Source organism: Cyprinus carpio, chromosome B3 (genome assembly GCF_018340385.1).
Source record: "Cyprinus carpio isolate SPL01 chromosome B3, ASM1834038v1, whole genome shotgun sequence".
Taxonomy (NCBI): Eukaryota; Metazoa; Chordata; class Actinopteri; order Cypriniformes; family Cyprinidae; genus Cyprinus; species Cyprinus carpio.
In genome coordinates this window covers 17,295,715-17,402,895 of record NC_056599.1, presented here as the reverse complement: position 1 = coordinate 17,402,895, position 107,181 = coordinate 17,295,715, and the positions used below count along the sequence as shown (strand labels likewise).

At 38.5% G+C, this 107,181-nt stretch overlaps 3 protein-coding genes across 12 annotated transcripts; 2 read left to right on the top strand and 1 right to left on the bottom strand.

The window, feature by feature from the left end:
• The first annotated feature begins 6,908 nt into the window (after positions 1-6,908).
• On the top strand, positions 6,909-66,127 carry LOC109110287 (cAMP-specific 3',5'-cyclic phosphodiesterase 4C-like). 2 transcript variants are annotated; one of them, XM_042720017.1, is made up of 15 exons: positions 6,909-8,090; positions 44,800-44,985; positions 45,780-45,816; positions 45,992-46,062; positions 46,519-46,568; positions 51,162-51,274; positions 56,769-56,862; positions 57,050-57,213; positions 57,350-57,448; positions 58,430-58,594; positions 58,726-58,825; positions 61,563-61,717; positions 61,813-61,935; positions 62,054-62,236; positions 62,333-66,127. In XM_042720017.1, exons 1-15 carry the CDS (start codon positions 7,795-7,797, stop codon positions 62,825-62,827), a joined length of 2,331 nt encoding a protein of 776 aa, XP_042575951.1. In that variant the 5' UTR covers positions 6,909-7,794; the 3' UTR covers positions 62,828-66,127. The 2 variants fall into 2 exon arrangements, with proteins under 2 accessions (XP_042575951.1, XP_018978885.2); XM_019123340.2 differs by lacking the exons at positions 6,909-8,090; positions 44,800-44,985; positions 45,780-45,816; ... (1 more) ...; positions 46,519-46,568; positions 51,162-51,274 and adding an exon at positions 52,038-53,770.
• Positions 66,128-67,997: 1,870 nt separating this feature from the next.
• Positions 67,998-76,298, top strand: LOC109110670 (glucosidase 2 subunit beta-like). Of its 3 annotated transcripts, XM_042720021.1 has the most exons (18): positions 67,998-68,183; positions 68,432-68,579; positions 68,687-68,803; positions 69,924-70,019; positions 70,107-70,164; positions 70,601-70,718; positions 71,026-71,155; positions 71,291-71,375; positions 71,474-71,552; positions 71,648-71,731; positions 72,580-72,738; positions 72,985-73,075; positions 73,171-73,240; positions 73,474-73,563; positions 73,642-73,716; positions 74,971-75,070; positions 75,151-75,324; positions 75,949-76,298. In XM_042720021.1, the coding sequence occupies exons 2-17, from the start codon at positions 68,486-68,488 to the stop codon at positions 75,295-75,297; spliced, it is 1,593 nt and encodes a 530-aa protein (XP_042575955.1). In that variant the 5' UTR covers positions 67,998-68,183; positions 68,432-68,485; the 3' UTR covers positions 75,298-75,324; positions 75,949-76,298. The 3 variants fall into 3 exon arrangements, with proteins under 3 accessions (XP_042575955.1, XP_042575953.1, XP_042575954.1); XM_042720019.1 differs by having other exon boundaries at positions 75,151-76,298; XM_042720020.1 differs by having other exon boundaries at positions 67,998-68,315; positions 75,151-76,298.
• A 2,205-nt stretch (positions 76,299-78,503) lies between these two features.
• On the bottom strand, positions 78,504-96,490 carry LOC109110288 (ELAV-like protein 3). 7 transcript variants are annotated; one of them, XM_019123341.2, is made up of 7 exons: positions 96,089-96,490; positions 88,994-89,210; positions 88,811-88,914; positions 85,836-85,989; positions 84,598-84,826; positions 84,133-84,171; positions 78,504-83,507 (listed from the first exon to the last, which is right to left on the bottom strand). In XM_019123341.2, the coding sequence occupies exons 1-7, from the start codon at positions 96,095-96,097 to the stop codon at positions 83,159-83,161; spliced, it is 1,101 nt and encodes a 366-aa protein (XP_018978886.1). In that variant the 5' UTR covers positions 96,098-96,490; the 3' UTR covers positions 78,504-83,158. The 7 variants fall into 7 exon arrangements, with proteins under 7 accessions (XP_018978886.1, XP_018978888.1, XP_018978887.1 ...); XM_019123343.2 differs by having other exon boundaries at positions 78,504-83,486; XM_019123342.2 differs by having other exon boundaries at positions 84,598-84,823.
• Positions 96,491-107,181: the final 10,691 nt, after the last annotated feature.

Sequence of the window (107,181 nt, the reverse complement as noted above, 5' to 3'; positions counted from 1 at the left end):
GATGGAAATTCCCAAATTTCCTATCCTGATCTTACTATTCAGTATTTTTCACATTGAAAAACTACATCTGATTTTATCTCACAATCATTTTGGGCAAACATTCAGGATGCTCTTCAGCTTGATGATTTCAGTGTAAAGTCAACCTGACCTGGAACTTTTAGAAAGTAGAAACTCAATCTTGTCTCCAAGAAACTGAAATAAACCAAAACGTGCCCCACTTCCAAATATCTAGCCATTTATCTTATCCCCATTTTCATTCCTCCTAGCCACCATCTCCTACACGGACTCAACTTCTGAATCCAGCATGTGCAGTTTTCTGGGCAAGTGTCATCATCTTGGTTAATTAGATTTATTAAGTCAGTAGAAGGAGTGGCTCTAGGAGCTTCACCACTGGGCTCCTCGGAGATGAGTACTTGGAGTTCTTCTCTTCACCATCTAGTAGGGTCTTCCAATCACATCTACTCTTTTGTCACATCTCTCATTCATTCGGATGTCGCACTTCATTTTTTCACTGCATATTCCTCTGACATTTCAAACTAGATGTTTACTGTATCCTCAAGCTTAATGTTGATTGGACTGAACTCCCTTTTCTCCCGGCCAAGACCTCTCTCACCAGATCTTCGAGTTGAAGGTCAAAGCACTGTGGCCTCCAGCTTTGTTAAAGCTTTTGGTGTCAAGTAGTCTCAACTAGTAGACATAGTTTACAGAGTTTGTTGAGTGCAAGCTTTTGATACTTTTTCAGTGTGCATTTTCAATCATTTATTTAGTGTTGTCTTTACGACTGTGTGGAGAATTGAAAGATCTAACACACTGAAGAAAGTTGTTTCTAATATAAAATTTAAGCATAATTTACATTCACAGGTTGTCAAAGACAAAAAAAGTGCCATTTTCATTTAAATATCAAAGGGAGGCTATTATCACAAGACTTTTATCAATATAATTTGTTTTAAAACACATTTTAGACTTTTATCTTTCTTTTTCTTATTGATAATGTATAGGGTAAGATACACACACTTTTAATTTCCCTCTTAACACATGGTTATGCTCTTAATAATCTTGAGTTATTATTTAATAATTCTGTGAAACACATGTACATTGCAGAAACTTCAGCTTTCATTATAACTTATAGGACTGTTGAGTAAAATCAGTCTGAATCCGTCATAATCTATTACTATTATGGCATCGCTTCAAATTAAAAATGTAAGACTATATTCAGATGTGTGTCTTTGACCTGGATTCTGTTATTGGATTTGTCTCTCATTATTTAATTATTCAGCCAAATTGTCAAAATGCATAAATTTACATAGAATATTTGATTTAGTATTTTACATTAACGGCACCTCTTTTAAAAAAGAAATTTGTATTTCGCATATCCTCCAAAAATCTTATAGTTGGGATTTATTAACACCAGCTTTGGAAAAATCCACCATTCATTGTAAGTCACAAACAATGTGGCTAGTCTTTGTTAATTTCTGTCAGATGGCCTTTTTCTGTCTAAATTCTTGGTCGGAATAAACAATATGCACCAGATTTTTTGATGGCATGCAAGGTTAGGTGTCATCCTTGATACCTTAATATGACAATAAGGCAGTCCTGTTGCTTTACAACCCACAACATAATGAAAATAAAGACTTTTGCCAACCAATAGCCCTCATCATTTGCCCTTGAGCGCAACTTTGCTGCATCACAACTTCTCTTGTTACACCTCTGCTCAGATCTCCACACTGTCACCTTAATATCTGCTTAAATTCAATTCAAGTCACGCCAGTGAAGGGCTTGTGACTGTGAGCATTCTAGTGGCGCCGTCAGCCAATCGAGTGTCCCTGATAGACAACTGACAAAAAGCAGAACCTACTGGATTACAGAAAGGGGTTTTCTCTCCTAATTTACCATGTCTAAGCATTCTGAAGTGAAAATGAAATACATTCCTGAACAGTTCTTGCCCTAAAATATTTCTGTCCCCAAAAAACACATCTAGAAAGAAAACGGAAATGTATCTTTGATTATAAGTCATATTTATTGCACACACAGGGCAAGTGTAGTGTTGTTTTTTACTAATGCATGAGAGGAACTCATGTATAGTGAATAATTTAATGATATGCATGCTGATATGGCGTTATATTGTGTACTTTGGAGAGCAGAGAATTCCTCTTCTGACGTGAGTGAAAGCCCCATGGAGTTAGATTTGGCTGCTGAAAAAGGCCGTCCCTGCTGGACCTGGCCGCCTGAAAAAGTCACTCTGCACCCACTCTGTCAGCGCCAAAGGTTAAGATTTGAAGATTAGGATTACTCATCAATAAACACAAACAATCTGCGATAAATATCCTTGTAGAGTAGAGAAATGTCAATACAGGCCTCACACTGCTGTAACAAGAGACTTTAAATTGACTTTTCAGAGAAGGAGATACTCATAGGGTGGCTTGACATTATCATTTAGAAATAGGAAAATGTCAACATTTTCCACTCCCTTTTATCGGGGAGTAATGTCAAGGTTCCCCTCTCGAATTCTGTTTTGGTGTGGAATGTTTTCCACAAAGAATTAGCGCTGGAGGTAATGGGAAGATATTTCCCACTCGCCCTCTTTTCAAAAAAACTATGTCCGGCGTCCTTTGTTTCCATGCCCTTCAACCCCAAGCTAAGCCTAGGTGCCCCTTCCCTCTTGGCACTGAGCTGCTAAACAAGAGGAATAAACACTCAAGAAGCCAAAGGGCATCTAAAAAGGCAATGGTGGATTTAATGCAAATGGAAGCATGCTGTTACGGAGCATAGGCAGATCAATAAGACAAATGGACCGCCGCATGTTTTAATAAGCTCGGTCTAACTGGATGACTTCCCATGCTCTTTGCATGTCGCTGCAGATGTTAATAGAGAACGGCACTCGAGTGCACTACAAGCAATCCCTATTATTATGTTCTGACGTATGTGCACTTATGCTCAGATTTCCATTTTCTACAAAGCTCTGTAATTCTTTCTGGACGGAGAAGCTCTGCTAGATGTCTACCTTCGAGCGCTCTAAGGGAGAGGAGTGGACAATATGTCAGATGCATTTAGAATTCTGCCTTTCATTTTTCCACCCACACAGTCCCCCTGCACTGTTGGTGTTGACTCTGCTGTAGAAACCTGTGATTTCCCAAAATGCTGAACAGAAGAAAGGCGAGGAGAATAAAACATGCAGGAGGTGATTGGATAGCATTAACTCTCACTGCGCCAGAATGTTCTAGAACAACTCGGTTCTCGGGGGGTAAGCGGTGTCTGGTTCGTATGAATCATCGTCTAGTGAGGCTTGACATGTCATCCTCTTCCTCCATCAGCTGGAATGGAAAATCGTATCTTGCGGGTAGTGTTAATGCTGCCGATATTGTCTGCGTCTGAGATGATGGGCCGCTAGGTAATGAGAGTGGATGTTAATGGTGCATGGTGAACTACAAGCACGAGGTCACCCTGGCCGGCCGCCTGCTCTAAATGACACTCAACCCTATCTCCAGGCCCATCTTGACACTCCTCAGCCTCTGCTTTCACAACTTCTGCAACTCACTTAAAGTGCAATTAAGCGGTTGGAGAGTACTTAGTTTATTCTTCCAGAAAACCACATTGTTCTCGTGTTCGCTTTTTCCAGGAACTCGTCATTAATGTCTTTGAATGATCTGGTGCTGAGTTCTTGGGTTTCTCAATCATTTCTTTCTGCCAGTGTTCTTTTTGCGCAGGTCTTTTTTTTGTGCTTGTAGTTTTTGTCTTTCAACAAAAATTTCCATTAAGTTTAGTTATTTTGTCATTGTTTAACATCAAATTTGCTTAGACCAAAAACTGCAAGTGCAAAATTAAACCAAATATGACACACTTAAACAAAAATGTGAAAACTGGCCTGATCTTTTCTGCATTTGCATCATTTTGTGCAGATGATTATGCAATATTATTATAAAGTTTTTCTATCTGTTTGTTATATGTGTATATTCTACATTTAGATGAGGGTTTTTTTATCATACACTAAGAGTCAAATGTTTGAGGTCAGATATATTTTTGTTTTTGAAAGAAATAATACTTCTGTTAAGCATTAAACTGATAAAAGAGACATTAAATATGTTTAGGATTTTTCAAAATATTTCAAATAAATGTGGTTCTTCAGTTCTCTCTTTTCATCAAAAATCCTGAGGAAGAAAAAAAAGAGTTTCTACAAAAATATTAAGCAGCACAACTGTTTTTAACATTGATAATAATAATAAATATTTCTTGAGCAGCAAATCAACACATAGAATGATTTCTGAAGGAAACTAAAGATGGGAGACCATCACAGGAATAAATTATATTTTAAAATATATTAAAATTTAACTTAAATAAAATTTTTATATTTTGCTGCATGTTTTGCTCAAATAAATGTCTCTGTCCAAGTACAGTATTAGCAGAGGGTGTTTAAGAAAGTGGACAGAACCAGGTAATAGCCTGGTAAACAAGATGAACAAAGTGCTCCCTCCTTGCACAGAGCTGCAGAAAAGACTGAAAATAGGCATGCCTCGTTCTGGACTAATATTCGGCTTCTTCAGACGCCAAGTGACAAAACATACCACATATCCTAGTGTAGGAGGCGGTTACACATCATTCAAGCCCAAGTGCATTCCATATTTACTGTTCTGTGATACAGGTGCTAGATGCACGACCAACTGCACTTACATTGCATTCATTAGTCCATTCCCCAGAGGATCAAATTAATATTTTACAGCCTTTTCCCAAACGCATCGGTGCCCTCATGCTAAGACTATGGTTTGGGACACCAGCCAGACGAAAAGCTTTTCTTGGCATTACATTGAGAAATCGCCTTTCATGTTTCAGTGCTCGTCTATGCATGTGTGCTTCTGAGTGGGCTGAGAAGTAGCATACGCTCCTCACAAAGTGAAAATAGGAGCAGACAAACTGCTCGCTGAAGATGCGCCGTACCAGGTGCACTCTGAACACTGGCCTTATTATTTTGACTAAGATACATTACTGCCCCGTATCAGTGTGCAAGCTGTGATATTTCAGGCTAACTTATGGGGTGAAAGGGGAAAGAAGGGTAAGTGAGCTGTGAATTTGTCTATTCTGATCTAGAATAAGCAGAATAAATTGAAAGTGCTTGACATTTCCATTAAGGTGCACATTGGGAATTTAAAAGGGAGCCCTTTTGTTTAAGCTGTCTGCAGTAATTCAGTCTTCAGCGGGATTTATCGTCAACACCAAATAGGCTATTCATTCCATATAAAAGTCCAATAGACACCCTCGCATGCCCACTTGCATATTTCACAGTCTGTCTATTGGATATGTCAATGTATACATAAAACTGCTGCTGTGCTTCGTGTACCCAGCGGCGCGGAGATGCATGACCTTTAAAGAAGTCCAACTGAAAGAAACCTCCATTATCACAGCAGAGAGTTAATGTAAACAGGAACAATGTGGCGAAAAAAGCAAAAGCCTTTCGTCACAGTGATACATGAGTGAGTGCAATCTAATTATAAGTGAAGTATCAATATCGCCGCTGTCAACTTTACAGTGGAAATAAGAGCCAGATGAGACAGACGCATAAGGGATCTAGACGAGCAACATGTATGCTTTGACGTTTAAGGGTATTTGGTTATTTCGTTAATACAGTCGAAGTTTGCTGAGTAACTAGAGATTAATTCAACCCAAACCCTGTTCCTGGAGGCCACCCTACAGTACTGTTTTGGTTGATTCTATAATCAAACTGACCTGATACAACTCATTTTAGTTTGTAAGTAGACTACTCCCAATATTTGAAATCTTTGTTTCGGATAGGAACACACATCCAAGACCATTGGGAATCACTGGATTAAACATTAACTAGAAGTTCTGTCTTCAGGCTAAAAAATGTGACTCTGACTTGAAAGCCAAAGGGTGGGCATGAAAGCGAAGGTTATTAATTATCTAATCACCAAAGATTGCCCTGCAACAAGAGGATTAAAGAGGAAGCAACATGTTGTAAAGGATGCGTTCACTCCGGAGAAGAGTTCAATTCTGTTATTATGTTTCGCAATTACGTTTCCTTCCTAAATATTGCTATGCCATTAGTTTGATGGATTAACTAGCTCAGAATATGAATTGTCATTTTATTGTGCTAATGTGGGAGCTAACAATTTGTGGGTTTCAAACGGTCAAGGTTTGGCTGGTTAGCATGGCCTTGTTAGTGGCCATTTAAAAGTAGGCATAAAATATTTTTTCATATTCTCAGAATATTTAAATGAATATGTAATATTTTGTTTTATTATACAAGAGTAGCCTAGATGGTTTCTAGTGATTCTTGGAGGGCTCTTAAAAACCCTTTTCCTTGTCTGTTGCCGTAATTAGATGGTTCGCTCAAAATAACCTGGCAGCAAAATTGTGCGCCCATGAGGAAAAATGGTAGATTTGAAATCGTGTACATGGGGATCTTGCACCAGTCGAGCAACTGTCATTGAGATGAATGGGAATGCTGAAAGATATATATTTTTACAGGTATTCTCCTTAGGGGTTTAAGCAGACATCCTTTGAGAACAATGTGCTACCATAACCCATGTTGACTATGGTAAAAACATCAAAGGAAATATCTTCATAAGTGCTAAAAAGGCTCATATAAATGGTTATCAATTTGCATAAGACTTCAGTTATTTAACAAATCCTATACCCCGTTTAATGTGGTTAAAATCATTAGCCCCACCACGTTATATATTTATTTCATTTCAAATTGATAGAGATAATTATGGCGATTTGTCATTTCCAAATGCACCTCACATTACTGGTAAAATCGATTTGTTTACTTAATTGAATTATATGCGACATCAATTCATAAGGGAAAACTAGTGACGAGTGGAGCTGTTTGGGTCCATCTTGTCTAAATGAACGAGAAAACTGCATCGAGGCGCGGACTCTTAAATAAGAGAGAGAGAGAGAGAGAGACAGAGAGAGAGACGGTGGAGTGTTTCTCAAATGCCATAATTTAACATCTGTCGACAACTGAACGATACGAACGAGATAAGACGGCAAAACTAACTAAACTACAGCACGAAAATCGGTGAACTTTGGTTTACAATTATGTTTTCGTGGAATTGAACGAATGCTTCAAGAAAGAAGAAAGCGAGGACGCGAAGAAGCCGCGTGCATGGATCTCTCTCATACATCCATCATCCCACGCGCGCTGTTCTCCAGGCAAAATTCAACATGATTCGCTTAATGAAACTGTTCGCGGCGAGGTTTTAATGGAGGTGGAAGGTGAATCTCCTGACAGCGAGCTTGAGTTTTAGTCGCCGTTAGTTCCAGATGCACAACATTGCAGAGTTCTCATGCATCCAGTTGGAGACACCAGAGCTTGGAGAGACATGTGCGGTCTTTAGCAGCAATAATCGCGGCAGGAAACCAGTCTGGAGGGACGGTTGATAAAAGCAATAAATCCCTACTGAACATAAGTGTCCCGACGCGCTATGAGAAACTTCTTCACTGGCGCGGATGCTAGCTATACGACGCCTTGTGATGTTTTAAAGTGGAGCCTTTCTCAGACACGGGAACTTTTAGGATTAACCAACGACATAATTGCGGAGATGACAAGAAGACAGGACGACATTGCGCCATCACCTGTTATCTGAACACTGTGATTAGTTCTCACAAAAGCACTGAATCTTTATTGCCTTTGGACCTGCTTTCAATACATTCCGCTGTTAGACATGGAGACTTGTCAGCTACGGACAGTAGACGGGTTGATTTCTTAACGAATACATAGCCATATAGTTTTTATTCCTCTTAACACGTTGCGTTTGGTACATCTATTAATTTTGCACTATGATGGAACCGCCACCTTGCTCTAAAAAGAGCCTGTCTCTCTCGCTGCCGGTTCCCCGGGAGGGACAGGCGACCCTCAAGCCTCCCCAGCATCTGTGGAGACAGCCACGGACCCCCATCAAGATCAAACACCGCGGTTACTCTGACACCGATCGGCATCACCACCGACAGATAGAACGCTCGAATGCCATGGACACGAGTGACCGGCCGGGGCTCAAGAAGTCCCGCATGTCCTGGCCATCGTCTTTCCATGGAACCACCAGCGCGTCCATGAGCAACTGCGCTGGGAACAAGCGGTAAGCAAGCCGAGTGACTAATTGCGTGTGAGCAAACGGGCTATTTCTGTGTGATGGACGCCCAAAACTGGTAATGATGATGCTGGAAGGGTTAATAGTGCTTTGTGTGGAGAGGCGGGACGCGTGGGCATCCTTGATGATGCGTTATGCGTAACGGCTCCAGCATCTCTCAGAGAGCGTGAGTTTGAAATGCCTCGAACGTAACCCCCAGAAGTATGAGCAGCTGATGGCATAACTGATTACTAATAATGCTAATCAGCTGAATTAAAAGTGTAGAAGAAGCGCACGTAATAGGGTTTTTGGAGAGCCCGGGCTCCCGTGTTGTGGACACCACAAAGTGTAGTGTGACTGATAAAGTGTAGCGCTAAAAAAGCACGAATATTACAGTCATTTACATATTACAGTCATGGCATATGCGCTTTCTCTCTTGGCACGTGCAGACACCATATGCGCATTCCAAAAAAATTTAGCATAATCTAATCAAGCGCTTCAACATCAAATGGGCGGTTTAAGACAATGTTTGTTTTTACTGTAACAAGCTATGATTTTAGTGTAGTTTTGTGGTTCTGTATCTCTCTTCTGGCTTTATGATAATATATCAGAATGATAAACTTCATGATAACATTATAATATAATGTGCTTTTAAAAATAAAGGTTCTTTACTGGCATCTTTAGTTCCAAAAAGATTATTTAGCATTCATAGAATCTTTCCAATGCAAAAAAAGGTTCTTTATAGTGAAAAAAGGTTCTTTAAATTATTAAAATGTTCTTCACACTAATAAAAAATGTGACCCTGGCTCACAAAACCAGTCTTAAGTGTCATTCGAGATTTATATATTATATTAATAAATGAATAATAAGCTTTCCATTGATTTATGGTTTGTTAGGATAGGGCAATATTTGGCCGAGATACAACTATTTGAAAATCTGGAATCTGAAATTCAAAAAAAAAAAAATAAAAATATTTATAAAATATAATAATAAATTCATATTACTAATCAAAAATTAAGATTTGATATATTTACTGTAGGAAATTTGCAAAATATCTTCATGGAACATGATCTTTCTTAATATCCTAATGATTTTTGGCATAAAAGAAAAATTGATAATTTTGACCCGTACAATGTATTTTTGGCTATTGCTACAAATATACCCCAGTGACTTAACTTGTGGTCCAGGGTCACAAATGGTTCTTTTAGAAAATGCTCACTGAATAGTTCTTTGGAGATCCAAAAGTGTATAAATGCAATATAATATTGGCCAACAAGCCGAAGCATGCACAGAATCACCTAGAAGCTCTGTATTACTTGGATTTTCGATTGCACTACCACAGCACTGTGTAGCGCTGTTATAAATAATCAACTCGAATTAGTTTTTTTACAGAGAAACACATTTGTCAGCCTGACATTCATGTTGATTTTGTGGGTTTGCACGATATGCGGTAGCATACAATACACTGCTTTTACCCTCAAGGATAAGTGTGGGTGTTGCTTGCTGTGCTTGTACGTAGACTGATGCGCATACAGACTGATGTTAGTGCTGGAAGAGGCAAAATGTGCCACTCCGTTGAGTGGCGCCTCACCAAATTGGGTGATTATTACTGTAAAAATCTGCTTCTGTGAGGGCCATGAACCCCAGGGGAGGCAGAGAGCCGAAAGCCCTGGTTTCCTTCCTGTCAACTTTTGCCTAGGCCACAGACGGTCTGCACGGCAGGCTCCTGGGAGACAGGCCAGCTCTGCCTGACTGTATAGTGAAGCCTGATTTGTATTCCCTTCCCCAGGACACGCTTACAGCCAGTCCAAGAATTAGTGCAGCAGCACTGGCTCGGACTGTCCAGCTTCTACTGTAGGTGGACGGCACAGTGCGAGAGACAGATAAAGCTGCGTGTGAGTGCGTGTGGCTCTGCTGATGTGATGTCTCAAGAAGCAGAGTGAGATGTCCATGTCTATCTGCTCACTTCCTCATCGCACCCATCACATTTTGTAACATGATGTGCCAGCAAAGGCACAGGTCTCCAAAGGTCATCCAGTATTGTTGTGTCAGTAAGTGTGTTTACGTGCAAAATCCTCAACAGATTATTCTTAATAACTTGACAATGTGAGGCCACGAAAACTGCTTAAACAGGTTTTTTTATTATTGATTAAAGGTCATAACCAGATTAAGCTAAACCTGATAGGCTCATTATATTTATATGTATAGCGTTTTTCACAATATACATTGTTTCAAGGCAGCTTTACAGAAAATCAAAATATTATTAATATTGTGATGCCTTATGGTCGGTGTCTTGTGTGCATCTCTGTTTACGTTTTGACATCAAAACCGACAAAAAAAAATTGACATTTATAAAATCTCAAACCTGTTTATGTCATTTAAAATATGCATATTTTTGCTAGATATCAGGCTGTTAACTTATGTATGGATGGGATGGTGTGTATGTATATTTGTTTTTTTATGCTGGTGTGTTTGCGCATGCGTTGCTGTAGGCTTTGGAGAAAGACGCGGATGATAATGAGCAATTTGCATGTATGGTCACATCACAGAGATGTGGTGGAGGGGTCTTCGTCGCAGTGACAAATTTTTATATTTATTCTTTTTACGCAGATATCCCGGTGGTCCTTTAATGGGAGCTCAAAGCAGAGTGCCTTGCCCCCAGTGTGTATTTATTGAGCTTAAGTAATATACTGTTTTGAGTCCAGAGGACCCCCTCCATGTCATCTGTTCCTCTGAGCCTGGGGCTATACTTAAATCAACCTCATACACAGCTGCATGCCCAATGATACACTAATGCCTCTAAACTAATGTTTTGCCATGTGACGTGTATGAGGATGATGAAGTTCATGCCCTTTCGTGACAGACTTATATCACCCTTAAAGGAATATTCAGGGTTCAGTGCAAGTTAATCTCAATCAACAGCACAATTTTGATTACTATAAAAAACTGCAGCTCCTCCTTTGTTTTCTTTAAAAAGTAAAACTCAAAGTTCCAGTGAAGAACTGTAATGGAAGAATGGAAGTGAATGGGGATGATTTTTAAAGGATTTAAAAAATGTGAAGCTTGTAATGTTATAAAGCACTTGCATGTGTATTTTTAGATATGCAAAGGTCATTACTTTTTAAATATAAAATCTGCGTGTTCTGCTTCTCTGGGTGAATAAGCGGCATAGTGCTGTCAGCATCTGCCATGCCACTAAATGAGAAAACTCCAAATGAACTTCATATCCAGAGCTGCTCTAAGAATTCACTTTACAAGAATTTCACCATTTCATTTAAAAAAGCTACTGTCAGATACATACAGAAACCCCCCAAACATTTCTGTTTAACATAACAAAAATATATTTTACTATTGTACAGCAGAATGTACTTTTTATACTCATAATAACAATAATTATAGTTTATTTTATTATTGATTTTTTTAAAGAATGCCAAATATGATTTATTTTTGTCCTTTTAATTTAAACAATAATACCCTGTCATGCAGCTCTTTTTATTCCAAGAAATTAAAGGTATTTTTCAAATTTCATTTATTAGATTGTATGTACTTTTTATGCACAATTTTAAGTTTTATGCACTGATTTGATTACCATTGTTTGTAATTTATAAATTTGTATCACATCATAAAACACAGGATCCAGAGGAAAAAAAACACCACAGGATTTATAAAAAAATAATAGGGAACTATTATTGTTAAATATTCAACAAGTTATTAAATTATTAAAGATTTATGAATTGAATTCATGAGACATCATTTTGATTATTAAAATTTGATTTAAAAAATGTGATTTAATGAAACCATTAAAACAGAATCCAGAAAAATTAAAATGAGAAACGAAGAATTTGGGAAAAAAATAAAACATATTTCTTAGGACCCTAATTTTGCCACAAGTGCTGTTGACTGAGTGAATGAAGGTAGTCTGAACCATTTCCAGGTAGATGTTTGTAGGAACAGTCTTATCTTATACAAGTTTCTAGAAGACGCTAAATAAAATGGAAAGTAAACCCATAGGGGCATATCTGCTCTCAGTTCAATTACTGGAGGCGATGTGACCGAGCACAACTAGAGAAGTAATCAGCAGTTCTCTCAGGATCTTCAACCCTTCAGACCCTTTGGACCAAAAGAAGCCCATTGTTTTCTCTGACAGTATTTTTCCTACCTGTATACACTTGTCCATTACTTTTTAATGCACCAGTTTTTAGAGGAAGCATGATGACTGATTTATTAGAAACACCATGACTCCAAACAGAGTTTTGAACACTTTGGTGCTGAAGATTGATCGTTCAGCTTTATTTTTGTAGGTGGAACTATTTTTGATTTTTGATTGTTTACTACCTTCCAGCCATAGCTTGTACTGTTTTTGAGCCTTTTTAACTGTACCTCCCACTGAAATATTGAACTGTCACTCGTATTCCCAAACTCGCTGGCTCTGCTTTCAGTCATTAAAACTTGATAGGACTCCGTGCAGTACCGTTTCTCAGATGACAAAGGCTGTTTGGCAGCTTTTATTTCTTTCACATGAAATTAATTTGTGAAACCTTACCTTGGGAAGAAGGTAGCATTATTGAACGTGTCCCATACCCCAGTGCACTCTGGGAAGTTACCACTGAGGAGAGAATGACCGTCGCTGAACAGAAGAACAGCTCATCCTGCAGTTCTGTTGCCATGGTTACATTTTGTGCTTGTGTAAAATAGATACATTTTTCCCAAAAAGGCAAAAGGAAGTTTCAATCCCTGATGTGCAGTATGTTGTTTTAATATGCTGAGGCAAATATGTTTTATTGCTGCTAAATGTGTTACACTTTCAATAAGCTGCCATCTCTGAGAACCCACGGATTTCCTGTAAGTCACATCGTTCCCAGTTGTTGTTAATGAGTGTTTATTATTTTCAGTCACCGGCTGGTTTTTGGTCTGCTTTGTTGCGCCTAGGAGTGAATCTATAGATGAACTACGCTGTGTTTATTTGACAGTCTACTGGAATGGCGCCAAGCTCGTTAAGTGCTTCATTTGATACACCTGCGATTAATTAGCTCAACAATTGCATTGCCATTGCAGATGTAACAATCTGTGTAAATATACTTCATACCCCATGCAAAGCAGTCCACAGGTACACACTAATGGTCATTATTATTGTTCACCCCAAGGCATCTTCATCGCAAATCCACCACCGAAAATGCAATCTGTCCTCCCATATATTGCTTAGCTTGGCTCCACATTTATTTGCTTTTGCTGCCCTCCTGATTCTCAGAATTTTTATACTTCAAAGCACTCAACATGCTCCGCATCCAGTGTTTGAGTGTTTTTTTCTGTTTCTTCCAAATGTCATCTTTGTTGCCCCGACGATCCCTCGCTGATTTATTGAAACTCACCAACACTTGAGTCTCTGTTATTGTCTGGTGGCTTTGGCCCCTCCTTCCTCTTGTGATGGATGAGTGTCTCTTACTCATATCTCTGGCTTTGAGCATATGTGTGCCTGTGTTTCCTCTTCTCAGCGTCCTCCCTCCACATCACGCAGTCCGTATGATTCTTTGTGCGTGGAAATTACTGACTTCGATCTCAGCCGTCTGCTCGTTGCTTTTCTCATTCTCTCTTCTCTTTATCATCTTATTTGTCTGATTTTCGCTCCGTACCCCTTGCTTTCTCTTTTCTCCCGCCGCCTTCTGTGCTCCCCATTGTGCTTGCTTTCTTCTCCGGGCCTTGTGTGCCACTTACATTGTCTCTCACGCACTTTGCTCGTGCGCACCGCTGAGTTAATCACACCACTGGCCTATCTTTAAATCTATAATTTCTTCCCACTGCCGTCCATGTCCGCAGAGATCATCAGAGGACCGGCAAACTCGTCTAATTCTCCCTCTCCCTTCCATTCCCCCAGTGGCTGAATGAACTGCCCGCCATTAGACTTTCTGCCGTCATTTATTACTTCTCCCATTCCCTGTGGGTTCAGCCCTGTAAATGATACTGCAGCCTTTCACGAAGCCCTTGCATTCTCGGTGCCATCCATCAGTTCCCCACGACACTTTACAGTAGAACACCAGGCTTTTAGCTCACACCCAGACATGTCTGCCTGCTCTCAAGATACCTGCGGTTTCCCTCTGCTTCTTCTCGGCTCTGTGTAATTAGCCTGGCTATCTGAGATCTACACGATTATTAACAAGTTAAAGCCTCTGAAAATGTTTAATGGGATTACTCCATGCTTACAGCGCGAGACCCTCTTCAAATGCTCATGCAGTCCACTCCAGATGTGGGGAAATGAGGTAAAACCGAGGAGATAATAGGTGTATAATACCTGGAGGAAACTGTGTAGTTACATTCCCATCCGTCTCACATCTGACACTGGTAAAAAGCTGCTGTAATATTAGAGATTTGTATGTTTCTTGTACAAATTGTTATTTGGTAAGAATGGAACAGTTATTTATTTTAGTCCCTCAGTCTAAGAAATAAAAAAGCATAACAGTTTATTTTTATAGACACTTAAGAAATTAGACTAACTGCAAGTAAGGGCACTTTAACATTGCTGATTAAAGGGGCAGGGGCTAATTGTATATTTATCATGCTTGTTCTGGCTCTGTACAATTTCCCCATGGACTTCCATTGTAAGTGCATTACTTTTAATGCTTTTTGTTAGAGACAATACAATATTATTTGTTGTGGAAATCAACTGGATGGAGCGATAGAGCTTAAAGATAGACAGCAAAAAAAAATTTTTAATTCATTTACTCACCCTCATGTGATTCCAAGTCAATATGCATTTCTTCCATGGAAAATAAAAACGTGAAAGCTCCAGTTCCCATTCATTTTATTTGCATGGAAAAAAGCAATCTGCACAGTTTTTGAAATGTGTTTCATGAAAGAATTAAAAACAACAACAACATGAGTAAATGTTTACAGAAATGTCATTTTTTTTGGGTGAACTAACCCTTTATGCTGCATTCAGCCTGTAGTGTTCCTGTAAGGCTTTTGTTTCCCATATGAGAGACAAAATGTGTTCCTGTGCTCGTCTGTAACCTTCATATTACTGTAGCTCAGTCGAGTGATTTAATGAGGAAGCATTAGGCATCCAGCTTCACGGATAACGTTGGCCCTCAGGTTTGGGCATGTGATGTCACGGTTAGAGACATCTGTTTTTCTTCGTGCACAGACAGGCTAAGCTGCACCATGCTCACCCTCTTTTGACCTGCCCTTACCTCTCCGCCTAATGCCTGGAAGAGTAAAACCAGGAGCTTTTCCACAGAACACAACATCTACTGTAACAGATCTGATTAGAGGATTGAATTCTAGCATTATTTAGGCCTGAAGTAAGTGCCAGATGCTGATGGGGTAGATTCACATAGCTGCTGAACACCTGCTTTTGCAGTGAAGCAGACTACCTTTATTTACCTACAGTAATTATACTTATATATGCAACATTTATTGAGAATTATATACACACACTAGATGTTAATCAAAAATCATTGACAAGAAGTTAATGATACATATGGACCCAAGTAAAAAAGTAATATATTTAAAATACATTTATTTCATACTAAGTAGATTTCAAATCGGTGCATGTCTCTTGATATGATAATGAGCTATTGCTCACCACACCCCTCTGTTTTGTTGTGTATTTGGTGGCGGTTACCATCAAAAACAAAACTAATCCACTGTGTTCTCTTATGTTCACAATTACATCCACAAATGTCTACAAAACACGAGACGTTGTTGCTAGAGCTGCTCGAGCACAGATAAAATGGCAGACAGCATACAACTGGCTAAGGATGTAAATATGCTAATATGGGACAGTCTGTCAGTGGCCATGGGCGGGGCCTGAGCAATATGGCGTCATACTGTTCACAAAATCAAAACGGCTTGATTATTGAGACCTTTTAGGCTATGGGGGGATTTAAAAAAAGGAGTGAATGGATTTTTATCATTGTAGTGTGGTTGTGTCCACACACTGCTAAGACATTTATATGCAAACACTATGTAAAAGTGAATTTTGCATCTAATGTCCCCTTTAAATTAGTAACACTTGAGTTAAATTCCAATTAGTCAAAATAATTACGCAGTGTAAGTCTGATTGGATGAGGCATGTTTGAACGCATTGTATGATAGCCAATATACATTATGCACTGCAGTGATACATCACAATCTCTAATAACTTTCTTTGCAGCTGTAACCTTAGTAGAGTGGCACATTGAGCCTAAACGTGTCTTATGATCAATGAATGAGAGTTTTCAAATCTCACTGGAGGTATACCATTGTAAATAGTATACAAGAATCCCTACCAATTGAAACCAATGCATAAAAAGTACCTTCATACCAACCAGCACTAAAACAGGGGCAAACTGCAAACTGATGTAGACAGTGATGCTATTTTGTGAATTTTTGCTCTGTGTTAAATACTTTTTCTTTTTTTTTTATCATTTTCTGTGCTGAAATGTTTTTCTAGGTTGCTTAGAACAGTGCTTTTCAATCCTGGTGCTGGGGACCCACGTCTCTGCACATTGTGTATGTCTCTCTTATCTGAAATACTCAGTTCAGTGCACAGAGCTCTCTCCTAATGAGCAGTTGATCTGAATCAGGTGTGTTAAATAAGGGAGACACACAAAATCTATAGAGCGGTGGGTCCCCAGGACCAGGATTGAAAACCACTGGCTTAAGCCAGGCATACACTGCGATTTTCGTCCGATTTTGGTTTGTGCGACTCTTTTTTGAGTCGAGACGAATTTCATCTTTGTCATGTGTCGTTTGTCGTGCATTGTACAGGGGAAACCGAGAAGCGATAAGTCTCTCTCGACAGGTAATCGGACGGTCGGATGAATTTCTGACATGTCAGAAATTTTGGTCGCCCCTTGTGAGGGTATCACACAGTTGAAGCAGAGCTATGAATCGACTGCCGTAAACTCAGTGCTTTGTCCCTCACTGCACCTGCGCAAAAATAGAACTTGAACCATTTAATCTTTAATGCAGCAAGAAAGAAAATGAAAAGAGGGAGATCTTTAATAAAATAATGTTATTATCATGGGAAATGTGAACCATTGTCCATCATTTTGCAATTAGTGATAAAGACAAACACGTTGCAAAATGATAAATATTTCAGTTTTAAACCATGAATGCGAGCCAGTGCATGCCACACAAACAATGTCCAAACTGCATGAGCGTTATGCCTGTGAAGAAGTTTTAAACTCCAGTCAATTCATTAAGCTACAGAAACTATAAGTAAAAACTGACCGAGCTGTTGGTATCTGACGCTTAACAGCACATAGTCTCAGTGGAGACGAGAGACATATTGGTGCATTTATTTTCTAAAAAAAAAAAAAAAAAATCTCTTATGGCTGATATAGGGCCTACATAGTGAAAAAACAACAACAACAGAAAACTATTTCGTATTAAACAAGTTTTATATTTTCATTGATGACTGATTATTACAGTGTTCGGACGTAGGCTACTTTAGACGATTTATTAATTATATGCCTTTTTATTGTGAAATATATCTAAATGTTTTAAATAATTTTCAATGAGGAGTAAGTTAATTTAATCATTTATTATCCACGCATCAGTTGTGTGGTAATGAGCTATGAAATTATTGCAGGGCAAATGAATTGTAGTAGACCTATAAATTTAATAATAAAAGTAGCATAATAATAATAGTAATGGTAATAATTTAATTAATAAATTGGAAATGTCAAATCCTCTTGATACAATCGATAGCTGAGGGTTTTTTTTAATTAATTTTTTTTTAGATATCTCTGGCTTTCATCCATATACAGTGTCATCGTCTGTGCAACTCGAGTATTTCACATGTATAGTGTGAGCATATAAATTCTGAGCTTTGACTTTACATCGCATGCGATCTGCTCATACAGTGTGAGTTGGTACCTTGATGAAATCGCACAATATATGGCCGGCCTTAGAAAACATAATCCCATAGGCTTCAGAAAGTTCACAGCAGGTTAAAGGTGGGGATTAAAACATTTTAACCAATTCATTCAGTCATTTAAATGAAAATAAAATGATTCTAGAATGTATCTCCATTCTTTGAATGTAAAGTAGATTGTGCAATAAGTACATTGTACAGTGTGCATTGTTTACATTGTGTTATTTTTTATGAATATTTGCCTCTTTCAATGCCAGAATAGTCATAAATGCCCCCCACCCCACCCGCCCTCACTTTAATATGCTAATAGGAACAGAAAGCCATTGCCATAATGTTTTTCTGTCAGTGTATTTCTCGATGCAAGGAGACATTTTAAATTCCCAAGCTGCCTTTGTTGTCTGCAAAGGGGTCGGTTTTCACAGTCCTCTGTGCAATTGCTGTTTAGCATCAGTGCATTCCGCTAGGATCGTGTTGGATCTACGTGGAGGTGTAAGGAGTCCTGAATTCTGTGCGTTACAGTGGCAGCCTTCATTCCCATTCTCACATTTTGATGATAAGCTGTGTAGTGACATCCGTCAAGGGATCTTGGACCCTCTCTGAGTATGTAAGCGTGTCTGAATGCGTGTGCGTGAGCACTGCGGACTCTCGTCTCACCGGGCGGCAGTTCTGAGAGAGACCGACATACTTGTGTCACCGAGTTGTTAGATCCTCCCATATGCATTTACACACACTCTCATTCGCATTTGCACACACAATGACACCAGAGACATCACAAAGACCGATGTCAGAGCAATAGACGGGTGAGATAATGTAGGTTGGGCAGCAGAAAGCACACCAGGGAGAGTCTGAAACAAATCAGAACTGAGCCGAGTGCATTACCACACCTGGGGTTTGAGAGATATGAAGAGCATCCCTCAGTTAATATGTATGCCATCCACCTGTTATGTTTGAGGCAGGGTTTCCTGTTGTCCTACCTGATGTACTGTACCATGTCACCAGGGATTTGTAACCCCTAGATAGACTTGCTTCAACCTACTGGATAATTAAGAGAAAGTGGGAATCCTGCTCACTGGTGAAGGACAGATGGCTGCGGTATCAGCAGAATATGGCTCTGACTGTCACACTGAACCATGATCCAAGACAATATTGCGTTCGCTTGTACTAACCTCTAATGAATTAGCTCACAAATACACGTCTCCATGCTAAACATTACTCATTTAGACAACATTATCACTTGGTCCAACGAATCGGCTCACAGATAAATATAATTACTGCATCCTCAGTGAATTTATTATGCGGTATTTTATGTTCGCTGGCTTGGTGTGCCGTGATTTTGAGGTTGTAAATGGTATAGCGGTATTGCACAAAATGAATATCCTTTGAGAGAAAGAAAGAGCGGGAGGATGCATCGGCCTGCTCGGTTGGAGTCGACTGTGGTCTGGTCATGTGTGAACTGGACTGGAAACTGCTGTTTCTGAGTCACCCGCATTACGTAACCTGCAGACAACTAACATTTTGTTCAAAAAATATAAATTTGGGGTGGTACCAGGGATCCTACAAGTGGTACTTGCTCTGATGCTTAAAATGTCTCTCGGTTTCAGTCAAAACACATTCCTGCTGTGTAGCACCAGTGCTGAGCTGTATTTATTATTCTGTAATTGTTTTTTACCAAAACCGCAGTGGATAATTCATGACAAACTTAGAACAGGTTCTTGCATTATTGATGCCAGGGCACTGCAGGAATCGACAAAGGCCTGACTGATCTGGTCATTACATCACAGTGCTGAGTTACAGTAATGGACACAGCTTCAGTCCCTCGGGAGTATCTCTTGACCTCTGTGAAGCTGATTCGGGAGATACAGCTCGTCTGATCTTGGAAGCCCAGCCTGTAAGCAGAACAGTCATGGGATAAAACTCCCTCCTCTCGTGGCATTTAAAGGCCTAAGCTTCCCTGTGTACCCCCAGGACTGCCTTCCAAGCTGTGACTGAATCTATTATCCTCAGATTTGAGATATATCTAGGGATGCAACGATACCATTTTCTCAGAACCGATCCGTTCCGATACTTAAAATTCTGAGTATCTGCCGATACCGTTCCAATCCGATGCCAGCGCAGTTTTTTTTTAATCAATATTTAATTAATTTTTACAAATAAAAGTGAATAAGTCTAAAATCTGTTAAAATGTTACACATTGCTCTTATTGTTGTAAGATATATTCATGAAAAAACAAGTATATACATTTATATAGAAATCTAAAAGACGTTTCTTTTAAATGTATAACACAGTAATAAAGGCAGCAATTGCATAGATAGTTCAACAGAATAAGAAAGGCTATTAATAATCTTTGATTGCGCAGAAAAGTATTATAATACTAAAGGCGCCGATATATAACACAGAGTAATTCTCACCGATTACGCGATCAACACAGAGTAATTTTCAACCAAATCTATTACTCCGGAATATTAGTTTATTTCGACTCAGAGGGAGTGTCAGCCATGTCAAAAAGTGAATAACTTAAGTAATTTGTGGATTAATGCTTACTGGAGACACGAACCATTTCAATGTCACCGTAGTCATGTCAAAGCAGTAACTAAATCAGCATACTATCATCTAAAAGACATTGCAAGAATTAGATGTTTTGTTTCCAGTCAAGATTTGGAGAAACTTGTTCATGCCTTTATCACCAGCAGGGTGGACTATTGTTATGGTCTCCTCACCGGCCTTCCCAAAACGACCATTAGACAGCTGCAGCTCATCCAGAGCTCTGCTGCCAGGATTCTGACTAGAACCAGAAAATCTGAGCATATCACACCAGTCCTCAGGACTTTACACTGGCTTCCAGTTACATTTAGGATTGATTTTAAAGTACTTTTACTCGTTTATAAATCACTCAATGACCTAGGACTGAATTACATTGCAGATATGCTCACTGAAGTTAAACCTTACAGACCACTCAGATCATTAGGATCGAAATACCAAGGGTTCACACAAAACAAGGGGAGTCCACTTTTAGTTATTATGCCGCCCGCAGTTGGAATCAGCTTCCAGAAGAGACCAGATGTGCTAAAACATTAGCCACTTTTAAATCTAGACTCTAAACTCATCTGTTTAGCTGTGCATTTATTGAATGAGCACTGTGCGATGTCCGAACTGATTGCACTGTGTTTTATGTATTGCTCTGTATTTTATGCAACCCAAAATGATTGCATTGTATTTTATGTAAAAGTATTTTCTATTTTTAACTTGAATTTAATCTTGAATTCATTTTAAATTAAATTGTAAATATTTGTCAAAGTTTTAAATTTTTTTGTTTTATTTTTGTGATTTATTTTTTTCATGATTATTTTACTTTCTTTTATGTAAAGCACTTTGAATTACCATTGTGTACGAAATGTCCTATATAAATAAACTTGCCTTGCCTTATAATGTGTTTGTGCTTTCTTGAGGCTTAACAGTAACACAGAATAGTGTAAGTACAATATCGGATTTGGATCGGTTTGTCTGACCGATACCCGATCCGAGGGGAAAAGGCCAGAGTATCGGATCGATGCGTCCCTAGATATATATAGGATTTTTCATGCCTGAAATAGTTAACACTGGGTCATTGTAAACCCCGGGTAAACATAGTCCTGGGTTATCCTGTTTTACATTTCACACTTTAGCCAGGGTTAACCATTAATCCTGTATACCCTGTTGAAAAACAACAGCATGTGCTGGTTAGGTATCTTTTGAAGCATGGCAGCTGGTTTGAGCTGGTTTAAGCCTGTCCTTAGTTAGTCATGAGCTAGTTTAAGCTGGTTATGAGCTAGTCCTGAAAAGGAGCCTAGTTGCTTAGCAGGGGTGATTCTAGGATTTTAACTTTAGGGGGGCTCAGCCCCCAATGACGGTATAATAATAAAAATAATAATAAATTAATAAAATAAAATAAAAATATTTCACTAATAGGTTAGAATGTTATACTAAATTATTGCAGTATTCCAAGGTATTGCATAGATGGGTGTAACATTTGAGTACTGAATAAGCCAAATACAAGTCCTCCTGATTACACACACGCACACACACACTTGTTTACTGTACAAACAAACTTTTACTGTTTGTATTTCCAGTACAAACCTCTTTCTTTAGCCCAAGTATACAAACCTCTTTGCCACATGCACTTTAATATGTTTTATTTCAAATTAAAATTAAGGGATTCATTTTTGTGGAGGAAACAGCTGTGGTGTAATGAAGGGTGGACACAGCAAAAACTTTACAGTAGATAGGAAACTGATTGCTCCCCCATGACATAACTGCACAGATGCAGATATTATAACAATGTTTTAGTAAACACACCTTAAAGCCCCTAAAACTGCCCTAGCTATGCCAATGTTGCTTAGGACCAGCACATGACCAGCTTAAACCAGCTCAAAATGCTTCAAAACATACACTCCAAAAAATGCTGGGTTATTTTTTTTAGCCCAAATGGTGGGTCCAGCCTGTTGGGTCATTTTATTGGGTTGTTTTTAACAGTTTACCCAGATGCTGGGTTATTTTTTTAACCCAAAATGCTGGGTTCAGCATGTTGGGTCATTTTATTGTTTTATATATATATATATATATATATATATATATATATATATATATATATATATATTTTTTTTTTTTTTTTTTGTTTTTTTTTCAACCAGATGCTGGGTAGTTTTTCTGTAACTGAGCTGCTGGGTCATTTTTAATGCTGGGTTATTTTTTACTACCCAACCGCTGGGTTGAGCCTGTCTCTGATGAAACAACCCATCTACTGAGCTACAGATTGCGGGCTTTTTGAGTCCACAGAAAAGAGCAGTTCTCAGCACTGCCACCGATTTGGTGCATCATTTATAAAGTCTTTACTGTGCTGTAAATTTTATTATTTTACACAATGCAACATTAGGACGAGATGCCAGCTGGGTCACCAGCGGTCGTTTTTCACTGAAAAACGCCTTTTGCCTTGCATAACATAAATGGATTTTATTTGTTATAACACTAAGTTTAATTAAAACTTAAATATAAAACATAATCTCAAAACTCAGTACTAATTGTCAATTTACAGAGTCAGTCACAGCATCTTTCAGCTGCGAGTGAAATGCGAGGCGGCGGTCGGAAGTTTGAAGTTCCCATGCGAACAGCAGCCCTTCACCGGCTCAGATTTCAGCAACGCATTAGCATTATTTAGGTAAAAAGTGATTACAGAGAATGGTTGAATACGCTTAAATTAAAATGCTACTTTTAAATGTAAAATTCTTTATTTCTAAAATGCTTGTTTAATGAGTTGTAACACATGTAATATGGCAAACTATGCTGTATTCACTCAAATCAATTCAATTTGTCTTGTATTTTGTCCATGCCCTTTTTCTTCATGCTTAATAATAATTGTTCATCCTTTGATTATTGCTGTAGCCTCTAGTAATTCTGTGTGTGATTTTTAATTTCCAGCCCGTTTAAGCCAGCAATATAATCCTTTTTAAGCAATAGTTGACTTAAATAAAACAACCCAGCATGTTGAGTAAAAACATTTAACCTAACCAGCTGGGTCAAAATAACCAAGCATGTGTTCTGTCCAATATTTACCCAGCGCTGGGTCGCCAAATAACCCAATTTGGGTTGTTTTTAACCCAGCATTTTTTAAGAGTGTACCTAATCAACATATGCTGTTTTTTTCAACAGTGTATTCATAAGCTGACATTTCAAATAGCACATTCCTAAACCCCAGGTTATTGTTATATGCATATATGCGTGTCAGTGTCATTGGTTTGACAAACACAGCATGTAACCAGTTTACATAATGGCTCTAGATTTGTACATCCTTAATATATTGCCAACTGTACTATAAGTGCAGTCACATTAGTGAAATTTGAGTGAAATTTTGCAAGCAAAAAATGTCCAGTGTCAAAAGTGTAGAGGTGTATAAAGCATAACTGATACCAAACACCTAGTTTGGTTAATGTGTTGAATTCATGTGACCAGAGGTGGAAAGAGTACAAAAATATTCTACTCAAGTAAAAGTACCATTACATTAATGAAATCTTACTTAAGTACAAGTAAATGTACCAGTCTAAAAATCTACTCATGTAAAAGTAAAAAGTAGCTCATTTAAAATTTACTAAAAATTACTTAGTTACATTTTAACAGTGGGAGGGAGGCAGAAATGGGACAGGGTTAGGCCTATTAATCTCAAACTAGTTGTTTTTAATTAAAGGAATCAGTTATTTAGAATAATAAGACATTTGGGCTGTTACCAGGCAAATCAGTATCAACAAACTCATCTTTTCAATGCAGAGGAAACACAGAAGCTTCATCGGAAGTGGCATTTAGATGTATTTACACACTGTTTAATGCAGGACATGAATGCATTTAACCACAGTTACAAATGCATGAATAATGTTTTGATATACAAGACATAAAATGTAGAATACTCATTTGAAATTCTAAGAAATTAATTATATAAAAAAATCAAAAGATACTTTAAATGTGAAATTAAAATGCCCAGTATGTGTCAGCAAGTCACTGTTAATAAGTGAGTCATTGCAAATGAACCGAATCATTTAAATGGTTGATTCATTCAGGAACGAAACACTGTTATGTTGCTCAGAGATGCAAAACTGTTCTTTGGTGGCTGTGTTTGGAATAATTTTTTGTTGTAGAACTAGAGCAAAAACAGGCAATATGGTGTCTAAAACGCAAGTCTCTTAATTAACTTGTTTACTGAACTGTTGTATAAAAAACAAAAAAACAAAACAAAAAGAAAATTGTAATCATGCTGATTTTTGAAGGAAAAGACGGCATTCTTCATATTAATTTACTATATGAAATGATATAAATATATAAATTTTCTGCCCCTATATCTTCAATTTTGTGATCATTCTAAATGCATTTTAGCAGACTGAATCACACAGTGAAAGAACACACTCTAAATGCGCACGCACATCGTTAAAACAACAATTATATTATCCCAGACGATATATATGGCACACTCCGCACCACTGTCTCTTTGGCTATTTTGCGCAAAACCTCTTGCTGAAATGTCAAAGCTTCATTTTGACCACCAATGCAATGATGCAATTATTTAGCTTACCTCTAAATGCTTGCGAAGGGTTGATGTCTTGTTGAGATTTTATAAGCTGCTACTTTGGTCTCCCTAGGCAAGCACAGCTTACACTGCATTTTAGAGCATAAATATGGCCAGGGGTTCACTTCATTTCCTTCAAGTTCAACTTCAGAATATGATGGGGTTTCGTTTTAAGCGGTGTCTGCACGACTAACGCCTGTTTTGCCCGTCTGCATCTTTTTTGTATTTTTAGTGCCAGTTTGCCCTTCTGCCCATTATTTACTGCAGTATTTTCCAAGAGCGATTTTTTTTTTCTACTCAGTAATTAATATTTTAAAATTTAGTGAAGTACAATACTTCAAACAAAATATACTTAAGTTAAAGTAAAACTACAGATTTTAAAAATTAGTTTAAAAAGAAGTACACAAAAAAGCTGCTCAATTACAGTAACGCGAGTAAATGTAATTTGTTACTTTCCAGCTCTGCACGTGACTACCTTGAACTCGATTGGTTGTTTGTTGCTAAGCATCTAGCCTTAACATTCTAACCGTGTCTGTCTACACCAAACGCAAGCGGTGTGGCATGAAAAAATACTATAGAATCCATTATAATCAGTGATGCTAAATGTGGTACAGTGCGACATGACAAATCCCCAACAGTAAACTGCTGCCTTGTTCTATTTATGACGTACTGACACTATGTTCAAATTAGTTCACTCTGCGAAAGTTTGACATTGCAATGCGGGGTTAACTTAGCAAAAGCAGTGCTAGCTCCAGAGCAGGGTTTCATGACCCACAGGTAAAAAGCGGTGCTAACCCCGCTTATATAAATTACAAGTGTGAAATGTTGCTTTACCACATTACATAATTTAAAATTAGGAACCTAATGGAAATGTGGGGTTTAGAATGACGATGATCCAAGTGCAGTGTGAAAGGTTCTTGTGTGCTAGTTTTGGACGGGCCCGTGGGTTAGAGATTTCCCCAGCTGCGCTGCTCTCTGCTGCACTGTGATTGCCAGCAAGGGTCTGGACATCTGCAAAAGAGCAGGAATTGAAATTTCCTGTGATGCTGGGAACGGGCAGAGAGCCAGTGATAACTCCAACAAGGGTAATTCATTAGCATCAACACTAAGCACAGCGAGACCTTGTTTCTCCCTCTTAAATTCAGATTATCGCAGTCTGCTCTTTCACTTGCCCTACTTTTCCTGCTTGTGCTGTCCCCTCTGCACTTGTTTCCATGTTTGCCCCTGTGTGTGCATGAACTGATCATTTAGTCACTTATACGGCCGCTGAAGGTTATCGGACCTTTATATTTGTGTATCCGATGTTATGCTTACACGGAACACCAAACGAATGATAAACACTGTAACTGAAAGGAATGCAGTGGAATGTGATGTTGACACACACGTCGTGGCGCTCACCCCGCCCCCTCTCCTTCTGCTCCTGAGATGCTTATTGCCCGTGACAGATTAGGGCACTTGTCATCGTCTATGTTTAAATCCTGTCATCGTGATGGGAGTCGACGCAGGAGTCTAGGTGTTCTGTGGAGAGAGACAGGTGGACTGAGGACAGGAAAGGGACAGAGAGAGTGCACAGAGGGATAGAAAGAAGTGTTGAGAGTAGGTGAGAGAGACGGGGCAGAGGGAGTGAAGGGGCAGGGCAGATGAAAGGAAGCAGTGGTGCTAGTGATTCCCGCTGTCATAACAGATTCATGGCGGTCTTCCATTTGGCCAAATCAAATTTGAGGCTGACCCCAGCTGTGATTGGCTCATGTTGTATCACACATGAGGCCACAGCAGCATGACCTCGTGGATCCAGCCCGCCTCTTTGTGAGTGCTATAAATAGTATAGGAGGCCTCAGGCATCCACTACAATGAGATTAATTCCAAACAGCCTCAACGTCCAGTGTGAACTGAGCATCACATCTGTATCTTGCTTCACAAAAGAGCAGTGTGTATGGGTGAGCACAGTTTAAATACTGAAAACTAGAGTTTCCATGGCTGTTTTTGAGTTCAGTTCATCCAGTTAACTATTTGAAGTCTTTTGAGCGACTTAAAGTTCCATGACTAAAAACTTGCCATCATTGTCACAATTAGCTATTTAGATTAAGTAAAGTTGTATCAAATGAGTTCTATGCAAATAATTCAAATTATTCATTATTCACACGATTTTATTTAATTATTTCATGTTATCTATCAAACTAATACATCACAAGACAATAAATTACTAAATGTGACAACAACAACGTGTAAAGAAAATAAGTAGAGTCAGATAATAAAACTGTATTTTGCATCAGTCCAACTCCAGTGCATGCTGGGAAAAGGGTGAATGGGACTGATCCACAAAACACTTTTTTTCATTGTAGGCCTATTTGATGATGAAATGCATTAATACAAATCATCAGGTATATCTTATTACATTATTGTGAACAATTCATACATGCATGTTTCATGTATGTATGTATTTATTTATTTCGTTATTCACTAGTCATGTTTGATCATTATGTCAAAACTCAATTTTCTAACGAAATGATAGACTTCTCTCTGGTCAAGTATGTCAGACTTTTCCAATCATTTAGTGTGCTTTAGTCTCATGTAGCCAGACCTGAAGGCAGAAGGTCTGGGAACCTTGGCCGCTTTGAATGGCCAAGGACTACCCAAGAGGCCATATGACTGACAGGTAAAGCAACCAACCAAAGTTTTGTGCCACATCATGTTTAGGAGTGTGGAAATGTCTCCACAATAACAAACCGGTGTGTAAAACTCTTGGACGTATTTTCAAGAGTCTATGTGTGAACTTTACATATTTCACATAGTTTTGAAAACCCAGAGTTTAGTTGATCCTGATAAGCGCTCTTTGTCACAGTTGTAAACACAACGACTTTCTTCTTCCTTGAGGGGGTTTGACATCACGGCATCTTTGTTTTCAGGTGGAACGTTAAAGAACGCGACACATACATCTCCCGGAAATCCTGTATAATTCAACCAATCTGACGACAACTTTGAAACTCCTGAAGTCCAATTTTTTTCCCCAATTTTGTGTGCCATATGTATCAGACGTTCAACCAACGGTCCGTGGCCGTGATGTCTGAGGCTAAGACTAAGGGGTCGTTCACACGGCGCGCATAAAAAAACGCTAGGTGCGCCGCTTTCTGCTTTTTTCCCAAAGCGCTCGGGTGCTTGTGCTCTGGAGGTGCCTGCCGTTGCTAAGCAATCATGAGCTGCGCTCTCCATGAAGATGCGGAAATTTCAGCAAAGGATAAATGGATTTGCTGCCGCACTAAAAATCGCTTTCAGTAGCTCTGCTACTAGATTTATTTAAAAATGGCTATCCATACACAGCTATGATGAGCTGTTCCTTCATCTTTGCTGAGCTTTCAATGTTGTTACAGGAAATTAAGCTGATCGTTTGGTTCCTGTCACATGACCCGCGGTGCACTTGCAGCATTCTGAAAAGTTTAAATGTTTTTATCTCGATGTGGCTCGGACGCGCCTGGAAAAAATGAGCGCGTAGCACTACGTGCGTGTCGCGACCGCCGCTTCCATTATGAGAATCTTAAAGGTGCTGTATGTAAGACTTTGACTCAACTAAAGCATAAAATACCATAATATGTTTGCAGATATTTAAGAAACATGCTTAGTTAACATACTTGTTTATCTGAAAAACAATGCTACAGTCAAGTTATTCTCCTTTGAAAATGTGCGTTCTTGGCCGGAATGTCAGTGTTTGTTTTGGTTTGTGAACCCCCCCCCACTGCCAGTTTACCCAATTGTATTTCGGCACTCCGGGTGGCCAGTTGGTGAAAAACACAGTGTATTTCATTTCATTCATCGTCAAGTGCGCTCGTTCCTGTTTGTGTCGTCAATCTAGCAACCTGCATGTGCATCAAGTCTGAGGAGGAGGGGCCGGATGAAAAAACCCTCTCCAATATTTTTAATTTGGATTGCAATACCTAGTTCAACCACTCGGTGTCAATCCTACATACAGCACCTTTAAGTCATCATTTGAAATAAGGAACTTGAGCGTGCAAAAGACACGATATGTGAACAGCCCCTAAGTGTGCTTAAACTCTGCCCATTTATTCACATTCAGATTTGCCTCCAATTAACAACTGATGAATAAAACCAAGTCCCCACCTTAATTTTTTTTTCTTTTTCAATAATCTCTTTCTCTCAGGTGAAGGTCACAAAAAGTTAGTAAGTTGCTGAAATAAAATAAATAAAAACAAATAAAAAACTACAATGATTTTTGTATCCACCTTATTTTTCACATTAAACGGCTGCGGCCATTTGTAAATTTTATTTGTCTGGCTTCTGGTGTCATTCGCTTCCAGTTATTTTTAACTGTACAAAACAGCTCGTTATGCTGCTTTCAACTGCAAACTGGTACATGTATTTCTTTTTTACCATATTATTTTAATGTATTATCTTCTTGTTATTTCCTCATTACGGCTAATGAATCAGAAGTCTTACACAATCACAGAAAACAGCTTACTCCCATGTTGAAAAATAAGGTGGATATTTTTGGTGATTATTTCAGTGTGATTTACTAAGTAAATTAAGAGTTTGACTTAAGAATATATTTGTACAGAGCAGGCAAGCCACGTGCACATCACACGCCTTCATGTCCCCCATATTGTTTTTGTAGTTTTTATGGATTTATGGATTTGATAAGGCGTTTTACTGTTCACACAATCTCACCAAACCTCCGCTCAAGGTGTGCCGGTTTTTCTTGTGATCTGTCCTTTATCAGGGCAATGTGCTTAACACCACGGTACCATAAAAATTCTTCAGCAAGCTGTGTTTTACGCTAATGGCTGCAATCAGCTTGTCAGGCTGGATTTGACGTCAGATGTGGGTTTTTTTGTAGTTAAATGGCTCTCTTAAAGTTAAAAGGTCTAACCAAAATTAGCCAGTTCTCATGACGCGCAAGGCGAATTCTGGTGCTGCGAGCACGTGTTAGAGTATGTGTTTGTGAGTATGTGCCTGTACTGTATGTGCGAGTGTCACTGACTATTTGCATGTGTCTGGGGATAGAGTGGGAGACGACCAGTCTGTTTGGCCATACTGCTGGTCGGCAGCCCATACATGCTCTCTGCCATACGCTGTAAGATCCTCTAAGAGCAGACGCTCTTAAAGCACGGCTGCGGCTCACCAGGGGCGCTTGCTGTTGGTGCTCTACTGTTTTTTTAACCCTTTACCTGCTAGGGCTGGACAGTATGACTAAAATCTTCTAACATGATTTGAAATTAGTTATATAATCTATCCATTTAATCAGTATATTATTGATGCACGATATTATCGGAATCGGCCGATGATGGCTTAAAATGTTAACATCGATTTTAATGTTTAGAAGCTATAGCTTGCATAAATAAAAATCACAAACATGGCATGGTAAATTAAATGATTTACTATATACATATTCATTCATTACTGTAGTATGTAAAAAAAAATTCACATGGATTATGAAAACGTAAATACAAGGAGCACTGAAAGATTTTTAGAATTCTTACAGCTCTTTTGCTTTAGACCATCTATTAATGTGAAATCCACAAATAAAATGGTAAGGTTTCAACTGCATCTGTCTGTGAAAAAAAAAAAAAAAAAAAACAGCGGACATTGATTTTATTATATAGTTGTTTTCAGAGCTCTCAGTGTATTTCCATAAAAAACTTTAATAATATTCATTTGCTCTAACAAATAATTTTTTTTTTGCTTAACACTAAACAAAGTAAAAAAAAAATTGTTTCTGCACACGAGAGACATGGTGTTGTTTCAAAACAGAAGGAAACATATTATCGTTATTGGCATTGGCTATTGGCCAAAACGACTTGAAAAATATTGGCATATCGGCAAAAATTTAATATTGTGCATCTTTACTATATATATATATATATATATATATATATATATATATATATATATATATATATATATATATATATATAATTTATCAGACAGACACTTCTATCCAAAGCGACTTACAAATGTGGACAATCATAGCAGTCAAAACTAACAAAAGAGCAACAATATATAAGTGCAAAATGACAAGTCTCGATTAGCCTAACACAGTACACGTAGCAAGGTGTATATATATATATATATATATATATATATATATATATATATATATATAAATATATATACCTTGCTACATGTACTGCGTTAGGCTAATCGAGACTTGTCATATATATATTATACACACACATATACACACACCCACACACACACAAAGAAAAACAAGTAGATAGAATAGAAAAATTAGAAAGCAATTTTTTTATATATAAAAAAAGAGAAGATAGATAAAGTAGAATTAAAACAGAATAGAAAGTGCTAGAGTTAGAGGGTCAACAATAATAAAAAAAAAAAAATTATAATACAAAATTTAAAGATATATATATTTGAGTTGGGCAAGTCATTCCACCAGGAGGGAACAGTTATATATATATATATATATATATATATATATATATATATATATTTATATATATATATATATATATATATATATATATGTGTGTGTATTTATATACTAGTGCTGTCAACCGATTAATTGCATCCAAAATAAAAGTTTTTGTTTACATATGTGTACTAGTGTGTATTTATTTATATTTATTATGTATATAATATGGAAAATTTTATATGAATATAGACATGTAAATACAGACAACATGTCTATATTTATATTAAACTTACATAGACTGTAAATGTGTATATTTTATATACATACTAAGCTTATATTTAATAAAATAATAAGCTTATATTTAAAAAATCAATTTTTTCGGACTGTTCGGTAAGTTAATTAATTAAACTAAATATACTTCATCTGATTTAATTATTTTCTCTTTTTATTTGAAACTTTATGGATGCCATCCAAAAGATGATTAATTATAACAAATAAATGATAAGTCTGGCAACAGTGCCCAAGCAGCTTCACATTATGTAACATGAGTTAAAAACAAAATAATAAAGTAATATTACAAAAGCACAAAGAGCCACGTTCAAAGCCACTGCACATCAGCTGAATTTTATATTAATGCGTCAAGTTGTTATGTTGCTCAGTAGCCGAAAACAATTATGCACAACGCAACGGGAGTTTGACAACACTCCTAAATAACAAGTTCTTCCTCATTCTGATTCGGTTTGGACACATTCCGCTCAGTTTTTTCACAACAATACGTGTTTTTCATTGCATTCACATGTAAATAGAAAAAAAGTGTTTTTTCATTGTATGTATAGCTTTTCTACTTGCCCTGTTTTCTGTCCTTTTTTATCTCTCCACCAATAACCGCTTCCTCCACTGCATCCACTCAATCCACCGCCAATAACTACTCCCAGTGTGCAGTCAGGAACCACAATGCTTCCTATATGTCTCGCCTGCAATTACCATCATAAATATCAATTGAAACATGATGTCTACATGCATTAATGTATCACTTGGCTGAGGAGTGATTGAAGTCCATTCATCAGAGGGTGGTCAGATGTGGAAAGATAGAGAGATAGAGATTTATTTTCTGTGTACTGAGGAGTGACAGAATAGATTGTGAAAGATGGAGTGCTAAGAGACACATGAGAAGAGGTAAAAGGAGCTGAAAAAAGATTTTCTTCATGAGCGAGTGAGACAAGAAGCAACCACAAAATACAAACTTAACCACAAAAACAAATATACCCAATATGAATAAAACATTTTAGTGTGTAAGTCTAGATGCACGGCCTAAATGGATCCTTCAGCATTACCAGCCCTGGACCCAAGTGTCTAAAATAATCCAGCCGCTTTTCCAATTGAAGATAAAATGACAAACTCTCACATAAAGCTCTTTCTCAATGTGATGCAGGCCGTTGCCTCAAAGTAGCCTGACGTCAAACACAATCAAATCACAAGAACTATAAAAGTGCATGAAACCACTATAAATAAAAGCCAGTGGGATTCCATAAGAAAGAATAACATCTCTGAGCCAGAGTCTGAGCTGTTCTTTCTAGTAAAAGCAAGTCGGTGTCAACCACGGCCGATGCCCATTTGCTGATAGAGGTCAAGGCTGCAAACATTCAGAGAAAATTGATTTTGGAGGGGCTTCACAGCTGGAGTGACATGACGTATTCACGGATAGACAGACGTCAGGCGGCACCTCGGCATTGTGGAAAGAGCCTGACGCTTCCTCCAGACATTCTAACTTAAAATATTATTATTCTGTCTCAAATCTTTTTCAACTTTTTAGCTTTGACAGAGTCTCCAAAAACAACACTGTGTGAGTAGCGTGTAGCCTAAGGGTGAATGCGGTTCATGCGGTTTAAGCAAAATTCTCCATGGAATAAATTTCCTCCCGCTCCCACTAATGACTGTTTTTGCCTTTTCTATCAATGAGCATAATTATTATCCTCTCAGGATAACTTAATTAATCCTAAGAAACATAGGTGTAATACCTATGTTGAAGAGAATGTACCCTCACAGGCTTCTGTTTAAATCTTTTATTGCTCTCCACTGTTGGCAGTTCAGTGCCACTCATCTGTCTATCAGTGCCGTTCTGCAAGATCAACCACCATAACCTGAAGATTGATTTTAAAATTCAATGGTGAATAATAAAATAAAATTAGCAAATGAAAACATTGTTCACATTCTTATCCTGTTTCCTCCAATTAAACTTGTTTAATTTTCCCTCATTATACCAGTCAGCATTCATGATATGTTTTTCATACTCTGGTATCATATCATTGTGTCTTATAAATTTTGTGTGACGAATCAATTGTGAAGGTTGCCATAGTAGATAAAATCTCATTAATATACTGCCTGGCACAAAGAGGGAAGATAGGAACTTCAGATTTACAAACCCAGCGATAGAGAGAGAGAGAGAGAGAGAGAGAGAGAGAGAGAGAGAGAGAGAGAGAGAGAGAGATCGATAGATAGATAGATAGATAGATAGATAGATAGATGCAAAGTCCTGATCCTTTGATAGTTTGCACAATCATATTGAGAAGCAATGCTTCCAGGCATGATAAAAAAAAACAACAACAACAGTGATTGAAATCCCAGTGTCCAATGAAAAATCTGATTTTTTTCTTTCCAATGCAAACCGTGCACATAATGCTGTCGTAAACTCCCATAGAAGCACAGTGTCACGGCAGGACTCAAAATGACGTGTTTAGAGCCTCTTGTCCAATGAACAGCAACCTTTTCTCCATTAAGTCAACGTAACGGGTATCTGTCATAGACACCCAGTGAAGCCTGGCTTCAATGGGGTTCTCCGCGCCATCTGTTCATGGAATCCTGTGCACAGATTCATTTAGATTAGAGTACATCACAAAGAGTGCAATGTGATATTCTAAGTATTACTACTAAACAGAATTAATACTTAGAATATCACAATGCGCTCTTCATGATCCACTTAAATTATATTTAGTACAAAAGATGTATAAAAGATATACATATACATACACACACACACATATATATATATACATATACACAATATATATATATATATATATATATATATAGTATATATATATATTATATATATTTATTTATTTATATATATATATATATATTACTCAAATTTCACTGCTAGTTATATATTCTCTATATAATCCAACGGATTGGTTTCTTCTCTAAATTATAAAAAATATATATATATATATATATATATATATATATATATATTTATATATGTATATTAGTGCCATCTAAAAAAAAAACACAAAAAAACGCATCCACAATAAAAGTTTTGTTTACATAATATTTGTGTGTGTACTATTTATATTTATTATGTATATATAAATACATACACATGCATGTATATATTTAAGAAAAATATGTTAAATATATTTATATATAATATAAATTATATGAATAGAAATATATACATGTAAATAGTTTCAAACTATATACTGTATATGTGTGTTTTTATATATACATAATAAATATACACAGTACACACATATATATTATGTAAACAAAAACTTTTATTTTGGATTTGATTAATCGCGATTAATCATTTGACAGCACTAATATATATATTTACATTTAGTCATTTAGCAGGCACTTTATCCAAAGCAACTTTATCCAAAGCAACTTTATCCAAAGCGAATTACAAATGATATATAAAATATATAAATGATATATATAAAAGCATGAATGATATTTATTAACCTTCCTGTGCAGTCTTAAACCAATCATTGCTGATAGAGTCTTATATCTATATCTGTATATCTACACCAATTAGCCACAACATTAAAACCACAATATGCCTAATATCAACCCCCTCGTGCTTCCAACACAGCTCTAATGCATCAAGGCATGGACTTCACAAAACTAAAGCATGTGTCCTGTGGTGTCTGGCACCAAGAAATTAGCAGAACATTCTTTAAGTCCTATAGGTTGTGAGGTGGGGCCTCCATGGATCAGATTTGGTCCAGGACATCCCATAGATGCTCAATCAGATTGAGATCTGGGGAATTTGGAGGCCAAGGCAACACCTTCTTCTGTTTGTTCCTCAAACCATTTCCTGAACAATTGTTGCGGTGTGGCAGGGTGCATTATCCTGCTGAAAAAGCCCACTGCCATCAGGGAACACCATTGCCATGGGGTGGTGTACGTGTTCTGCAACAGTCTTTAGGTGGGTGATACATATCAAAGTAAAATTCACTTGAATGCCAGGACCCAAGGTTTCCTAGCAGAAAATTGCCCAGAGCATAAAACTGCATCTGCCTGCATCCTTCTGCCATCTCTTCCCCTGGTAAATGACGCACACAGCCATCCACCTGATCTAAAAGAAAATGTGATTCATCAGACCAGGCAACCTACTTCTACTGCTCCATGGTACAGTTCTGGCACTTTCAGTATTGGTAGTGGACAGGGGTCACCAATCTGTGGCTATGTAGCTCCATACACAGCAAACCATGATGTTTTCTGACACCTTTCTATCTTGGCCAGCATTACGTTGTTCAGCTATTTGAGCTAAAGTAGCTCTTCTGTGTGATTGGACCAGACAGGCTAGCCTTCGCTCACCACATGCATCATTGACCCATGACCCTGATGCCAGATCACCAGTTGTCTGTCCATGCACCACTTTTGGTATGTATTAACCACTGCATACCAGGAACACACCACAAGAATTGTGGAGATGCTCTGACCCAGTTGTCTAGCAATCACTATTTGGCCCTTGTCAGAGTCATTCCGATTGTTTCACTTCCCATTTTTCCTGCTTCCAACACATGAAATTCAAGAGCTGACTGTTTACTTGCTGTTTAATATATCCCACCCCTTGACAGGTGCCAGTGTATTAATATAATCAATGTGTTCCATCAATATAATCACTTGTCAGTGGTTTTAATGTTGTGGCTGATCAGTGTATATTAATATACTACAAAAACATAGATAGAAAGATAGATAGATAGATAGACAGACAGACAGACAGACAGACAGACAGATAGATAGATAGCAATGGTATGTGACTGTAATGCAAAAGATAGATTGGTGCAGAGAGAGATGAAGAGATGATGGTGGCGCAGAAGACAACTCTACAGTGACACAAAGGTAGCTCTTGATGACTCACTCCCTCCCTATTTTTCTGTATCTCTCTCGTTCTGTCTCTCCAGTCTGGATTAAAATAACAGAGCCCCAGCAGCCCCAGCCTGCAGAGGGGGAGTTATGCTTTCCATCTCAGAGACAGGGTGAGACGCTAAAAATACCCCTCTGTGTGTGGGCTGCACTAGGAGATCAGGGCGGGGGTGCAGCTCTGGAAGCTGGTTCGTACATTACAGATTTGGTGTATGCAGCATGAGACTCCATGTGCCGTCTAAAAGCACAGGATGAATGCTTTTACTGGATCCGAGCCGGTGTCAATGTCTCTGATTGGCTCATTACATGGATCAGTGTGTTAATTGTATTTCCAGTTCAGCTGCGATGTCTCTAATGCTGTTTCTGAAGGGCCTTTGTTAGACAGCCAACTGACCACTGCTCTCTTGATTATGGAATTCCTTCCCCCAGTAACTTCTTTGTCTTGGTCGTTAAACCAGGAAATGATGTTCGATTGGTGCTATTAACAAATCAATATGTCGTCATACAGTGAAATGGAGCATCACAGCCTACCCAAGGGTCTGTTTTCGCTGGCGTAAGATGTAAATAAAGCTTAAGACTTTGCAAATTTCAGATCAGCTATTGTGTCTGAGCATGAAACTGTTTCAGTTGTAAACGGTCCTTTGTGTATCTTCCTCCCAGTCCATTTATATATTCAGCCTGTGATGTGCTGTAAATCCCAGTATACTGAAACCAGTGAGGATGGAAGTGCTCAAGTGCTGCTGAGTGTTGAAAGCAGACAGATGCTAATCACAAGCAACCCTCATTAAAACAAACACTTGTTCGGGGCTTCCCCTGACATTTCAGTACACTAAAGCTTGTTAAAAGATGTGAATGCTGGAAACCAAATTCTTAATAGTTTCCCATTACTCCTCATGGCCCCTAGATGCACAGGGACGATTTCCATATAAAAGGTTAGTGCGCACTAGGGATTGAGAGGAGCGAATGTAGCGGTGGGAGAGAGAGCCTTTGGGGTGCCAGTGGCAGTACTCAGTAGGAATTAGTCAGATTTGAGTATATGAGCAGGGAGCTGGCAGGCTGTTGGTTGCTTGGCTTGGGCAGCACCAACACCACTGAGTAATGTTTCTCAGTGATGGCTACTGTGGCATGGCAGTGGGGTTCACTGGGTGAAGTTTGCTGTTATGCGGTCACAGCTGGGTGACACTGCAGGATGGGATTGAGAAGCGAGCGCAGTGGGGCAGCGAAAAGAATAATTTATTGCAGTCAGCCTGCCAGTCACGAATGCTGCTCACAACAAGGGTTATGTTTTTAAAAACATAAAAACATGAAAAAAACCATGAAATCTTTCATCAATTTTGAAGGATTTCAAGGAATAGTTCACCCACAAATTGTATTTCAAAGATAATCGTTCCAAACTTGTACGGTTTTCTTTATTCCCTGAAACACTGGTTGATCTTTTCCATTTAAATACAATGAATGATGAATAATCTGTAAAGGAAAGAAATTGTCCAACAATTAGTTTATGAATAATTCATGGCTTCTTCTTAGTGAATTACAATTTAAATTTTATCATTCATTTATCCATTTATCCAATCCATTTATCAAACAATGCTACCATATGACTAAAAAGGATAGTTCAACCAAAAATGAAAATTCTGTCATTAATTACTCACCCTTATGTTGTTCCAAACCTGTAAACCTGTAACCTTCTTCATCTTCAAACAAAAAAATGTAAGATATTTTTTGATTAAATACGTGAGCTTTCTGACCCTGCATAGACAGCAATGCAGCTACCACGTTCAAGGCCCAGAAAGGGAGCAAGGACATCATTAAAATGGTCCATGTGACATTAGTGGTTCAGCTTTAATTTTATGAAGCTATGAGAATACTTTTTGTGCGTGATGAAAAATAAAATAAAGACTTCATTCAACAATTTCACGTTCACGAGATGCTGCTGCACAGGAGCTGGCATTCTGACGTAGAAACCGGATGCGCTGCATGCATGTACATGAATGTGTCATGGATACGGTCATAAAACACGCATCAAAGACTGACATGGAAGAGAAGAAATTGTTGAATAAAGTCATTATTTTTGTTTTCTTTGCACACAAAAAGTATTCTTGTAACGTTATAGTTAAACCACAGATGTCACATTGACTATTTTAATTTTGTCATACTACCTTTCTGGGCCTTGAACGTAGTAGTTGTGTTGTTGTCTATGCAGGGTCAGAAAGCTCTCGTATTTCATCAAAAATATCTTAATTTGTCAGTGACAGTGACAATGACGTGACATACAGACATAATTTGTGTTTCGAAGTCTTACTGGTTTGGAACGACATGAGGGTGAGTAAATAATGACAGAATTTTCATTTTTGGGTGAACTATCTTTTTAAAAAGACTATTGAATTCAACATATATGGACCAATAGTATGATAGGTTTTTTTTTTTTTTTTTGTCCTTTTAATGCTTCAAAGTCTCAGTCTTCTCTTTTTGTCTTCTGTGGAATGAAGAAAGTCACCCTGGTTTGTAAAGACATAAATGCTGATGTTAATGCTGACAAAATATTCTGGGGTGTATTAATAGCAAAGAGAGTGTACTGTTCTTGAAGTCAGCAGTGTGCTAATATCACTTGCATAATAAGAACTGAAAGGTATCCCACAAGGATTTTAATGAAAATAGAGATATCAAGCAAAAAGAACAAAAAAGTGCACGAATGCAGTGCAACTCAGAGATATCAGAAACAGACAGGGAGCAAGACGGTAGTAAAACATGTTTTGTGGTAGCCCATCATGTCTGTACAGGACTCCGACATCGCACACCACAGAAGAGTCACTCTTATGTGGAAAGCTGCGGCTTATATGGAATTTGGAAATGCATCCAGCCATAATATAGATAGTAAAAACAATCTTCTCAATGGCTCTCAGAGAAATGACTGTACAGCTGAATCAATGGTATCAAGGCTTTAAAGCCTCTCCCTGAGGGCAGATGCCTGGCTTGTCTGAAATGGTAGTGCTCTCACTGTTGGGACACTTTCAATGGGGTGCTTCTGATCCTGTCTGTCAGATAATCTGCTGTAATCCCTAGCTCTCTTATCTGACTGGAGCATGGTGTCCGGCAAGATGACTTCACGCCAAGAAGCGTAACATGGCCAGCCTGCCTCTTTCAGTCCTGCCTGCGTGTTTGTGTGGGACTGTGACACAGGGCACAGATCACAGGCTCTCAGCTTCTATGCTTACCTGCCCTCTGGGAGCCGGTTACTCACCTGTCTTGAGGGAAGAAGCTGAGCGGCGAACCATCATGTGGGGGAACATCAAGAGCCTTGGAGGTTTCACCAGGACTCTAGCTGCTTGAAGAGAGTGTTCCACAGGCTCCCTTAAATATCTCTGTGAGTCAGAGCGGGGACTGATGAGACACAGTTCGCTGTAATGCACTGCCAAAGGGACATAGCGCCACAATAAAAGCTCTATCACATGGTATCAGCTGCTGATTAAAGAGCCAGTGATCTGACAGCATCATATACAGTCGCCACTGATTTTATGATTGCCCCCCACTCCCCAACTTCTACCCTCTCCTCTGGCCCCCTCCCTGCATGCAGCAATCAACCAGGTGCTAAATGCCTGGGCGAGGAGAAGGGGAGTCAGTCATCGGGGGCGTTGGTGTGCACAAGCAACAAGCATCTGTGCTTGGCAGTGGCAAAAGTGGAGGCAGGAAATAACTGTCACTCTCCATTCAGGCTGCCGTGCTGGGAACAGGTGAGCAGGCGGTGGTGGTTGGGGGTCGGGGGAGGCATTAATCATTAACTGAAAGGGAGAGAATGAAGGTTTGTTTTTTTGTTTTTGTTTTTTTGGCAAGAGGTCTTTTTTTTTTAATTGCTCTTCCCACTTAAAGAATTCACTCTGCTCTATTGATGGACTGCAGCCATGTGCTCAGTGAGCTCGAGAGTCTCCAGGGCCCAGGATTTGTGTTTACTGGTAGTAAGGAATCAATAAGAGGGTCATTGGATGGAGTGAGCCTGCAAATCCTCCATGCTGTCCCTCACATACTGTACACCAAGTTTTAATTAATTCAATCAGCTTTTTGAGTCAAACTTCAAAGTCTTTTAAAACCCAGAGTATTAATGGAACATAATCAAATTCCTTTATTATTGCTCTGTAAGTGAGAACATTCAGAATGAGCTACCGGAACACTTTGTAGTGGCAAATAGGGAGTAAGTGCTACAGTATGTTCTTGAAGCAAACTCTTTAAATGGGTCGATGGTTAACCTATAAATTTGGGATTACATGGTGGTGGCATTAAGATTGTAATCTCGGAGGGAAAATGGGGGTAGTTTTAGTGCATGTGATTATTTGGCAAGTCGTCTTTTAGTCCAAATCCTTGTTACTCAAAGCTCTTTTAGAGCATTACACGCTCTTTTACTCATAGGCCCAGATTTATATTCAATTAATTTCAAAACTGCCATCTCGAAAAGCTCTGAACGTAAGAATCATGCCTCCACGCGCACTCTCCTGGACTGTGTAGAGGATGGTACAACATTTATCAAATTACTTTAATTGTGCTGTCACATTCAGGCAGCCTCTTGGACGTTAGGAAGACATCCTCATTGTGTGAAGCCTTCAGGGGGCACATGTGTGAGCTATTATGAATTTGAATTCTTCCCTCAGGACTTTTACCGGAAAACCGTTTCTTTTATTTTTAGACTTTGGTGTGCATCAGTTTAAGCACCTTTGTATTTGAAAGCAGTAATTGCTTTTCTTGTCTTCTGGAATTATTGTAAGGTTGTAGCTTTTTACAGTCACTCCAAGGTCATTTAGCGAGGCGTAGAAGATACATAAACAACCCAATCAATTTGCTAGGGTCTGTTTTCAGAGGCATAGGGATGTGCTGATGCTAATGTGTTATCTTTTATAGGAAACTCACCCAGCTGGCACAAATCCTTTCCTCTGTGCCCCCTATGATCATCATGTCATTGTCCAGAGTGCTACTCTCCAGGGGTTCTGTTATCGCCGAATGAAAGCAAGAGCTGCCAATGACATATCCTACACTCACAACGTGTGAAAAAGTGTGTTTTGTGTGTGTACAGTATATTACGAGTACATTATCTATGATGAAAGCTTAATGCATTTTTCCACCCTTATTGACTACTGAAGCAAGATAATTGCTGCTTCGTCTTCCACAATTATTTTATGATTGTTAATACATGCCATATGCACACATACATGTGCAACTTGATGCTAGTGGTGTTTATATTAATTACCAAAACAGTGAATATCATATTCCTTCAATTCTTGAAGCTCAGTTTTAGACTTCCTAGAGTTAGTGACGCAGTGTTTGACACATACACACAAACACACAAAAATGCCCTTTGATTGTGAATCTATGAGGGTATAGCGAGTGTGTCTCTTGTGCCTTATAAACAAATGAGAACTCCAGTATCCCAGCATGCATTCTGCTTGCTTTTTATTCTGGGCTGAGTCACAGCCGTAGACACAAATTACAGAGAAGGAGGCAGTGAAAGGCAGAGATCTTTGAGAGGCAGAAGACAGAGACTGGTAAAAAGCCAGAGGAGAGAAGGATGTAGAAAGAGGGTGAGAGATAAAGAGAGGGGCTCGAATCAAAACACAAGAAAGTGGAGAAGAGGGGGAAACTGGTTGACAAGGCTTCTCATTTCTTATTGTTCGCTCCTTTGTGGACAGTCTCTGAGCAGCACAAATGTCACATGACTACAGGAGGCATTAAAGTGAAGCACAGACAGAAAAGCTGGAGCATTCGTGTGCGCCCACACATTCACTCTCTCTCTCGCACACACACACACACACACACACACACACACACACACACACACACACACACACACACACACACACACACACTACCTCTACAGGCATGAATACAGTGCAAGAAAAGCAACACACTCTGAACGAAAGGCGCCGTGTTAATGCTGAAAAAAGAGCTTGTTCTTCATAATAGGAAATGGGTTTACAGAAAGCTGCTATTTGGACTGCGCAGTAAAGCCTGACTGCTGTAGTTATGCAGATAGTGACAGGGAGTGGTACATTGACTCTTTAAGGTCAACTGTGTGTTGTCATGTTAATAATTGGAGTTGCAGTTGTTGCTGGAAAAATAAAATAGTTTTGGAGGAAGCCGTACATGCACCTAGGGCATGTAAATATTTAGATAGGCCATGAGTCACCCCCCTCCCTCTTGCTCTTCTTCTCCTCCTTCATGTTTTTGCTCTCCTCAAGCTTTTTTTAAGTATTTGTTCACTCCATCTTCAGTCGCTCATGTCGCTCAGACTTCACATCGCTGCGAGAGGAATTCTGTGAGCTGCGAGATAAGGAGTGTGAGAGAGGGAAAAACAGGAGGAGTAACTGTAAAAGGGAAGGGTTTAGATGGAAGCAGAAGAAGTGCAACATGGAGAGGGAAGAGGAGGTGTAGGTCAAGAGCCCAAGGCGGTGTTTGTCTCGAGGGGCATGTAGAGAGGACAGGCAGGGCCTGTTTACTGTGGATTCACATCACTCGGGATCTCCAGAGAGAGGGGATGGCAGCTGCTAGAAAGAACCAGCTCAGGCACGTTTCAAATGCTGTAGCACTTGTAGCATGTCTGTGTGATAATGTAAACAACTGACATAAAACACTATTTGAACCTAGGCGTAGTCCAGATCCGGCTCACCAGCTGCCACGCAGAAACAGGAGATTTCCATAGCCACAGGCTAAAAAGTACCTTTAGTTCTGCAGTTAGGGGCAGGAGACGAGCTCAGATGCCTCATGCACTGCGTGTGGGAAGAGGGGCTTTAGTATTTTGTCTGTGAGAAGCGAGGGAGTGAGGGGGAGGAAGAGTGACTGACAGCGCGAGAGGGAGACTGAAGTCTTGGCAGGCGTCTAGTTCTGACGCTTCACTTCTGAAGTGTAGGCTTTGGTTTGAGGTTTCGCTGGTGCTGGTACCCATAATTCCCGGCATGACTCAGAGGAGGCTGGAACCAGAGCTGAGGAATCGGGAATCATGCAAAAGCCCTCTCTTTCTTCTGCTTGGCTTCTCTCGCACCTTGCCCATGACCCCTGGCCCCAATATGAGCTCCATGGGCAGATGGTTTTTTATATGTTTGAGGCTCTGGTAATCCCATGCAAATGGTTCAAGGATGAGCTGTGTACTTTGCACTGTTCCAATATTCTCCCTGTCCTTTATTATATCTGCTTTTGCATTCAGATTTGGTGGCATTATATGCCTTGTTTACTGCAGGCCAATGACCTGCAATAGGTTTCATGCTCACTTTCAGCTCTGCAGTCATTAGGTTCTCCGGATGACTAGTCTTCATTCATTATCACAGAGCCACGATAACTGAACAAATATAGTACGTCTATTATAACCCCAGATGGGGTCAGACACTGTATCCGGTACTTTTCCACTAGTCACATGTTTAATGCTAAGACTGTGTGGATTAGTGCTTCCACAGATGTCTGTGTTTAGTGCAAAGCTTAAAGCAGCAGTTCTCCCAAAATTAAAATTGTCATTATTAGCTCACCCTTTATAAACCTAACGTTTATAGTTATTTTTCTGTGAAATATAAAGGACCAAAAAAGACACCATAAAATAAGTCCACATCACCATATTCCACTTTTTCTAAAGTATTAAGAATAGAAAATGTTCCATGGCAGCTCCTAGTTTTATATTTTGCATGTTTGAACTGACATGTCACATTTGGTTACAACACATGCATTTGGCACAGTTTTTTCCAAAGTGAATAACATTTCATTCAAAGTATATATTTTTATCAGTTAATGCACAATCTGGGAATCAAACGCATAATTTTGGCATTGCTAGTGCCATGCTCTACTATTTGAAAAGAAAAATCCTTTTCTATTTCACACACTAAAAAGGATATGCATATGGGTTTGGTGACATGTGGGTAAGCAGATAATGACAGATTTTTCATTTTTGCGTGAACTATTTCTTTAAGCCACAAAGTGCTCATAGAATATAAATTGTGAAGTGGCGGCTGAGGATTCTTCTCTGATTAGGCTGGTGATTTCCTTTAATGGTTGTTCAGGGTGACACAGTCTTCATCAGCTCTTTATACATTCAGAGAGCGTTTGCTGTCTCTAGAGTAAGAGGCAATCATGATTGTTTGTGTTTCACATCTCTATTTGTGCTGTGTTGGCCAGAGACTGGAAATCTAATGTTGCCACTGGCAAAGCTTTGTTCGAGCTAAATGACAAGACATGCATTTTTACTTTCTCTCCCTGTCATTTTGGTTTCTCTCTCTCTGTACAGCTATGATGGGGAGAATGGGCCCTCTCCTGGCCGCAGCCCTATGGATTCGCAGGCGAGTCCTGGGCTGGTGCTCCATCCCTCCTTCCCTCAGAGTCAAAGAAGGGAATCTTTCCTCTACCGCTCCGACTCTGACTACGACATGTCCCCCAAGACCATGTCACGAAACTCCTCCATCAACAGCGAGGGGTAAGCCGTCTCCCTCAACACGCAGCAAAGTCTCACTGTTTACTGTCTCCACTTTTCATTTCTAAATGGCCTCAGAGGAAGTTCTTTTATCCCAGAATGACCGTGCAGCATTAAGCACATCGACTAAATCCCTCTTTACCCGTCTCAGTATAATACTGTTACACCCTTAGAAGAGCTCACGCTCCCAGCATGCAGCGGTGACCACTGTGACTTCCGCTTGGATTAAGTCCATAAAAAAATTGCATGTTTTGATGTTGGGTTGAATCTGTTTCCTCACACCTGGGGATGATTCTGGCTTCATCTGAATATTGTTAAAAGACCATTTGTGACCTTGGACTACAAAACCAGTCATAAGGGTAAATTTTTCGAAATGTACTTTTATAATAAATAAGGTTTCCATTGATGTATGGTTTGTTAGGATAGGACCATATTTGGCCGAGATACAACTATTGGAAAATCTGGAAGCTGAGGGTGCAAAAAATCAAAATATTAAGAAACTCGCCTTTATAGTTGTCCAGATAAAGTCCTTTGCAACGCATATTACTAATCAAAAAGTTTTGATATGTTTACAGTAGGAAATTTACAAAATATCTACATGGAACATAGTCTTTACTTAATATCCTAATGATTTTTGCCATAAAAGAAAAATCAATCATTTTGACGCATACATAAAATGTATTTTTTTGCTATTGCTACAAATATACCCATGCTACTTAAGACTGGTTTTGTGGTCCAGGGTCACATTTGTAAGCATTTGCCAAAGTGTATAGTATGTTTTTTTCCTCTTTCCACAGTCATGCTGAAGATCTCATAGTCACCCCTTTTGCTCAGGTAAGACACACTGTTGTGTGTTGTGTCTGGCAAACAGTATATAATGAGCTAATTGCTTGTCATGACTTGCTGAGGTGGAGTTGAGTGATATTCTGCTGTTCACCTGCGCTCTCTCTCTCTCTCTCTCTCTCTCTCTCTCTCTCTCTCTCTCTCTCTTCCTTCTCCTTCTACACAGGTGTTGGCTAGTCTACGAACTGTCAGAAGCAACTTCACAATTCTCGCCAACGTCACGACTCCCACCAACAAGTCAGTTCAGCTCTTCCAGCTTTGATGCAACAGTTTCTTTATTTCTGCTCTGCCCCCTTATGGCCATCAGTGTATCCTCTCCAATAAAGCATTTTTATATTTTATTCATGATGAATAATGAAGAAAATAAAGCTTATTTAAACAGCCCAACTCTTAATTCTAACATAAAAATAATGCTAGGAACTTTATTTTATGTGAAAATATTTTTACATAAAATTTTATATATATATATATATATATATATATTATATATATTAAATATATATATATATAACGTGTAGTTGTTTATACTGTAATATTTATATATTACACATTTTTTAGCAGTATTTTTATATTGACATTGCTCAGTTCAGAACAAGTGTAGGCCTCCTCCCAGTGAGCAGTGTTAACTGGATTTATTCCAGTAGAGGGCGACCTCCACCACTATCACTAATGTAATTATCTTTTTGTCCACAGGAGGTCACCAGTGACCAGCCAACCCACGGTTCCCCCAGCAACGCTCTCAGGTATGTTTACTGTACTGTAACTTAGTCACTGGTGAGCTTTCTATCTCCCACACTAGCACTCTCCCACACAGTGTCTCTCACATTACGCATACACTTCCTCTTGTAGGCACTGTTGCCAGTAAAATGCATTACAGCATCAGAAATAGTGGAGCCATATGGGAAACAGGTCTGGAACCTAACCAGATGCTTTAACTAGCCAAATAGCAGCCCTGAGCCGCTAGTTTATATCAGGAACTCTGAAGCGTATCAGCAGTTAAGGTGCTCCACATGTTGAACTTCTAAAATAAATGAACTATGATAAAAATTAGTTATATAATTATATAGAAATATATTTTTTTAAGATATCACTTTAATTTGAGCACTCATCAGATATTCTCATTACATGATCAAAAGTATGTAGATATTCCCTTCTGTTGAGCAGGTTGCGTATTGCACCTAGGGGTGTGTGATCATATCGTAATTGTTGTTTAAACAATGTGCGATTTGATTATCGAATATACTGAAAAAACCAAACAAAAACCCAGAGAATGCACCCTAACACTATGTGATGTAGGTTAGACTAATGCGTGAGCACATTTAGAGTTAATGCTTTCACTGCTTGATTTAGTCTATTAAAATACATTTAGAATTCCCCCAAAATTCATCGTAAGATGACAAAAATGCCACCTGGTGACATTTATATATAGTTTATATCATCCTATATAGTTAATATCACACAAAGAGTAGTTTTTCTCTAAAAATCAGCACAGTTACAAATGTGATAAAGGTTGAAAGAACAATTCAATAAACAATAAGTTAATGTTAACAGACTTTTTGCTCTATTTAGTCAATGAAAATAATTTGTTTTGCTGTATCTTTGAGCCTAACGGTCAGTGTGTTTGACTTGCAACCCAAGGGTTGCGAGTTCGAGTCTCGGGCCAGCAGGAATTGTAGGTGGGGAGAGTGAATGTACAGCGCTCTCTCCACCTTCAATACCACGACTGAGGTTCCCTTGAGCAAGGCACCGAACCCCCAACTGCTCCGGGGGCGCCGCAGCATAAATGGTTGCCCACTGCTCCGGGACACACTACTTGTTTCACTGCTGTGTGTGTGCACTTTTTGGATGGGTTAAAAGCAGAGCACAAATTCCGAGTATGGGTCACCATACTTGGCTGTATGTCACGTCACTTTTCAAAACTGTTTTGCCTCTCTGAGCAACACACTACTTGTTTCATTATCATTTGAACGAAATCAGTAGAATGAATGACTTAATGACTCAGTGATCAGGCATGTGATCAGCTAGAGACAAAAAAAAAAAAAAGGAAAATCTGACCACGCCCAAGCCACGCCCCCAGCACACATTATTAAAAATATATATTTTGGTACATTAAAAGATATATCTTATATTGTAAAAATACATACTATCCTCTAAAAAAAATAAAAAGCAGCATTTAATAATCATGACAACAATATATTATAATAAAGTACTATAATATAGTATAGTAAATTATATAAAATTATTATTATTATCATTAAAGTATCTGTTAAAAGTTTGTAAACATTACAATTGTTAATGATTTTGAAATAACTATCTTCTGCTCATCAAGGCTGAATTTATTTGATCAAAATAAAGTAAAAACAAAAAACAAACAAAAAAACAGAAATATTGTGAAATATTATTACAAATACAAAAAAGTTTTCAATTTTAATACATCATAAAATGTAATGTTATTCCTCTGATGCAAAGCAGAATTTTCTTCATTATTACTCCAGTCTTCAGTGTCACATGATCTTTTAGAAACCATTACAAATTATTTGACTCTCAAGAAACATTTCTGATTATTATCAATGGATTTTTTTTTTTTTTTTCTTCATATTTTGTGTGGAAATGATGATGCACTTTATTTTTAAGGATTTTTTGATAAATATAAAGTTTAATGAACAGCATTTATTTGCATTTATCAAATATATTATTTAAATTTGTTAATGCATTTATTAAATTGAAATCATTTGAAATGTCTTCACTCACTTTTTGTCACTTTCATGCATGATGTATAAAATTATTAATTTCTCTCTCTTTTTTAAATCTTATACAAATGTTTGAGTGATATCATTGTTTCCACAAAAATATTAAGCAGCAAAACTGTTTCTAACATTCATAATAATGAGAAATGTTTCTTGAGCAGCAAATCAGCATATTAGAATGATTTCTGAAGGCTTATGTGACACTGAAACTTCTTTGTAAACAACAACAGATTTATAAATGTTTCTAATGATGAATGTCACGTTCCCAAATGCATATTAAAGCAGCTCAAACCAAGCGCAGCATTAACAGTTTGTTTAACATTTGAAAGGATACTATGGCAAAGTTATTGCTTTCTTTATTCAAACTGATTTTTTTCATGTATGTACTGTATGGATGACCTGAAGAATAAAAGCTGTATCATACAATTGGAAAATTATGAGCTATATCACCACTTATCGACACTAGGGATGTGACAATACAGACAGATGAGACAAAATACAGCTCTTGGTTCACTAGAACAAGGCAATATTTTAATACTATTTTAAAGAAATTTTCAATTACTAAATATTTGTCTTTTAATTACAAAAAGTAAAACAATGCAGTTGTGTTTTGAAATATTTTAACTAATCTAGGGCTGTAACTAATGATTATTTTGGTAATCAAGAAAGTTATTAGTAACACAAATAGACCTAAGTGAAAACCAGGCTTTTGTAAGAATATTTATATTTAAACTAACGATGAGGCATTAATAATTGGCTCAAATAAAACATCAAAACCAACATTACATGGTTTTATTAAACAACACTGTTAAAATATATAATGTAATATGCCTATACAGTACATAATATGAACATAACCAACTTAAGTACATTATGTATTAAAACAAATACCTGCAGAGGGCGCCAACAGCCTGGCCATGTTTCACTTTAAAGCATGATTAAATAATGTTTAAATCCATTAAATTGTAATACTTGGCCACATGCAAACTCGGAAACTTTTATTTTGAAATCGCGATAATAAATGATATACATTACATTATAAATGATTTACATTACTAATCTAGTGAGATAATGCACACTATTTTCTCAGATGAACGTTAAGCAATTCAAATTCACAGCATATACAGAGAAAGAGTTTAGCCCCTTTCACACATTCAGTCTTCACTGGTAAATTACCGGTAAGTTACCATTAAGAGATAATGTGTGAACAGGACCTTTTCAAAAATCCCAGTAAATTTGTTCTGGCGATCATATTGTTCTTATGGAGATGACATGATTACTCTGAGCTGTTTACAAAGCTCCACTGCTTTTTAATTAGTTTTTCCATATAATTATGCGTTAGATGGACATCTTTGACCATTGCTCCTCGCAATCTTTTCAACGTGTCACGCACTTTTCCATTCATCAGGGCTGTGACTCTGCAATTGGATACTATTATGCGCGTCTCATATTTATAAGAGCAAAAAATTCTGATTGGCAGTTGCAGATTCTGTACCACCTCTTCATTGCAAACACAAATTTTGCTGATACTGATTTTAAATGATTGGTAACAGCCCTACAGTGTCTTACTTTTTGAATTTATTTATTAAATTTATGAATTTGACATGAAAAGATGATGCATACATTTAATTAGGTTAGAAAAAATGGCTTTATAAACGTAAAAAAAAGGCCCATAAAAGGTAAAAATCAATTTAAACTTAAAACTCCATTTCTGTTACTCCTACAAACTAACCAATTCACAGAATATGAACAATATCAAAAGCTTTGGGAGTCATCTGTCCACAGCAGTCCTAAACCTGCCAAGGTACCAGCACAATAATACGCTCAGCAAAATATCGTCTAATTATCATTATTGACAAAATACTGAGATATTTTCAGAAAATTGGCGCTAAACCCATTTTCCTTTGAAATGGCTTAAGCATGAGCCAATCAAAACAGGTAGATTTTTGCCCATTAGCCCAATTTCATCTTGTTTACAAACGTAACCTGTGTTCTTTTGTCATTTTGTAGTGCTCATGTCTGACAATGCAACAGTAAAGTGTTCTTACTGTGGATTGAGCACATCTGGCCTATGCAAACAATTCATAGACTCTTTTTTTGACCAAGGAAATTATAAAATTTGGTCTCATCTCAAGCAGCCCAAGTTGAAATGGTGTAGTCAAAATGCTGCATCTGTAAAAGATTGCACAAGGAGAGAATATTAATCTGTACAAGTTTCCTGCTTACATTTTGCAATATTCAATTCTGCATTTTGCTATACCTCACATAATAAATGGAATGATTTTTAAAAGTCTTATAAACATGGTTTTCTTGTGCTGCCAGGTTAATATGATTATTCATTCTTACGAGGGAAAAGATCCATTATTTATGAGGCATTTCATCTCTCCATATGAAGTTCTTGAAATATTCATGCTTGGAAGTTTTTCGATGAAGACATCACTCAGACAATTCTTTACTTCCTCCTGTCAGGAAACAACATCCCCACTGTTCACAAACAAAGTTCTCGCTGTGTCCCACAGTGAGGGTTAAATGCATATGACAGTACTGTCGTGATGTGGTGCTGATTGCTGTGTCTTATGTCCTGTGCAGATGAGACATACCAGCAGCTGGCCCGGGAGACTCTGGAGGAGCTTGACTGGTGTTTGGACCAGCTGGAGACCATTCAGACCCACCGCTCTGTGAGCGAAATGGCATCCAACAAGGTGTTTCTTCAGTTACTTGCTGTTGCATCTGCGCTGCCTAGTTCCGTTTCTTAAGAACAGGGGTGTCCAAACCTGTTCCTGAGGACTACTGTCTTTTAGAGTTTAGCTCCAACTCTAATTAAACACACCTAAATCAGCTAATCAAGGTTTTCAGACTCACTAGAAGTGAGTTGGAGCTGGTTAGAACTAAAATCTGCAGGATGTAGAACGTTCTTCTTCCTTTCTATATCTCACCTTCTCAAAGGCACTTTTGTGTACACAGTCCACCATAAGGTTGTGGCCTATTACAATAGGGTTTTTTTCCATTTCAAGTCTCAATTCATTGTTTATAATTTCCATCCTTTACATTTTACAAAACACTTAACATGACAAATTAGATTTCATCAAGAAGAGGTTTCAAGATCTGCCATTTTGTGGATTATCATGCATAAAGGACTATATCTGTGTGTATGCGGAGAAAGATTCTTGAGCAGGTTGTGTGCCGGTTTGTCTAATATGGTCCCGCTTGAGTGATGTATTTTTAATTATCATCCATAAACACTGATGCAAAAAGCTTTTGCATGCAACTCTTAATGACTTGTCCTTACACTATACTCTGGTTTGAGAAGTGTAGGAGAGATGGAGAGAGGGGGAGAAAATAGATGGATAAGGAGGACATGAGGGAGGGAGGAGGGGGCTGCAGTTTGGTCCTGATGCCAGTGTTTCTGCTGTAACCTTCGTTGCTATCGAGCTGCAGCAAGGTCTACCCTGCCAGTTAAACCATTGGCTCTTCACTGTGGCCATGAGGCATGTGATTTAGACGCTGGCCAATGAAAATTCGGTTGCTCTCTTCCATAGCTTGCCTGTTTAAAGAGACAGTGCCATGAAGACTTTGGATGTGCAGTTTTTGTATGGTTGTGTCCATGCACCATAATACCGGTGTTTTGCTTTATACCTGATCAGGCAGATGTCAGTATGAGAAGAAAGCAGCATTTGTGTGTGAATGGAAGATCTCTTGGCCGACTGAGGCAGAGCTTGTATAATGAATCAGAGAACACACATTTTCACACCCATACGCAGAATCATTTATGCAGAGATTAGCGGAGACACTAAAGCCTAGATTCCCTCCCCTCCTTTTTGTCAGACTATTAAATACATCTCTCTCTCATCACACACACACACACACACATACTGACATTTCTCCATTTTTCCACACTCTTACACGCCGTCTGCCGCACATGCGCTCTCAGGGTGCGTGTACACACACACACGCCACTAGCACACACACCCAAGCACGCGCCTCCTGCCACAGCGGCTGATTAGCTTGCGAGATCTGTCTACAGCATCCAGGGAAACAGAGCGAGAGGCAGAGCATCGGCTGAGCTGCATCGGCGAGTCTGACGGCGCGTGTGGATTAAACAGCGGGGCTGCTGAAGAGAGCTGCGTTGTGCTGACAGGACTGGTATTGTGCTCTATGGACTGTGCGCTCTGAACACAACTCGCTGGGAACACTGGGCCCGGGTCCTGGAGCTCTGCGGTGGGGGAGGGGTATCGACGCAGGGAGAGAGAGAATGGATGTTTTTCCAGACCACCGCTCTTTTGTAGTTTGACTTTCGACTAAAGGCCCTATCTCTTTGGCGTTTCTGTGTCTCCTTGATTCCTTCATCCTCTCTGTCTCCTTTCATCCGTTTCCTCCTGCTGTTACCTGTGTTGTTGTTGTTTTCCTTCCTCCTCCTGTCATCCCTCAGTCTCCATTAGCTATTTGCTCATCTTCATCTTTCTTCCTATCTCCTGTAATTCCTCTGTCCCTCTTCCCACGGCATCCTCTCTGTGTCCTTCAGACGGTCCTGTCTCTTTGACTCTCCATCTTTGTCCGTTCCACCCCTCGCCTCTTTCTCCGCCTCCGGCTAGATCGGGGTCAGCTCTGCTCAGCTGCTGGGATGAGATGTAGTCCCTTTGGCCTGTGGATCTGGGCGGCTCCTGGCGGGCCGTTCACAGGGGACACTCGCCTGCAGATAGCCGTGGAGCCTGCTCAGTGGTTTTCAGGAGGGCCTGGTTCTCGTACTGCTTGGACTTTCACTGCCGCTTGCTCCCCGCCTCTTGGGGGCAGCCGTCACTCTGGAGCATCCCGGCCTGCTAGGCTGCGGCCTCTCTGCCCACACCCTGACCACGCCCACATGCCGCTGGGGCACCCGCCGTGCTTCGGCCCCCGTGCACTTCCGTGCCTCTTGCTTTTGTCAGCGGTCCACGCCATCCGTCACCCTCAGCATGGGTGTACTGGAGGCCATTGACCCGCCACCCTCTTCCTGCCCCTCACCTGTGCTCGGAGGCTACCAGCTGGCCCACTCCTCCAGCTACAGCCCCCTGCAGGGGAGAGGAGGGTCAGAGCTGGAGCTCGGGGCAGCTGCAGATGGGGTGCTGGATGGGGATGGTCAGGACACCGAGCGTAGGACCCCCTTCATGGATCTATTCTGTGACACCTGCTCCAAACCCTGGCTGATTGGCTGGTGGGACCAGGTAGGGCCAGCATGAACAGAAAAAGGTCACTAAATATCTGTTAGCAAACCGTTGGTCAGGTCTAGGTAAGGGGCAAGACTGTTTGTTCAGCAGAGAGATACATAGAAATGTGGAGATGCAAGTAGGACAGGGTAAAAGTAAAAGTTCCAGGTGATGAGTCCTGTAATGCTTCTGGAACAGACTACATGTGATAATGTGATGATGTTTGTTGCATGTTTGGTGTATCCACATTTGTACCGGTCTCCATACCTCAAGTGTGATTTTAAACCCAAGCTCTAAACTTATGCACTTATTCAGTGTCACTTTGTGTGGCTGGGAGAAAATGGCTGCTGCCGTAGTGTTGTTTCTGTGCCTAGAGATGGATAGAACCTGAACAGTGGGCTTGTGTCTCAGGATGCCTCAACCCCTTTCTTACCACCTCCTCTCTCCTTCCCTTAAGCCTTCTCTCCATTGCTCTGTCTCAGGCTGTCCTGGGAATTGGCTTCATCTGGTCAATATTTGGTAGTGTAGGACCAGCTTTTCTGCATCGTTCCTTCATCCAAGACTTGTGTACTGTTGGTGAGGTTTGATATGGATATTGATGATATTGAAATGTAGCAGAGACCCTTTTTTTGACCCAATGTTTTTAATTCTTTTTGGCAACAAACCTTTAGCCTTAACCTTGGTCATGGGCTAAACTTAAGGTTTGTTGTTGCCAGATACAATTAAAAACATTGGGACACAATCAGTGACACACCCACATTTTTACATCTTGGGCTAGGATGCGTTCTCTGGTTAATTGTTGAATGACAAATATGTTTCATCTATGTTGATTATTGGACCTGTAGACATTAGCCCATTAAAATACATAAGCACTGCAATTTTAAAAATAATTTTGGTAACACTTTAATATAGGGACCAATTCTCACTATGAAATAGTTGCTTATTAGCATGCCTATAATTAACACATTAGCTTGTTTATAAGTACTTATAAAGCACATATTCTGCATGACCATTTTCTACATCCCTAATCCTACCCAATACCTGAACTTAACAACTACCTTACTAATTATCAAGAAGCAGCAAATTAGGAGTTTATTGAGGCAAAAATCATAGTAAATAATGTGATCATCACTAGAATTGAACCTTAAAATAAAGTGTGACCATGCTTTTATTATTACTATTTAAAGTGGTTTATTAATTAATTCAGTGTCAATACATTTACTTTTAAAGATTTAAATGTAAATAAAGTGGCTGTTGCCATTTTTTGTTTCCACTTTATCAAACTCAACCATCAAACTCAGTCTTGGTAAATAAACGCAACAGATACTATCAGACTCCCCTAGTGACACATATTTGTATTAATTTGGTCTGATTTACTTTCCACATGATCTGGTATCATCTTGGTCCTCCAGAGGATGCATGCTAAAAACAGTTGGCACTCTGTGAATGTTTTAATAATGACTCAGCACAGTACAAACAGAGCCTTGGTACAGTATGTAATATGCACTTGCACAGGAAAGAGGATTTTGTAATGAAGCTTTATATAAACTCACAGCTTGACTGTGTGAGGTAGATAGACATTGTGTATTGATCCCAGAGGGAAAATTCAGGTTCACAGTGAGTGGGTTGATAGCTGTGACAGAAAATTGACTTGGACTTACTTAAAAATTACACTTAACATTGATTGTTATTTCTCCTGTTGGGTTGTTGATTAGAAACTGTGCATTATTTGCATCTTTAAACCCATTATATTCAGATGATTTAACAACAATGATGATGCATGTAATAGAAATCCATTAGCACATGTCTGATACACACACATCCATGTAATATAGGAAGGGAATTACATGCAGACCATGAAAAAGAATTAATAGAAACACAATCAATGAAAAATATGACTGCAGAGGGTGATTATATAGCATTAGCAAAATGGAGAGAATGTGGAGGACGGAGATAAAGAGAGACAGGAAACGAAAATGAGGGCTTAAAGAGAGAGATAAAGACAGAATGGAGAGCAGGAGATGGAGAGTGATACAGAGAGTGTTGACCTTGGAGGAGGTCAGAGACAGACACCTGCCTACTCTCTCAGATTGTCACCCAACCCATCGCCTCGCTCCCATCATGCTGCAGGAGGGACTGTGAGGAGGCAGTTGCTAAGGAAACCTGCTGGTTTCCATGGAGATTGTAATGTGTGAAGGACCAGTCAGTGGGACAGACCAGGGGTCTTATCGGAGTTGTGCTGTGTGACTGTGTACTTGTGTCGCGTTATATGCTGAAGTTGCACAATTTCAGTCATTTAAGGCACATATTTTTTCTAATTTTGTTACAAAGACCTTTCCTCTCCTATTTTTTAAAGCAATGGTTTGCAAAGACTTAAGGAGACCAGTGCACAATGCTCTCCCCCGATGGCCATCACTTAATTAGATTTTAATTAAAGACAAGCCCTTCCTCTAACCACACAATGTTACAGCTACAACATTAGAAATGCCTTAGGTTTATTTGCATTTACAATATTTTCACACTGTATTAGCACAAACTGCATATGACCTTGCAGTACCACATACCATGGTGAAATTCAGATATTTTCAATATATGTCTTGTGTCTATCTGCAAAAGCAAAAGTAAACATCTAAAAAATACAGAAAAAAAGTAAGTTTTAAAGGGACAGATAACCCAAAAATGAAAATTCTGCCATCATTTACTCAATATCATTTTGAAAAATGTTTCTTTCCATACAAGGAAAGTCAGTGGGTTCCAATGTTGTTTAGAATCCAATTTTCTTCTTCATCATCTTAATTTTTGAGAATTTGGGTGGTGGGGGGGTAGAACTATCCATTTAAAACAATGTATTTCATGTATAATCATGTAATAATAAATAATGCCTGTTTGTAATAAAAGTTTCTGCTCAGATAGACAGATTTTTTATTTTTCTGCCTTATTACCATTTGCTGTGTACTTATCACTCTCCCTTTTTCCCTGTCTGTCTATCCCCATCTTTCCCTTTTCTGATCTCTAGTTCAAGAGGATGTTAAACAGGGAACTGTCTCATCTGTCTGAGATGAGCCGCTCGGGAAATCAGGTGTCTGAATACATCTCCACTACCTTCCTAGGTGAGTGAGTCTGCACACGCTCCGCTTTGTACATCTCAGCCTTGCTGCTATTTTCAGAAGTGCAGAACCTTTATTTCAACATTGCAGTGTTATACTGGAGTACATTCACTGCTCTAAAACACTCGATGCTTACCGATTTAAAATTAGCTGTCATCTGTTAAAGGTTTATGCATTGGTTGTGTCTCAGACAAACAGAATGAGGTGGAGATTCCCTCTCCTACACTCCGGGAGCGAGAAAAACCAATGTCTCACATCAGTGGTGTCAAGAAGCTTACACATAGCTCGAGCCTCACTAGTGCAGCCCTGCCCCGCTTCGGGGTCAAAACCGAACAGGAGGACGCACTGGCCAGGGTACAGGCACAATGCATGCATTCTAACTCAGAACTTTCCCAACATCAAATCTTCTACCATTACAACTAGTTATTGGTATGAAAAAGTCAATTTGTCAAATGGATTTGATAATTTAATTTACTCTTTGTCTTTACAGGAGCTGAATGACTTAAACAAGTGGGGCCTTAATATCTTCCGTGTGGCTGACTACTCCAATAACAGACCTCTAAGTTGCATCATGTTTGCTATCTTCCAGGTGTGTGGTCCCTGTTTTTTCTAAATGTTCCTGTGTTGTTCTGTACTTTTGAAATATGTCAGATGCAAAGAGGTCTGTGTGGTTTTGTTTGATTTGTATGCTCGTTACTAGGGTTGGGTAAAAATACAGATTTTCCAATTATCACAACTTGATCAATCACAATATCGTTTCTTAAATTCCCAAATCAATCTTTTACTCAGTTACTATTTTCAGTGCATGGAAATGTGCTTGAACTTCCTGTACTGCACATGCCACTGTGTTCTGCTAAACTAACTCTCTCAACTACATAGTTAATTTTTAAAATGCATATTTTCATAATATTTCAAGTCAAAATGTTCCCTGTATCAGTGTTCCTGCTGAGTTGTGAATGTAAGTTTGCAGTCTGTTTTGAATGTGATGCAATAAAAAAAGCATTAGCAGAGAATTAATTTCCTTAATGCTTTATGTAAGCATAACTGACATAACAACTGAAATATGCCAGCTGAACTGAATCAAATTAGAAAAGGCCTTTAAGATAACAATAAAGATATAGTTCATAAATCGTTCTCACTATTAAAGAATAGCAGAGTCCACACCACAGCTGTAACGATAAAGGCACAGAGAAATTATATTGTTGGAATCACTTTCAGAACAATTTTTCCTGGCTGATTAATGATAAAAACATTGACACCCGATCAGAATCCACCCTGCTATAATGAGCTCGAGAATTTAAAGCGGCAGACGAGCATGTGCTTAAAATAAACAGACGATATCATCCGCTGGTGTGGACGCTAACATCGTTATCTTTATAGTTATCGCTCTTGGTGTGAACTGGGCTTTTTACTGGAATCAAAATAAGAATCTAATCCAACCAGGAAATCTGTATTGATACCCAGCAATGTTAGTTACAACAGCAAACCTCTTCATTATTTATATTGACTCATGATAGTTCGTTTTATTTCCACTCTTTATGTTCTGTCTATGATCTGCAATGCGTTAAAGGAAAGGGATCTATTAAAGACATTTGGGATCCCAGTGGACACATTTATCACTTATGTGATGACACTGGAAGACCACTACCATGCCAATGTGGCCTATCACAACAGCCTGCATGCCGCTGATGTCACACAGTCAACACATGTGCTGCTCTCCACACCGGCACTGGACGTGAGTATATGCCAACATGGGACAGCCAGTGCCCATTCAAAAGCAAAAAGTTTAATTATCTGAAATCAGATTTCATAGTCAGCACTGACACTTTACATAATGACCATCATACTATGGTATCTTCCCACCAGGCCGTTTTCACTGATCTTGAAATCCTGGCTGCATTGTTTGCTGCTGCCATTCATGATGTAGACCACCCTGGAGTTTCTAACCAGTTCCTCATCAACACCAGTAAGTGTACACTGTAAAAATAATGACGATGTCCTCTGAGAACTGGTTTATGGCAGCACAAAATCATAGGCCTCAACAATAAAAACGTATTCTGCTTTTTTACTTGGAACAAAAGAAACATCATTTTTAACAACCTATTTTTATATATTCTAGAAAAATATTAAGTAAAATGATAATAATACTAAATACATTTGCATTACAGATACATTGTTTATGCAAAAAAGGTTTGTTTACTGATGCTTTCAAGACATCACAGATTTAATCAAAACTTCATCTGTGTTAGTCAGCTAGATAATTATAGGGGCGGGGGAAAAATCGGTTCACATATGAATCTTGATTTATTTTCTGCCGATTCGCATTGATTTATAAAATTTATTTTCTAGTGTTACATTTAACTTTGCTGACTGTACTATCAAAAGTTATTGAAAAGTTATTGTTATTAATCACAGTTAGCTGCGAAAAGGACTCAATGCAGTACTTGTGTTGACGGACACACAGCTGAAGTACAATCACAAATGCTGCCTCTCAGAGGCATGCAATCCTGAATTCTCTTTCACAGCTTATTGCACTTAAATGGTCAAATACACACATAATTATGTCAAAATGCACATTGTGTGGAGTACAGTCTCAGGGGTTAAAGCAAAAAGAAAATCCTGAGCCTGAACTTTTTTCTGGGGCTTGAGAGTTAAGGGGGAGGGCACATACATAGGGTTATTTGGCAAACAAAAAAAGAAAATGATTTTCCTCAAAACTAACTAGTAACATATCTGTCATTGCCATTAGCCCTTGACATGCTCTGACTACAGATTATGGTGGGATATTTGAAACAGCAATACCAAGAAAGGTTTCTCACTACAATATGGTGCAAACACATGTAACGTTTAGGATGCTTTTGATATCAAGTTTTGCTGGTTAGCTTTGTCTTTGACAGGGTACAAGATTATCTACAATCTAAAACATGAAATTTCTGAAATTGTTTTGTTCAAAAGAAATAATATTAGGAAATATTATTAGGAAATGACTATAAAATAGGAAATATACAAAGACAGTTTACTACAGTAAACAGTTCAGTTCAAACAACAACAAAAACATTAAAATGGTCCACTAAACAGGGTTCATACAGATACTGCAAAATAAAATTCAAGGACTTGCACTACTTTTTTGGTTTTCAAGGACGAAAATCAGATCTCACTTATTAATCAATATTGTTATTATCTTTCAAATTCTAATAAATAAACTAATAAAACAAAATGATACAAGTAAAGTACAGCACATGCAAAGAATGCAATGACTGTGGCAACATTTGAAAGGATACTATGGCAAAGTTATCACTTACCTTATTCAAACTGTTTTTTTTTTTCATGAATATATGATTGACCTGAAGAATGAAAGCTATGTCGTACACGTGGAAAATTATGAGCTATCACGCTCATAGACACTAGGGGTGTGACAATACATTTAGCTCACAAGGTGAGACAAAATGCAGATACATGGTTCACTAGAACGAGACAATGTTTTAATACTTTAAGAAATTTTCAAATGACAAAATATTTGTCTTTTAATCACAAAAAGTAAAACAATGCAGTTGTATTTTTAAACGTTTTAACTATTCTAGTTCTTAATTAATAATTATTTTGCTAATCAAGTAATCTGATTATTTTGACAAGTGAGATATTTTTTAGTAATACAAATATAACTAAGTGGAAAAACAGGCTTAAATATGACTGTTTTCATTTTCTATCCATTGTATTTTAATATTTGGCCACATGCAAAGTCAGAAACTTTTATTTTGACATCGCGATGTACAATAAATCGCATATTTAGAAAATGTTGATGTATTCTCTTGTGTTGGCATAGGTTTAAATGATTAACATTACAAATCAAGTGAGTTTTCCCAGATGAACGTTAATTAAGCAACCCAAACTCACCGCATATGCAGAGGAAGAGTTTAGCCCCCATTCACACATAAAGTCTTTACTGGTAAATTATTGTTAAGAGATCATATGTTTACAAAGCTCCGCTGCTTTTTTAATAGCTTTTCTATGTAAATATGATGCTAGATGGAACTCTTTGACCATTGCATCTCGCAGCTTTTTCAATGAGTCACGCTCGAGACCCAGGCTTCTTTTCCATTCATCAGCTAATGCGCGTCTCTTGTTTATAAGAGCAAAAACTTCTGATTGGGTAGTAATGTTAGTTTGGTTGAATGTGAAAGCTGTGTTCCTCTCATACATTGGTAGGTAAACTCATGAACTCGAACGTGATATCGACAAGTGTTTTTAAATATAGGATAACTTTTTTTGCCGGAGAACTTTAAGCCCTGCAGTCTATTATGCCATATGTGAACATAAACAGTTTGGAGCAAATTAGATGTAACAGTATATTAGATCTGTGCGTTTGTTCTTAAAGTGTAAGCAGCCTAATAAACTTTGCCGTTTGTTACATTAATGTTAATAAAATAAATAAAATCAGTCTGAATCGAACTGTGAGGTACTTAATGTTTCCCACCACTGGAGATGATTATATTGGTAACTAAGCTTGCTATGATATGTGATAATACCAGTTATGAGGGAAGATACCGGTATTGAATTTTATATTGTTTGTTAATTTACTGCATCTGAAGCTAAATATTGTAAATTAAATGGGCAAAATCAGCAACAGCATCCTCACTTGTTTATGTAAAGGACCCAAGAAGACCCTGAAATCCACTGATAGCCTGTCCTGCTCTTTTTTACAGACTCAGAACTGGCATTAATGTACAACGATGAATCTGTACTGGAGAACCACCACCTGGCTGTAGGTTTCAAGCTTCTGCATGAGGAGAACTGTGACATCTTTCAGAACCTCACCAAACGGCAACGGCAGAGTCTGCGCAAGCTGGTCATCGACATGGTTAGACCCTGATTGCACTGCACTGAACCTCAGTTTTTTTGTATTCCTGAGGGTCAACATTTTTAATGAACACTTTCATTTCCTTGTCTTCTCAGGTTCTGGCAACAGACATGTCAAAGCATATGAGCTTGCTGGCAGATCTAAAGACAATGGTTGAGACCAAGAAAGTGACAAGTTCAGGTGTGCTGATGCTGGACCATTATAATGACCGAATACAGGTATGTGTCTTTATCATACAACAAAACAGTTCAAAACTATGACATGAGTCTGTAAGTGCAGACTAGAAAAAAAAATACAGACTACTTAGTCACAGGTGTGTACTGTATGTGTGTACAGGTCCTGAGGAACATGGTGCACTGTGCTGACCTTAGTAACCCAACCAAGCCCCTGGCCGTGTACAGGCAGTGGACTGAGCGTATTATGGAGGAATTCTTCCGGCAGGGTGATAAAGAGCGAGAGCGTGGGATGGAAATCAGCCCCATGTGTGACAAACACACTGCATCCGTGGAAAAAAGTCAGGTACACATATAAGCACCCACACAAACATACATTCTCAACCTTCTGGCATAAACTGCTCCTTAACTATCTCTCTACATGCTGGGTTTCCTTTTTCAGGTGGGATTTATTGATTATATTGTGCATCCCCTGTGGGAGACCTGGGGGGACCTGGTCCACCCTGATGCTCAGGAAATTTTGGACACCCTTGAGGACAACCGGGACTGGTACCAAAGCACCATTCCCCAGAGCCCATCGCCACCGCCGGACGGCCCAGATAATGAGCTTGAATCCTGCACAAACAAATTCCAGTTTGAGCTCACCCTGGAGGGAGAACCAGGACAGGACAGCGCTCCCAGTCATAACCACATAGACAGCCGTGGTCAAGAGGCAAAGAAAGAAGACGAGGAGGCAGATGAAGCTGAGGAGGATGAGATAGAGGAAAAAATGGAGGATGGCGAGGAAGTGACAGAGGTAGTGGTTGAGAGGTCGGGACCGAGGCGACTGCAGGTTCAGTCAGTAGTCGAGGAGGAAGACGAGAGACAGTCTGATGAGAGCCCCGTGGAGGAGACGGAGGAGGAGGAGAAGTCTTCCTCTCCTAATGATGACACGTAATACTCGAGACTCAAGGAACAGCTGTCTGGCCCAGGGGGCTAAGTAGGGGCCATCCTTCAAAAACTCTGTCCCTATTCCGCTCACATAGGACTCTTCTGTTTCTGCTAGCTAGACCATGAACAGAATACGTCTTGTGTACCAATCCAATAAGACATTTGATTTTATTTTTCAAAAAGGGAACAAAATAATATAGATATCATAGAAGTATTGAACACAACAACTGTAGATTTGGAGTGTGAGCTGGAGTCCGTCCAGCAGCAGCGAGGGTGAGGTTTGACAGAAAAGCATAACAGAATTGCGGTGGGGTTTGTAAAGGGCCATTACGTCAGTGTAGCACTCTGGAATTTCTACACATACGCATACACACATTCACAGACGTACATGAATTATAACCTAAAATAACAATACCACACAGTACGTGCAAACACACGGCTGTGTGTCTGTGTATGTGTTCGGGGGGGCTTGGATCTGAAAGGAATCTCTTTGGGAAAAAGCCATCATAAAAAGGAGCATCAGTGTCAATAATCTGTTTTTAAAGCATTCTAACAACGACTTGAATCCTCAGAATTCGCATGCTGAGTGAAATCTGAGACTCTTTTTCAATTTCTGTCATAGAGAGAACACAGTTGCATCTGCCGGGAGAAAATAAGATAACGTCTGCTGTCCAGAAGACTGTGGAGGGATGAGTATGTCGGAAATGATTTGTTAGTGGGTCCCACCCCCTCTTACCCTTTACCCAGGAGTGCTACCAGTGGAAGATGGCCGTGTGCCTTTCTGAACCACCAGCTTCAACTTTGGAGCTGTTGTGAAGCAATGCATCGTGGGACAGGAGTGTCTGCTTTCATCTTCATTTTTGATTGTCTCTTTCTCTTTTTAAGCAATCTATCTCCATCGAATATGGTTCGTCCAGCATGGAGCATTCGCATTGTCTTTGTGATAGTTCCTGCTCTCATCTGTCAGTCTTCCTCGGGTCGCTTTCAAGCCTACCGAGCATTTAGGGCGTACATTAGATTTATCACCATCACTGCTTACGAACTGCCCTCACTTTCCATGTGAATAATTAATGATAGTCACTTTCTGAGGATAAGCCATGTGACGCTTTGAAACATATGTTTTGCCTTCTTTTTGTTTTGTTTTGTTATATCCATTCCTGCCAAGTTTGTAAAAGCAACAGTCTCCTCAACTGCAGGACACATTCGCACAGACTCTCTCACCTTCACCCACTCATGCTGGTAATGCATTCTCTACACCACAACACACTAAGTTATGTATTGCCAAAGGAATGAGTGCGTAACTGATAAGTTGGAGGAGCCTCGATCGGTGGCTAGAACAGAGGATGGGGAGAGAAGCTGATGCATATCTGAGAGAGAAAGGCGTTGGTGGTTAGATGTTGGAAAGACATGCAGCCATATTGAGTTTGATGCTTTTTTGCCTTAATGTCAACTGTAGGGTTTCTACCTGTCATTTTGTGGAATAATAAGATGTTGGCATTAGATCCCAGATTATTTGTTTCATGTCTTATATGCCTTCCTAAATGTCTGTGAATACACAATAGCTCCATCTGGAGGTGTAGGGTATTTTTTCTGCATGGCAAAGTGACTATAATGGAGTACAGACAGAGAAAGCAGGTCATACCATTAAACAAAACTGTTGCTTTAATGTATTTCATGTCCAGCATCTTTTAGTGATTTCTGTTTGACTTTTCACCAACGTTTAAAGGGAGACAGAGAGAGATAGAATGAAGAGAATGAATGAGAGTGAGTTCTCAGGTTGATGTTAGATTTGCAATATTGCCTCTCTCCTCTCTCAGAATTTGTTTTGGTTTTAGTTCAGTTGAGTGAATCAATTGTTTTTATATTGTGAGCATCCCTCTTGAAATAAGATGGCAAGCTAGTTTCTGCTGGTCAGTAGCTTAGCTTTACACAAGCCTGTTCCCATCAGAGCAGTAACTCGAGGTCATACCAGTACGTGTGTGATAACTGTACTTGTCTGTGACAGGATTAGAGGATGTCACGGTGTAAGTTTTCATTTGGCGGACCACCGGAGGAAAGGCAGAGGTTACACGATCGGATGGGGCGATTCCCATATACATTTGCCTGTCTTACCTTAAATTGCTTTGTTGTGTGGCTTTTCGTTAATGTTGTGAGCACTACGCTAACAAATAATATTTGCCATTTTAACACGACACTGTAGCAATTGTTTCTTATTAAGAAATTATTAAAATTAATTCCTTGCTGCCATTCTTTTTGGATATCAAAAGGAAAAACAAGTGTTTTCTTTGAACAGTTTGTGTACAGTTTTTATTTTTGTATCATTCTGGTTTGATGGTTTGGAAATCAAAAAATATAAATAGTAGACGAATCACTGCTTGTTTTGTATATACTGTAATGTTGAATTGTAAATTTGAGATCTCTCAGAATCAGTCACTGTCACAATGAATCACTTTAAGTTGTACTGAACTGTAGTTGAATTGTGGGATTTCATAATTTCATTTCTTTCTCCTGTCATCTCCCTGCCGTTCATTTGGGGGATTTTAGTCAACTTCCCACCACATTTAAATGTGAATATTTGAATTGTATTGGAAAACAGACTAATCATCCATTGTTTCTAAAACTTGTCTTTACCAGCACTTTATTTTTTCTGTAGGAAGCTGTTGTGAGATGGCTGATATCAGGGGAATGGTACAGAGTGTTGTAAAGCATGGCACAGGGTAAGCACTTTAAATGGCTCGGTCCAAACGTGGTCTCTTTGGTCCTCAATGCCATTTTCTGCTAAAGCACTGAGCAACATCAGCTACTCTGTGTCAATAATCTGGACTGCAATGGCTTTTAATAGGGTTTTTAAATACTTCTGTGAGGTTAATGACCAAGAGACAGTCAGAAAGATGACGAGGCTTAATCGGAGAGCAGTTTTTCTTTGTACTTTGAAGTCATGCCTCATGAGACTCTCCAATGAAATTATTCTCTGGGCTTTAAATAATATGTTTCTTGTTCACAAGTTATGGTAATAATATAAATGAAAAAGAAAACACAGGAAAATGATTGTAATATTTGTACATTATATTGCTGTAATGTGTATAATGTGTCCAAGTTATTTTATATTATATTATTTTTATGAAAGGTTTTCCTCTGAGAGAACTAAGTTGTCATTTTGTGAATAAAATGCATTTAATAAGCAAACAGCTATATATATATAAAAAAACAACAAATATATAAATATATACCAGTATATTTTTTCTTTCACTGTTCAGTACTGTAAAGTGTGTTGAAAATACAAATAAAGGACGATTTTTCTAATAAATGCAATATCTGTATTTTAATATTTTTTTTCCATCTGCAGTCTCACAACTGCAACATGTAATCAGGCTGATTTCTGTGTATGATCACTACACACCTCATGACAGCAAACACTGAAAATATTTTGCATCATCTGTTTAGAGAATGAAGTGGTATTTAGCAAATTTTAGTGTTTGCTAAATGATTAAATGTTAAATGTAAAATAGTAGTTGATATATAGAGAGAGTTACAGTCAGAGAGTGACACTTTACTGACCCCTACAGACAAAAAGGTTTCCAGTAAAACAAAATTGTTGAATTACTGCTGTATTATTGTTAGAAACAGAAGTAGTTTTTTTTTTTTATTATTTATTATTTTTAGTTGCTTAATAATTTATACACTCTGAACCTGTCCTATATAGGACCTGTGATATTTTTGTTTTCATTTCAAATAAAACAGTTTCTATATATTTAAGTATAAAATATTAATTAAAGTGTAAGTGTTAATAACCCATTTAAGGCATGATCTCACTGTTTAACTATTTGAGAATAGGAAAATGTATTTAAACTAAAGGTAGGGGGCAGAGTTGTGTCACCAACTTCACCGGAGCTTGCATTTCTATGTTTCGTTTTTGTAAGATGCTCTTTACAATGATAATATATAGTTTAAATGTTTGGTAACAGAATAACATCCAGTATTTTCTCTTGTGGTAAATCTCTCACCCGCATGTATCGTCGTTTCATCCTCATGACCTCCTCTTATCTTTTGACCTGGCTGTGTTAAAGCAAATATTCAGTCGATTAATCATCATACAGTGCTGCTGAAACCATTCATAATAACGTCTGTTATACAGCTACTTTTTGATAACTGTATTTTGTGTTGCATGCAAAGCGTACGTCACGGAACTTTAGACAAAGTTACAATGGAGATTTGTTTAAAGGTATTATAATAGCTGGAGTTTGTTATGGACATTTGGAAATTCAGTTAATATTAGTAGGCTATTTGTCAAAGTTTACTGGCTGCTTACCTGAAGTCCTGAAACTTTGGGTTAAAAAAGTCCTCAGATCAAAATTACCCAAAACATTACTAATTTAAATCCTTACAAACATTTTAAACAACTTTTATGCAGTTAAAATAAGTTTAGCAGAGCGAGTAGCTACAACATAGGCTTGAAGAAAAACCGCGCGCGCGCCTTTCGCACGTCACGTGAACAAATTGTTTTCATTCCAAGCTTTTTAATTAATTATAATTATAACATTATTCCTGTAATAATGATTATGTTTACAATTATATATGCAAAACAGGATTTAATCCTGCCACAATGTTTGAAGGAGCTGATCTGTCAGTGGGCTATTTAAATGCTGGTGCTGGTGCAAAGGACCAAACATGCAGAAATTATAAATAAATAAATAAAATAATTTCATTGGATTAATTAATTAATTAACGAATGAATAAACACTTTTAAAAATAAATATATACTTAAATAAATAAACGACTGAATAAGTACGTTTAAAAATAAATAAATTGAATGAAAATAAACGAAAGAATAAGTAAATAAAAGTTAAATATGAATGAAAAAAATGTCAAAATAAATACAGAAAATACCAAATAAAGGAAAAGAGTAATAAAAAATCAATTCAGCATTAAATTTTATTACAAATGAACTATATTTGTTTTTATCAAGTCATTTTTTTATTTTATTTATCTATGTATTTTTTTTTTTTTTTAATTTCTGCAGGATTGGTTCTCCATAGGTGGGACGCTTCTGTTTAAATATATGGTAACTGATTTATTATTAAGCGTATCATAATTTTTTTGCAAAAGCAAGCCGTTTTTTATGACTGCATTACCCACAATGACGCATTCCTCCACCAACTTGAATCCACCAATCACATGAGAACACCGCTCATCCTGGTGACGTAACAAACGGCGCAGGAACGCTCTTCGGAAGTGACTGTTTTACAATGACCTTTTTTTAGATTTCTTTGACTAATTATACAAGCGCACGTATAATTAAGGTGGTGTTTATTGTAACGTAATACCTGCTATCGTGACACTGTGTTGTTTGTCACTTCAGATCGGTGAGTATTTGAGTGTGTTCGGCTGGCTGGCTGTGTGTGCGGAAGCCATTTCAGATTGAATTAACGAAGATGATGCGAATAAGACGTTTATAGACGGATTTGTCTGCGACCATCATTTGGATAAAGAATAACGTAATTCGTTTAGCTTCTTGTAAACCTTTGGTATGACGTGTACTTATGAAAGGATTAGATGTAAGTTACTGTGATGTTCATTTGGACAATGCGCTGTGCCTTCATGTTGCTCCAAGGTCTCGGCGCCTCTAGTGGGAGTTTGCGTGTGCCCCTGCTTTTCCTGAGGCATCATGACCTGCCTGCACCTGCTGTTGACTTTGGTCTTTGCTGTCAGCTTGGGGACACCTGTGGAGATTCAGCGGCCACGAGGAGTGCCCCTGACAAGTAAAGTCATATATCATTTATTGCATACTCTGCATTAAACCTGGACTGGTTTCTCTACACATTCTGGTCTGACTGGCTTAACTCATATTTTGTCTAAATAAATAAAGAGAAACAGTTTTATGAGGAGAGCAAGCCTTTCACCTGTCTCGATGGATCCCGGACTATTCCCTTTGACCGAGTGAATGATGACTACTGTGACTGCAAGGATGGTTCAGATGAGCCAGGTACTTCTTTTGGTTTAGAATTTAAGATGGATTATCTTGCCAGTCTTTAATCGAAAGCTTCTCCCCTCAGATTTATATTCAAAGTCATTTAGCAGTGAAATGGTTTCCTGAAAGGTCTGCTTAGTTTTTACATTAGAAGGGTTACTCAACCTCATGTTATTTCAAACCATAAAACATTTGTTCCTCTTCAAAACACTAAAGAAAAACATAGAGCGATTTCTATTCTTTCTTTGAAAATTCATGCTGCCGAAACTTTGAAGTTTCAGAAAGCTCATAAATGCATTGTAAAAGTAAAGGTTTAATAAAAATCTTCTAAAGAGACTTAATCACTTTATATGATGAGTAGATTTAATTTAGGCTTTTTTTCACATATAAACATTGATCAACACTGATGTAAGTGTACTGTGTATATTTATTAAGTATATATAAATACACACACATACAGTATATATTTTGAAAATATTTACATGTAAATAGACTTATATTGATATTCTTATATTATATATATATATATACATATATTTAATGTAAACAGCATTTTTCTTAAATATATACGTGTTTGTATTTATATATGCATAATAAATATACACAGTATACACGTTATGTAAACCGAAGCTTTTATTTTGACAGCTTTATAACTATATATGTTTGATATACATGTGTATATAAAGCACATCAAATATGGTAAACGGAAGCTTTGAGATGCTTGCGTGACACTCATGAACAAAACTGTGTTTGTGCTATAAGAAAAATGTGCTAAAAAAACCCAGAACAAATAAGGGCTAAATATCTGTATACATATATATAAATAATAATAAAAAATCAATCCTGCATGGTTTCCTTTCTTGCATGAAACACAAAAGAAGACATCTAAAAGAATACAAAAGCTGCCCTTTTTCATTCAGTCAGTGGAAGTGAATGAAGAGCATGACTTCATTGTGTTGAACTGAACTGCTTGGGCCTGTACTTTAGTAAACAGCTTCAGTGAGAGAAAGACCTGAGGTTGAGTACAACAGAGCTCAGAATTGTAATATTTTGTGCGAACTGTCTCAAGTCCATGAAAGTGCTGATGCAGTATAGTTTGGCATCGTGCATGACGGTGGTTTATGTCTGTCCTCAGGCACCGCTGCTTGTCCGAATGGCAGCTTCCACTGCACCAATGCTGGCTACAGGCCCATGTTTATCCCATCCTCCCGTATTAATGATGGCATCTGTGGTAAGATGACTCTGCATTTGGACATTTCTCCTCAGCAGTGTTCGGTGAATGGAATGGTATTGCATTTGAAATCTTTCCTCTCCACAGACTGCTGCGATACTACTGATGAGTACAACAGCGGAGCCAAATGTGAAAATACCTGCAAGTGAGTTCTGATCCAAATGTAATCGCTTTCCAGGGAAAAGCACATTAACAGCCGTTTACACATGACACATCCTTGTGCTCCATTGCATACATGTTCACCAAACAGATGTCTTCGGTCATTGTGATGCATCTCAATATTGCACTAAGATGTGCTAAGTTAAAACAAATGTCAGTTTTAATCATCTTGACTGTGTGAATTAGCAGTCTATGGAAGTTAATATCCTAAATAACGCACTTTCTAGCTGTTTAAATGTGATGTTTTATTTATTTTTTTATTGTAGGAATGTTAAATAACATAAAAAATAAATGCAATACACATTTGTTTTTATGAGAACAAAGATCTGTGAGAAAATATCTCATCGTTTTACTTTCCATTTTTACTTATGATGCAAAGGCTATAAGCACATCGAAATATGAGAGATTTGTTTGGTTCTTAGGGAACTAGGACGTAAAGAGCGGGAAGTTTTGCAGAAGATGGCTGAGATCACCAAAGAGGGCTTTCTCCTGAAACAGCAGCTCATTGAGGAAGCCAAGAAAGGACGAGAAGAAAAGCAGGTGAGATTTGCTTTGTGTAAACCCACACATCAATCTGAGATGTCAAAATGCTTCTGTTTCGTATTTTATTACCGATTATACAGTTTGTTCAGCTGGTAGTGTTGACTTAGAGAATGTCAGTTTTCAAACATGATGAAATGCTGCAGTCATATTTGCTTTGCTTTTTTTGTTGTTGTTTTTTTTGACTCACTTGCAACAGAAATCATCCAGTTCCCACACTGAACAATTGCTTGTATACGCTGCACTTTTAAAAAGCCGTATTTTGTCAGTGAGGTTTGGTAAATGTAAAATGCTTTCTCTTTTGTAGGGTAAAGTGACTGATATGCAGGAAAATAAGAAACAGCTCGAGGAGAAAGTTGAAGCGCTGAGGACAGTGAAAGAGGCAGCAGAGCAGCCTGAGAAGGAAGCTAAAGAGCGCCACCTCAAGGCCTGGGAAGGTGAGTGCAGCTGCAAATGTATATCTCTTTAAGCCATATGAAAATTTACTTATAGTGTTTAATTTGCAGGCTGGCTCATTTCATCAATGGTTTGGCATTAATGTAGATCTAATCTGTTTTTTAATTCCATTCCAGAACAAAAGGCAGCTATTCGCTTGGAGAAGGACAAAGCCAAAATGGCAGAAGCCTTTTTGGAGCTGGATGACAATTCAGATGGCTTGTAAGTGCCAATAATTATATATTTTGTTTCTCTTTCTCTCTCTGATTGTGCATATAGCTAGAGAATGAATATAAACTGGCGTGGTGTCTCTGTGTCAGTGTGTCTGTTTCTGAGCTCCAGTCTCATGCTGAATTGGACCCAGATGCTGATGGCACACTTACTGAAACTGAGGTCCAGGTATGTTTGTATTTAATCATTTCTCAGTCAAAATGTGCTACGTATCAGTGAGTGAACTGCCACTCATTTAGATGTCTGCTTTGTGATTTATTCAGGGACTGATGGGAGGAGCTGCGCAGGTGGACACGTCAACATTTGAGAGTGTTTGGACCAACATTAAAGACAAGTACCACTCAGAGGTTAGTAGAAAAGAAGCAGACATGTCACGTTTAATGACTTTTGAGGTTGTTCTTGGTAAGTTTGGTAGCACTTTGTGTCGTATTAATTTTCTTTAAAACAATCAAGACGCAAATAATCAAAGTGATAAAGCTTAGATAAACTGTAACAAAAATTACCATTGAAAATGAAAACATTAAGTATGACAAGTAGCCATTTAACTGCATTTTGTAATTGCTTAATTTATTATAGAAGGCTTATTTTTTTTAGATAATATTAATTTTAACTTGACTAACCATACATAACATAATTTATACATGCATCTCTGCTGTGCATGATATTCCATATAATTAAAAAATTAAATAATCTCATTCTGTTTCCTCTTTTTTTTTTTTTTTTTTAATTAGCTCAACAACCTAGTTACCAATGTTAGTTATTTACGCTACCTTTAAAAACTTTGGGATTATTGCGAAATAATTTTCTTATCCTCACCAATTATTCATTTATTTGATTAATAATACATTAAAAAGAGCAAAGTCTCTTATGCTCACCAAGGTTGCATTTATTTGATAAATAATACATTAAAAAGAGTAATATTGTGGAATAGTATTGCAATTAAAACTTACTGTTTTCTACATCACTGTGTTTTAAATTTGAGTTCATACCTGTGATGGCAAAGCTGAATTTATTTATCAGCATTTATTTGAAATGTAAATCTTTTGTAACAATGTAAGAGTAGTGTAGTTAGTTATTTTGTACTTTTAATTGTCTTTTTTATTTGATAACTTGTCTTGCATTGTTATGAGTACTTGATACAATAATAAAAGCACCCAAATTTTACTCAAACTCAATAGCCTCCGTTCTCTCTCAGTCCCAGCCTGAGGAACCTGCCCCAGTGGAAACGCCTCCAGATGAAGTGAAAGAACCAGCTGTAGACAATGACTCAGAGCCATACCCAGAAGATGACATCTCAGAGGAAGACGACGAGGATGAGGATGATGAAGATGATTATCATGAAGACGATGATAAGGTGAGAGTGTATATCATACAGAAAACCTGAGCAAGCATTAACTTCAGTGATGTTTAGATCCGCAGTGACATTTTGATTCTTCTATTAACACTTCTCCGCTTGACATTTAAAGTCTTTAACCTTTAACTCATGTCCTAAGGCTTAATGGCAAAGGGCTTACCACATAGTGTGCTATAACTCATGCTCACCGTACTGTGCAGGTGTAAAAATGATATCTTTATATAAGCGTGGTTGTGTGTTGTGCAGGCGCCGCCCACCGTTAAGACTCCAGAGAAGAGTCATGAAGATGAGGAAGCCATGCCACCCTATGACCCAGACACCCAGGCCCTCATCGAAGGTTGGCTCTGCTGCCAGTCCTATTCATCAATACGTTTGTACTCATCGAGTTCTTCTTTGTTTTCCTCTGCTAACCAACTGTTCTCTGGTTCACAGCTGCTCAGAAGGCCAGAGATGACTTTGAGGATTCTGAGAAAGCTCTTCGGGAGATGGACGATCAAATCAGGTTTGTTCAATGCTGCTATCTTCCTCGAAAGAAGTTGAGTTTGAAATCAAGTGGGAGTGTAGCAAACTGAAATTCTCATTGGTCAGTGTATGTTTAGATCAGAGTGTGCTGTTTATTTGACTTATGGTTGCATCACTTGCGTCCTTCAGTGCATTTGCAGTGTTCTCTGACGCTGGTGCACGGGGACCCTGCTGCTGAGCACTGTGTTGAGTTTTCCTTTGATTGTGTTGCAGAAATATTGAAAAGGAGCTGTCGTTTGATTTCGGCCCTAATGCTGAGTTCACTTACATGTACAGCCAGTGCTACGAACTTTCCACTAGCGAGTAAGTGAAACCGGCGTTTGTTGTTCTGGAATGATATTTCTGTGCTGTGATTTATTTCTGTGTTCTGTTTGCCTTTAGGTACATCTACAGACTCTGTCCTTTCAACCGGGTTTCACAGAAACCCAAGTATGGGGGCTCAGAGACCAACCTTGGGTAAGAGGCATTGTGGGGAAGGAAAAAAAAAAACAGCTTAAACTAGACCAGGGTGGTTTGAGGTTTTTGGCCACTTTTCAGTTAAAGTATGAAAGAAATTAATACTTTTATTCTGCAAGGATGCATTAAGTTGATCAGAAGCAAAAGTAAAGACTTTTATAGTCTTTTTTATAAAGATTTCAGTGCTGTTTTTTTTTACTTTGTTCATCAAAGAAAAAAAATGTCATGGTTTACATGAATTATTCCAAAATTATTATTATTATTATTATTTTTACATTCATAATCAGAAATGTTTCTCAAGCAGCAAATCAGCATATTAGAATAATTTCTGAATAATCATGTGACTCTGAAGACTGCAGTAATGCTACTGGGGAAAAAACATTTGCATCACAGGAATAAATTGCATTTTAAAATATATAAAAATGGAAAACATTTAAACATTTCTTTCAAATTTTAATAATATTTCACGATATAAATGATTTTATTTAGATCAAATAAATGCAGCCTTTGTCAGAATAAGACACTTCTTGTAAAAAAAAATCTAAACTTTTGAATGGTAGTACAAATATTATTGGTTATTGTTTTTTTTTTAATTTACTGATATTGATTGATATTGGATATTTAACTGTTTATACCTTTTTGTTTTTTGCTGCTATTAAACACTTATTTAAAGTTCATTTTTAAAACACTAATATTTTAATAACTCTTTTAAATGTGATCTTTTTTTGAAAACCTCAAAATGAATATCCTTCTGTCATTCTGTACATTATGATGTTGTAATGCCTCAATGTCTAAATTCACTTCTAGCATTTTTAGATTTAACTTCTTTTTTGTGTGTGTGTGTGTGTGTGTGTGTGTGTGTGTGTGTGTGTGTGTGTGTGTGTGTGTGTTATTTTTCATTTGATTGCCAAGTTTGGGATCTCTAATTTACGGTCTCTGACTCACAGGCACATTCATATCAGAAAACAAGTAAAAGATAAAAATCTTTATTTAGACGGTAGAGATTTTAATATTGATTATGTAGTGGTATGAGTCATATACTTTTTTTTAATTATTATTATTATTATGGTGCATCCATAGCAATCAACTAAACACCTGATTGTTGTTAACAGCTTAAACCTGTTAAGACCAGCAAACCACTGTAGACCTTTTTTTTTTTTTCTCTTCAATATTACATCACTTTATCATCACATTTGCAATATCATGGCGTGAGTGTTTTTGACAGTATTTAATAAGAGATGCTCATGTTCCCAGGATATGGGGAAGTTGGTCAGGGCCTGAAAATAATAAGTACTTGGTGATGAAATACGAGCACGGCACTGGGTGCTGGCAAGGTCCGAACAGATCAACTACAGTAAGTACCGGCTCTTTCATTGCTTCCTCTGTGCCATTCACGCTGGGAGTTTTTCTGCTAAGTGTATCTTTGTGTGGTAGGTGAAGCTGACTTGTGGGAAGGAGACTGTGGTGACCTCGACGTCAGAGCCGAGTCGCTGTGAATACCTAATGGAATTCACCACTCCTGCAGTGTGCCAAGAGCCAGCCAACACTGACCCCTCGCCACACGGCCACGAGGAGCTCTAGACTCCACGCTCTGCTTGTTGATGCATGGTGTGCCACAAAACACATGCAAACTCTATTTTAAATGTCTGAAGCACTCTTAATGGAAAAAAACAAGGCTTCATTTTTCAATTATCATAGGGTCTAAATTGGTTTGACGCATTATTCACACTTTGAATGTAATGAGGTGTGGGTTTTGCCATAGTGATGACAGTTTACTGCATGCTTTCTTAATAGATTCAGTTAGCCTTTATTTAGGTGCAACATTATGAACTTTCTTACTGAAGACAGTTCTGTGTATAATATTGCTTTGTTCCACCAATGAATGCATCAGTAATCAACAACATTTGCATTCTGTTTAATATCAAATTTGGAAAACCTTTAGCTGTCTGGAGCAAGTGTGCATATCTCAAGAATTATATACAGAAGATCTTGTTTTGTTGAGTTGCAGCTTAATCGTCTTTGACTTTATTCAGATTATGATAAGCCTTACTTGCAGTTTTCCTGAAATTAGCTTTTCCATCTATACTGATGCACACTGTGCATTATCATCAATTTATGACCCTAAAGTGCAGTTAATTGTGTATTATGTTCTTCAGAATACATTAATTGTTTGTGTGTGGGGACAAATCAATATTAACTTTTTCCCCTCTCTCTGTCTCTCGTGGTCTGTAGGTTGTTGCTCTGTGGGAACATTAACTTCATTTCCTGTTCGGGCTGTTTAAGAACCTCTTTCATTAGTTGTGAATCAGCTAAATGAGGTTGAAAGTTGGGAGAACATTACGTTTGGTAAACTGTAATGTTTTGTTGTTGTTTTTACTGGGGTAAAATCTGATCTCTTTACATTCCATGGATAATTTTGAAATAAATTCAACAAAAAAATAAAAAATTGTGACTTGTTCAAAAATGTACTCTACTGTCTAGTACATGAACACAGAGTCTGATAGCCCTTTCCCTTTGGCTACGTAAGAAAAACTGCGACAGTTAAGCACTGTTGAAATAAAATCTGCTTCATATTTCAAAAATTGTTGTGGCTTGTTGAAAAAAGACCTTAGTTAATGATACTGATTCAGTATCAGTGCTGGGTAGTAACTGATTACAAGTAAGATGGATTACATAATTAGGTTCCAAAAATGAGTATTAGATTATATTACATTTTAAAATATTTGTAGTCAAACTACAGTTAGGATTATTACATGATTACGTATCAAAAATCATTCATTAATTCCTAAAATAGCCTTCCGCTTGTATACATTCAGAAAGCCTTCCACATTTATAGACAACAAAACAAATAACAACAATATTCAAAAAATCATAAACATTGAGAGGCCACACAGCATTTGAGCACTAGATGTAAAAAATCATACCAATTTTAAGAAGTGTTTTCTCAACATTTTTTTTTCTCCCAAGTTGCATCAACTACGCCTTAGTGTTTGTTTGAATGATCAGGTATTCAACTAAATATTACAATGTCTTTGGAAGGCTTTTGTCTTTCAAACACATTAAATGCACAAACTTGTTATTTCTTATTTTCATGTAATGCAGGAATTCTCTTAACTTTATTTGGTCGCTGAACCTCTTTCACCTAATACGTATATTTACTTATTAGAACCCACTGATATTTTAAATTAAAGGGTTACTCCACCCCAAAATGAAAATCGTGTCATTAATCACTTACCCCCATGTCGTTCCAAACCCGTAAAAGCTTCGCTCATCTTCAGAACACAGAAATGTAATATAATCCTGGATAAAAACCAGGAGGCTTGTGACTGTCCTATTGGCTGCCAAGTAACTTAGACTGTCAGGGTCCAGGAGAGTATGAAAAGCATCGTCAGAATAGTCCATCTGGCATCAGTGATTCAACCGTAACGTTATGAAGCAACAAGAATACTTTTTGTTCGAGAAGAAAACAAAAATAATGACTTTATTGTGTCTCTCCGCATCACCGTAGCACCATTTTGGGAATATATCCGCTGAATGCAAGCAGCGTACGCTCTCCTGTGTCAGCCGTGACACAAGATAAGTTTTTTACGTGTATTTACGTTTTGATTTGAATGAAAGCACGGCTGACACAGAAGAACGTATGCTGTTTGCATTCACTGATGGCAGATGGAGTATTCTGACGTTGCTTTTCATACTTTTCTGGACCTTGACACTGTTATTTATTTGGCAGTCTGTGGGACAGTCACAAGCCTCGTGGTTTTTATCCAAAATATCTTAAATTGTGTTCTGAAGACAAACAAAGCCTTTACGGGTTTGGAACAACATGGGGGTAAGTGATTAATGACAAAATTTTCATTTTGGGGTGGAGTATCCCTTTAATACATTAATAAATAAAATATTTTCATAGTTTTTAGTAAGTGTTTTGTTATTTTAAAATGCTTTATTTTATCTTCTAATTTTTTTATTCATTGATAGCTTTTCTTTAAACTCACAAACCGCATTTGTGAAACTTTGATGTAATGTAATGTTTAATGCACTCTATGTTAATAATGATGAATGGAACAAATAATTTTTTTTTTTCTCTTTGTATTTTTATATCCGTATGGTACAAGATTATCCTGTTTGAATCAATGTGATTAACGTGTTAGGTCAAAAGTAGTCTGATTATATTACCTGAAATGTGTTATATAATAGATTGCGCTACTAACTATTGTACAAAACAGAATACATTAAATGTTTGTGTGTGGTGACAAATCAATATTAACTTTTTCCCCTCTCTCTGTCTCTCGTGGTCTGTAGGTTGTTGCTCTATTGTACAAAACTACGATGTAATTTGGAATCAGTAATGGACTACCTTTTGTAAGTGATCTACCCAGCACTGTTCAGTATGCACTTATGTACTATTTAGTCTACTGTGTAGTGTATGAATTTTCTAGAATTAATTTTTATTCAGTATCAGAGTTTAATAGCCCCTTCCCCTGAGCTGCATAAGGACGAGTGCAACAGTTAATTAAGTGCACTTTTTCTTTTCGGACTGTTCAGTGTGAACACACGGCTTTGAGTAGTGCATAATAACACATCTCTAGTGTAGGAAGTTGACAACCTAAATTGTCATTGGCTAGCTGACTAACTGAGGTTAATGTTTTACACACTAGACTATGAACTTCAGCATTACCTGTTGTTTACTGAAGTTGTGAACCTGTTAAATATCAAGCTGAGATGTACATCTACAAACCCCTCGATTCCCCTCAAAAGAAAAAAAAAAAAGTCAAGCACGAAGAAAACACTGAGTTTCATATCTTTTATTTTTTTTCTGGCATGTAAAGTACAAATAATTAAACAATTCCATGAAAAAGTCCTCAAGCGTCTTCAGTTGAAATCCCAGTAATAAATATCCTAAACTAAACTGAAAGGTTTATTATTTTTTTCCCCTTTGTTATGTGTTTGTTCATGTTTGGAAGTGTGAGATTTTTCTTCGTGACACACAGACACTGAGATCAGGAGTTCTGCTTTTGATCTTTTTTTTTTATTATTGTTGTTCGTTTGTTTTATTCTGTTATTGTTCTGTTATTCCTGGAAAATGGTTTCAGAAGAACGTTGCTAAGTAACTCTGTGTCCCTCCTAAATTAACTGACACAAAATACAACTGGTTGAGAAACAGAGTGACCACTGACCCCTTTATCTATCTCAGCACCTCGCCTGGCCCGTCTCCCCCGCTGCGCTTTCTTCGCCCACGTCTGCTAAACGTTGCGCTCTAGCCCTCCCACTGACTCTTTTATTTTCTAGACCGCTCTCTCGGTCGGTTTGGCGGCTGTATGGCAGCGGGTGAGAGGTTTTTGGCGAGGGACACTGAGCCTAAGGCCTGGCTGTGGGTCAAGACTGTAGACCTGACCGCGCCTCAACCTGCCCCACCCCCCCCCCCCGTCCCAAGCCTCGCCCCGGGCCCTGACTCACTATGGGGTTCTGAACGTGGCTGGAAAAACAAGACTGTGATTAGATTAAATAATCAAAAGGTTTTCATTTAACAAGACAAACAAAACACAGGCATTAAAGGCATAACATCTAGCACACAGCATGTATGTTTATACACTTCAATTAGTTTAATATAGCAGTGCATTCTTTGCCTATGGAGAACTTTTCCAAATTGTAATTCTAAAGCAGATTTTTTTTTTTTTCTGTTTTGTTTTTTTATTTTTTATTTTATTTTTTAATCTATTTGTTCCCTTTAAAGAAAAACAAAAAGGTGTAACCACATTTTGGCAAAATGAAAAGTATTTAAACTTGCAAATATAATGAAATAAATATACACAAAACATACTTTCATACGAGGCAATAATAATAATCATAATAATGATAATAAATAGTTTTTAAGTTAACAATAAGTTAAAACTACAAGCTTAAAGTCGCCCAAATAATACAAGTTCATTGGCGCTATATTGATTTTTTTTTTTCAGTTTAAATTATGTTGCAACAAAAGCTACCACAGACTTTTACAAACACAATTAAACACATTTTGATTGAAAAGAAATAATTCTAACTAATTCTAAAACCTGCATACACTGTAAGAACAGCAACTAATTATAAATAATGGAAACAAATATAAGAAACCGTACCCAATAAAAGGAACCAAAATGAAATATTCGACCCACGTGTGTCCTCTATGGCAACATCAACAACACAAATACGCTAAGTTAACGTGTGATTCTGATATGTAAAGTAAATCAATAAATTACAGGAAAAATGATACTCTGAAATCAACATGGGCTAAAACCGATGATATTTTAGACAGTATTCCATACACGGTCTTTTAGATTTGCTCTTTTCGGTACCATAGATGGCTGTTTGTTTTAGCTTGCATGGTCAGAGCACTAATAAGGGGGTGGAGGAAGGGATAATGGACATTTTAGAGACCAGAGCTCTTGGTGCTTGTTTGATTCTTCTAATGAATCTGTTAGTTAACACTTTTTTCATTTTGTTTTTGATCGTTACATTTGATCCTTTCGTTATTCTGCAAACCATTTCAGTGTGACGTTTAATTTCTTTTTTTAAAAATATATATATCTTTTGTTCTCAGTCAATATAAAAACGAAGCACATTGCACTTACTGTTCCATAGGAAAGTTTTTTTTTTTTTTTTGTCTTTTTTTTTTAAATGATTATTATTGTAGTTGCTCAAGCGGTGCAGTATGTTTGTTTCCTGCCATTGTCCTTGGCTGTCTGAGGGGATGGGGGAGCGGTGTAGCTAAAGGGTTCGTCGGGACGATGCTAAAACCTCCCTATGGTCACCAGGTGCACTACAGGGTTGCACTGGTCACTGTATCTACCCCATCGCTCATTTTAGAGGGCGGACCAATCTTTACGACTAGGATTTTTGTCCCCTCTAGGGCACACCACCGATGAGTTCCAGGATGAGTTGCGTTAGCAAAAGAAAAACGTGTTGCGATGTTAATGTAGCGCAAGCTAAGGGGGTTACTTCAAGGTGTATCACAGTTTTGATACAATGGGAATGCTGTGGAGGGCCTAGAGACACTTTGATATGTGTTGTGAGTGTGCGTCTAAGTGTACGTGTGTGTGCGGTCACACTCTTGCTAAATGTTTCAGATTGAATTTTTCCCTTCATCAGTGACAAAGCTAAGATCCCTTGGTTGGTTAGTGCTTGTGCAAAGGAGCAAAATTAGGTGTCGACGATATGATGGTTGAACAAAGAAGATATGTGGAGCAGAAATTAAATAAAAACAAACATGATAGACATTTGATGTTGTGTTGACATACTGGCGAATATAATTCACTATGGATTATTGTGTGAGAATTGATTACATTGATAAGTGCAGCTACATTACATTGTCAATTTCTTTACTTTTTTGGTGCACCGAACATGCTGAAGCGTTAAGGTGATTCTTCTTTTTTGTTTTTGCCGATACAAGATGAGATGCTCTGGGTGTTCGATGTGACGCCGTTTCGAGCTTCACTGCACCGTCATTGAAGCAACGCTTGATTTTTTCAACACTTTAGAGAAACCGTAACGTCATTTTCCTGCATTAATGCATACATGTACCTGTCTGCTGATTCTTTTTTTTAAATGTTTCATATGTTTCTCTTTTTTTCTTTTTGTATTTTTGAAAATGAAATGGTTTCACTGCATGTAAGTCTTAGTCCCCAACCCTCCGATCCCCTCCCTTACACCGCAGACTGGCCCTCTCTCCCCAAAGTTGAAAACTCTGAAAATAAAAGCCATGCGGTGTGTCCAAAGATTTCCACGATTTAAGAATCTGTAAAAATGTTGCACAAGGTCTTGTGTTTTTTCTTTGTAGATATAAAAATATATTAATCTCTAATGTAATCCATTCAAAGAGATCATGTCCTCTTTGGCTAACACAGCGTTATTTAGAAAAGCAAAATGTCACTTGATTTGAGCACACATTTACATCTTTCAGTTCTTTTCTTCATATAATGTGAAGTTTTGCGATTTTACAGCAATGTCTCTCCCCATGGAACAGTTTCGTTTGTTTTATCGCAGGGCTGTGGACAGCTTGGGCATTGTTTTTAAGGTATCTAGAGAATTTTTCAGTTATGAGATGCATATTTTTAAAAAAAGATTAATTTTTTGTGTAGCTCATGTGGCTGCGACTTGCTTTAAAGGGCCTTGAGGACACTAAATTTGATTTGATATGTAGCTGTTTAGATACGCAGGAGCTGCTAAAAGCAGTTCGGGAAAGCGAATTATAATGCGATTCTGTTTAGTGAATGGAGCTAAATGTAACTGAGAAGTTATGAAGACCAAGGACAACCAATCCCAGTGGCCCCTGACCTTCATAACAGCTCACTCTTTTGCTCAAAGAGCTGACACACAGCCTTTCCTACTCCCAAGCAATTCAAACCTGTTTAAAATGATCTAATAGGTTCTGGATTCCGCAGTCGTCCTTCGTAATTGGTTTGAAAGACTTTCAAAAGAATTCCAAATGCCATCGCCATGGGAACACTGTCGAAATGCCCCTAGTTACACAGACAACTGCATGTGGTGGAATCGATTCTAAATGCTAACTCTAAAACTGTGGAAAGTGGAAAGATATGAGGAGATTCTAGGTCGCCATGTTTTGTGATGTTTCGCTATGCCCTCCAGCGGAGGTGCGTGTATGTGTGAGTGCGCGAGTGTCTCTGTGATGAACGTTGTCTTTCGGTGTGCTGAGGTGATTGTGATGACCCCCGGGTGACCTCTCAATTTGTGACTACCGTCCACACAGTTGTTCAGTGGCTGTTGGGTTGGACCTCGAGTAAGGTGTGCGTGGTGCCATAAGGCAAGTTTGCAACCTAATGTAGAGCCAGGAAACCGTAATCAAAGTTCTAGAAAATGCTTACATATTTGGCTATTATAACCACCTTAAATGTTGAATATATAGTTATATCATAATATATATAAGAGAACACTGTTTTTATCATTTTTTTCTCTAAAAAATCACTGATTCAAAATGCCCAAGTGTAAAAAAGTGACTACATCCTCTGAAGCCAGACAGGAGAGTTACCGGGGCAAGATTTCGGGTAAATTGCACATATTCGATTTACTATTTTTTTTGCGTTCATTCGTTCATTCGTTGACCAGTTCTCCTACTTTGCCTGAATTAAATTAAATCTCTGCAGACATTCTCTGTCACATTCATTAGACTGTCCCTCCTCGTGGATATCCCCAGCCCTGCCTCACAACTCTGCTAATTCAATACAGGCAAATGTTGGGAAGGACTAGCATGTTGTGTAAAAGGGAAAAGAAAAACAACTCTACTTGTGTATTTTTGTTCGAAACAACTAAACGTGTGTGTGTGTGTATATGTGTGTGTGTGTGTCGAATGTGTGTTAGAGAGAGACTCAGTCCAGGCCCATGTAGAGTGAATGTACAGGGAGCTCAGTAGCTCCCCCTGCATGTTAAAGAGCAGTAGTGACTAGGCCTTCCTTCAAGCCTTGTGTTGCTTGCTGGTCTTGAAGGAGACCTGCAGCACGCGGTCGCCCAGGCGGTAGCCGTTCAGGCTGGCGATAGCCATGGCCGCCTCGTCGTAGTTGGTCATGGTGACAAAGCCAAAGCCCTTACATTTGTTGGTGGTGAAGTCACGGATGACCTTGACGTTAGTGACGGCGCCGAACGGCCCGAAGAGCTGCCACAAGACGCTTTCATCGGCTTCGGGGGACAGGTTGTAGACGAAGATGCACCAGCCGGCTCCGGTGGGCCCAGTCAGGTTGACGCCGGCTAGACTGGTCATGCTGTCAATGGTTATGGGGGAGAATCTGGGGACGAAAGAAGGAGAGCTACCATGGGTGTCATTCTGAAGTTCAGCACAGCGTGCCTCTCACTACCACATGTTCCTGCCACTTTTGTCTCTTTGAGGACCGGACACTCCCTCTCCACAGCCTTAAGTAGGTAAGAAAATGGGCAGCTATTGTATTATTAACTAGGTTGACCAAATCAAACTCTAGTCCCTGTTAAGACACAGAATTCACAATGTAACAAAATCACAATTTACTTAGCAAAACAGAAACCTAGAGAGGGATGAAGGCAAATCAGAAACAAATCAACGGAAAATTGGAACAAACAGAGGAGACGCAAACGGAATCTTGTATGTCCATGCTGGTGGAAAAAAGACATTAAAGCAACCAAAACTGAAAAAAATAATAATGTTAGTTCAATACAGAAGTACATACAAATCAGTTCAATCAAGGAACCAACCAAAAGAACAAAAAGGTTCAACAAAGCCATGCCAGAATGTCCTGCTGTGATATCAGCTACGTCAATCTAGTCTACTGATACAGTGGTTTATCAAATCAAATCTCTAATGGTAATGCGTAAGTCAGCAGGTGATATTCCGGACACTTTGTTTGAGCTTGTTTAGGCACAGATGCTTTTGAAAGGACACCTTTTTGGGGGGGAAATTACCTCTTGACTCCGTAGCTGGCGTTTAGTAAATTGTCGAGTCTGCAATGCAAGAGGGAGAGTGACGGAGGTGAAGATATTAGTTGCAAGATCCAACAACCAGTGCAAAGCGTTTTCATTCAGCCACTTCAGCCACCAGGGGGAGCTCTTTACTGAGCACCGCATCCACCAATCAGCAGGCGGCGGCTCGCCTGTTACACTGACGCAGTGCTTACAGAGCCCTCAGGCGATGGATTGAGAGTACTGCGATGAATGCTTGTGAATGCATCCATGACGTGACTGATTCACATGCAGTGTTTTATCTCTAAGCAGGGCAGTTCTTTCCAAATGAAGCACTGCCTCAGTTGGGCCCATTGTGATTTGTCAAAAAATTCCCCCTGATGGCGTGAACGCACTGCGGTTTAAAGGAAAACCGGCAGAGGAAGAGAAGGGGGCGGTAGGGGTGTGGGCTGTAGGTGGGAGCAGTACCTGAAGCGCTGAGTCTGGTGGTGCAGAGGGCCAGTGAAGCGGCGAGCAGCTGTCTGGTAAAGCTGGGTAAGCAGGGCCTGTCCCGTCTTCTGACTGGGGTTGTTGGCGAACTTCACGGTGATGGGCTCGGCGGCGCCCAGCGGCTTTTGACCATTCAGGCCTTTGATGGCCTCCTCGGCCTCATTCCTCTTATCGAACCGAATGAATCCTACTCCGCGCGATATACCTGCTCCGGACAGAAAGGCCAGGCAAATGTTAGTACCGTCAATCGAATCAATTACAGATAAGTGAGTCATGTGGTCACAGGGTTAAACCAGACTGTTTACTTTAGTACTTTATGATCTACTTTATCTACTTTAGAAATGATAACCATATTCAGTGCACACCATTTAATTTCCATACTGTGACATATTTCTCACTGATACAGGAAATTTGTTGAGAAAAAAAATGGGTGGGATTTCATTTTACGTATTGGGAAGCTGGCTTTTGATTAACACTGTATGCTGTTAATATCAGTGAAAAAGGATCAATGGTTTTTGATTTAGATTTTTTTTATTATTATTAAAAAATACAGATTAATAATGCATAATTGTATATTTCAATAGACGTCTTTATTCTTTAGTTTAAAATTTTTCTGTGAGGTTGTACTATTTTAAATGTATCTGCCTTGTATTAAGTTTTTTACATTTATTTTATTCATTTAATCCTTTTATACAAATATATACAAATATAATATATATATTTGTGGTTTTTCTCATAAAGTTTATTGATTTATTTAGTCACTTCAGTCTTTGTTTTCATTTGACAGTAAGATCAGGAATCAGGATTATTATAGTTTACTAAAACTAAAAGATGAAAAAAATGTTGCTTGAAATAAAATAAACAATAAAAAATATTAAAAACTTTTATCTCAGCTAGTTGCCAAACATTTATCGTTTTCTTTTAGTTTATATTAACATACTAAAATAACTCAAACTAAAATGAATAAAAACTAGTCATGTTTAAACATACCTAAATTATTACTAAAACTGTAACTGAAATCAAATCAATTCAAAATATTACCAAAATAATATTCTGTGAATGTGCATTAGATATGTAAAAATGGGGTCAGTTTTGATTTCATGTTGACTGGGGTGGAGCATATAGCTTATTTTTTGCGTCACATCCAGAGCTTTAATGAGATTTTTAATCCTCCCCCAGGGTGCCTAGGCTGTTAGTGGAAGTGAGGTAACGTTTACCTGTGACCTGGTCTACCAGGATGCGTGAGGTGATGATCCTTCCATACTGGGAAAACAACTGCTCCATGTCTTTCTGACTCATGGTTTTGGGCAGGCCACTCACGTACAGGTTGGCATCGCGTATGGAAGCTGAGCTTGGTCTGGCATAGGACACCTACATCACATACACATACAAAACAAGGAGCTTCGGTTTAGGATTTCTTTTAATAGAAATATTAAGAAGCATGCATCAAGACAGCTGTGACAGTCCTAAAACTCCCAGCAGGGTAGTCGAAGCAGATATGTCACAGCACTGCCACGCTCAAAGGCGAGACATCCGCCCACTCTCTCTCATCCCTCCTTCCTTGAAATCCACGTCTCTTACACGCACTTCACTCGAACCAAACCCGGTTCCCTTATTAAATGCTACTTCAGCTTCACTGTGCTCCTGACAGCAGAAACACGAACCCACTCTCACATTCACAATTCCCCCCCAGACGCATCGACACCCTCTGTGCCGATGTGAGACCAGCTCCCTCAGGGACTGGGAGCCATGAGGAAAATTTGATATCATGGGCTGTTATTCTAGCCGGTGATTTTCCTCAAGACAGCAGCATTTAGAACCTGTTCCGCTTTGGGACGTGTCATGTAATATCAAGTCCAATTAGGCATTTGTTTTGACGTTCAAATATTCATCTCATTTTTATATTCCCTTCTATATTCCTAAAACTCCCCCACTGAGCCGCCTTGCTCGTATTTGAGATGCGAACAGATTTTTCTCATAAAATATGTATATTTATGAGTTTCTGGTTGAAAGGGGCTGACTTTGATTGATGGTGTCAGTGTGTGCGCATGTGGTTTTTTGAGATAAAGAGATTGGCCCCCTCCTTCTCCTCCATCTCTCCTTTGTCTTCTCTCTCAAGGGGAAACTGCTCCTCTGGCAACCGGCGAACCAAGTAAACAGATTACAAGATGTCCAGCATCCCTGACAACTCCCCAACACACGTCCTCACAAAATACCCCATGAAATAAAACAAAAAAACAAAAGCAAATCAAATAAAAAGCACAATACCAATTCATGTTAATGGAAATGTGGCACCCTCACTTTACCAAAACTCTGGATCATTCATGTACGATCGTTTCTGTTCAACAGTATTACACATACAACTAATACTTCTCATTTATATATGGACATGTTTTATTTAGAACCTAAATTTGTATTTATTTTTATTTTTGATATATAATCGATTTACCTTTATATTGCATATATAATATATACTTAGTCTTTTTACAAATGCTCTTTTTTTACTTATTCACTAATATACATTTTTATATAGAATTTGATCAACTTTAATATAATATAGTACAATATAATATGAACTTTTTTATTGTCTTTCTAAACATTTATAGTACCATATAGCCTTTTTCCCAATACTAAAATAATATAATATAATATATACATTTTAGTATTATTTATTTGTATTGCCATATATATATATATATAGTATTTTTACCAATGGTCCTTTTTTACTTATTTACTAATATACTGCTTTAATATATAATATAATAAAATTTAAATTGCATATGTACTTTTTATTATTTTTCTTAACATTTATAGCACCATATAGCTTTTTACAAATTTTTACACATATAATTTTATAATTTATAAAAATTATAAATCAGGAAGAAAATATTTATTTCTGTCTGTAACCTTTTTCTTTAATAATGGGCTCGATAACAAAGCATTTCATTTATTTTTTTTCAACACATTGGCATATTTGAATCTGATTACCTTTATGTAAGCGATTACAGCAAAACTTGCTTTTATCATAAACAGGAGTCTATTTTAAATGTGTTTAAGCCATTTACGACATCCAACCAAGTTACTGCATGTTTCGCCATCAGACCTTGGCAGAATGATGTGTTTTTCCACCATATGTGTGTTTGCGTCTTGCAGGCCAGTATGACTAAGCAGCGGTATTGTTGAGGTAGGGGTTTAATTGTGCAGTGAGTGGGTGAGTGTACAGCAGAGACTGGAGGGGGAGATGTATTGGAGGGATGAGATGCTGCCCCATAATTAACCCTCTCCCTGTCTCTCCCACAGTACAGATGGTGCCTGCAGCCCATATGGCCCCTAATCCTGTCATTGGCATTCGGCTCCTTCCTAGCCTTTGCTCTTGCGCCCCGTCTCCCTCCCCCCCACCTTACATCCTCGCTATCGGCTCTCTACCTTTCTAACAATGCCGTATTGACATGGAAAATATGACATTTGCCCGGCTTAAGGATTTGAGGGCAGTGGGCACACGAACGTTGAATGTCAGAGAACAGTGGCCAAGCCGGATGAATGCACTGAACAAACAAGACAATTAGGACAATAGCAGTCAGACTCCATGTTGTTTAAATAACTATGCCATTAATGTTCGCCCATGGACTGCATTCATTATTCACCGAATAACAGTGCGTGACTGTTTCAAATTAGACTAGGGAATGAAACTGCTCTGACGGTCATCTTGGCCTGTCATGCGATTTACATGATATGAGCACATGCAAACATACGCTAAGGCTGGGGAAGCTGCTTAACTGCTGATTCTTGCCTCGGCTTTGATGTGTGGTGATCAGGTGGAGGCGCAGACAGACTGTTTAATCTCTCGCTTTCAGAAACCCAGGCAGACCTTTCCCCACCCCAAAACCCAGCTGAATTGGGGACAAAGAAGGCCCTAATTAGCCAAGATTGGAGGCAGATGGGGCTCTCCGTGTTGACCTCCAAGCCTCACATTGCGTCTCCCTAATTACATTTCCATCACAATCACCTCTGCACACAAACCATTGCTTTCTGACCTCTACTTTCTCTTTTCTTTTGCTCCTTTTGTCACCACCACCGATTCCTCCCCTTGCCCCTCCCATTCACCTCCCCTCCTGCTGTCACGTCTGTCTTGGGCCCTGCTTTATTCCTCCCCATCCAGTGATTGAAGAGCGTGGCTTCATGAGTCTCTTACCTTGATTGTTTTGGTCTGCAGTTTGAGACCGTTGAGCGTGTTGATGGCCTTGTCGGCATCGTTGGGATCCACGTAGTTTACAAAGCCGTAGCCCAAACTCTGGCCTGCAATTGTATGAACGAGAACGCATTGGAAAATGATGCTTTGATGCTAATTTTCACCGAGACCAAATCGCATGCTCACCTGTGATTTTGTCTCTGACTAATTTGCAGGACTCGATTTCTCCAATACTGCCGAAAAGGCTCTTGAACTCCTCCTGGGTCATGTTTTGAGGCAGGTAGTTGACGATCAGGTTGGTTTTGCTGTCGTCCGCGGCACCGTTAGTGCTAATGACAGGGCCGTTAGGCAGGCTGGTTCCGCTCGGACCATTGGACACCTGAGTTTCCATGGTGCTAATTATCTGCAGGTGGGAAAATGACAAATTACACTCTAAGTTGGGTGAAAATGCATAATTTGAGGGGCGTAATGCTTGGCATCCTGGTTGAGAGGTTAAAAATCAATGCGTCTGAGTGGTAGAGGGCCGGAGGAGAACAATATCCCACCTCCCCTCCTCCTCTGACCTCCTCCCTCACTTCAGCTCTCTTCAACTCTCAGCCCCTGGCCCTGCAGATGTCACAGTCCTTTCACTCTTTCCCAGCCCCCTTTATGCTATCCAGGGTCAAACAGCGTTACATCACTCCCCTCTGAGAGGATAAACATAAATGTATTTGCTTACACTATTTTTTTTTAAATTTCCTTTTAAGAAAATGCTATTCAGACAAATAAAGATGAGAAGGTGGCACCTTGTTTATGTGAAAAGTGTGTGTGTGTGTGTGTGTGCGCGTGCGTGTGTGCGTATGTGCGTATGTGTCTGGGTCTTTGGTTCATCCGTGTTGCTGTGGAGCACAGCATGATGCTTAATTTGGCCTGTAGGGGATTTTCAAAGAACAGATGTATGCAGGTTGTAGACGCTACTTCAGTCTTTAACGGTCCCTTTCTGTCACAATGCACAACTGGAGCTCTCAAAGTCAGTGCTCTGCATCGTACCATAGGCGATCTGTCGTTTTTATCTCTTTTGTGATTTTTTTTTTTTTTTTTGAGTATTTTTCCCAAGGCTGCTACTCTCCAGAATTTACAAATTGGCACGTGTAATGTATGTTCATGTATTAGTCATCCTCAGTTGACTGAAAGCACTCTTTCCCCAGAACGGCGCCTGGGGTGGAACAGGGAGTCTCACCAACTTAATTAACAATGCATCCGTGATCTTTTTTGTTGGAGTCCCATGATCAACAGGCAGAATCATCTGCCACAAGTGTCTTTGTTTTTTGGATTAAAATTAATTTTAGAAACCCTTCCAGGAACGTAATTGGAAACAAACGAAATTGTATCTGTTATCTAATTAAGCGTTTAATTTAAAAATTTACATTCAGTTGCAATAACAGGTGAATTTATAGTAGTGTGGGAAGTCTGTTCCTTTGTTCTCCCTTCAGCATTGCCTCTTCCTCTCATCTCTCTGTAACGCTCTGTCTCTTCAGTGGAATGATTTATTCTTGCCTTGAGGCTTACCTCTAACCAGGTTGCCCAGGTAACAGCAGCTTGACGACTGTTGCTATTGGCTGGCTTCTTGACTTTTAGTGTGTGCATGTTCGAGAACTAGCGCTCGGTTAAAATCGCTTTTTGTCTTGCATTAATAAAACAAGCTTTCGGGGCAGCCGGAATTTATATCTCAGGCAAATTGACACTGACAAGGAGAAAGCTCAGAGAGACGAGTTATTAAAGCACTGCAAACATGGATCTAGGCAAAACTGACTGTCACCCAAACAGGAATTTCCAAGAAAAGGGCGTTCGTTTGATCACGAATGGCAATAAAAAGGCATCTTTTGCTTGGGCAGTAGCCCATAGCCTTCATAGCCTAGGAACTATCTCAGGTTTAGAATGCAAACCTACTCAAACAGGCCCTGTCTATGCGTTGAAACAAACAGAGTGAGCCTTGACACAAAGTGACAGGATCAGGGCAAATGTGATTTGTGAACTGAAGTAAACCTCCCTATGGCAAGCAACCCGACGAATGTAGTGAGTTACACAACGCGCAGGCTCTTTGGCCACGCAGACTGACACGTACACTATCTTACAGCCCAGATACTGGCGCCAGCACAGCAGAGGTAGAGGTGGAAGAGCACTTCATCCTAAAATACATGACTCACAGAGACAGGCGAGAGACTGCTTACTGCTGGAGTTCCTTCCACTGCACTGCTTTAAACATCACACACCTTACCAACTGTCCCTGAATCTACGCTATTAAAAATAGGCCTTTCGAAACAAAACATGGCCACCAAGCGGGCTTAAACGCTCCCGTCCCAGCCTGTACTTTTCTATTTCTGGGAGAGTTCTCCCTCAATATTTAATGCACCGCATCAGCATCGCCTACACTAGGACCCAGACTCGCACGCAAACAAGAGCCCTGCATCTCATACGCAAAACCTATTACCTTCCCACCAGCGCGCTGATAAGGATAAATGACTGCTAAGATTCCTCTTAGTGAGTCTGTAATTAGAGTCTGCTGAAATGACCGTCCTTGTCAAACATAAGGGATTTTTGGTCCTGCTTTATGTTAAGTGGCTTTAACTACTATGTACTTACAACAAAAAATAAGTACAATGTACTTATTGTGTTCATATTGTATTGCAGATCACTTCTGCTGCTATTGAGGTGGGATGCACGTAAGATTAGAGACAGGTTTGGTGGTATGGGGAGGTTTAAGGGTTGGTTAAGCTATAAGGGATGGGTACAGGTACACAGTGTAACTACAATTGTTATTACAGAAACGAATTAAAGATGTAATTACTTACAGGTATTTTTAAAAAATATAAATACAATGTAAAAACATGTATGTACGTAAGTGCATTGTACACTGTAAAAAAAAAAAATTGGTGACATTTACGGTAAATTACCAGCAGCTGTGGTTGCCAGAATTTCACCGTTAAAAATATGGTAGCAACATTTTAGGCTTTACAGACTTAACTTAAATTCACAATAAAAAACGTATTTCATTAACTGATGTAATGTTAATAAACCAGCATACTGAAGTACTAATATCTGTTTTGAACCATTGTAATACTGATAACCACCAAAAGCAGGTGGTGATGAGAAAGTCACATGATGAGTCAAAGCTCATCACAACCAGCTCTTCCACAAGCTGAGAAGGGATATACTTATATATATATATATATATATATATAGAAGGTGCACAGTGTCATTCACACAAACACTAAACAACATCATGGTAACACACATGATACTGAAATAATGCAATAGACATTCATTTAACAACATTAGATGTAAGATAAAACCCCAATGTACACAACTGATAAGAAAAAACTAAGAAGAAACAGTTATTTCAACGAAAAAACATAAAATATGAAGTGTCATGCAGGGAATTCTGGGAGTGTCAATTTACAGTTTTTCACTGTAAATTATACAATGACTTTTTCTTTTTCACTTCCAAAAACCGTAATTTTAACAGTATTTTACTGTAAAATTACATTAAGTGTAATTACAGTTATTCACTGTATATAGTATGGAAACTTACTGATAACCATTTAACAGGTTTTTACTGTAGCATTTTTAGTCTTTTACTGTTAAAAATCACAATTTTTTTTATCAAATGATTAACTTAAATGTAAGTACATAGTAGTTAAGGCCACCTAATATAAACTGGGACCGGAATTATTATTATTATTTTTTTTTTTCCTGTTGAATGTGACAGTACACAAATGTAAGAACAAACCAAGCCACTTGGTTTAACTACCACCATTTTTGTTATTGAGAGACATAATGAGACTGACTTTAATAAAAATTTAGATGATTTTAAAATATGGTAATAAATTAAAATACACGTACAGCCTTAAACATATCATGCTTAAAAAAAAAAAAAAAAAAAAAAAAAAAAAAAAAACAGGCCTGAAAGCAGCATGAGAAAAAAGCCATCTGACTGTGAAGACTATCGGCTCACGTCACTTCCTTAATGTTCCTGTGCAGTGAGGGAGCCATTTGCTTAAAATAAACACAGTCTCGAACAAGATCCGGCGAGGTAAACAAATAAAGCATAAGGCTGATCTAATCTGTAGCTGTATGTAACATGTCAACATTAATTTGCAGACTGCCAGGGTAGCGATTCCCAGCATTATCTGTAAACGAAAATGAATCTGTGCTCGTGACATTTCTGACGCTTAATTTTATAATTTGTAATTCATAAACGTACGTGTCTGGACGGGCCTCCTGACTGAAATGTGAATGTTGGATTGCCAATAGGCCGTTTCAGTAACAGATTACAGGATTATCCTAAACAAAAGGCATTAGCCACACTCTCACTGCAGCTTAAAGGATCACTGTGGCAGCTGTAAAACAACAGGACACAAGTCAAACCTGAAAGGATAAACCCTTTTCTTTGTTATTTATTTTTGTCGGTGAATTGGGTTAATTTCACTCGTGAAATTTGCAGCGCAAAAGATCATTGATTTATCACGCGGGTACACAAGTCTCTCTTATATTTTCCCAAATAGTGCTATTTTATTTAAAAACAATTTATTTGCTATTTTAAATTATTAGAATTCTGAAAGAACGCGGGAAGAAAAGGCGCGCCGGTATTCCTGTTTGGTCGCTATCCAGAGTGCTGAAATCGGGAGTGGCTCAACATAGACAACTACCTACAAAATATCCTTGCTGCCGCGGGCTCCGTTTTATCAAGTGGGCTTTAAGCTCTTAATGTCGTCCTTATAAATAAACACATTTGCGAATCATTTAAACTCGTTATCCTCTCGTCCTTTGATTGGACAAGTGCGCGTGTGCTCGGTGGGCATTCACAAATCCGAGCTCCTTTTTGCTGAATAAACGTATTGACACAAGCGAACAAAAGAGCCACCCGTTCCTCCTCTACAGAGACCATGGCAGCACTATGAATATTAATGTAAACAGTAGCGCTTTGTGTCGAGACCAGAGGCTGCGGGACTCTCCGGGAACAATGAGCATTGCAACTGTCTTCACTTTTACTCTATTCTACAGAAACTATTTAGAATAATAATAATAATAATAATAATAATAATAATAATAATAATGATAATAGCAAAAATATAAAAAATGTACATTTAAATAACAATATAATCGAAGAAATGCCTCTAGCTCATGCCTTTCCTTTATATAAATCATAATATTCTATTCTATTCTATTCTATTCTATTCTATTCTATTCAATTCATTTATATAGCACAATTAAAAACAACCCACGCTGACCAATGTGCTTTACAATAACTAAAAAACACAACAAATGCAAACAGAAACAATTAAAATTGTAATAGAGTACCATTAAAAAAAGTATGTCAACATAAAAAATGCTTCAAGTATTAAATGCTTTATCAAACAGAAAAGTTTTTTTTTTTTTTTTACTTAGATTTAAAAGCAGACTTTTTCATAGAATTTGTTGCTATTCTAGTTCGTTGACATTTTCTTTTTCTCAGCCGAAATCCATATTTAAATGGAATGGTCGTAATATTTAACAGTTAAATTGATTATTTTGGCTGTAAAATCAGTTTCTGTACTGTATCTGTTCAAAATAATCACCGTTCAAATTCACAATAGACGAGGCCTGATGATCCTATAGCGTGCGTAATGGCCTTGACTACTACTGGCAATCATAGGCTATATATATATAAAAAAAAAAAAATTTTTAAACGCCGTCTTTTTCTTTAATTGACAAACCGCTTTATGAACGATTAACGAGGAGTTTGCGTGCTCAGACGGTTGTGTTGTGTATCGTTGTGATGTCCTTGTCCTTGAATTGCGTACGCGCCTGGTCTGGAGAAGGTTATCTGACTCAACGGTTTTATGTGCTTTGGCACTGCGGTAGAGGCTCGTGCTCACGGAGGACTGCGGAACAACACGCCGAGGGGCCCGTCAGTCATTCATCACACCATCGATTGAGACTTAAAGCGAAAGAGAAGCGCGTCGTTGCCTATCGCCTTTTGTTTGAGGTCACTATAAAACAAGGCAGCCTGTCCTTCACAGCAGACCAATATATATTTACTTATTTGTCAAGACTAGAGGCCTCTATAACCTCAAACGCAAAATGTCGTGTAGCCGGCAAGGGTTTAGCTAGTGTAATATTTAAAAGGTAGGCTATTAAAATTATATATTACAAAACGAGTCGCCATTATAACCAATCTAGTACTATTATCACGTCTTTCTGATAAGAAACAAAGACGGTTAACCTGACAGCACGCATCATGTCGAGCAGGCCTGAAGAATTAAACCGTATTAATTAATCTTAAGATTTTATATGGGAACATGTCGGTATTCAAATAAGCAGTTATGTTTATGTTTTCACAAAGAAAATCTGTACGTGAGGATGGTGATTCTGTGCGCGTGCCATCGCTGTCTTCTTTTAGAGAAGACACGCCCAAAACGCTTTCCCTCAAGGCCTTTGTATTCCCCTCATAGTGCTTATTTACACTCCCGGTGTCTTTATATTTTTTGGCGAGGGCAGGAGAAAAACGCAACTCGCTAAGATATCGCAAGAAACGCCTGATATTAAGCCGTTTCCATAGATCACATTTCGCCTTTTCCTCTCTCGCGGTGTCTTATATTGCATCGCATGCTTTAGGAATTTCGTCCTGCCTGATTCAATCCAAACCAACCGATGCATAATATCTCCCCTCCCCCTCTGGGTGACTCGACCCTTTTCTTTGCATTTGCTCTCGATTGGCTCCCAGCCTCCGGGGCATCGTGTTTTGTCTCCGAGATTCAGTCTCGAGCATCCTTTCCGAGCGAGGCATGTGCACTCTTACGCCCTTCTTCTGCCTCCGCCGCACCTCAGCTATTTCTGAGGAATTCCTCAGCGCTCTTTGTGAACAATGGCTAATTATCGCTTGAACGCGTTTAATTAGCTGATGTAAGAATAAATGTATGTTGCGGAGGGTTTTACGTGTTACGTGCTTTATGACGAGTGGATCTATTACGGCAGGAGAAAGCAATGTTTTGATTCTCCTCAGAAAACGAAGCGAGCTCGCGCATGCCTGTATATCACATTACTTAAACCCTGGGCTAATCGTTAATCTTGTTTACGGAATCCGCGATTAGATGTGCCAGTATGTTTGACCACCAAATGCTGTGTTCATGTTTTGGTTAGCTTGTATTGAAATACCCTATATTTTGTATCTAATTATATATCTCAGCTGTTAGAATTGATTTTGTGGTGATGCTGTTATTGTTTTTTTCATGAGATAGAGCAAAAAAAGGGCATACGTACAGTAACCATTCTTGATGTACAAAGATGATAGTGATCTAGGTCCTTCAAGTCGCAGGTCTTCAGGCCGTCTTGCAGATATTACGCCGTGGCGAGGCTCGAGATGTCAGGTTCCAAACGAAAAGAAAAAAAAAGAAAAAGGAAAAACGACAGTCTTCGGCAGAAAAGCTCAGCCCGTGCGATTGTAGGTTTCCTCAGTAGTGTGAAAATGAGGAGAAGGGGGTTTTCTTCAGGACGATGATGAGAGAGAGATTTCTCTCCGTGTGGCGTGGGCGATGGTTCAGAAAAAAGAGAAGCAGTGATCCCCAGTAGGGTGTGTCCAGGGGAGGGTGTTGTGGTTCTGGTTGTGTGTGTATTTCCCAGCTCCTCGCAGGCTCCTTCTGTGCCTCTGCTGCAATATTCTTCTTTTATGTGTCCTTCTGGCTGGCAGAGCTTGCTGCTGATTGGCTAATTGTGCAGGGAGGGTACTACATGGCAGCCATTGCAATGCGCTCCACTCCCATTATCCCCTTCAGGAGAGATCACCGAAAGCCCCCCGTCCCTCCACCCCCCACCATCTCTCCACTCTTCCTTTTGCCCTCCCTTTCTTCCTGCCCCCTGCCCCCCCCCCCCCCCGCCACACATACAGAGCTGAGTGAATAGAGCTCCACCTGCACTCCGAACAGATGGATGCAGAAAAAGACAGGAGCCATGCTTTCTCCTTCACTTTATCCCTCACTCGCTCTCTCTCATCCCCTTAGTCAAGCCTCAGTTTTTCCCTCTCTTGATTATTTGTCCTTGCAGCGCAGCTCTTCCTCTAAAAATCCATCTTCTCAGTCAGATGTGCTGCATTTCTAAGAATGCCGTAAATGAGTCCGGCGTTTTTTTTTTCAAATGCAGAATGGCTGTGTGAAGCCACAACTGTGTGAAGGTCATGACACGGCCCTCTGATTGAATACCTGCCCTGTACTTATTTAACCGTTCATGTCAGGTGTGCGTTGAATGCGTATGTTGCATAATCACTCAAAGGCCAGTGCTTCAAATATGGATTAAGACATCATTTTGGTTGTCAATGTCATATAGATGTCATGCATTGTTGTATAATCCCATTGACATAACGTCCAGTGACACCTAAAATCAGAAGGCATGTGTCTGCTTATTGTTGCTCGTTGGTGCTGATATTAAACATCGACACACACTGATTGCAGCGGTTGTTATCTCAAGCTCCCTTCCCCCCGTTTCCAGTCTCAGGGAGTGGGTAGAGCTCACTGAGACAGGCTGTTTGGTCTCATCTATAATGCATCTCCTGCCCCAGGACTTGATGTGTGACAAATGACCTATTTCTGCACAGACCCCCACAGGGCCTTGACCTGAGGGAGCACGCTCGGTATATCTCTGTTATGCGGATGTCTTTGGCACTTTCATAGGTGCGAGTCTCTGTTGGGTGAAGTTGGAGGAGATGGTTGCAGAGCATGTAGGCTTATGGAAATGTACGCTTAGCCGATGAGGTGTGAGGGGGATGTCATTCCCACTAGAGGATGTGTTTATTTTAGTCTGTTTATGTGCGCGCCGGAGACCGCGGGTCGCTGGAACTCACCTACATCCGCATCGGCCTTGGGTGACCTTGTGGAAGTCGAGCGCTGTGTGTGTGTGCGTCTTCAGCAGAAGTTCTCTGTGATTATGCAGATTGTAGACAGTCACAGCACAGGTATCAGGCATCAGGAGTCAGAGAGGTACTGAGTGGGTGGTATTGTCGTTGGCGGGCAAATGCGATGTAATGCAGATCAGAAAAACAGCATTTTCTCGACATGTCTACTCTGAGTAATATACACAATTATATATATTTTGGCTGATGAGTTCTCGGGAAATCATTGGAGATGGGTGAGTGGGCAGATGCGTTCAAATTCGTTAACCTTCTGATAATCTCGAGAGCGCTGATTGTTGTGCATTTCTGGGTTAGGGGTTAACAGCGAAAGCTAAGCATTCTCCGGTAATTTTGACTCAATCGGGCGCTTTGGAATGAATGGCAATGTGACTGTGATGGGTGTTATCATTTATTAAGATTTTGAACTAGTTTTTCTTTTTCTATATTCTGTTTTCATTTGAATTTTAGCTAAAGCAATTGTCCACCCAAAAATGACCATTCTGTCGTCATTTACTCCTGTTTGACTTTCTTTCTGAGGAACGTAAAAGAAGATATTTTAATGAATGTTGGTAACCAAATGGTTAAGGGTCTCTCTGACTTGCATAATAGAAGTCAATGGGATTGTAAAACTGTGTGGTTACCAAGATATTATATCAAAATATAATCAAAATAATCAGAATATCTTCTTTTGTGTTTCACAGAAGAAAGTCATACAAGTTTTAAATGACATAAGGATGAGTAAATAATGATTCTTTATATTTTGGGTGGAATATTTCTTCACTTTTTGTAGTTTTGTTGTATATTAATTTTTGTTTCAGTTTTAGTCTTAGTACATGAAGTTAAACTAAAACTAAAACTGAAAATGAGAAAGTTGCCTTGGCAACTAGCTGTAATAAAATAAGTTTTAATATTTTATTTCAGTTAAAGTTTGTTTTATCATATATGTAACATAATGGTTTTAGTTTTAGTTAACTATAGTAACCCTGGCTATGAATCGTCCTGGCCTTCGTCCTCCTCTCTCATGCTCCCTTTCACTTTCATTTCTTCCTTCTCTCGGTTCTTGTCCCGCATCTCTACCCCAGTCAGATTCTGAGTGTGGGCCCTGTCTGATATTTTACATAATTGCCTTACATAAGTAGCCAGCTCAGCTCAGAGCTTGGATGATATTAGTGGCGATGAATATTGCATGAGGAAGGCACTCGTTAAGCGTTAATAAGAGGATAGAGATGGGCCCCGCTGTCAGTCTGTCTTAATCCCGCCCACTCCGCTCTGTCAAGTCGCGACCGAGTGAGGGGGAAAGACTTCGCCATTATAGGTGCGGGTGTTGTTTTCTGCTTTGTGAGCTGAATAAAAGCAGCACTTGTGGCACAAAGAGCCCAGGTCTGTTAGCTGCCTACGGTTCCAAACGCACCCCGTTCACACTTAGCGTGAATAAACCGGCTTAATTGCAGAGGCTCATTAGGGGTCTTCGCTGGCAGCAGGGCAGCTGAATCCAGCCCGTGGGTAAGAGGGCATCTGAAGCACCTATTCACCACCATGATTCAGAGGATCAAGCATGGCAGTTGCTTGAAGCTCTCTCAGTAATTTCACTGATGATTTTTAATGTTCAGGAGCCCCTCCAGAAGAGCCGATTAAGAGACTGGCGCTTTTGTCCCAGTGGCATTACAGCATAAGAGACTCTATAAGGCTCTCTTTTGCTCTTTCAATGATCATTGATTTTAGTCACTTTTTTATGGCCATCCAAACGTGGCTGTTGTGGAGATCGCTGGTGTAGGAAACAGGCAACTGTGCACTTGTTTTTTATCTAATAACTCAAAAATGTCTGTTTTACATTTGCAAATTGTGGATTTACACATTTATGGGAAGAAAGCATGTTATGATCGCGCTGAATCTATTTAGCACCAGCGCAGGAGATATGATTGTGTGAAGCAGATGTGTTCCATTGCTACAGCTAGTGTTATTCTCCTTATTATGGTCTGAGGTAATGGATTAGAATGGCTCAAATGTCTGTGCTAAAGAAGATTTTTCCTGGATTCGTATTTTCATTTGGCAGTATTTTGAAACAGCTTCTATAAAGCTTGTAATGCTATTCCTTACCATAAAATGATGTCATTACCATATACAAATGAAAAAAAAAAAATACATATACACTGTAAAACATTATACTGTATACCATCCATTTCCATTTTGTATGGTCATAAACATTCTCTAGTATTTGTTTTCCGGAGCTGTATTTTCAGTTGAAATATTTTTTTATGATTTAATTTGAATGAAATGTGAAACATTGTTACTACTTTGAAAGGTAAAAAAAAATATAAATAAATAAATAAATAAATATACAAATGTAATAAATATATTAATATTGTTATCACCATATACTAGTTAAGCTAGGGACATTAACTAGCATATTTATAAATACATATATCATCCTTTAAATTAATAATCCTGTATTCATTAACCCAAGATAAGTGTAAACAGTTAATAGATACTATAAATTATATTTTTTTATATAAGTAATTATATGTAATATATTATTGTTGTTTGCATTATGCTGTACTACTTGAGCTAGGGTTTTTAACTAAGAATAACATATGTATAGTTGAATTCATATACCATGTATGCATGAAAGTTCATCATAGAAAATATCAGGCAAATGCATAAAATGTAAATGAAAAACTAATATCCTTCACCATGCACTGTTCTGAAATCAGTTGAATGATTTCTATTTCATTTCAGTGTCATCAGTATCATGTATCAGTATCGTATTCTCAAATATTTATTCCAGTGTTTTTTTTTGTTTTGCTTTGCTTCAATATTAGTTCTACCTCTTTTACAGACGTCTTATGAATTAATAGTAGCTCTACTTGAGTACACCATTTCAGCATAATTTGGACCTCTGCTCACGTACTGAAAGCGGTAGCTCAGGATGTAGGAACATATAATGAAGAGGAATCTCATTACCCAGCTATGCTGAGCGTGACGGCTCATAAAATCATAGTCAACACTGTTTGGCATTTGTTATGACAGTATTTCATGAAGGGTCCTGACTCATAGAATACTGTTATGTTGAGTTTATATGTAACTTGGCGACACCTACATCAATACATGCAAACTGTAACTCACACTAGCCAAGGTGCATCTTAAATATATACAGTAGGGTCCAAAGCTATGAGGTCACTTGAAAATCTTGATCATTCAGATTCTAGATTTGTGATGTTTATCTTGTGAACACCTTGTACAGCAATCAGATGTTCTTCCTCCACTGAAGCTCAGGATGCTCCTTGGATCATCTCAATTCATGCTGGAGAACATGATCGTCAGGTTTGACACAAACTTATGAAGTTCATGCAGCTTGAGTGCTCCTGCCAAGAAAGCAAAAACAGGAAAGACTGAATAAAACTTTTTACATTTACATAAATGTTATGCATACTGAGAAATTCTGAAATTTCATGTAGAAGTACATTGTCATATATCACAAATTATTAATGAGCTAATTTTATTACTGACTTACTGTTGTTTATTACAGACTTAATGATAATTAAATAATAATAAACATTTTAAAATTACTTATTAAAAAATTTTCACTTTTTGATTATTATCGATGCCTCTAGTAATACTAATTTTGTGTTTGATTTTTCAGTCTATTTTGGGTTCATTTTAAGCCAACCATTTAGGAATTAAAAAAAATAATTGAGCAGCTAGGTTGTATTTAATAGAGCATTTTTAGAGTATATGTACACATTTTCATCCATTTTATCAAAAATGGCTTAATTGATCCTGTGCAAAGAGCCCCATTCGTTACTGTAGCTACTGTATGTCTGACAAGCCATGCCACTCTCACACCACACATCATGTTCTCACAAAATAAAAAATACATTGCGAAGCGAAGACGACACTGACAACGTGCCAACAGACAAGACAGAGCAGGGTATTTCTGGTATGAAACAAGGTCAAAGCTTTCAAATTCTGAAATTTAGTAAGAAATTCAATTAATACAGTTTTGTGGCTCTTTAATGTGTTGTGACAGATCACTGTAGTGCCTCAGTTCAAACGACAGGTGAACTGATCATCTTTTTATATGTACTAGTTATAGCATGAAATAAACATGAATGAACATCAGAAGTTATCTTGCTTCAACCGCGCAAAGACATCAATACACACTATTTTTAAATTTCAAGTCCACCGACATGATTCCTGTCTGGTTTGTTTGACAAAAATGGCAGATTCTGCATTATGATTGGTCAGACCACCTGTCAATCAAACTCCCTGCAAAGGTTCAATTATTTAATGAGTTAATATCTATCTATCTATCTATCTATCTATCTATCTATCTATCTATCTATCTATCTATCTATCTATCTATCTATTTTCATTAGCATTATCTCAGACTTTTGGAGCCACTATAAATATAGTCGTAGTCATAATTCATGCCACACTTTGAGGCACACCCAGCATTCAGTGATGCTTTTCTGTGCGATTAAATATAATAGCCAAATTAAATTAAGTGCAGCTGGTTATCCAGTTCACAAGTAACAATTTGCAAAACGAAAGCAGAATTTGGACATGTTTGTTGACGTTCTCTTAAGCACTTTCGCACATTCATGATGAGGTGTGATAAGAATGCTTGCAAGATTAGATGGTTATAATAAACATTCATAATTAATAAAGAATTCTTTGCATGTCCACCATCTCCCTTCATTGTGTCTACAACCTCATTTTCATTTACCACATATAACCCACTAACGCTCATGCATTACAAAAAGACACAGCGGCTTTGGTGTAGCTGAGCACTTTTTGCATTTGAGAGGCTGATGTGATTTTGCGGCGTCTGATGAAGAGACTCATAACTACTGAGTCTGATCGGATTAGAGCAGTGAGAGATGGGCACTCTGGGCCTGTGCTCCCACCGTTTAGTGGGCTCCGAGCCTTAGGGTAACACTCCCGGCCCCTCCGAGTGGCATGGGCTTGTGGGAGCAAGAGGGTGGGGGTCGCGCTTGGGTTGGTACAGCGGGTCCTAGCCTCTCCGCATATAGTTCTGTGCCATTTTCGGGTAATGGATATTGGCCTAATTCGGCCTCGCATGCATTATTTGGCATTTTCTCCCCCTCAGTTTGTTTTTCCTCGTCTGCCTTTCTGTGTTTTCTCCGGGCTATTATTAGAGCAGACAGGCTGGTGGGAGGAAGAATCTGACTTAGACATTTCTTGTCATCTTTTTACTTATTGATTCTCTTCAGCTTGCCATGCGGTGCATGCCTGTGTTGGCACGAACACGTTAGCGTGTGAGGCGCAACAAACACGCGCATAAACCTGGCAGATATTTCCCAGTTCCTCGCCTATACGTTTGCTCATATGACGGTGGCTGTGGGTGGGAGTGAAAGCCTCATGTCTGCTAGGGAGCATGTTCTACACCCGATCTTGTTAAATATAGAGATTCAGTTATTAATCTTTCATCTTGCCTCGTCTGCGTTGGTATCCAGGGAGAAAACCTTAAATACACAAAGCACCAGAATGCCCTCTTTCTTTCTCTCTTTCACTTTTCCATTTCTTCCACTTGCTCAAGCATTCCGGCTCTCTCTCATAACACATAAATGAGCACATCTAGATCCAGCTTGTGCTAAAGAAAGCAAAGCCAAGGCCCTCTCTAACATGTCAGCATACTTATCTTTAATTACACTTAAATGCATTCGGATGATTTTGCATTCAACACATGCGCCACTGACTGACTCCGGCCTTAATGGAATTGGGGTTCCTCAACTGTTTCGTTGCTAAAAATAATTGTGTTTGAAGATTTGAGAGCAGAAAACTGCACAACGCTGCACACACGCCATCCATTTTCTATATTTATTAAAAGTCATATTTCTTAAATGTCAGATCGCTAGCTACCCCCGCTCTTGTCTGATTTATCATCTTTCCCGAACCACCAAGTCTTTCTCCTTCCTGCCTGCCCGTGTTCGGTCTTCTTTCCCCTTCTCTTTCCCTTCCCGATTCGCTCTCGCCATACTGTAATGGGAGACTTGCAATCAATAGCACATTAGTCTGGCCGGAAACTCTGCTAGAATTAAATATGAATGACTGAGATTGCGGCTCTACCTGCCACTGAGAGCGTAGGATAAGGCCTCGGAGGGGGAGGGGAGACTGTAAATATCCCACTTATGAGACAAACTGTCAGGCTGGGGTGTGTTACATGCTGCCAAGGTTTTATCAGGTAAAAGTCGAGAAAAACACTTCAGATTTTAGAGCACACCGAGTGTCCTTCTTAAATCACACACATATGATACATCCATGGCCTTGTGAGGCTATTTTGCGTGACCCTGGTTGACAGTCATTTAAATGGATTGGTCAGCACAGGGCGCTCGGAAAATTGAATGCCGTTGGCTTTGATCAGTTTTATGGCTCAATCCGTCAATAATGAGGAAATGTGCTGAAGTAACACGTTGTTTGATTTACTTTGGAGCTACATTTTATCTTAGCAGAGATGAGGCTGTTTGTGACAGATGGACTGATATTGTTCCCTTCCCCATCCCACGAGGAACCCCTCCCTCTCCTGCTCCTTGACAGATGCAGAGGGAGGAACAGGGCCCACTTCTCTTTCTTCTCATTGATTTGGCTGCTTGAACTCTCGTGGATGACGAGCAGGGCTGTGGGGGTTGGTGTTTCCTGCAGGTCAGGGGAGAAAAATCAGAGTCGTGCAAATCAGAGTAATGCTTAGTGGCTTAATGCTTATTGTCTTACAGTCAAAGAGTTACACACAAAAGCTTTCTAAAACACAATGTCCTGGTATGAAGGTAAGAGAAGGCACTTACGGCGGCTTAATTGCAAAGGAAGCCATTACTTTAATACTTGCATCAGGTTTCAGTCTGATTGTAAAATCATTCTGTACAACTTTGTCAATGTTGGCAATCTGTTGAACTGATATTAACTTAATTGTAAAAAGGAAAAAAAAAACTATTTCCTTTAATATTTTTTTTTACTTATTGGAAATGTAAAGTTTATGAATAATCAAAAACTCAAAATTCAATCAAATACAAATATATATATATATATATATATATATATATATATATATATATATATATATATATATATATATATATATATAATACAAAAATGATTTACTATTTATTCTTAAGTAACAGTAAACTGCAAATTCATTAACCAATTGCTCAATATATTTAATACCTATCAAAGGGTACACTGCAATACACAATAATATTATTTGGTAAATAAATTAGTTTTACCTAAACAAATAAATGTGTCCAACTATATGAAATAAATAAATTCCTATTGATTTTTGTCTTTGAAACTATTGGAAATAGGTTTTATATAATTTCTGGGGCTTGCACCTACATTGAAAACTCAAGCTCTGCCATTTATCCACTTGTTACATATAAGGTTTGAATATAGTCTTCTTTACTCCTGTGAAGCTACAAAATGCAATAAATTCAGCAGAAAAGTAGTTCATGCTGTACAAGTTAAATGCAGGAATGTGTGACTACAGTGCATATACAATCCCAGTTTATCACTAATCAGCTTTTAAGGAGAATGTGACAGTAGAAGCAAAAATGGCAGTATAGATTTCACTATCTCTGAGTAATTGGCAAGATTTTAGCAGAATCAGGAGTCATTAGCCCAACCTCCCACTGCCCCTGGCCCATCAGCGATAGGACAAATTCCATTAAGTGACCAACAGCTGCCCCGTGACAGATGCAGGCCAGTGCCGCTCCTCTCCACTGTTCCCTTGAGGGCCCAGGAGGGTGCTGTGGGCTGGGGGTGTGGGGGGCTAGAGCAAATACGGCTCAGAGGATGCAATGTGTCAGAGCTTTTGGAGAAACACAATCAACTGAGCATCTGCCCCCTCCTCAGCATCTCCGCTTACCGCTGCAGACTTTAAGAAGCAAACTGTGATCTTATACAGCAGACGTAATGACTCATTCTGAAATCATTCGCTTTAAAAATAAGTGTACTGATTATGTCAAACATTCCCCGTGATGTTCTGATCTCACTGTGTCTACAAGCACTCTATGTAGGTTTCATTTTGTCCTGTCCCTCATTGCAGTAGTGGATGACAATGCAAAAAGGGGTCACAGGTCTAATACGGTCACGGACAGCAAGGAAAAACTATGCTAATGCAAATAATACAATGCAACTAAGCATATAATCGTGCATGGTTAGGCTTGTTAACTTTTCAGGAGAAAATGCTTGCCTTTTGTTGTTGACGTCAAAGCCTGTGTGCCCAGTGAAACTAAAAACTATGATATTTTGGCTTCAAATCATCTGCCGCTTGACAATATTCTAATGCAATATTTTGCCTAGTGTTTGTTCCATGTGTTATGCTGATAAATCACACTTCTGCTGTTGTTTATGCATTTACAATACTGTCATTTTTTTATTCAGCCTATGTCATGTTAAAGGGATAGTTCACCCAAAAATGAACATTCTGTCATCATTTACTTGCCCTCATGTCACTCCAAATCACTAGATATTTTGAAAAATGTCTTGTCTTATCATTGTATTAATTGTACATGTGAAGAGTTCAGATGCAAAAGCCTCTAACTGCTGTCTGAAACTTTTATTTCAAATGAGCATTTTTTCGGGCTCCTATGTTAAGGTTCAGTAATTTTACTCTAATGGCAATGTATACGTGCTTTTCTATGCAACTGATTAAAGAATGCTCATTTTAGAAGAACATTTCAGATGGCACTCCATGTGTATTTATTTCAAATCTTACATTTCTTAAAAACTGTACTTGCTGATAATATTAATCTGATACAAGGCCATTTAAGTGTACTTATAAATACACTTTTTGACTATTTTTGTTACCACTTATTAAAAAAGTGCACTTTGTAATAATTTCAAGTTTAAAGGGGAAGTTCACTCAAAAATGAAAATTCTGTCATTAATTACTCACCCTCATTTTGTTCAAAACCTGTAAGACCTTTGTTCATCTTCAGAACACAAATAAAGATATTTCTGATGAAATCCGAGAGCTTTCTGACCCTGCATAGACAACACAACTACCTTTTTTTAAGGCCCAGAAAGGTAGTAAAGACATTGTTAAAATAGTCCATGTGACATCACTGATTCAACCTTAATTTGATGAAGCCACAATAATACTTTTTGTGCACAAAGAAAACAAAAAAAACGACTTTATTCAACAATTTCTTCTCTTCCATGTCAGTCTTATATGCGCTTTCAAGAGACTAACACCACGCATGTGTGTGATGCTGCTGACGCAGAAGCTGGCATTTTATGAAATTATATATTAAAATGCACTTAAGTTCTGCTTCAAGTAGTAAGTGGATCAAAAAAGCACTCTAAAATTCAAAAGTATATTGTTTGTGTAATAAGTACTTTAGTTAAAGTGTTAATTTTTTTTTTGTTTTTTTTTTTTGAGTATGACTCATTGGCCTAAAAAGAGAAAAGACAAAATAAGCATAATTTAATTTAATTGCGTTTATATATATATATATAT

Bases quoted from the DNA above. Each gene is read 5' to 3' on its own strand.
- LOC109110287 (XM_042720017.1), top strand. From the start codon at position 7,795: ATGATGGAACCGCCACCTTGCTCTAAAAAGAGCCTGTCTCTCTCGCTG. The intron at 58,595-58,725 runs GTGAGTATATGC...TCTTCCCACCAG, and splicing joins TCTCCACACCGGCACTGGAC to GCCGTTTTCACTGATCTTGA. The intron at 58,826-61,562 runs GTAAGTGTACAC...TCTTTTTTACAG, and splicing joins CCAGTTCCTCATCAACACCA to ACTCAGAACTGGCATTAATG.
- LOC109110288 (XM_019123341.2), bottom strand. The intron at 84,827-85,835 runs GTAAACGTTACC...TTCTGTCCGGAG, and splicing joins CCTGGTAGACCAGGTCACAG to CAGGTATATCGCGCGGAGTA. The intron at 84,172-84,597 runs GTACTGCTCCCA...CTTGCATTGCAG, and splicing joins CACCAGACTCAGCGCTTCAG to ACTCGACAATTTACTAAACG.
- LOC109110670 (XM_042720021.1), top strand. From the start codon at position 68,486: ATGACCTGCCTGCACCTGCTGTTGACTTTGGTCTTTGCTGTCAGCTTG. The intron at 70,165-70,600 runs GTGAGTTCTGAT...TTTGGTTCTTAG, and splicing joins AAATGTGAAAATACCTGCAA to GGAACTAGGACGTAAAGAGC. The intron at 71,156-71,290 runs GTGAGTGCAGCT...ATTCCATTCCAG, and splicing joins CCACCTCAAGGCCTGGGAAG to AACAAAAGGCAGCTATTCGC.